General features: G+C 34.1%; 9 protein-coding genes and 4 non-coding genes across 18 annotated transcripts; 5 read left to right on the top strand and 8 right to left on the bottom strand.

Annotated features, from left to right (window-relative positions):
- Nucleotides 1-1,538: 1,538 nt before the first annotated feature.
- LOC101255534 (cullin-1) lies at nucleotides 1,539-9,207 on the bottom strand. The gene is made up of 20 exons (XM_004247400.4): nucleotides 8,929-9,207; nucleotides 7,863-8,025; nucleotides 7,542-7,641; nucleotides 7,259-7,444; nucleotides 7,096-7,143; nucleotides 6,777-6,980; nucleotides 6,601-6,678; nucleotides 5,596-5,685; nucleotides 5,401-5,481; nucleotides 5,253-5,312; nucleotides 4,905-4,934; nucleotides 4,739-4,825; nucleotides 4,498-4,647; nucleotides 4,352-4,407; nucleotides 4,123-4,243; nucleotides 3,876-4,037; nucleotides 3,622-3,765; nucleotides 3,320-3,538; nucleotides 3,060-3,227; nucleotides 1,539-1,894 (listed from the first exon to the last, which is right to left on the bottom strand). Exons 2-20 carry the CDS (start codon nucleotides 7,997-7,999, stop codon nucleotides 1,793-1,795), a joined length of 2,223 nt encoding a protein of 740 aa, XP_004247448.1. The 5' UTR covers nucleotides 8,000-8,025; nucleotides 8,929-9,207; the 3' UTR covers nucleotides 1,539-1,792.
- A 4,682-nt stretch (nucleotides 9,208-13,889) lies between these two features.
- Nucleotides 13,890-27,209, top strand: LOC101255241 (homeobox protein LUMINIDEPENDENS). The gene is made up of 13 exons (XM_004247399.5): nucleotides 13,890-14,490; nucleotides 16,206-16,233; nucleotides 16,773-16,903; nucleotides 17,600-17,943; nucleotides 18,033-18,126; nucleotides 18,218-18,311; nucleotides 19,167-19,296; nucleotides 19,371-19,419; nucleotides 19,537-19,580; nucleotides 19,651-19,736; nucleotides 20,014-20,433; nucleotides 25,045-25,574; nucleotides 25,976-27,209. The coding sequence occupies exons 1-13, from the start codon at nucleotides 14,329-14,331 to the stop codon at nucleotides 26,849-26,851; spliced, it is 2,988 nt and encodes a 995-aa protein (XP_004247447.2). The 5' UTR covers nucleotides 13,890-14,328; the 3' UTR covers nucleotides 26,852-27,209.
- A 189-nt stretch (nucleotides 27,210-27,398) lies between these two features.
- On the top strand, nucleotides 27,399-48,968 carry LOC101260081 (homeobox protein LUMINIDEPENDENS-like). 5 transcript variants are annotated; one of them, XM_010328298.4, is made up of 16 exons: nucleotides 27,399-28,013; nucleotides 28,736-28,819; nucleotides 29,706-29,803; nucleotides 29,885-30,027; nucleotides 38,144-38,171; nucleotides 38,712-38,842; nucleotides 39,545-39,888; nucleotides 39,978-40,071; nucleotides 40,164-40,257; nucleotides 41,031-41,160; nucleotides 41,235-41,286; nucleotides 41,404-41,447; nucleotides 41,518-41,603; nucleotides 41,890-42,309; nucleotides 46,031-46,617; nucleotides 47,050-48,968. In XM_010328298.4, exons 4-16 carry the CDS (start codon nucleotides 29,944-29,946, stop codon nucleotides 48,547-48,549), a joined length of 3,594 nt encoding a protein of 1,197 aa, XP_010326600.2. In that variant the 5' UTR covers nucleotides 27,399-28,013; nucleotides 28,736-28,819; nucleotides 29,706-29,803; nucleotides 29,885-29,943; the 3' UTR covers nucleotides 48,550-48,968. The 5 variants fall into 5 exon arrangements, with proteins under 5 accessions (XP_010326600.2, XP_069144907.1, XP_069144908.1 ...); XM_069288806.1 differs by having other exon boundaries at nucleotides 27,623-28,013; nucleotides 28,736-28,805; XM_026033008.2 differs by lacking the exons at nucleotides 27,399-28,013; nucleotides 28,736-28,819; nucleotides 29,706-29,803; nucleotides 29,885-30,027 and adding exons at nucleotides 36,974-37,113; nucleotides 37,195-37,411.
- Nucleotides 48,969-50,105: 1,137 nt separating this feature from the next.
- On the top strand, nucleotides 50,106-59,837 carry LOC101254940 (metal tolerance protein 2). 2 transcript variants are annotated; one of them, XM_004247398.5, is made up of 12 exons: nucleotides 50,106-50,674; nucleotides 51,418-51,487; nucleotides 52,324-52,421; nucleotides 52,494-52,636; nucleotides 52,959-53,074; nucleotides 56,342-56,438; nucleotides 57,134-57,218; nucleotides 58,023-58,085; nucleotides 58,191-58,296; nucleotides 58,626-58,741; nucleotides 58,943-59,034; nucleotides 59,258-59,837. In XM_004247398.5, exons 1-12 carry the CDS (start codon nucleotides 50,306-50,308, stop codon nucleotides 59,412-59,414), a joined length of 1,512 nt encoding a protein of 503 aa, XP_004247446.1. In that variant the 5' UTR covers nucleotides 50,106-50,305; the 3' UTR covers nucleotides 59,415-59,837. The 2 variants fall into 2 exon arrangements, with proteins under 2 accessions (XP_004247446.1, XP_010326597.1); XM_010328295.4 differs by having other exon boundaries at nucleotides 50,109-50,674; nucleotides 58,946-59,034.
- A 2,778-nt stretch (nucleotides 59,838-62,615) lies between these two features.
- LOC112942248 (small nucleolar RNA Z155) lies at nucleotides 62,616-62,696 on the bottom strand. The gene has a single exon (XR_003248334.1). It is a non-coding gene; the product is annotated as a small nucleolar RNA Z155 (small nucleolar RNA).
- A 145-nt stretch (nucleotides 62,697-62,841) lies between these two features.
- On the bottom strand, nucleotides 62,842-62,922 carry LOC112942246 (small nucleolar RNA Z155). Its single transcript, XR_003248332.2, has one exon. It is a non-coding gene; the product is annotated as a small nucleolar RNA Z155 (small nucleolar RNA).
- A 138-nt stretch (nucleotides 62,923-63,060) lies between these two features.
- Nucleotides 63,061-63,141, bottom strand: LOC112942247 (small nucleolar RNA Z155). The gene has a single exon (XR_003248333.1). It is a non-coding gene; the product is annotated as a small nucleolar RNA Z155 (small nucleolar RNA).
- A 77-nt stretch (nucleotides 63,142-63,218) lies between these two features.
- On the bottom strand, nucleotides 63,219-63,315 carry LOC112942244 (small nucleolar RNA R41). Its single transcript, XR_003248330.1, has one exon. It is a non-coding gene; the product is annotated as a small nucleolar RNA R41 (small nucleolar RNA).
- Nucleotides 63,316-67,143: 3,828 nt separating this feature from the next.
- LOC101254635 (nuclear transcription factor Y subunit B-5) lies at nucleotides 67,144-67,581 on the bottom strand. The gene has a single exon (XM_004247397.5). The coding sequence runs from the start codon at nucleotides 67,579-67,581 to the stop codon at nucleotides 67,144-67,146; it is 438 nt and encodes a 145-aa protein (XP_004247445.2).
- A 6,866-nt stretch (nucleotides 67,582-74,447) lies between these two features.
- On the top strand, nucleotides 74,448-78,515 carry LOC138338641 (uncharacterized). Its single transcript, XM_069289619.1, has 7 exons — nucleotides 74,448-75,690; nucleotides 75,750-76,038; nucleotides 76,159-76,282; nucleotides 76,615-76,670; nucleotides 76,969-77,178; nucleotides 77,540-77,750; nucleotides 77,859-78,515. The coding sequence occupies exons 1-7, from the start codon at nucleotides 74,448-74,450 to the stop codon at nucleotides 78,513-78,515; spliced, it is 2,790 nt and encodes a 929-aa protein (XP_069145720.1).
- Nucleotides 78,516-83,670: 5,155 nt separating this feature from the next.
- On the top strand, nucleotides 83,671-87,671 carry LOC101259784 (zinc finger protein GAI-ASSOCIATED FACTOR 1-like). The gene is made up of 4 exons (XM_004247493.5): nucleotides 83,671-84,067; nucleotides 85,195-85,591; nucleotides 86,362-86,639; nucleotides 86,725-87,671. Exons 1-4 carry the CDS (start codon nucleotides 83,899-83,901, stop codon nucleotides 87,441-87,443), a joined length of 1,563 nt encoding a protein of 520 aa, XP_004247541.2. The 5' UTR covers nucleotides 83,671-83,898; the 3' UTR covers nucleotides 87,444-87,671.
- Nucleotides 87,672-99,491: 11,820 nt separating this feature from the next.
- Nucleotides 99,492-104,582, bottom strand: LOC101259484 (potassium transporter 5-like). The gene is made up of 8 exons (XM_019215625.3): nucleotides 104,341-104,582; nucleotides 102,546-102,771; nucleotides 102,203-102,451; nucleotides 102,057-102,110; nucleotides 101,654-101,914; nucleotides 101,402-101,569; nucleotides 100,969-101,223; nucleotides 99,492-100,864 (listed from the first exon to the last, which is right to left on the bottom strand). Exons 1-8 carry the CDS (start codon nucleotides 104,461-104,463, stop codon nucleotides 100,341-100,343), a joined length of 1,860 nt encoding a protein of 619 aa, XP_019071170.2. The 5' UTR covers nucleotides 104,464-104,582; the 3' UTR covers nucleotides 99,492-100,340.
- Nucleotides 104,583-108,258: 3,676 nt separating this feature from the next.
- On the bottom strand, nucleotides 108,259-113,541 carry LOC101254334 (potassium transporter 5-like). The gene is made up of 8 exons (XM_004247396.5): nucleotides 113,291-113,541; nucleotides 112,042-112,267; nucleotides 111,378-111,626; nucleotides 111,051-111,104; nucleotides 110,511-110,771; nucleotides 109,933-110,100; nucleotides 109,461-109,715; nucleotides 108,259-109,368 (listed from the first exon to the last, which is right to left on the bottom strand). The coding sequence occupies exons 1-8, from the start codon at nucleotides 113,417-113,419 to the stop codon at nucleotides 108,431-108,433; spliced, it is 2,280 nt and encodes a 759-aa protein (XP_004247444.2). The 5' UTR covers nucleotides 113,420-113,541; the 3' UTR covers nucleotides 108,259-108,430.
- Nucleotides 113,542-122,234: the final 8,693 nt, after the last annotated feature.

Below are 122,234 nucleotides of genomic sequence, written 5' to 3' on the forward strand. Positions count from 1 at the left end.
CAAAGAGATGAACTTCCACAACAGCACAGAAGAGTAGTGTGATTTGTATTTTATGGTTTGAGTTGTTGACATTGACGAGACTCTGCATGTACCAACTCTCCCTGTAAGTTGAAAAGATCATATTTATTTATTACGTTGCAAAATGAAACATTAAATAAATTATCGTCATCTTTAAAAATCAAATTTTTTGTTGCAGGTCAGGTGAAGGGGGAGTTATAAGATGAGAGATGCAGTTTTTGCAAGTAGTTCTGCATTTGTTAACTTCTTCTTGATAGAAATAAGCCCAGGTAGCCAATTGCTATTCTTTACTAAGTTACCTAATGTATAAAAGTATTGCTTATCATAAGATGTCCTCGTAAATTGTACAGTACCTTATAAGCAACTTGACCGTGGAGAAGGTGGTGTATATGCCAATCTTGTGATTTCGCATGTATGGTTTGGAGAAGGTGGTGTATATGCCAATCTTATATTTACCTCGTGGAGAGTAGCATTTTTTAAAAAAGAAAAAAGCAAAATAACGTAGACAGCTTCGTTATACATGGCAAAATGTAACGTAGTAGGTGAAAATCTCAAAGAAACATTGTAACTTTATACCATTAAAGAAATTCACCCCGCGCGAAGAGCGGCCAATTTACTAGTTTTATACCATTTTTTATTTGCAAATAGAATAAAAGTTATTCATGTAGAGTATTAATTTTATACAATGTTGTGTTTCTAAATGGAGTATAAAAATTTTTATGCATTGATATTTTACGATGTTTGGTTGTATTTTTATAATTTTATATAAGTAATTCTCACATAACTTATAAGGTAATTTATGTATAGTTTTATGTGGGATTAAAGATGGAATAAATTATGAGGGTATTAGTTATAAATAGATTAAAAATAATAAATTATCCCTTTACCCCTGTCAATTTACTTTTAAATCTTTCTAACTTTAATATAATGGTGAAAAATCTGTTACCAAGACCTCTGAAAAATAGATGTATACTAATATCATTGAAGATGCATAAATCATATTAGCAAGATGAATTAAACACCATTCCGAGTCTCTAGAAGCAGCATCATCAAACCCATTGTGTCTCCATATTTTCCCTTTGCACACAAGAATCGAACAACTACATATACATTAGTTATTGTATCTGATGATGCTATATAACACACAATCTGCAACCAACTTAGCTTTAAATGAGATTTTATATAGAATTGATAGTAGTTTTTCTACTAAATATTCATTAGCCATACATGATTGGATTGTGATTGAATTGTGTGAAATTAGATCTTACGCCTAACTCACACCCTAAAAGCTAGCTCAAAGGGAGGAGAATTGCCAAGCTTTATAACGAGTTCACCCATTCCATCAAACCACCGATGTGGAACTTTTGTCATTCTTTAACACTGTAACGATTTAATATACAAAAAAACTCCTTCAGCTAGCCAAATTATGTGAGAGCTGATTTTTGTGTTGATGATAGTACATTTTGCAGGAGGTGGCATATGCTAATGTTAATCAAAATATAAGGGTTGCAACTGAAAAATGAATAATATCTCACCAATTCAATTAATTTGAAATGGAGGAAGTACTATAAAGACAGCAAAGTTTCCGCCAACTTCTTGACGAAAAATGAAGGTGGTGTGATACCCAATAACTGGCACAGTTCCTACTACTAGGCAAAAGTAAGAAAAATTATCTGTGCTACAATCCCTATTAAGTGACATGGAGAAGCCAGTTGTATTCAATGTGATGTGCAGAGAACAAAAAAAAAATCAGCCGAGCACACAGATTATTGCTTCAGGCTAAATACTTGAACAAATTCGGGTTCTCTTTGTCTCTTTCCAAGTAATCTCTAGTGATGAGATCTTCAATTCGCTTTTTGATTGCTTTGAAGTCAGGCTGGACAAATAAACAAAATTAATGATATTAATATAAAATCAATAACTAGACCTAATAACTATCTTCAGGTTAGATTTGCAGTAGACACTTCAAAAGGAAATGGAGCGATTAAATGGCACAGCAAGATCATTATAAATTTGAGCAAAAAGCCCAATCACATTTGTCTGTGTTCATCTCATCTCATATAGTTTTTTCAAATTTGTAGGGTAAATTCTAGCTTTTCGAGAACATGAATCCTCAAGGTCATGAACTAGACTAAATCACACAACTCCAAACCTGATTCCCGCAGTTATACAATTTCTTCTAGGACCAACATAGCTTTATCCATTGAGGAAGTTGAAAACATGGATGAAGAAACTACAGACAAAAAGTGGTTTGCCTCCTCCCATTCATCTCTTGTGTTACATCGGTTAGAAAGAAAACAAAAATGATAAATGATAGGGAAGCAAATGGAAAGGAAGAGAATGAACTATCTATACAAACTGCCGAACAATTCACATATTGAAATTGCAAGTGGAAGATTGTCACCAAATAGTATATTTAGAGGTTGGAAATTACTGAAAGATATCTCAACTTAAAGATTCTTCGCCTCAACAATGAATGTTGAAAAAGTCGAGGTTAAGAAATTCCTAATGAGTTCGGTCTCAATAAGCAAAACTATGGAACAAATTGAGATGGAGGCAATTAGAAGATAGAAGGAAAAGGTAAAATTGGTGTTTCTGTCATTCTGTCAAGTTATATTCGTTGGGAAAGAAAACCACTAATTTCACTCAAGTCAAATAAGACTGTTTTAAAATATAATAGGTTGATAAAGTAAAACTAAATGCAACCCCTCCATCTATTTTACCAAACACTATTCCGGGTAATTGAATCTTTAAGATTACTTTCAACACCAAAAACCCCAAAGACCGTGATCCTGAAAGAAAGATGTCGAGTAATGAGGCGATACCACGATAGCGTAATCCAAGTTATTAACAATTTGTCAAAACAAGGAAAAGAATTGCTACATTATCTGTCATTACGAGCCCAGAAGGTGATAAATAGCCCCAACACAGTGTCATATATAGCCCTCCAGTATCAAATTGAATGTCATGTTTATAAAGCGTGGAAATTATATCAACCTTCCAAAAGTGATCTATTTCATTAAAGATAGAAGGTTGCATACCTTAAACATTCGGCTCAACTGCTCAACACACTCCAACACTAGTTGTTGATGAGGAAGAACTTTCCGACTCTTCATAATGCGCACGATACAGGCATCAATTGCATAACGTCTATCTTTGTCTACATCCTCGACTACCTTTTTCCTTTCATCCACAGGAGGTAATGGGACCTGGATAGTGCAATAAAACATTCCATTAGGAATAGGTATCTATAGTGTGTTCATGAAGCATCACTAAAAAAAATAGGATTCTTTATCTATACCCTAATCCGCCTCATCCTGTCAGTGAACTTGGAGTTGAACTCAAAATGATCAGAAGAAGAAACAGTTCTATTGCTAGGTTCCTTGATCAGAATTTTATACTTGGCACATGAAAGGGACTGAAGCAATCTGATCAAGTCATCATCAGCCAAATTTAACTGACTCTTGATTTCTGAGTAACTCAATCTATCTGAAGAATTAAACAATAACAAAACAGCAGCCTGAAAAAAGCAGACATCATAAATCCATCAGTGTATTGTAACCAGCAGGGATAGTTAATGGAATCATTAGAGAGAGTAGTCACCTGATAAGTTCCCAGAATCAGTTCAATGGTTTTTGAATCAAACTTCCCGTTGATGTTACACGTACCCAATGAATAAATCCATGTCAATTTCCTGTGTTTCGTTTTTGTCTGATAGAATTCCTTGAAGACTTCTACACACTTCACCTGATGCAAATAACACAACAGAGGTTATGTCATTCATTAATTCAGAAGAAAAACCTCATATCAGCAAACAGAAAGTGGATTTTCAAATTATAAAGAAAAGCTCCTCTTACCATTTCCACAGGGAGACACAAATCAGAAGATTTATAACTAGGCCAGAACCCAGTTGTAAGAACTGTGACAGTTAAATCAATTCCAGGACTTGCGGCAGGGTTGTTGCTGAGATATTCTTGAAAATGGTTTTGATTTTCCCTAGCCAAAGTCAAGTCTGTCACCTGTTTTTGAGTTGCCATCCACAAATTTTAATAGAACATTTTAATGGGAATGGATAAACTATGAAAAAATATTCTGTTTCCTCACCATCCCCTCCATCTTTGATGTGAACTGCCCACCACACTGTTGCTTTAGCTTTGTTAAGATAAGCCTTTCGTGGTCATCATTGGCACTTTTATCGAAGAGCAGTCGACGAGAAAGCTTCTTCCTATCACACCAAGACAATGGACATTCCGAACGGTAAAATGAAAATTCAACCTAAGGTAACTACCTAAGGTAACTATATCAAAAAAAACTGTTGGACTATCTAACCCACCTGTAGAACTCTGCAAAAAGGTCTTTATCACTAATATAAGCGAGAAGCTTGACCACCTACAAAAATTCAAACCATTATAATGACAACATCACTTGGCCGAAAGATGGACTTCCAGGAGATGGAGTGATTTAAAGTGCATGCTATACCTTATCCAAGGTCTCCTCAATATCATCATCACTGAGTTTTTCGCTCCCACCTTTCTTAAGAATATTATCACAAAAAGAAGCAAGGAGCTCCGCACTTGAACAACCAGATACAATTTTGTTGCAGAAGACCTCAAATGCCTCCTTGAGAGCCTGTATATGTCAAACTTTAGATATCAGAAACACTGACAAATAACTTTGAAGTAAAAGAGATCAGCATACAATTGTTAACAACAGAATATACCTTATGAAAGAGAGAGTTATTAGCAAAACAGTTCGTAACATAAGCCATATACTTATCGTGAAGCTCAATCAACTTTCTAACGAAGACCTGCGGAAGGGATGGAATCCATGGTAAATATATTTACATTACATATAAGTGAAATCAGAATAAAGGAATATGGTTTTACCTGCTGCTCTCCTGAGCCTGAACTTTCGGCCTGTACAAAAAACACACACACTTCAAATAGGAACACAGTAGAATTACCAGGAACAAAAATTTCTTGAACCCACGAGGACAGGCTGCAAAGGAACTTCATGCATACATATAATATATAAATGTATTTATTTTCTACATAAATCCTTTCAATTCCACTAAAAAGTTTTGTCATCTAAATGGTGTATCATGCAGTCCCCCCTCCCCCTGCTGATTTCTCCTATTCACAATTTAAAAGGACTTTATACTTGCATGTAATAAGTAGATATAATGTTCTAAGTGAAACCATTAAAAATATGAAACAAGAATGTGGACAATTCACCTTGCTATTTGTCGTATCTTCAGCTTGTTGCACCAAGACCATGCCTTCAGCAACGACATGCTGCAGCAGATGTTGGTGAGCTTAGGAAACTAACTGAATAATTCGTTTGCTGCTCAGACTGGCATTAAGTGATAAGAGAATAAAATACCTGCTTAAACATATTTGAAACAGGTTCCAATCCCTTGGGGACTCTATGGAATAGCCTATACATTCGAGATAAATCCTCTACCTAAGTGTACAAAAGAGAGTAGGCAGTAAGGGCAAAAGAAAAAAACATTGAATAACATGTAAAATACATTGAAACTTCCCAAAAATGATGAAAAGCAACACAAGAATTCAATACCTTATCATCTCTTAGCAATACTCGGCATCCAGAATGCTCCTTCTCAAGTAACTGATTGGTATATACAACTAACAATTCATTTTGCACTTTCTGCAGGCACAAATTTGGTCTCAACATTGAAAACAAATCCAACTAAAGGAATATTGTCAACATGTAAAAAGTCTGAATTTCCAGCATTCAAACTCAAGTACATATCGGGAAAATACTTTAAAGCAATGACATGAATGATAAGTGCATCATAGAAAAATGAAATTGCCAACTTAACTTCTCATGATTTATTTCCCTGAACAAATTGAAAAGACCACTGTTTATTTGGTACGTTTTCGCTCGAACAGAGAAACACTTAAGAATCGTCCACTCGTGGATTTTATTTTATAACTCAAACACATTATATATATGATCCTTAGAATTGTGCACTCATGCTTATGGGGTACACGTGTAAACCACATACTCATAGACTACTATCACATAAACAAAAAGGAAACATCTGCCCTGGCAAGGAGTGGGACTATATTTGCAACTTCGACTCTAAACCAAAAAGGAAAACAGGTAGTCAATCGAAGTGTTGGGCATTAATAACTCTTCCCCCTTTGAAGAGAAATAAACTGTAAAAAACCTTTTTGACAAGTTGAATAATTTATTAGAAGAGAGCAAACAATCAAATTGCAACTGGCATAAAATGAAGGATACAGCCAACCAAAAATAGGAAGGCATAAAACCTTGGGAGTAATCTTTTTAAGCTTGCCTTCTAAAGGTTTTAAAAATATTAGAACTCAAAAGGCATCCATTACACAGACATGTAACAACTAAATCACATTTTTTAATATATAATTGTGGTGTCCGAGCAGGCTTGTGCTGGCCCCGACTAATTCCACCGGGCATCTGCTACCTCCCCCAGCATAACACAAAATCACATAGTATTTATCTATGCTCAAATTTTTTTTTAAAAAAAAGTTCTTCAAAAGTTGAAGATTTCAAGTTGCTAAAGCAAATTCAGATGCTGACCTCTAGAAGTTTTGTCTCACTAAGAACATGGAGATAATGAGACACTCTATCTTTCTCTTTCTTCAAGCACTCCTCTGCCTGAGTTAAAAAGCACGGGCATCACAATTTCCTGTGGTAATTTAAGGCAATAACCAAATAATTTACGAACTCACAGCAATTGTAAAAATGAGTTGTACCTTCAACATATAATCTGGACAAGAATCTTCCACAATCCAACTTGAAGCTTTCCGAGAATAATAAGCTGCAGTATCTTTAAGCATCGCTTCTTCAAAATCATTCTCATAATACTCCATTTCCCCCATGCCAATTCCAACAAATATGTCGAGCACATTCTTCAGTAGACCCCTGTCGATCTGCTCACCCTCACGTTCTTGTTCAATCTAATACAAAAGGACTCTTAATCAGACCCTCATAACTAAAATATATTGCAAGAGTTGAGATCAACTTTTAGTAGGAAGAAACAAAAAAACAAAAAGAAGAGGATATGATACTTGCCAACACAATAACTGCATCTCTAGCTTTACCGTTCAACTCCTGATAAATCTATTGTCAACAAAAACAGAAATAAATTACCAACAAAACAAAGATATGAAGAAAACAACAAAGAAAAGAGATAATTATGTTGTCAATAATTATATAGGAGATGCAAGAAACAAACCAGATCACGGAAGCACATCAGACCAACTTCATGAAGTCCAGGTAGCGACCTTCGGGCAATAAAATAACGGTCGAGATAATGGAAGAACCGTGAGAGCCACCTAGCCATAAGTTTGTGATTCGCCCATCTTTTCACAAACTCCCTCAACATAAACTCATCGTGCCTCTCTCGTAAAGCAGGCAGAACCTAATAAAGAAAAATACAAATTGCAAAATTGAACAGCAACAACAAAGCAAGTAGAGTAAATTTAAATTATCATGAGAAGAAAGTCAATGCTTCTTACTGTAGAACTGATATATTCTACAAATGCTTCCCTGTACTTCTCATACAACTGTTGTGAGTAATCATTTGGCGGCTTCTGTGTGCACATGTTATATATAGTTCTACATTTCAATTAAGGAAAAACTCCCTTCCATGTTAAGTGTAGTTCACTAATAACCAAGAAGTTAGTTGTTCAAGACACCATGAGAGTAAAGCGGTTGTAGGCAGAGTTAACCATATCTTAAAGATTGAAAATAATAAAACAATGTGCGTACATATATATTAAAGAACAAATATTTTATATATAAAGACAAACTTCAAGCACACGAAACCCTAAGGATACGTGTAGAGCATCATGTACTCTTCAGAGCTGAAAGAATGTTGTTGTCCTTCTAAAATTTTCTTCAATTTAGTGATTCCCCTCTGCATAAATTCCCATCCTTCCTCCAACTCAATAACCTTCATCTGGCTCAGTGCCATCTTAGAAGCACGTATTTTACGTCCACCTATATGACCAATTGAAAATCACATATAATCACAACGCTACACCATATAAAAAGCATCATACGGGAAAAGCTAATCACAACCCAACTAATAGTCATTAACAAAAACAATGCCGATTAAGAAGAAAAAAAATATCCTTAATGTACACCAGGACAGCAACAAGAAGCAACTTCTCAATTAAAAATACAATGCCAATTCAGCTTTCAAGTTCCAATGATAAAAATGTTGTTTATAATCAATGTATTCAGGTGACAACAAAAAGCAGCGACTTTTACAGTCAGCTTAATACAGGTTCGCAGAAATTTATCAGCACTCTAGCATTTTAAGATAGAAATTTTCTAACACAGTAGAAATTTTTCTATCACAGTTTGCATTAATAGAACTCCAACATCATAAGCTCTCATGTTATTTCTGTTTCCAACTATGTCCTTATCTCATAATTTCATTATTTAGTTTACACTATTTTACTAATTAACTCCATCACATACCCAAGTAGACATCTCCAATTCAGATTTCTGATTTGCTTTCCGCTACCTTTTTGTTCCCATCCCTCTTATCGTTCTCCATCTAAGTATTAATTAATGCCAAAGTTCTATTTTCTGATTTTGATTGAGCTTTTTGGTTAATTTCATTAGGATTTGCATGAATTCAAATCAAACGCATAATTATTATGAGAATATAAACTAATTAAACCATAATTCTTTACTAAAAAACAGTCAATCATCGAGAAAAACGCTAAAAACCCACAACGAGTGATCCTATCTATTCAAACACACGATTACACGCTGAGAAGATGAGTAACGACTATACAAAACAAGCTTTTAGCACGATCTTAAACCCTAGAAAAGTTAACAACCGCAAAAATCAGCAAAACAAAGCTAAATCATAATCTCCTAATTGCTTACCGGAGAAATGGATCGATCACCGGGGAACTGAATCACAATCGCCCTCTCGCCTTCCCGTTGATGGATGGATTCTGTTTTTCCGAAACTCTGAAACAATGCGGTGAATGAAAAGAGACAAACTCCAAAACCTTTAGAATCAGTGTATTTATAGAGAAAAGGGTAGAGACTGAGGCGGTTGAATTTCAACCAAATTACACTTTCAGAGTCCAGATTTCACTTGGTTTTGTATTTGGAGATTTCCTTTCTATTATTAAATTTGAGTTTTTTTTAAGAATACACAACCATTAATATTTATAATTAGTAATTAGTATTGCAGACAAAAAAATAGTACAATTGATTATGACTCAACTATTTAGTCATAGCTGGAAACTTATATATTAAAAATAATCATAAATGAGAATTTTAATCGATTATGACTCAACTATTTAAACTTATCCATCATCTTACAAAAACATATATATAAATAACGATTTTATGATTGACACTAAAATTTTGTATTAAGTTATCTAATATAATTAAAAAAGACGTTAATTTTCTGAGTGATTATGCTTTGATGTTCAATAATCAATGGTGTCCTTTTTTTATCTTTTTTTTTTTTCACCTAAACTTGAAGCTCTTATGTGAACTATAAGTTTTTATATTTATAATAGGGAAAAGGGTCTGATATACCCCTCAACTTTGTCATTTGAAGCTGGTATACCCCTCGTTATAAAAGTGGCTCATATATGCCCTTACCGTTATACAAACGGCTCACATATACCCCTGCCGTTATAAAATGGCTCACATTTACCCTTCATTTAACGGAAGCTAAAAAAATGGTTTTAAATTTATATTTGTTACTTCTAAATTTTTTTTTAAAAAATTATTTAGGGATATATATGATTCTTCTATCAAAGTTCAAGGTATATTTTAATTTTTTTTCATACATAAATTATTTATTGATTTTTTATTATAATTATTTGAATTTCTTATTCTTGTTTGTTTTTTTCTTTCATTCCTTAGTTTAAAGAATAAAAAATTAAACTAATTTTTTTTATGTGTATTGTAATTTAATTTCGTATTCGAAGAAAAAAATTGGTCATTTACAATAAGTTTTACAAGAATATTTGTGAAACATAAATAAATTTGATTATCAAAATAATAATTATAAATTAGTCATTAATACAAAAAAAATAAAAAAAATATGTTCGACGAGAATTAAATTTACTCATATGGGATTATATTTTTTAGAAAAAAATAATAAAAATTTAAATTAAAATTATTAGTTTTTTCATTTCCGTTAGAGGAAAAGGGTATATGTGAGCCATTTGTTTACAAGTAGGGGTATATATGAGCCACTTTCATAACAAGAGATATATCAGCTCTAAATAACAAAGTTGAGGGGTATATCAGACCCTTTTCCCTTTATAATATTGGTCAAGGGGTAGTTTATCACGCTCAAATCAAGTCCTTTGCATAACTTAGCGTGTTTGCAGTCAAGTCTGTCCACCATTCATCGATGCCTAAAATTTGTTTTAGAATATTTTCGTTGCCAATACATACGGGAAAACTCAACATTTATATTAATATCAAATCAATACAAAGATCCCTCACTTGTTATGACAACAATTATGCCATAACTTTGACTTCAACTTCGAGTAAGGCACTATTATAAGTTGATTGTTGCCTTGACACTCGTGAGACCCTTATGTAAAAATATTAACATGACATTATAATTATCCTCATGTTCATTTGTGCTTGCTAAAATAGTTCATTTGGAGGCATATTTTATGATCACAATAAAATTTTTGTAGGCTTAAAAATGTCTCATTTATTATGGATTCTTCCAAAATTTTATCACTTTTTTTTTTGGATCATTTGTTGATTTAAGACTAAATATCGCTTGTACTTCTTTCAACTTCTTATTCATCCTCATTTTTCCTTTCGAACTTTTAGGCTTCTCTTCTGCAATTTACTTTTCTTAGTGATTGATTATTTTTTGTGTTACTTTGCAAGTTTTTTCATATCTTTTTCTTTATTTATTATTAACTTTATGAAAAGATTGAATTGTTCTTTTTGTCGATATTCTTTTTTTAGATTTTATAATTTTTTTTTGTAATTGTTAAGTGCTTCGTATTCATTTAAATTGTGAACTGAATCCATTAGTTTGTAATTTAATTGAAGAAAATATAATAAGAACTTTTAGATATAAAACGAAATCACATTTTTTTGGATAATCTTTTTTGCCCCTTGCATTAAAAAAAGGTGAACATGTATAACAGAATTATTATCCTCTTTTGGATGAAGATAAAAAAATTTACTAGTCAAAAATAACAATTAAGATAAACTAGAATATCCTACCTTTTATGTATTTTCACCTCACATAAGTTGATTAATTTTAAATCAAAGGGTAAAGAAGTTCAATACAATTATTCTCAACCAACTTGGAGATGAAAAAATATATGATTCAAAAAAATCATGATTTTTGAATATAATTTTCTAATAAGATTTAAATTAAGATAAACACTTGAATTATGTTATTGAAAAAACTTCTTAGAAAATAATAATTTTTCTTATAGTGGTTATGAGTTATTTGTATTGCGAATATATATATATATATATATATATATATATATATATATATATATATATATATATATATATCGGGGGGAGGGTTTACAAAAATTGAACCTATTAGGGCAAAATAGTTTTACTCAAATTGAACTGAACCCAATATATTTATCCTTTGAATTACTCAACCCAATATATTTATCCTTTGGATCCATAATCCAAACTATTACTGTCCCCTTGAGTATACATGTACTCTGTCTTTTCATTTTTTTGGACAATTATTTTTTTCATCCCTTGCGTTAAAAAAAAGTGGACATGCATAAGAGAATTATTATCCTTATTTGAATCAAGACAAAAAAATTTACTAGTAAAAATCAACAATTAAGATAAAATAGTATATCTGGTTTTGAATTATATATATTTTCGCCTTACATTAGTAAATAGATTTTGATTAATTTTAACTCAAAGGGTAAAAAGCTCAATACTATTATTCTTGACCAACTTGAAGACGAAAAAAGATATATGAATAAAAAAATTCTTGATTTTAAATACAGTTTTCTAATAATATTTAATTTAAGATAAATGCTTGAATTATGTTATGAAAAAAACTTCCTAAATATAGTGATTTTTCTTGCGGTAGATATGAGTTATTGATATTACATATATTATTTTTTTGGGTATTAGGCAAAATATTTACTCAAATTGAACACCATCCGATATATTTATCTTGATTGTACCCAAAATCCAAACTATTTACCTGACTAGCCCCTTGTTTTAATCACTAAACCACTACTGAAATCATTAGAGTATAATATACTCTGTCTATTTTTTGAAATACTGACTGTTCTTTCTTAATGTCATCTGAGTATATATATATTTTGATAGTATCAATAATTAACACAAATTCATAATTGAAAACCATAAAAAGTAAAAAAATAGCCGCTTATAAATAGTCTTTTTTTGACTATATCAATATGAAAGAGTTCATAATATATTTCTTGAGCTCTATGCATAACACCCCCTAATAAAAGGATATCCTGTTTCACATATTCCAACAATTCATATCTTTTTGGGATACAAGTGTTCTTCTCCCATTTTTCTAAAATCAATGCAATTTTCGTTTGCAAATTTATTTAGAAAAATAATGATTTTCATATATATTTAATTTCAGGTGGCCTCTTAGTTTTATTGGCACTTAATTGTTATCTTATTTTAGGGTTAAGTATTTAATACACTATTAAAATCATTTATTTTTTTTTATAATTGATGAGACCTTAATATGAACATATATATATTTTTTTATTATCGATATATCTGACATCTTTATTGTGATGATATATTACTCTATTAATGATTTTAATGTCTAAAAAATTCCATGTGATTCACAATTGATTGGGTATTCATCATTAACTCATACTTTACCATCAAAGGTCGAAATGATCTATTTACACACACTTCTATTTATATCTCTATTTAGCAAATAACTATGGTATTGCATTCTTTTGCCTCTAACTATTCCTTAGGTAGAGTATTATATACTTTATGTTCTTAATATTTTTCTTTAAAAATTCGTTAGCTTTAACAACTAAAATAATACATTTTAATTAATTGAAGGTCAAATATGCTAAATTGTTATAAATCCATTGAATAGTGGATGACCATTTGGTTTATTGATGAACTACTAAATTCATGTATGTGTATTCCCTAGATGATATGAATCCCCTTTTTGGATAACAATGTAGATAACTATGTATCTACTAGTTAAATGACTTTTGGGAGTGATATCTTAACACTATAAATAGAGATATCACTCACTATTTGATTGACACTGGAATAAGAAGAAAGTCTTATCTTCCATCTTACTTCTCTTGTCTTCATCTCTTTATATTTATATTGTCATGAACTTAATTTTATAACATAAATCATATAATATAAAGACAAAGATCACAATAAAAGAATAATTCGAGAATCAAAATTATTTTCTTAATTTATTTTATCCTATATCTTTTAAAATAAATTATAAGCATCATAAAATTTATTAAATTCAATAATATCTCTTTCGTCGTAAAAATCACCTAATCTTTTTGGTATTATATGAGGAAAACAAAATTTCAACCATCTTTATCTTTTGATTGTTTTAACTTTACACAAAATAGTACATCCACGTTTAAATTCTCAATACTACGTTATTAAAATATATTCAACTTACTCTAATATATTTCACCAAAATGATATTAACTTTTACTTCATAAAAATTGTCACGTCATCGTCTATTAACCTAAAAAGAAATATTTGTATATAATTAATATTAATGACAATTAAATTAAATTAAACCAAAATAAAATTATCACATAATTATTTATTAACATAAAATAAAATATTTATATTAATTAATGCTATTAATAACAATTGAAATAGATCAAATAAATCGAATCAAAATCGATAACAATCGAGTTCCAATCCCATCTAAAATTAGGACATCTGCGCCCAACTTGCCCCAAAGCGCTGGCGGAGCCCCTGGTTTTTTTGTACTTCATCAGTTTACATATACACACACTTCCTTTTTTCTTCTCTCAATTTCTCAATTTGCCCGTCCCCTTATCGGACCTATTTCATCTCCGGCGACGTTCCTCTTTGCCTATTCATCAAACAGTCGGGGGACAAGGCAATCCTCCGCTGCTTCTTCTTCTTCTTCTTCCCCATTTACATAATTGCTGTGGAAACCCTAGGATTAATCATATGGAATTGAGCTTTGTTCCTCTTCTTAAATTGGTTGTTGCATCTGATGCGTGAATTGGTTTGATCTATTGCTTCGACGTCGGTCGGAATTTTCGATTAGCGGAGGGTACAATGGAAAATCAATTGCAATTGGCCTTGACCAGTCCTACGACGCCGTTCTCGAGCTTGTTCGAGTCGCAGAAGGAAATCCTTAATAGCCAGATTTATCAGCTCCAGAACATAGTTGTGCAACAATGTAACCTCACTGGCGTCAATCCTCTCTCTCAAGAGATGGTTCGTTTTCTTAATCTTTTTTTTTTCTTCTGAATTTGCCTCTTGTACTTTGTTGGTAGTGACTGTTTTAGGAAATGTAGGAACTAGCATTGGTTAAGTTGACACTTCATTATGTTTTATGGTTAACTAGATTAACCTTTTTACAGTACAGAAATGGTAATGGATTTATGTATTTGTAAGTCATAAGTGTAATATAATTGTAAAATTGAAGGATTAATAAATAACTTGAGATGAGCAGTGTGTATGTTGAGGACTAGCATGTCTTATAGTTTCTGTTTATCCAGAAGGATAGTAAAAACAATAGCTACCTTTTGGCATATTTTACATTCAGAAAATTTAAAATCTCCGGTGTGGTTTGTGTGGCAGAATTTATTTCACAGAGAAGAATTCCTTAAGTTTCCAGTTCAATTTTTTAATGGAAGAACTCCTTGACTGCATTCCTTTCCCAATCTTTAATGACCCTCCTAAAACTTATACTAATACCCCTAAAGGTCTTTAAGTAATCAGTATCAGAGTATCTTTCTCTTTACTAATCTATTTACATGTGTATATGCATTCTCTACGGCTATCCCTTCAGACTATACATCCTTCCCAAACCTAACACTAGAGGCATCATTCATCGTAGAGCCAATACATCTATCTACTCGGTCCCTCACCAGAAATCATCCAACGAGTGCTATTCCATTTTTAGTTGATATGAAATTACCCGGTACCTATATAGACTTAGTTACCTGTGTTTGTGGGAGCTAGCAAGTACTAAGCTCCCCAAACACCAGTGTCATTAAAAATTTAGAGCTTGAATGGGTTAACGGATTGAAAAGTAGCCGATAAGCATTGACTGCTGAATTGATTTTATAAATAAGTAGTAATGTATCATATCTTTCTTCTCCCTAAAAAAAGTAATTATGTGTTCGTGTAGAAGTACCAAAATTAATAAGCAGTTGAAATGTTTGGAAAAGAAGTGTTGATAAACAATTTTTCCATTAAAATGATTAATGTATCCTTAAAGTTATTTTCAAGAATTATATATTAAAAAGTATGTACCAAGGAGAAGAACAAACAACAAAATGTAATGGAAGTGAGAAAAGAGTCCTGTTTTGGGAGGAGTGTTTTGAAAATTTTAGATAGTTTTAGGCAAATTAGAAGTGCTTATTTGCCGAAAAGAGATAAGTTGGGGGTGACCAACTTGTGTCTTATGTTGATTTTGGCTTATAAGCAATTTATGTGTTTACCAAACATGAAGTTAGTGGATATAATATCTTTCGATGACACATTTTCCTCTTGAGATTAATTTCATAATGATCTTCTTAAAAGTGCTATATTGAAAATGAATTATCTCTTTTCTCTTTTGATACAGAGAAATCCATCTGGAGCCAACTCTTAGGACCTACCACAACCTTCGAAACTCGGGGATAATGAGCCCACACCCCTATCTCCTGATTCCTAACCTCTCTCTGTTTCCTCTCTACCAAATTTCCCTTCCTTTCTTCCCTAGAAAATTTCTGATCAATTTCTCCAGTTTGTTTGCTCGTAGTACTACCATAATACATGATTTATAAGTTGGTCACAAACATGAGATTCCTCTGCTGAATTAATTTTTCTATTCTTAGATTCGTACATACAGAGCTACAGTTATTACACGTCATCTCTTTACATTGGGTGATTTGGGAAATTATTTTTGCTGGTGGCTCATTCATTTTTCTTCCGTTGTGCAGGCTGCTGGAGCTCTTTCAATAAAAATTGGTATGTCTCCTTGGCCTAAATTAAAATCATTATGCTTGTGTAGTCGAGTAATAAATTAGTTGACTTGGATCCCTTCTGAGAATGAAAAGATAGTAGGTCATATTGACATGTTCATTTGTTACTCTTATATCATTTTTTGCACATTGATTAAACTATGTGAAGCATGTTACTTTTTTTCGGTGGTTCTTTCATTTTATTCTATTTTATTTGCTTTTTACTTGTCATTTTGTTTTTAATTTTCTTTTCTTTTTGCGTATCATTTTTAAAAAAAACTTATTTGCGTTAGTAGTAGTTCTTTTTGTTGCCAAGTATAAAATTGCTATGTACCAGAATTACTTCTCTTGATGTTTAAGGTGAACTTGCTTTATGATCTAAGTTGCTACTGTCATCTTTTTCTTACAAGATGATGCTTCGATCCAAATTATATGTAATGCATCTTTTTAGTTATTAGCGTAAATGATGCTCTTGACTTCTTCAATTTTTGTGCAAGCTACTCTGATTCCATTTGTATTCTGTTAGTTTAACATCATCTGTTGCAGGCAAAAGGCCAAGGGATCTCCTAAACCCCAAGGCAATCAAGTATATGCAATCTATTTTCTCTATCAAAGATGCAATCAACAAGAAGGAAACACGTGAAATTAGTGCTCTTTTTGGTGTGACAGTCACACAGGTGTGTCCCTTTTCATAGTCTTTAGTAATCCTTTCTTTATTCTACGTGGTTGTAATTTTGTTTAAAACTTTTCTACATTAGTGAATGTCGATTATTTTAAATGTGATTGGATTCCTTGTCTAGAAATTGAGTTTGGATCATAGATCAATAAGAGCAATGGTTTGACTTGTAAATCTCAGTATCTCTCATTTGTTTCATGAGCAATGGTTTGGCTTGTAAATTTCAGTATCTCACACTTGTTTCATGCTATGATGTGCAATAATCCTAATGGTCATGATTTGTCATTGTTCAAAAGATTTGTATTTATCCGTGGAACGTCACTCTTAAAAACTATGGAAGGAGCTTATGTTGGTGGCATTTGCATGCTAGTTGCACCATCTTTCTTTAGTTCAGTTTTGCTGTTTTGGGTATTAGGAGCAACCTAGTGCTTTTGAGAACAGGCTATTTCGGAATTATGCACCTCTTTGTGTATGATGATGTAGCTCTTTAGTCCTTAGAAATACATTCTCTTTTCTCCTTCGCTTTTTGGGCGGTTTAGGTATGGACAGATACCTTAATCCCTTCTGCATAGACATTCAGTAGCTCTCCCTGGTGCAATTTAAGCTGGAAGATGATAATAAGATCTGTGCATTCTCCATTTCATCTTCTCTGACAACTTTCACGTTGTTTGTTTGAATACCATCTTTGCATTTGCAGGTTCGAGATTTCTTTGCAGCTCAGCGCACAAGAGTTAGAAAGTTCCTGAGGTTGTCTAGAGAGAAGCCTATCACAACCAATTTATCTATTGAAGGCCCGATCCCTTTGAGTTCTGATCCTAGTTCACAAACAGAACCAGTTCCCCTAGACAGTGCGGTTCCAATCTCTACAGAGGAGGGGCCATCTTGTTCGACACAAGATGAGGTCCTAACTGCCATGGATGAGAGGGATAGACATTTTGTTGATAATATTCTTACTTTAATGTGCAAGGAAGAAACCTTTTCTGGGAGGGTTAAGCTGATGGACTGGATCTTGGAAGTACAAAACCCCTCTGTGCTATATTGGTATGTGAGAGTTATGGTCGTTGAATTTAAATTGTATTATAGTTTACTCCGTTCCTAATATAATTTTTTTTCTTAATACATATTTATAGGTTTTTAACTAAAGGGGGTGTCATGATCTTATCTGCATGGTTGAGTGAAGCAGCTGGAGAAGAGCAAACCAGCGTTCTTCATCTCATCCTGAAGGTCCATATTGATCCTCTAATTTTAGATCATTGCCCATGATGTCATTTTTTCTGCCAGAATATTGTTGTTCTAATGGTTGCTTGGTTCTCAGGTACTATGCCATCTTCCTTTACACAAAGCATTTCCTGGACATATGTCTGCTATACTGCAGAGTGTTAACAGTCTGCGATTTTATCGGACTCCAGGTGTGTTGTCCTCACATTCCGCAGCTCCTTATTTTATCTTTAGGTATCTCTGTGCTAAAATAACACTAAAAAACTTAAACTGCTCATCTCCATGGCTTATACATTTCTGGTAACTTGTCTGAAGCTAGAGTTTGATTGATATTCCACATTACATAATTTCCTGAAACTTAGTTGGATATTAAGGAAACATGTCAATCAAAGTCAGCACAGCTTTTTATACTAGCAGTGGCATCTCTACTGAACTAATTACTTAGTGAAGTACACATTACATAGTGCCGCTCTGTAGAATTATGCGTATATGGTATGTCATATTAGGACATTACTTTCAGAAATCACTGTGCTGGTAATGTAATCATTTTCAATGTTTTGTTATCTCAGACATCTATTGTGTTTTTGCTGTCAAATAAGGACAGTATTCTTGGAAACTATTGCACTGGCAATACATTCAACTATATCTTTCTTTACTTCAGATGAACTTTTGGACTTTCGATGTGAAATTTTTTTAATGATCCTGATTTGATACTTTAACTGATCATATTCTGAGAGACAATGGAAAGCTTTACCGAATAAATATTTTTTTGTTTCTAGATTGCATCAGTAATATAAAGTTTATTAGATAAGAAGACACTACTAAAATAGATTTGGTTGCATTTTCTTTTATTTGTATCATCCGGTCAGAGTAATTTGCTATTTCGGTGGGGTTTATACTGTATTTTCATGATAGCTGACTTCTGTACTGTACTATACTTAACACTTTTTGGGAAGGGGAGGGGGGTGGATGGGTAGTTGAAAGAGAGAAATCCTTCTTTAGCTCCATCAGTATTTTGGATCTCATTCATCTGATTTGAAGATCAGATATCTCAAACAGGGCAAGAATTTTGCTTGCAAGATGGAGCAAGATATTTGCAAAGAGCCAGGCTTTGAAGAAACGTAATGGGATTAAATCTGCTAGTGATATGCATGATGAGTTGTTATTGCAGCAGAGGTAAGCTTAGGTCGTGCCTCAAAAACACCTGATCGACTTTTCTCATTTATCAACACATTTGTTGCTATTTGCAGCATTAGCGAAGTTGTGGGCGACGAAATATGGAACTCAAAAATTGAGGACGTAAGTTTATTGCGTACTTGAGTGTATTTGGTTTAGAAGATGCTATTTATTTGAATAAAAAAGAAGAGCAGATTTTCTATTCTTACTTTATCAATTTCCTTCTGTTTGGTATTTTAGGAAGAAGGTCATGCAAACCTCTGCGGGACTTCAGAGAATTCAAGGTCTGTTGTGTTCTTACTACCTTGCGTTTTGTAATTGTTGATGAATTTCTAAGCACACACCTCTTTTCAGGAAGTTGGATTCTCCACAGCCAGTTAAATTGCTTATGGCATCTTCAGATGATTCTAACAAGAGGCTTAAAGGAGCTTTGGTGACTAGTATCCTTATATTCCCCTATGGTTAAGTGAATTTGTCAATAACTTTCAGTGTAAGGTCTTCGATTGAATGATGGCTCCTCGTTCTGAGGACAATAAACTGTCGTTGGAAGAGATTTTGATCTCTCATTTATTTCTATGCTTTGAATTTATTGGTATTCAGAAGTTTCCATATGACATACTCATCAAATAGATTTGTGCATGGTAGGGAAAAGAGCTATGGTTTTTCCTCTCCTTTTCTGATTTCTTATACTAGCATAGAATCCCTTAACTACTTCAGAAACTCGAGAGCGCAGAAAAGTTCAGCTAATGGAACAACCAAGCCAAAGAACAACGGGAAGGAGCCTAGGAAGACCAGCACCTGCAACTCAAGGCCGCCCACTCTCAGCAGATGATATCCAAAAAGCAAAAATGCGTGCACAGTTTATGCAGAGTAAATATGGGAAAACTAATAATGATGACAGTTCTCGGGTGAAGCCTCAAGCTCCAAATGGAATTACCTCTTCACCAAATGGTATCTTGCTTGGAGCTCCAAAATTTCAAGACCGGCCTAAAGTTGAGGAATGTGAAAAAAAGCTCAATAATGTTGCCTCTAAAGAGCCCAATCAACTGGAAAATCATCTCAAGTTGAGTTTTGACGTAGAGGAACCTTCACCTAAAAGGTGCAAGAAAATGCAGATCCCTTGGCGGAAACCACCAGGTAAATTTTCTGTTTTTGCTGAAAGAACGTTCTTGTTAATCTGTAGATTTAAGAAAATGAGGAAAATTAGTTTTTTTAATCGGTTGGAAAGGCAATCTCACCTATCTTGTCTAATATTATTGTTCAAATTTTTTCTCCACAATTCCCTTCATTATTATTTTGCTTTCTCTGGCCCAACTTTCCCTCTTAGTCTGTTTAAAAAAGAATGTCACCTTTCTATAATTAGAAACAATTTAACTTTAAAAATTTCCTTTTACCCTTTTGATATGATTTATAGCCACACAAATGGTCACGGTCTAGACCACACATTTCAGAAGTTTCGTTTCTTTCTTTAAATTTGTGCCAAGTGAAATGGTGGCACACTAATTGGGACGGAGTGAGTATTACACAAAATTCAACTGTGAGAATCGTCTCTAGTAAAGTAGTTCGCAACTCAACCTTCGTCTCTAACTTGCCATACAATATGGTTAGCACGGTCTTTTACTCGTCAGATAAAAGAAATGAAAAGAAAAATTGTTTTTTTGAGCTTTGCTGTCTAATTATATTTCCATGGTAGTCGAGCTAAAGACGACCAGGTTTCTGTTGTCTTCCATAAATTCATTATTCTAGGAACTATTTACTGGGGAAATATCGATGTGGCTTAGTAAAACTACATGCTCAACTCTAGAATTATCTCCAAAGCGAACTGTTAGTTTTCATTCTTAAACTATCAATTGGGCATCTTCGGAGTGAGGTCAAGATCTTTACATCACAATAAGCAACTGTTCCCATTTGTTTTTTATTGTTGTATTTTGTAAATCTCTTGGAAGTTATGGGTTTTCTGCGGAGCAGTTGATTGCCAAATGTGCCTTCTCATTCTGAAGGAAATCCTACTTGCAAGTAAAGGGAAACTTTTTGCCCCGACACTGATGAAAATGTTCCTCGTTATGCTTAAAATCAATCAGACAGAACTAATCAGAAAAAGAAGCACTGAAGTAAAGGTTATGGGAGACCTGTCTTGGGAAGATATGAATCTATCTTTTGGGAAGATATCAATCTATTTTTTGAGTCTAACTGCTTATAGTGTGCTTTCATAGATGATCAGTATGAGAGGCCAGAACATGATAAATTGTTTTCTCTGTTTGTGGTCTTTGGTTGTTTTAAAATTTGTGGACAATGGTTTACACTAAATGGGTCTTTTGGTACAAAAATTAATATTGTAGGCATTAGTAGTGCAGGTATCAGTTGTGTAGGGTTTATTTTTATCGAAGTGTTAGGTTCATTGTTTCCAACCTCATCTTGTGTTTGAACTAAAACTCTTTAAAAATCTTCTTTCCAATTATACCCTTAAACTACTATGTAATTGGATGAAGGTTAGGTAATTTCCGAACAATATTATTTTAAATGGCCTTCTAATTAAGCTTGAGAAAAACAATTTTGTTATCACGTTTCCTATTTTTTCACTTGAATTATTTGAGGATAAATAATTGTCATCTTAATAAATTGATTACTCACACATGTCTATTTTCAATTTAAAAAAGATTAACCATCTACTTTTAAAATTGAAAAAACAGTCAACAATGGTAAAATTGAATAAATCATCTTCATTTACACATAAAAATTGCAAGTTATAGTTTAAATATGTATTTAATTTTTTAAATTGTTCATAATACATTAAATTAAGATCTCAAACGTCATGTAGTGATATATTTGCCTTTTTAATTAGTAAATGTTGAATAACTCACATTTCAAATTTGTATTGGAGCTATTTAGTAATAGACAACTCTCTCTAAATAATTTATAAGCTAATTTATTTAAATAAATTTACTAGTACAAATATAAAATATATAATCAAGAAAATAAGCAAAATAATTAAAATGATTTTGAGGGATATTTTTGTCTTTACATAGACTTATACCATGGCATTATATCTTATGTATTACTAATACCTCCAAATGGATGATATTAGTAATACATCCTATCATATAGTGTAGGATGTATAGCTAATCCATGGATTAGTTATCCATAGGCTCTAATTCCTACCAAACATAGTACTAAATAATACCATACATAATACATGGTCTATTTCTTTTAACGCGGCTTACCAAACGACCCCCAAAATTTTTGTGGAAAATGGTTTACAGTAAGGGATAAAAACAATTCATTTTCTGCTGTGATACCCTTTCTATCTTTAGAATTTACTCTGTTCTAGTTTTACATCTACACACTATTATCAAATTACCATAACTACCCCCATTATCCTGCAAAATTTTTAGGGATCGTTTGTGTAAGTTGTGTTGGGATTAGTTATGCCTCTTTTAGTTATCCTGGTATAATTTCTTATTGACTGTTAAATTTTTTTGTATTATAAATAACATGCATTGCATAAATTTTTAGTTGATTGTCTACAAAAACACCCTTCAACTTATTTAGTGGAAAAAGGGTTTGAAGGACCTCATGGGTATTTTAGTCATTTTCATTGTTTATCTCGGAATAACTGATTCCGGTACTATTCCACCCTCCAGTAGGGATGATCTATTCCGGTACTAATTACTAATCTCGTCATAACTTATCCCAAGATTAGTATCCAAACAAGGAATATGGCACTACTAAATTTTATCTCTGGGCTATCTATGCTTGTTCAGTAGACTAGGCGATCCGCAGAGAATGTAATATTATTACAGGGTGTTATTATCAATCATAATTTTTGTTTGGTCAAACACTGGAGCTAGTTTGGCACGACATGTTAATGAAGCCAAACGTATGTTCTTATTTTTCTATTGTTTGGGGTTTGGATTTTTTCTTTTTGATTAAAATGGCTAAGATATAGGTGTGTTTGGCACTGATGGGAAAGATTTTCGCAAAAAATGCTTTAGTCAAGGTAAATATTATGTAGTGCTTAATTGCATTCAATCGTGGAAAATATCTTATGCCTGTTTATTTGTCTTTACAAATATTCTACCATTCAATCAACACTAAGGGTAGTTTGTAGTTGGTTTGGAGATGAGTTATGCACGTATATTCTGCATAAGTAATACTATGTCCCAGCATTACTAATACACCATATTGATACTTTTCTTACACTTAATCAAACGATTTGTCAGCTGTTAATTCAGTATCTAATTCTAAAAGATATCGTCAAAACACTAAGAGAATACCTTGCAGTCTTGCACATTGCATGATTATTACGACTATCTATTCTTATATTGGAGATGATCTAAAAAATGGTGATCTGACTTAAAGATGTTTTTCAAAAAAGTATTTTCATCTAAGACGTTTTTCTCTGTACAAAGAGCACCTTAGAAAAGAAAATGTCTTCTTTAAAGGCGCGGACAAGTAATTGCCTGCTCTTCCTATAGCTGCCTTAGTGTCATCAATGACTGTTCACTTTCATCAGCTCCTGCCGTTGAACTCTTCCTCACCTTCACCCAATCACTGTTGGCATGAAGGAAAATTTCGGAATGATGAAAGTTTTATGTAATTTATTGATAAGTTTCTTACCTTGTCTATCAAAAACAACTTTACCCTCCTTAGCTTTCATTTATGGGATTACGTTGGGTTTGTTGTTGTACTTTTTATTTACTGGGTAGATATCAAAAGATCATATTAGAGATTGGTGTGGGGGTGGGTGGGTTCTTTGTCCAAAAAGAAAATTTGAACTGCAGAGAATGACTGACCCAACCACATTCCCTTGTGGGGTGGCATTCATCAGACTTGCAACATTGGTTGCGGCAGATTATGAGATCTTTCTTATGGGTCTAAATTGTAAAAATAAGATATTTGCAGTGTCAGTTCCTAATCTTCCCCCCTTCCCTCTCCCCGCGCACACCCCACAAACAACGTCAACACATTATCGCAAAGAAAAGATGTAAATAAACTCATGAAAGCAACATGTAGATGTTGCCTGTAGATGTACGTTTCTTAATGCCAAATGCAATCCATCTTCTGCATATGTAGGCAGCAATGCTAACATTCGATAAACTTTTTCCATGCACATGATTCCAAGAAGCCAACTCCTAATTTGAAGCTTAAAAAATGTAGCTTGATGTTGGATTGGTTGTTTCTTGTTAAGCTCCAAAACTGTGGACAGGGAAAACAAGCAAGTGTTTCAAATGTTAATGGTGGTACGGACATGGTTATCCTTTGATGTCGTGTGATTATTTTGTTTTATTATCTTGGCGGAGACAAAAATAAGGTTGACAAACAGCGGCTCTTTTATGTAGCTCAGGGTCTTGACCAGTTTATCGTGTGTTATTGCGTCCGATTATTCAACGTTGATACTCATATAATTCTGGCCTTTCTACCCTCCCCTCCTCCTTTCAGTTCCTGGCTCGATGTGTAGAAAATCCAGGATGGAAAATTGTAGACTCATCATTTTCATGTTGAGGATAAAAAATAGCTGTGTAATAACCAGTTTTGTTACTTTTCAGTATGTCTTACTACTGTGTCTGAAGTTGCAAATAACTTTTTAAAACAACACTTCTAAGTGGTAATTTTTGCCTTGTGGTTTAACAATTTGAATCGTCCACAGCTGCTAGCTAGTATGTTGTTGGTTGATAATGCACGCATGCGAAAGTTTGAACTCGTGTCTGTTAATGGTCATCATTATTCATCCTTTCTTGTTTGATGCAGAAATGCAGCCCAGCGATGCATGGAAGGTTTGTGCTGGGGGTGAGAGTAAAGAAGTCGATGTTCAGAATAAGAGAATCCGTCGAGAGAGGGAAATCATTTACAGGACAGTTCAGGAAATTCCATTGAATCCTAAGGAGCCTTGGGACCGTGAAATGGACCCTGATGACACATTAACCACAGAACTTCCGCTTGAGCAATTACCAGATGCAGAAGGTGAAACAGATGTTTTGCCGCAGGAGGACAGAGAAACTGAAGCTGCTGCATTAGCCAGTACATCAAATGGCATTGCAACTACAGCAGAACCTGATGTAGAGTTGCTTGCTATACTGCTAAAACATCCAGAGCTGGTTTATGCTTTGACGTCTGGCCAAGGTGGAAACTTGTCCAGTGAGCAAATTGTAAAGCTGCTTGATTCGATCAAAGCCGATGGGAGGAATTCACTGAGCATTCAAACAAATTTAGCCAGAGACGCTGAGAAGAAAGTTGAAGTTTCTCTTCCATCCCCCACTCCTTCCAGTGATCCTGGAACGGTGCGTTATTTAGTCACATTTTGTACAGATTTTAACTATTATGGAATTTGGGCGGGGCTTTCGTTTCCTCACTTCTCTTCTCTCCTCTCCTCTCCTCTCTTTCCCTTTTTTTTCTCCACTTCTTCTTGTTTAGTTTTTCCAGATAAATGGACGAGAGACAAATAAACGAATAAATAAAATAATCATAAAGCAAATGAAGCATGCACCCTGAGAATCTCCGCTTACTTCAAGGTCCCCCTAACACAAACAAAGATGTTTCACATATTCATGAAAAGTAAAATAGATTACTTAAAACTAATATCATGGGTTAATTGTTGTGCTATACTGTCTTGAGATCTTAGTACTTTTCTGAAACGGGTTCTAATTTTTTTGAACTTTTTTTTTTTTGGTCTTTCATGCAGAGTGGATTGTCGATGCAGAACTTTGCTAAAAACCCTTTCTCGCAGAGAAGTTCAATGGTGGTTCCAGAAGCAAATGGTGTACATCAACACGCCGCGTTGGTCCAGTCGCAGGAAATGCTTCAAGCTAGCAGTTTGGTGCATCAGCAGGTCACCCTTGCGCCACAATTGGCCCAACAGTTGGCACTGCTTCAAGCAGCTGCAGGGTCTTACGGAAATGATCATCGACCATCTCCACTTAATCCTAGTATAAACCAGACAGTCCTTACAAATCCTATGCATTCACAATTATCCGCCGCCTCAGAACCAGCAGTAAATAGAAATAATTACTCTCCCTTTGGATTGACGGAATACAATCAACAGAGTGCCACTGCAGCAGCAGCAGTAAGAATCCAAGGTGAAACATATGGTAATATTCGATCTTCGCAAATGCCTATAGCTAATGTACAACAAAGAACTATTAGCCTACATGCATCTCAAAGGCCACAACTACAAACACAGGCACAGCCTGGATATGCACCTGAACATATGTGGGGGACTATACCAGGATCAGCTTTAAATCGGGGTTATCAAGAAAATGCCATTCCTAACCATTACAATCCACATGTTACCGGGCATGTAGAACCAGGATTACAACAGGCTACGTGGAGAGGAAACACCAACTATGCCGAGGGAGCTGGGTTTGAATCTTGGAGTCCTGATGATAGCCCTGTTAGGCGTCAGGAACAGGTTGCAAGATGGAATTACACACAACCTCAGATGAATATGAGAGACAGCTACATACCTGATTGGTCTGCATCGCGTAATCCTGGGCATTATTCTGGCTATCGTGGTCCTGACGATGGTGGTAATAGGAGGTGGGGTGACAGGAGAAGATAACCTTCAAACGGCTGGCCATTTGATTCTTTTGACGTGAGATATTCTTTAGTGTTTACATTAGAGTAGAAAGTTCTCAATAGGGGGTTGCATTTTTGCAACGTGAAATGGTTGTAAACTTATAATGTCAGCATGTCACATCACTTCATTTTGTTTTCCAATTGATACCTGTCAGCAGAAAAATAGAAAATAGAAATTCAGTTCACTTGGGATCATGCCAAGAATCTTAAGAGAAAAAAAAGAAGAAATTTATCCTAGTCAAGGGATTGCTGTGTCTTGATTGTGTCCCTCTTGAAAGTTGAAACATTGGGGATAAATTATTTCGAGATCATTTATTTTAGAACAAGTTATTTTATCATAATTCATATATGTGATAACCTAAAATATAAGTAGTGCGATAATGCAGGATATTTATAGAATTATTATATGTTATTTCATAAAATCAAAAGAGTTACTAAAAAAAAATAACATTATTTTTTTGGAACACGCTATGTCAAACAAATTTTAAAGTGGAGGCTATAAAAGTACTATTACACTAGTATTAATAATCATTCAAATCCAGTTTAGGTGGCAAATTTATATTTTATTATTGGCGGAAGAAAAAGTTCATGAACTTTTTTTTAGTTCTAACTTCTATTTGAATAAATTTTAGTTAACTTATTAGTTACAGCTCCTAGTATCTTCTATAGGCTGTAACTGGTTTCAACGGCGGCGAAAGTCGGTACAACTCCTAGCCGGCGTTTCACATGATTTCTTCATCGGAAAACTTCAATAGTAGTCGGAGCAACTCTGATCCAGCTGAAGAATCTCTAAATATGGTAATTACCATTCTAAATCGAATACGAAAAACCTACTCAATATCAACAACTATCAGTAGGCACAATTGCGATTTCACTCTCGTGTCTCCGAATTTCCAATTCGGTGATGAAGATTCGGCTAAACGTGTTGTGAATCCGAGTTTCATGCTTTACAATAGATGGCATACGGGCGATTAACATTCTCATCATCATGTCTATCACGACGTCCGCTCCGGTATGACGGAGAGAGGATTTTCTGGCTTGGACTTGCTGCTGATATTGGCCTTGCCGCCAGAAAAGCTTTTACAGGTTTAGTATGTGGAAGCACCGCCGTTAATGCTGATGCGGCTTATTCTATCTCCGATGTGGTATGTGTGACGTATCTATTGATGTTTATTCTTTATCTAACTTTAATCTATAAAAATGAACTCTAACTTTAATCTCTTGACCATTTGAAAATGGAGGTTGTGAGTTTCCAGAAAATAAACAACATGAAATCTGGTTTTACTTTCTATTAAACAAGTCGAACATAAGTTTGATAGAACTTGATAAACCAGCAAAAACGTTATTGATGAAAGCAAACTGGATACTTCAGTATTAATTCCAGATTAATTAATAGAGTTCACAATCTAAACTGAAATTAAAAAAAAACTCCTAAGAATTAGGGATAAAACTACTACACAGATTACAACGAATTTAGACTGTTGCAGTTGTTATGCATTTTTGTAACACCCTTTGCTTTAAGACCTGCAAACTCCAAGGTTATGCAGGAGAAGTTAAATTTGTTGCTTGGTAAAGGCTTAGTGAAGATACAAGCCTGCTGCTCCTCATTTTTGCAATAGAGAAAACTCGCATCACCATTTTTTTGCATTTCTCTTATGAAGAAAAGCTTGATATTCAAGTGTTTAGGTTTACCATGAAATACAGGACTCTGAGCCACAATGAGCTACTAAATTGATTATCATGAAAAAAAATTCTCAACCACGACACTTGAATCACTGCTGCTATTGCAGACACAAATTCTACCTCTGTAGTGTTGAGCCACTCTGAACCTACTACTAATGCTAATGCTTTCTTATGGCCTTTGAAGGTTCTGTGTGGTGTGTCATTGCTGTCCTTTCAAGCTGCAAGGATTCCCAAAGACAAAGAACATCCATACGGTCACTCTTAATTTGTATCTACACTTCAACTCTTTTGATCTTACATCACTTTCTGTACATAGCTTTATCTTTTGATTTTGTGCTTGTGTTTACTTGTGCAATAGGTGGATGTAATAGCTGCCTACCTAATTAGATTTAGTTAACTGAGGACTGTTCATTCCCGTGGTTGATTCAATAAAATCAACCAATATATGATATTGTAGTACAGCTGATATAATATGAATGTTATATCATATCTTCTATATTTATCAATGAAGACGAATCTTATCAACATTATGTCTTAGTAGAAGGCAGACAGCCCTAGAAACATGTACTCTTTCCGTTTATATTTTGTTTGACACATTTGATTGGGGGCTAGGAGTTTAAAATATTGACTTATGTAATATGTTAGTTGTAGTAGAAGAAAACATCAAAGTGATGGTTCATAAGTTAGTTTCATAGATAAATCATTACTGCAAAGTTTATATCTATAGTAAATAAATTTCAATATTTTAAAGTTGTATAACATAATACACTTGTTAGTGAAATAGAGTCAAACAGTTTGAATTAGAAAGAATATCATATATGTTGGAAGGATGGAGTATTAATATGCACAAACTTCTTACATGACATAGTGGATCTTGCTTGAGTTAAAGACAGTCAAATGTAATTGCTTGAGTTAAAGACAGTCAAATGTAACATTCATATCATACCAGCTCTATGATATATAAATCATTACATCAAAGTTTATATCTCTGTTTTCCTTACTCCTTTACCTGTGTGTTTCTTCCAAATCTAGTTGCCTAGTATTGTCCTATTGTAGCTTTGGTACCAACATTTAGATTACTTATTAAACCAATATGTTTTCTGATCAAATCATAAATCTGGTTTTGTATCTGACTTTACTTTTCATATGAACAGGACATGGTAAATTTGAGACTCTTGGAGATCTTAGAATTTCTGGTGTGCTGTTGGCTACTGCTGGAGGCATAGGGTGGCATGCTTTTGATGTTTTGCTGGTATGTATCTATAGCTAGTATACATTATGTCTAGGAGTCTATATTCCCATTGTTTGAAATTTTTTGAGACATCTCTTGCAGGGATTGTGGCGGCAGCTTCTGAAAGTTGTTAATCAGTCAATGAACTCCTCTGCACGTGCATGAGCAAGATCACCATGGAATTGATATGGATCACCTATCCTTGCTTTGAGTGTGACAATACTCTCTATAGCTGTCAAAGAAGGGTAAGATTCATTACCACCTTCAGTTTGAAAATTAAAAGAATTTGTTCCCTTTTCTTATGTATCCATATACATATTACCTTCAAGCAATTTTATGTTTATGAAATAGAGTTTCTTTGTATTGATTTATTTTTTATGAAATATTAGTTTATTTGTACACCATCAATGAATTTCCATGACCATATTCCAGACACCATCAACTGTATTTTATGTTATGAAATGCAGTTGCTTTATATTGATTACAAAAGCAAATAATGAAAGCTGTTATACTTTCTCTCAGATGCGTGGTAGTATAGCAGCTTCATTAATGAAGCAAATAATGAATCTGTGAGTTTGTTCCTAGATATATGTTCAATTTTTTTCTTGTAGATTATACTGGATAACAAAAGAGAGGGAGAAAGGGTTGGCAGTAGGTTAATTGAAGCCAATGCCTGGCATCATCGTGCCGATGCAGTATCCTCCTTTGTTGGTCTCATAGGGGATGGTTGTTGAATATTGTTTGAGACGACGGGCACAATCGATTTCTGACAACTTGAATTTTATTATACCAAAGTAAGGACTCGCTTCGGTCTTACAATCTTGATCACACTTGTTTCTTGCTTTAGCAACACTCTTTACTTGAGCATACACTTGTTTACTTTCTTGCTTTCTTATTTGTTTTTTTTGTGAAACTTACTTAGTTGTAACTAAAATGGACCACCTCTATTCATTGGAGGTGATAGAAGAATCTAGAGATATACATACTACTCTATTCTAGAATATTTCTAGCTATTTTTTTCTAGAACTATCTTTTCTAGAACATTTTTTGACTACTCCCTTAGAGTACTCATTCTAGAGATCTTTCTTCAATTCTCTACAACTCCGGAATATTCTAGATTTTTCTTGATTTATCTTAAGTAAATAATTAAGTTGGTGATGAATTCTTAATACTCCCCCTAACTATCAACTGAATTGTTTCTTTGCATTTGTTGTGAGTGTTACTCCCGCAAGTGTATGTGGTCGCTCAAGTAATATAGATTCTTTGAAGAAACGAGTTATCGTGTGTATTTGACACTTGACTCTACAAATAAAATTAAAGTGATTGTTTTCAAGATTGTGATGATTGTTTACTACTACTAATTATGCAACAAATAAAAGTAACTAATTGTGAACGACTTTAAGATGATGTTTTAAGCAAGTAAAAGTGAATTCTAGGGATGCAACATGCAAAGAATCTCATGTATCATATTATCGGCTTAGAACTAATTTTAGTTGCCAAGTTATTGGTTTGTAGGGTTAATTGTATGAGTTGGCCTACTCCAATTAGTTATCTAACTACATCGTTGAACAAAGATAAATAAACTAATTGATGAGCATATATATTTCATTCTATTTTGTAATCAAACAAGTTCGTCCGACCGTCAAACCTGAACACCTCAATCAAATGGGTTGACCGAGCTCTCTAGTCTATCTAACTCCTCCTCTCTTGATTTTAGGATTAGACAATGACACAATGTATTTATCTCTAAATGGCCAGTCAAGAAATACTAAAACAAGAATATAAAAATAACCTATAATGACAACCAAGAATTAATTCTAAAAGCTTTAGATAATTCTTTTTGATGACAAGGAAAACCCGCAGCTGCTACTCTTTGGGTGCAATAGCTCGCAAACCACATAGGAGAGGTAACCCGCACTAGGCAAGCTGATGCGACGAAAATAACGTCGAACCCTAACTATGGAGCCCTAAGGGTCTATTTATAAGAGTTGGAAAACTTGGAGGCAAAACCTACTCCAATGAGGAATCTTATTTAACACTTTTAGCACTGGGGTGTCGCGCATCCCATCACGTTTGGAAATCAACTTTGAACGATCCACCTTGGCAATGTGCCTAGCAGAGCGTCAGATAAGTGCTTCAGAATCTCATTATGTCTGAATGTTAGCCTTGGTGCCTCGTGCCTAGCAGTGCGCCTGGCCCTGGGGCCTTCATCCTTAGCTGTTTTTCATGCTTTCATGCATCTCTTTTCTTCAATTTGACTCCAATTTCCTTGAGAATTCTTGAAACCTTTAATCACATGTATTAGTGCATAATTATCACAAGTATAACAAAATCAAGTTAATAACTAAGGATCATTCTATAATTCAATAAATTCATGGGCAAATATTGACAACTTAGGCATATAAATATGCCTAAGATCAATGAGTGATTCCTGAAACCTTACAAGCATCATGACGTCCATGACGTCCATGCCCTTCACTTCCGTCAGATTATTCTGATCCCTACTCTTTCAAGAAGCTTCAAAGTTAGTAGCCTCTTTGATGTTAACCATCTTGGTTAATGTTGCATCTATGTACTTGGTGTTTGGACGCTTCAGTCTTGTAGACCTCCTCACTTGCGATTGTGACCCTTTTTGGACTTCTTCTTTCAACTCGTCCGGTGTTTCACAAGCTCCAGATTTTACAAGCTTTTTTGTTTTTGTGGAGATACCTCCTGGTTGTCTGGTTAATTTCTATCTTGTTCCCTCGTTTTATTTCGTTGAGCTTATCTTGCAGCTTTTGCTCAAGAGCTATCGAGTTCGGCAGAGAGACTTCTTTCGACCACCAAGATAACGCTTCGTCAGATACCACATTTCTTGACACATATGTCTGATTTGTGGCAGGGTCACAACACTTCCATCCTTCTATTTGTTCATCCTATCCAACAAAGATGCACAAAACAACTTCCTTTATCAAACTTGTTGCGGAGATGATTTGGCAAGAACACATAACACAACCAAAAATTTGAAAGTGATTTACAGTATGGATCATTTTTTTATGTTTTTCAATGGTGAGATGAATCTCAATTTTTCCTGCGGCAGCTTGTTGGTGACATGGACAATAGTTTTCATGCATTTTGTAGGTTTTGCTACATCCATACTATGCAACATACTTTTGCATATCTCTGCCAAATGTCTGTTTTTTTTCATTTAGCCACTCCATTTTGTTGTGGCGTATTCAGGCAATTATCATCTTCACTTTAAGATAATCATTGAACTCTAGTGACGTGTATTCTCCCCTATTGTCTGTACGGAGACATTTGATTTTTCTTCCAATATCAATCTCCACACTATATTGGAACTCTTTAAACTTCTCAAATACTTTTGATTTCTCTTTTAATTAGTAAATCGATACGTACCTTGAGAAGTCATCAATGAATGTTACCTTTTAACGGTAACCACTAATAGAGGACTGCTTGACTGGTCCAAACACGTCTGGGTGTACTAGCCCCAATGGCTCCTTCACTTGATACTTCGATTCTTCACAGGGAAGTTGACGTCAGGGTGGAGCTACAACCTAGTAAGGTTGGTCAGGTGAACACCCTTCGTCGGAAAATTATACGTCGTGTAAGTAAGATACTGTCGAATATATGTATATTTAATAAATTGAACACTCTTATGCACAACATAGGTTGGTAGTCTGGCGGCAAGCGCGCAAGTGTATGGCTCTGAGTTCTGTGGTTTGATCCCCATAAGCTGTGTTTTTTAACACTATTTTCCCGAGCTAATTTAGGTCTTTGAGGTGGTGATTTAATCCTCATTAGCTGCGTTTTTAGCTCATATTTTCTAGAACAGAAATAACACCTAATTATCAACCTTAAATTTTGAATAATCTAATAATAAGATTTTATTGTTTTCTTTATACTTTCGATCTATATTAAGTGAATTATTACGTATAACACACTCTAAAGAAATTATTTGAAGATAAATTAAAGATCACTATCCACTATTATTTTTTATTATTATTTATAAACTATTCTTTTAGAAAATGTAAAACAGTTAATAATGTTATTATGGGAAAAAAGTTTCAACAGTTCTCTTGAACTTTGAGACATTTAGTTATTTTGGATCATGAAAAAAGTCTCAATAATTCACTTAATATGAACTAGAGGGGGCTATATTTAACTAGTAGCAAAATTGTTTTTGTTGATCTTTCTCCATTAGTTTTGATTTATACAATTGATAGTTTTATAATTTTAAGTTTCCATATAAAAAAGAAGTTTCGTATAATTTAGTAATTTTATGATATGTATTTTATTTTTTTAATTTCGGTGCACCTACTCATCCGTAAAAACAAATATTTGTGCATCCACACTGCTAATTTTTTTTATCAACTCTTATATAGTTTAAACACCCTTAGCGAAATTTTTGGCTCCGCCATTGGTTGACGTGCTTTTCCATATTGACATCCAACACATATAGTGTCTCCTATAATCTCAACTCTGGGAAGGCCTTTTAATTTTGACTGATGCATCATGATTTTTAGTTTGTTGTAGCTCATGTGCCCAAGACGTCCATGCCATAGATTAGCTATACTTCATATTTTCTCAACATAAGCTGTCTCAGCTTGCATGATGTAGATTGACTCTAATCCTCTTCCTTCCATGATTGCTGTGCTTGTAACTTTTAAGTTTTAGTACACTTTTATGTCATTTGGCCCAAAGAAATAATTACCAGAATTTGTTAGTTGCGATACACATAATAAATTCTTCTTCAAACATGTAATATGGTAGATATTTTGAAGTTTCACTTGTCTCGAGCTATGATGAGACACAAACACTGTCTTGCCAATATGATTTATTGACATTTTTGAATTATTTGCAGATACCACTACTCGACTGTCTTTATATTCACTCATGTTAATGAGCTTTTTCTCATCACCAGTCATGTGATTGGATTATTCTAAATCAACGATCCAATCATGTTCATAATCGACCAATTTCTCATTTACAGTTGCAAGTGCAATCTCCTTTTCTTTGTTAGGGTGACATATGACAAGATCCTCTTGTTGATTAGTTTCTTCACTCATAAGAGGTCTTGAAATCCTAAACTTCTTTATCTTTCTTGTTTTGAGTAGAAGTATCTACGTTACCTTTAGGTTTTTTGTACCAACAATCTCTAGCATACTGTCCTTTCTTTCCACAATTGTAGCATTTCTCCATTTTTCGGTTGTTGAAGCCTTTCTCCTACTTGTTTTGTCGTTGAGTTCTTTGATGTTGATTTTTTCTCTCCCTGCCTGTGAACTTCTCTTTGCTTCTCTTTTTTGATAGTCTTGCCTTTTGTTGAATAGCGCCTTATCTTCGTCTTTTATAGTGAAACTTGATAATGACTTCTCCGAACCTTCTTCATTTGCCAACACATTTTCCAACTCAGATAAAGTTTGGTTCTGTGGCCTATTTGTGTGGGACTTTAATTATACCATTCTATTTCGGCCTTAAACCATGAACAATGATTTCCTCATTCTTGTCTCTGATTTTACCTTTGAGAAGTATAGCCTGATCGTCGTATTCCATTGAGAGATCGACAAAAGCTCATTTTCAAGTCTTTTTAATCTCGCATCATTCTTCTTTGTGAAAATCATTGTCAACGTTTCCCAATCTTCTTGTGGTGTCTTGTCATTCTTAATATGTTGTAGGAACTCATCCTCGGTGGTTACAGTGAGAGCATACATGACCTTTCCTGCTTTGACTTTCTACCTTTTTGTTGCTTCAACATTTGTTGATGCTGTGGTGTTTGAGCCACTGAAAGTAATATTGCATTCTCGTGCTTCATGATTCATTGCGTTGAACTTCTCAATGCTATTGAGAGTGCTTGCGAACTCTGCCATTGATAAGTGTCTCGCGACTTGTAGCTTCTGGCAATAGCTTGTACGATTTCTTTACTACCTTGCTCTTATCCATCAGACTCTGATATCACTTGTTGAATATTGTTTGAGACGACGGGCACTATTGACTTCTCACAACTTGAATTTTATTATATCTAAGTAAGGATCCGCTTCAGTCTTACAATGTTGATCACACTTATTGCTTGCTTCAACAACACTCTTTACTTAGCATACATTTGTTTGCTCTCTTGCTTTCTTACTTACTTGGTTACTTGGTTTGTTACTTACTTGGTTACAACTCAAATGGAACACCTCTATGTATTGGAGGTGATGGAAGAGTCTATAGAGATACATACTCTAGAATATTTCTAGCTATCTTTTTCTAGAATTACCTTTTGTAGAACATTTTTAGACTATTCTCTCTAGAATACTCATTCTAGATCTTTCTTCAATTCTCAACAACTCCAGAATATTCTAGATTTTCTTGATTTATCTTAAGTAATTAAGTTGGTGATGACTTCTTGACAATGGTAATGATCTTTATACTCAAATTTGACCTAATTATGCATCTTTTCTTTTAGCGAATGTTTCACCATTGATTTGTGTAATTGTATCATTGAGAACTAATCAAAATGTGTGTACTGGTTTTACTTTAAGCATGAAATACTAATATTTACTGTCAAGTGTTGCTATTAATTTTGTCTAGAATAGTTTATGATTTTTATATTCGCAATATCATTTTTTTATTAATAAAGTACATTTATCTATGTAATGTCTAACAACATATCCAGTGTAGTCGCACAAGTGGGGTCAGGGTAGGGTAGGATGTACGCCACCTTACTTGTATCTTTGCGGGGTAGAGAGTTTTTTCTCAATACATCCTCGGCTCAAACGAGAAGGTAATCAAAGCAAGATTGCAAGGAAATATGACAACAAAAATATCAGGATAGAAAGAAAGCAAATGAAGCAATAGATTGTACAACACCTTGGAGCATAGAATACTACGTGATTACTAGATACTACTGCTATTAAGGCTATTTGGGGTGGGGGGGGCTAGCGCTTGTCTCTCCCATCTAAATATAAGGGACAACACTTGGCTACATACGAACATTGTAACCTAATCCTCGACTTCCACACCTTTCTATTTATACCTTAAGTAATTTATGTCTAATCACCTCCCGCATCCAAGTTTTTCTTCATCCTACCTCTACCTCTTTTCTTCGTTCTATTTCTCAATTTGCCCGCCCCCTTGTCAGAATCTTTTTCATCTTCGGACGTCACATCCCTCTTTTGCCTTTTCATCAAATAGTTGCGGGACAAGTCAATCCTTCGCTGCTGCTGCTTCTTCCCCATTTATACAGCTGCCGTGCAAAACTCTAGAATTAATCCGGTCTGTTGAATCTGATGCGTGTTCGATCTGTTGCGGGGAAGAGTTTGCAACAAAATCTACTGAATAGACAGAGAAGCCCGGTAAGCCTATCAGTTCAAGCAAATCCAACTAGTTTAGGTGCCGCTTTCCAGACTTCTAAAAGCGGGTGGTTTTAAGTCCAGAGCCCTATTCTGGTGCTTCGAAGTCTGTTGGAATTTTCGATTGGTGGAGTCTAATATGGAAAATCAGTTACAGCTAGCCTTGACCAGTCCTACGCCGCCGTTGTCGAGCTTGTTGGACTCGCAGAAGGAACTCCTCAATAGCCAGATACATCAACTCCAAAACATTGTTGTACAACAATGTAACCTAACTGGCATCAATCCCCTCTCTCAAGAGATGGTTCGTTTTCTTAATCTTTGTTTTTTTTTATTTGAGTACTTGTTTCTCTGAAAATTCTGAATATACGTCTTGTACTTAGTTGGAAGTGATAGTTTTAGGAAATGTAGGAACTAGCATTGGTTAAGTTGATAGCTCATTAAGTTTTATGATTAACTAGATTTACCTTTTACAGAAAATGGTAGTGAATTTATGGTTATGTAAGTCATAAGTGTAACATACTATATGTGGTTGTATAATTGAAGGATTAATAAATAACTTGAGATTAACAGTGTGTATATCTTTTGATGACACATTATCCTCTTGAGATCCCATAATCATCTTCTTAGAAGTACTGTATTGAAGGTGAATTATCTCTTTTCTCTTTTGATACAGAGAAATCCGTGTGGATCCAACTCTTAGTACCAACCACAACCTTCGAAACTAAGTGATAATGAGCCGATTCCCCTATCTACTGATTCCTAATCTCTCTCTATATCCTCTCTACCAAATTTCCCTTCCTTTCTTCCCTAGAAAATTTCTGATCAATTTCTCCAGTTTGTTTGCTCGTAAATGCTACCTTAATACATGATTTATAAGTTGGTCACAAAAATGAGATTCCTCTGCTGAATTAATTTTTCTATTCTTGGATTTCTACATACATGGGCTACAGTTCTCAAACCTCTTCTCATTACATTGGGTGATTTGGGAACTTATTTCTGCCGATGGCTCATTCATTTTTGTTCCCCTGTGCAGGCTGCTGGAGCTCTTTCAATAAAAATTGGTATGACTCCTTGGCCTAAATTAATATCATGATGCTTGTGTAGTCGAGTAAAAAATTTAGTTGACTTGGATCCCTTCTGAGAACAAACACACAGGAGGTCATATTGACATATTCATTTGTTACTCTTGTATTATTTTTTGCAGATTGATTATACTACATGAAGCATGTTGCTTTTGTTGGGTGGTTCTTTCATTGTTTTCTGTTTTATTTGCTTTTTACTTGTATATTTGTTTTTTATTTTATTTGCTTTTTGCGTATCATCTTTCTTAAAAATTATTTGCTTTTGTAGTAGTTTTTTTTGTTGCAAGTACAACATTGCTTTTATGTACCAGAATTACTTGTCTTGATGTTTGGTGAACTTGCTTAACGATCTAAGTTGCTACTGTCATCTTATTTTTACAAGCTGATGCTTTAATCTAAATTATATTTAATGCTTCTCTGTTGTTATTAGCGTAAATTATGCTGTTGACGACTTCAATTTTTGTGCGAGCTATTCTGGTTCCATTTGTATTCTGTTAAGTTTAACATCATCTGTTGCAGGTAAAAGGCCAAGGGATCTCCTAAACCCCAAGGCAATCAAGTATATGCAATCTGTTTTCTCTGTCAAAGATGCAATCAGCAAGAAGGAAGCACATGAAATTAGTGCTCTTTTTGGTGTCACAGTCACACAGGTGTGTTGCTTTTTCACAGTTTTTAATGGAATAATCATTTCTCCATTCTGCCTGGCTGGAATTTTGTTTAGAACTTTTCTACATTAGTGAATGTCGATTATTTTAAATGAGATTGGATTCCTTGTCTAGAAATTGAATTCAGATCATAGATCAACAAGAGCAATTGTTTAACTTGTAAATCTCAGTATCTCTCATTTGTTTCAGGAGCAATGGTTTGACTTGTAAATTTCGGTATCTCACATTTGTTAGATGCTATGATGTGCAATAATCCTATGCTCATGAGTCATCATTGTTCAAAAGATTTATATTTTTCCGTGGAATGTCACTCTTAAAAACTATGAAAGCAGCATATGTTGGTGGCATCTGCATGCTAGTTGCACCATCTTCTTTTAGTTCAGGTTTGCTATTTTGGATATTAGGAGCACACTAGTGCTCTCCAGAACAGGCTATTTCGGAATTATGCACCTTTTTGTGTTTGATGATGTAGCTCCTTAGTCCTTAGAAATACATTCCCCTTTTCTCCTTCGCTTTTTGGGCGGTTTTGGTATGGAAAGATTCCTTAATCCTTTCTGCATAGACATTCAGTAGCTTTCTCTGGTGCAATTTAAGCTGGAAGATGATATAAGATCTGTGCATTCTCCAATTTCGTCTTCTCTGACAATTTCCACGTTGTTTGTTTGATTGTCATCTTTGCATTTGCAGGTTCGGGACTTCTTTACAGCTCAGCGCACAAGAGTAAGAAAGTTCCTGAGGTTGTCTAGAGAGAAGCCTATCACAACCAATTTATCTATTGAAGGCCCGATCCCATTGAGTTCTGATCCTAGTTCACAAACAGAACCAGTTCCCCTAGACAGTGTGGTTCCAATCTCTACAGAGGATGGAAAATCTTGTTCGACACAAGATGAGGTCCTAACTGCCATGGATGAGAGGGATAGACATTTTGTTGATAATATTCTTACTTTAATGTGCAAGGAAGAAACCTTTTCTGGGAGGGTTAAGCTGATGGACTGGATCTTGGAAGTACAAAACCCCTCTGTGCTATATTGGTATGTGAGAGTTATGGTCGTTGAATTTAAATTGTATTATAGTTTACTCCGTTCCTAATATAATTTTTTTTCTTAATACATATTTTTAGGTTTTTAACTAAAGGGGGTGTCATGATCTTATCTGCATGGTTGAGTGAAGCAGCTGGAGAAGAGCAAACCAGCGTTCTTCATCTCATCCTGAAGGTCCATATTGATCCTTTAAGTTTAGATCATTGGCCCATAATGTCATTTTTTCTGCTAGAATATTGTTGTTCTAATTGTTACTTGGTTATCAGGTACTCTGCCATCTTCCTTTACACAAAGCATTTCCTGGACATATGTCTGCTATACTGCAGAATGTTAACAGCCTGCGATTCTATCGGACTCCAGGTGTGTTGTCCTCGCATTCAACAACTCCTTATTGTATCTTTAGGTAACTTTGTGTTAAAAAGACATTAAAAAACTTAATCTGCTCATCTCCATGGCTTATACATCTCTGGTAGCTTGTCTGAAGCTTGAGTATTATTGATATTATGCCGCATTACAGAGTTTCCTGAAACTTGGTTGGATATTTAGGAAACATGTCAATCAAAGTCAGCACATCTTTTAAGAATTATGCGTATATGGCATGTCATATTAGGACATTACTTTCAGAAATCACTGTGCTGGCAATGTAATCATTTTCAGTATTTCGTTATCTCAGACGATCTGTTGTGTTTTTGCTGTCAAATAGGACAGTGTTCTTGGAAACTATTTCACTGGCCATACATTCAACTATATCTTTCTTAACTTCAGATGATTTTTTTGGACTTTCAATCTGTAAAATTTGATATTTCAACTGATCATATTCTGAGAGACAAAGGAAAGCATCATCGAATAAATATGTTTATTTCTAGACTGCATCAGTAATATAAAATTTGTTAGATAAGAAGACACTACTAAATTAGATTTGGTTGCATTTTCTTTTATTTGTATCATCCGGTCAGAGTAATTTGCTATTTCGGTGGGGTTTATACTGTATTTTCATGATAGCTGGCTTCTGTACTGCACTATATTTGTATTTTTTGGGATGGGGAGGGGGGTGATGAGTGGTTGAGAGAGAGAAACCCTTCTTCAGCTCCATCAGTATTTTGGATCTCTCATTCATCTCATTTGAAGATCAGATATCTCAGACAGGGCAAGAGTTTTGCTTGAAAGATGGAGCAACATATTTGCAAAGAGCCAGGCTATGACGAAACATAATGGGGTTAAATCTGCTAGTGATATGCATGATGAAATGTTATTGCAGCAGAGGTAAGCTTTGGTCGTGCCTCAAAAATATTTTTATGGCTTTTTTCAGTTATCAACACATCTGTTGCTGTTTGCAGCATTAGCGAAGTTGTGGGCGACGAAATATGGAACTCAAAAATTGAGGACGTTGTAAGTTTATTGCGAACTTAAATGTATTTGGTTGAGAAGATACTGGTTTTTTTCAATAAAAAAGAAGAGCGGATTTCTAATCTTACTTGATCATTTTCCTTCTATTTGGTATTTTAGGAAGAAGCTCATGCAAACCTCTGTGGGACTTCAGAGAATTCAAGGTCTGTTGTGTTCTTACTACCTTGCGTTTTGTAATTGTTGATGAATTTCTAAGCACACACCTCTTTTCAGGAAGTTGGATTCTCCACAGCCAGTTAAATTGCTTATGGCATCTTCAGATGATTCTAACAAGAGGCTTAAAGGAGCTTCGGTGACTAGTATCCTTGTATTCCCCTATGGTTAATTCAATTTTTCAATAACTTGCAGTCTAATGTCTTCATTTATCTCGATTGAATGATGGCTCCTCGTTCCTTGGACAATAAGCTGTCGTTGGAAGAAATTTTGATTTCTCATTTGTTTCCATGCTTTGAAATCATTGGTATTCAGAAGTTCCCATATGACATACTCATCAAATAGATTTGAGCATGGTAGGGAAAATAGCTATGGTTTTTCCTTCCCTTTTCTGATTTCTTACACTTGCATAGAATGCCTTAACTACTTCAGAATCTCGAGAGCGCAGAAAAGTTCAGCTAATGGAACAACCAAGCGAAAGAACAATAGCAAGGAGCCTAGGAAGACCAGCAGCACCTGCAACTCAAGGCCGCCCACTCTCAGCTGATGATATCCAAAAAGCAAAAATGCGTGAACAGTTTTTGAAGAGTAAATATGGGAAAACTAATAATGATGACAGTTCTTGGGTGAAGCCTCAAGCTCCAAATGAAATTACCTCTTCACCAAATGGTATCTTGCTTGGAGCTCCAAAATTGCAAGATCGGCCTAAAGTTGAGGAATGTGAGAAGCTCAATAGTGTTGCCTCTCAAGGGTCCAGTCAGCTTGAAAATCATCTCAAGTTGAGTCTTGACGTAGAGGAACCTCCATGGAAAAGGTGCAAGAAAATGCAGATCCCATGGAAGAAACCACCAGGTAAATTTGCTGTTGTTTGTTGCTGAAAGACCGTTCTTGTTAATCTGTAGATTTAAGAAAAGGAGGAACATTGGTTTTTTTATCGGTTGAAAAGGCAATGTCACCTCTCGTCTAATATTATTGCTCCATTTTTTCTCCACAATTCCTTTCATTATTCTTTTGGTTTCTCTGTTCCAATTTATGTGACACACTTTCCCTTTTATCCGTTTAAAAAAGAATGTCACCTTTCTATAATTAGAAAAAATTCAACTTTAAAATTTCACAACACAAATGGTCAAAGTTTAGACCACACATTTCAGAAGTTTTCGATTCCTTATTTAAATTTTGTGCCAAGTGAAATGGTGCCACCTAAATTGGGACTGGAGTGAGTAATACACACGATTCAACTGTGAGAGTCGTCTCTAGTAAAGTAGTTAGCAACTCAGCCTTGGTCTCTAACTTGCCATACATTATGGTTAGCGTGGTCTTCAACTTGTCAGAAAAAAGAAAAGAAAAGGAAAATGATTTTCTTGAGCTTTTCCCTCTAATTTATTTTCATGGTAGTCGAGTTAAAGACGATCAGGTTTCTGTTGTCCTCCATAAATTCATTATTCTAGGAACTATTTACTGGGGAAATAGAGATGTTGCTTAGTAAAACTACTAGCTCAACTCTCGAAATATCTCTGAAGCAAACAGTTAGTTTTCATTGTTAAACTATCAATTGGGCATCTTAGGTCTTGATCTTTAATCAAAATAAGCAACTGTTTCCACTTGGTTTTAAATGTTGTATTTCTAAAATCTTTTGGAAATTATGGGTTTTCTGTGGAGCAGTTGATTGCCAAGTGTGCCTTCTCATTGTGAAGGAAATCCTACTTGCAAGTAAGGGAAATTTTTTGCCTCACTTGGATGAAAACGTCTGCATTTTGCCTAAAATCAATCAGACAGGAATAATCAGAAAAAGAAGCAGTGAAGTAAAGGTCAAAATGCCTGTCTTGGGACGATATCAATCTATTTTTTTGGGAAGATATCAATCTATTTTTTAAGTTAACTGCTTATAGTGTGGTTTCATAGATGATCAGTATGAGACGCCAGAACATGATGATTAGGTGGGAATATACTGTACCTCTTAGTTTTTTTTATACTTTTTGACTCTTCGTAGCCATATGCTTTTTACGAAAGGAGTTCAGTAATTTCAGTAATTATTCAACAGTATGGAGTTCAGTAATTTTTTGTTTTCGCTGTTTGTGGTCTTTGGTTGTTTTTAAATTTGTGGACAATGGTTTACACTTTAAAGGATAAAAACAAGTCAGTTTCTACTGTGATGATACTCTTTCTATCATAAGAATTTTTCTCTCTTCTAGTCTCACATCTACACACTATTTATTATCATCCCTTACTGTACTACCAGTTGTCCTGCAAAATTTTTAGGGGTCGTTTGTGTTAGTTACGTTGGGGTTAGTTATGCCTCTATTAGTTATCCTGGTATAATTTCTTATTGACTGTTCAAGTTTCTTGTATTAAATATTATAACATGCATTGCATGATTGCATAATTTTTAAGTTAATTGTTTACAAAAATACCCATCGACTTATTTAGTTGAAAAAGGATTCGAGGGACCTCATGGGTATTTTTGTCGTTCATTGTTTATCCCGGTATAACTAATTCCAGTACTATTCCACCCTTCAGTAGGGATAATCTATTTTGGTACTAATTACTAATTTTTGCATAACTTCTCGTTGATTAGTACCCAAACAAGGAATAAGGCACTACTAAATTTTATCTCTGGACTATCTATGCTTGTTCAGTAGACTAGGGATCCTTAGAGAATGTAATATTATTACAGGGTGTTATTATTTAGCAGATTTTTAGTTTGGTCAAACGCTGAAGCTTAGTTTGAGACAACATGTTGATGAAGCCAAATGTATGTTCCTATTTTTGCATTGTGTGGTGTTTGGATTTTATTTTTGTTTTTGACAAAATTGGCTAAGATATAGGTGTGTTTGGTACTGATGGGAAATATATTAGCAAAAAATGTTTTAGTCAAGGAAAATATTTTGTAGTGATCGGTTTATTTTTCTTTACAAATACTCTACCCATTCAATCAACACTAAGGGTAGTTTGGTAGCTGATTTGGAGGTGATCTATGCATGTATTAAAATTCTACATAAGTAATACCACGTTCCAGCATTACTAATACACCATATTCAGTACTTTTCTAATACTTAACCAAACGATCCCTCAGATAATATTTCAGTATCTAATTTTAAAAGATATCGTCAAAACACTAATAGCATACCTTGCAATCTTGCACGTAGCACGTATATATTTTTAACCCACAAAATTTGGAGATGATCTAAAAAATGGTGACCTGACCTGACTTAAAGACGTTTTTCACAAAAAGTATTTTCATCTAAAACATTTTTCTCTGTACAAAGAGCACCTTAGAAAAGAAAATGTCTAGTTTAAATGCGTGAACATGTAATTGCCTGCTCTTCCTATAGCTGCCTTACTGTCATCAAGGACTGTTCACTTTCATCAGCTCTTGCTATTGAACTCTTCCTCAACCCCACTCCCACCGCCACCCAATCACTAAAATGTCATGTAATTCAAGATAGGCTTCTTACTTTGTCTATCAAAAACAGCTTTACCCTCCTTAGCTTTCATTTGGCCATCACACTCGGTTTGTTGTTGTATTTTTTATTTACTTGTTAGATATAAAAAGACCCTAGTGTTCTTTGTCCAAAAAGAAATCTGAAAAGCAGGATATAGAAATTTGTTGGACTACAGAGAATGACTAACCCCAACCCACTTTGCCCCGTGGGGTGGCATTCATCAGATAAAACAAGAGGAAACAACGGTTGCGGCAGATCATTAGATCTTTCTTATGGGCATAAATTGAAACGATAGGATATTTGCAGTGTCAGTTCCTTATACCCCCCCCCCCCCCCCCCTTCTTCCCTGCGTGCACCCCACAAAGCAACATGTAGTGCTGCCTGTAGATGCACGTTTCTGAAGGCCAAATGCAAGCTGTCTTCTGCATATATAGGCAGTTTAGCAAGTGTTTTCCCTGCACATTATTCCAAGAGGCCAACTCCAAATTTTAAGCTTAAAAATCTAAAGAAGTTGGTCAATTTTTAGTTTGATATTGGATTGGTCGATTCTTGTTGACCTCCACTCTGTGGACAGGGAAAACAAGCAAGTGTTTCAAATGTTAATGGTGGTACAGACATGGTTATCCTTTTGATGTTGGACTTTCATGTGATTATTTTGTTTTATTCTCTTGGTGGAGACGAAAGTAGGTGTGACAAACAGCACTTTTTTATGTAGCTCAAGGTCTTGATCTGTTTACGTGTGTGATTGGATCCAATTATTCAATTTTGAAACTCCTATAATTCTGTCCCTTCTACCCTCCCCCTCCTTCACGGCTCGATGTGTAGAAAATCCAGGATGGGAAGTTGTAGACTCATCCTCTTCATATCAAGAATAAAAAAATATCTCCAATTCTGATCACCAGGTTGTTACTTTTTAGTATGTCTTACTTTGTCCGAAGTTGTAAATAACTTTTTAAAACAACATTTCTAAGTGGTATATGTTGACTTCTGGTTTAACAAATTTGAATCATCCGCAGCTGGTATTATCTTATTGGGAGATAATGTACGTATGCAAAAGTTGGAATTCTTGTCTGTTAATGGTCATCCTTATTATGCAGTTATCCTTTTTTAACCTCTCCTGTTTGATGCAGGGTTGCAGCTCCGATATGCATCGAGGGTTTGTGCAGGGGGTGAGAGTAAAGAAGTCGACGTTCAGAATAAGAGAGTCCGTCGAGAGACGGAAGCCATTTACAGGACAGTCCAGGAAATCCCATTGAACCCCAAGGAACCTTGGGATCCTGAAATGGAGCCTGATGACACATTAACCACTGAAGTCCCGCTTGAGCAATTACCAGATGAGGAACGTGCTGAAACAGGTGTTTTGCCGCAGGAGGACAGAGAAACTGAAACTGCTGTATTGGCTAGTACGTCAAATTGCATTGCAACTACAGCAAAACCTGATTTAGAGTTGCTTGCTACACTGTCAAATGGCATTGCAACTACAGCAAAACCTGATTTAGAGTTGCTTAATATACTGCTAAAACATCCAGGGCTGGTTTATGCTTTGACGTCTGGCCAAGGTGGAAACTTGCTCAGTGAGCAAATTGTAAAGCTGCTTGATTCGATCAAAGCCAACGAGAGGAATTCACTGAGCATTCAAACAAATTTAGCCAGAGGCGCTGGGAAGAAAGTTGAAGTTTCTCTTCCATCCCTCACTCCTTCCAGTGATCCTGGAACGGTGCGTTATCTAGTCACATTTTGTACAGATTTTTACTATTATGGAATTTGGACGGGGATTTCTTTTCCTCAGTTGTCTCCTCTCCTCTCTCTTTTCCATTTTTTTCTCCACTTCTTCTCGTTTAGTTTTTCCAGACAAGTAAACTAGAAACAAATAATAAGATAATCATAAAGCAAATGAAGCCTGCACCCTGAATCACATTGGTAAATACAAGTTGTCTTCCTAGTTTGCACTGTACTTTGAGAATCTCCGCTTATTTCGAGGTCCCCCTAATTCAAACGAGGATTTTTCACTTATTCATGAAAAATAAAACACAATACTTGACTAATATCCTGGGTTAATTGTTGTGCTATACTGTCTTCTTGACATCTTATTACTTCTCTGAAATGGGCTCTAATTCATTTTTTAACTTTTTTTTTGTCTTTCGTGCAGAGTGGATTGTCAATGCAGAACTCTGTTAAAAATCCTTTCTCACAGAGAAGTTCAATGGTGGTTCCAGAAGCAAATGATGTGCCCCAACACGCGGGGTTGGTCCATTCACAGGAAACTCATCAAGTTAGCAGTTTGTTGCATCAGCAGGCGCCCCTTGTGCAACAATTGGCCCAACAGTTGGCACTGCTTCAAGCAGCTGCAGCGTCTTATGGTGTGTCCCAACACGCCGTGTTGGTCCATTCACAGGAAATTCATCAGGCTAGCAGTTTGGTGCATCAACAGACGCCCCTTTTGCCACAATTGGCCCGACAATCTGCACTGCTTCAGGAAGCTGCAGGGTCTTATGGTGTGCCCCAACATGCCCCTTTGGTCCATTCACAGGAAATTCATCAAGCTAGCAGTTTTGTGCATCAGCAGATGCCCCTTGCACCACAATTGTCCCAACAGTCTGCACCGCTTCAGGAAGCTGCAGGGTCTTATGGTGTGCCCCAGCGCGCCCCGATGGACCATTCACAGGAAATTCATCAAGCTAGCAGTTTGGTGCATCAGCAGACGCCCCTTGTGCCACAATTGGCACTGCCTCAAGCAGCTGCAGGGTCTTATGGTGTGCGCCAACACGGCCCGTTGGTCCATTCACAGGACATTCATCAAGCTAGCAGTTTTGTGCATCAGCAGATGCCCCTTGCACCACAATTAGCCCAACAGTCTGCACTGCTTCAGGAAGCTGCAGGGTCTTATGGAAATGATCATCGACCATCTCTGCTAAATCCTCGTATAAACCAGACGGTCCTTGCAAATCCTATGCATTCACAATCATCTGCCGCCTCAGAACCAGCAGTAAATAGAAATAATTACTTTTTCTCTGGATCGACGGAATACAATCAACAGAGTGCCACTGCAGCAAGAATCCAAGGTGTAACATATGGTAATATTCGATCTTCGCAAATGCCTATAGCTAATGTACAACAAAGAACTATTAGCCTACATGCACCTCAGATGTCACTAGAAAGGCCACAACTACAAACACAGAGGCAACCTGGATATGCACCTGAACATATATGGGGGACTATACCGGGATCTGCTTTAAGTCGGGTTCATCAAGAAAATGCCATTCCTAATCGTTACAATCCACATGTTGCCGGGCATGTAGAACCAGGATTACAACAGGCTGCGTGGAGAGGAAACAACAACTATGCCGAGGGAGCTGGGTTTGAATCTTGGAGGCCTGATAATAGACCTGTCAGGCGTCAGGAACAGGTAGCAAGATGGAACTATGCAGAACCTCAGATGAATATGAGAGACTGCTACAGATCTGATTGGTCTGCATCGAGTAATCCTTGGCATTATTCTGGTTATCGTGGTCATGCTGATGGTGTGAATGAGAGGCAGGGTGACGGACCTGATTGGTCTACATCGCGTAATCCTGAGCATTATTCTGGTTATCGTGGTCGTGCTGATGGTGTGAATGAGAGGCGGGGTGACAGGAGAAGGAGAAGCTAACCATCAAACGCCAGGCCATTTGATTCTTTTGACTAGAGAGTCGTTAGTGTTTTCATCAGAGTAGAACGTTCTAGGAGGGGGTTGCATTTTGCACATGAAATGGTTGTAAACTTGTATTGTCAGCTTGTCACATTACTTTATTTTGTTCCTGAATTGATACCTGTCAACATCAAATTAGATGATTGGGAACTTGGGATCATGCCAAGAATCTTTTAGAAAAAAAAAAAAAGATTTTTATCCTAGTCAAGGGCATACTATGTCTTGATTGAGTCCCTACTTTGAAATGCTGTGTATCTTTCATTAGAATTGAGGTGTTGTTTGGTTGGGAATAAGTTATTTTGAGATCAATTATCTCAGGATAAGTTATTTTGGGATAAATTATTCCACTATGTATATATGATAACTTATTTCATTACTAAGGTATAAATTCCTAGGAGTGTCTAATACCTCCAATCAAATGCAGGATATAATAATTTTTTATTTTTGGGATTAGTAAACGTTATATCTCCTATCAAATGACTTCTTAAAGATAATTAATTACGTGCTTGTTTTAATTTATCTGATTTGTTTTAATTTGACATGAAATTTTAAAAAATAAAGAAAATTACTGTAGCATTACATTAAATATATATCAAATGTATTAAAATAACATTAATATTGTGATCATAGTAAACACATTACTCTGAAAAATTGAAATTAAGATAAAAATATAAGTGTCATTTTTTTTTTATAAATGCACGTACCAAAACAAAAATATGTCAAATAAATTGATATGGAAGGTGGAGGGAGTATATACTATTAATACTTATTATTTGACATATCAATTTTTTTTATAAAAGTTGGGATACACAAAGTAGTTATTGACAGAAGCAGATGAAGTTCATGATCTTAAGGCTCTTTGTATTTGACTTTTGAATTATGACTCGTAAGCCAAAATCATAAGTTATGATTTCTAATTTATTATTTTGCTTATTTTTGGTATTTTGACTAAGTTCATGATTATAGGGTTTGTTTGGATTGATTTTTGGCTTGTGACATATAAGTCAAAAGTCATAAGTTAGGATTTTAATTTATGACTTTTGACTTATTTTTGTTATTTTGACTTTAAAGTAAGTGCTTATAAGTCATTTTTAGCTTCACTTCAAAATTGACTAAAAATTATTTTGGCTTAAAAACACTTAAAATAAGTCAATCCAAACGGATACGACTTAAATCCATTTGAATTAGCTGAATTTAACTCTCTCCGTCTCAAATTACTTAGTCACATAAATTGAAATAGAGGGACTAATTTTTAAGCTTAAAGTGTTCCCTCTATTTAAAAAAGAAACCTTCTTTTCTCTTTAGTTTATTTTCCACGTGACACGTTTAAGATCACAAGATTAAAGAATAATTTTATTCATTTGATATAATTTTAATTTAAAGCCACATGATCAAAAATTTCTTTATTTTCTTCGACTCGTGCCAAGTGAAATTAGCTCATTTTTTGACAAAGGGAGTAATAATTTTTCAAGCGCCAAAGCTTAATATATATATATTGAATAAAGTTTCTAAAACTTATTAGTTACAGATTCTAGTACCTTTTATTTATAGGCGAGCTGGCGAAGTACCTGATTCTCTCTTGCACATGCTAACGACTAATTTTCAGCGGCGAAAATCGGTACTGAACCAATTACAACTCCTCGCCGGCGTTTCACATCATTTCTTCATCGGAAAACTTCAACAGTAGTCGGAGGGACTCTCCAATTTGATCTCTAACATGGTAGCTAGATTCATCACAAGCAATCTCAATCGAATACGAAAAACCTACTCAGTATCAACAACTTTTAGTAGGCACAACTACGATTTCACTTCTCTATATTCTTCTCCGTATTTGCAATTGGATGATGACGATTCAGCTAGACATGTAGTGAATCCGAGTTTTATGCTGCAGAAGAGATGGCATACGGGCGATTCACATTCTCATCATCATGATCATCACGATCTCCGCTCCGGTAAAGGCGGCGAGAGGATTTTTCGGCTTGGACTTGCTGCTGACATTGGCCTCGCCGCTAGTAAAGCTTTTGCAGGTTATGTATGTGGAAGCACCGCCATTATTGCTGATGCGGCTCATTCTATATCTGATGTGGTATGTGTCATGTGTGATGTATCTAGTCATGTACATTGTTTAGCTAAATTTATTCCATAAAATGACTCTCAGTTTGTTCTTCTTGTATCTGTTGACCATTTGACAATAGAGATTGTGAGTTTCCAGAAATGGAAGAACATAAAATCTGGTGTTACTTGCTATTAAACAAGCTGAACATAAGTTTGATAGAACAAGCTAAACGAGCAAAAACGCTATTGATGAAAGCAAACTGCATAATTCATTATAAATTGCAGACTTATTTAAAGAGTTCACAATCTCAACAGAAATAAAAAGAGAACTCCTAAGAATTAGAGATAAAACTGCTACACAGATTACAGCGAACTTAGACTGTTGCAGTTTTTATGCATTTTTGGAACACTCCTTGCTTTAAGAGCTGCGAACTCCAAGTTTTTGCCCAAGAAATTGAAATTTATTGCTTGGTAAAGGCTTGGTGAAGATATCAGCTTAGATGCTCCTCAATCACATCACCTTTTATTTTGCATTTCTCTCAGGAAAAAATGCTTGATATTTAAGTGTTAAGTTTTGCCATGAAATACAGGATTGTGAGAAATTGCTAACACAAATTGGTTGTCCACAAATACTTCAGTTCGTTTTGTTTGATTCATATGCATATCAACAATATTCTCCTCAACCACAACACTTGATTCATTGTTGTTATTGCAGTCACAAATTCTGCCTAGCCACAGTGAACTACTTCTAATACTTTGTTATGGCCTTTGCAGGTTTTGAGTGGTGTATCATTGCTGTCCTTTCAAGCTGCAAGGGTTCCCAAGGACAAAGAACATCCTTATGGTCACTCTTGATTTGTATTTACACTTTTAACTCTTTTGATCTTACATCACTTTGTCTACATGTCTTTACCTTTTGATTTTGTGCTTGTGCTTACTTGTGTAATAGGTGGACGTAATAGCTACTAACCTAATTAGATTTAGTTAACTGAGGATTGTTGATTTGATAAAATTAACCAATATATAATATTGTAAAAGAGCTGACATAATATGGAACTTATATCATATCTTCTATATTTATTAATGAATATGAATCTTATCACTGTCGGCTCCTTGAACTTTACAACCTAGTGGAAGTTAGTCAGCCCTAGAGACATATACTCCTCCCATTTATATTTTGTTTGACACAGTTGATTGGGGGAATGGAGTTTGAAATGTTGACTTGTATATTATATTAGTTGTAGTAGAAAAAAACATCAAAGTTATGGTTCATAAGTTAGTTGGATAGATAAATCATTATACGAAAGTTTATATCAATAGGTAATAAATTTGAATATTTTAAAGTTGTATAATATAATATACTTGTTAGTAAAATAGAGTCCAACACTTTGAACACTCCCACACCCCCAAAATAGAAAGAAGACATAGTGGATCTTGCTTGAGATAAAGACAGTCCAATGTAACATTTCTGCAGATATACTGTCAGATGCCTCTTCTCCTCTACCCTGTTGATTCTCTGTTTTCCTTACTCCTTCACCTGTGTGTCTTCCAAATATATTGCCAGTGCTGTCCTATCGTAGCTTTGGTACCAATATCTAGATTACTTTTTAAATTTCACTATGTTGTCTGATCAAATCATGCTTCTGGTTTTGCATCTGATTTTACTTTTTACATGAACAGGACATGGTAAATTTGAGACTCTTGGAGCTCTTGGAATTTCTGGTGTGCTATTGGCTACTGCTGGTGGCATAGGATGGCATGCTTTAGATGTTTTGCTGGTATGTATATATCGCTGGTATTCATTATATCTAGGAGTCTATGTTCCCTATTGTTTGAAACATTTCTTGTAGGGATTGTGGTCTGCAGCGCCTGAAGTTTTTAATCAGTCAATGACTCATCAGCATGTGCATGAGCAACATCACCATGGAATTGATATGGATCACCCTATCCTTGCTTTGAGTGTGACGATACTCTCTATAGGTGTTAAAGAAGGGTAAGTCATTTTCACCTTCAATCAGAAAAATAGAAGAATTTGTAACCTTTTCTATATGTATCCATATACATATTACCTTCAAGCCTGTTTTATTTTTAAGAAAGACAGTTTCTTTGTATTGATTTTACTTTTATGAAAGATAGTTTCATTGTATTGATTTTATTGTTATGAAATACAGTTGCTTTATATTGATTACAAAAGCAAACAATGAAGCTGTTATACTTTCTGTCAGATGCGCATGTAGTATAGTAGCTTCATAATGAAGCCAATAATGAAAGCTGTGAGTTTGTTCCTATATTTATGTCCAACTTTTTTCTTGTAGATTATACTGGATAACAAAACAAGAGGGAGAAAAGGTTGGCAGTGGGCTAATGAAAGCCAATGCCTGGCATCATCGTGCCGATGCAGTATCTTCTTTTGTTGCTCTCATAGGGGTTGGTAATGATCTTTATACTCAAATTTGACCTGAATATGTCTCTTTTATTTTATCAAACGAGTTTTCACCATTGATTTGTCTAATTGTATCATTGATGACTAAACAAAATGTGTGCACTGGTTTTACTTTAAGCATGAAATACTAATATGTACTGTGGAGTATTACTATTAGTTTGGTCTAGAATAGTTTATGATGTTTTATATTCACGATATCATTTTCTTAATAAAGTACATTTATGTGTGTAATGTCTACAATAGTAACAACATACCTAGTATAGTCCCACAAGTGGGAAATAGGGAGGTTAGGATGTACGTATACTCTTACTCCTATTTTTGCGGGGTAGAGAGGTTGTTTCTGATACATTCTCGGCTCGAACGAGAAGGTAATCGAGGCAGGGTTGCAAGGAAATATGACAATGAAAATATCAAGATAGAAAGAAAGCAAATGAAGCAATAAATTGTAGAACACTTTGGAGCATAGGAAATTACGTGATTACTAGATACTACTACTAATAAGGCTAAGGGGGGGAGGGATGTGGCTAGCCCCTGTCTCTCCCATCAAATGAGTGACAACACTTGGCTATGTACTAACATTCTACCCTAATCCGTGATCTCCACACCTTTCTATGTATGGTCATGTCCTCACTAATTCAGAGTTATGTCATATCCTATCTAATCACTTCTCCCATCCCAGATCTTCTCCGGCCTCCCTCTACTTCCCCTAACTCCTGTTATAGCTAATCTCTCACACTTCCTTACTGGCGCATCTGCGTACCTTTTCTTCATATGGTCGAACCATCTCAATTTCGCTTCTCTCATCTTATTAGCTTCAGGATCCACTCCCATCTTGCCCGTATAACTTCTTTCCTAATCACTTCTCTCTTTCTAGTATGCTCACGCATCCATCTAAGCATTTGCATCTCTGCTACACTCATCTTTTAAATGTGGGCATTCTTGATGCGCCAACACTCCACCCCATACTACAAAGGTTGGTCTAGCCATCACTCTTTAGAACTTTTCCTTAAGCATTGGCAACACATTCTTACGCATAGTACTTCATATGTGAGCCTCCATCTCATCCACTTTGCTCCAATAAGATGAGTGACATCATCATCAATCTCCCAGTCTCCTTTGAATTATAGACTCAAGATAGTTGAAGCTTCTTCTTTTATTTTGGGTATGACTTGTGCATCGATATCTTTAGACTCAAAGTAGGAGTGTCAAAAATGAACCCTAACATAGGTAACCGCCCCAGAATTTTAAGGGTTGGGTCAACATAAATTTGAATTGGGTTCAATCTCAACCCATTCAAGCCTAACCCATTTTAAGAGAATCCTCCCAATTCAATCTCCAATTTCAACCCGTTTTAAAGCTCTTTACTAAGATATGTTCCTATATTAAAGATATGAATTATTATCTATTTAACATCTTTTAGGGTTTATCAATCAATTTGTTACTTTTTTAAAAAAAATCTTGAGTTGAAATTCGAATTGTGATTATAAAGTTAAATATCACTATGTTAAATTATTAAGATTAATCGGGGTCAAATTGGGTGGGTCAAGACCCAACCCGTTTTTTAGTCCATTTGAACGCAACCCATTTGAGCCCAAAGTAAACTTGGGTGGGTCAAGACCCAACCCGATTTATATTTCAATCCATTTTAATATCGCCAGTTTCAACCCAACCCGCCATTTGACACCCCTAGACTCAAGGGTCAGCCTCCAAACTTCCAACCTACCGTTAACTCCACCACGCATCTCGTCATCAACACTATGTCATGTGAAAATAACAAACAGCAGTACCTCCCCTTGAATATGTCGTGTGAATTCATCCATCATTAAGACAATCACGAATGGGCTGAAGGTTGAGCCATGGTGCAACCCCATCATGATAGGGAAGTGTTTCGATTCACCTCTCACTGTTTTTAGGGTCTTGGCTCCATTGTACATGTCCTTAATTGCCTTAATGTAAACATCGACACACCTCTAGCCTCCTAACACCTCCAGATGACCTCCCTAGACACTTCATCATGAGCCTTCGATGTTTGAGATGTCTATCTTTAGTTGTAAGGCCATAAATATTATTTTCCTTTCGTACCTTTGAAATGCAACAATATAATATCTTTCAGACTAAAAAGTATGTATAGTGATTACTATTTTTTTTGTTAATCTAGAACAGATTATACTTTCATTGCTAGTATGATTGACAGATTGAACTTTAAGCTGGTGGTAAATTTTTTCCCTTTTATTCGGTGCCATCATGTTCATTTGTAGGAGGAATCTAGATCATGAACTTGGTCTACTGATTCATCTCATTAACCTTGTTGGCATTTTTTGCCCTTGTTAGTTCTTAATCTAAAAGCTTTGGTCTTGGGGAGGGGTGCAATGCTATTTTAAACTCTAAAGTGGTACTTGTACCCAAATGTCAAGATATTGTATGTACGGTGTTGCTAGGCCTAGTTATCTTGATAAGATGTACTTGTGGGCTGTGGACAGGCGTCCAGTTGATTAGTCAAAGTACGGGCAAGCTTACCGTGCACCATTCATATTTAAAAATAATAAGAGATTATTATATCCTCTGGATTTTACAAGGATCTAGTATGAATAAAATTAGAGGATCATGATAGATGTCCTTTACTTTTTACATTTAGTAATCCAGAGCTTCATATAATACCAACATATCTCTCTAGATTCTGCTTGCTTAAGGTGCTGACTGAGAAGATCACAAAAGGGGTTAAGAGCAAACTAACAATTGTACATGACCTGTGTCATTCGTCCTCAATTTCAGAGATATATGTTGAGACCTCTGTAGTTTACATACTAATCTAGAGAGAGTTCTGAGATCTTTCCAGAGCTCTCTTATAAGCGAACCAAGTACCTGTGTCTTACCCTTTCAAGGAAGGGGGAAAATGACACTATATATATATTATATATAACATATTTAAATAGAACATAAAACGATAAAGGATCTCTCAGGACATAAGGGATAAAAGAAGCTTTAATGTTCAGTCTATGCCTGAAAAGGGAAGAGAAGATCTCCATAACCTAAAGCTCAAGTGTAGTCAATAATATTTTATGAGCGGTTGAGTATGATATTTCTTAATATTGAATCCAAGTCGGTTGTTCAAAGTCGATTTATCTAAAAGTTCGTAGAAGTCAAACAAGCCTTTTAATTGAAATAAGTCGGTATTAGCTTATCAACTCAATGAACTTTGGATGTTGATGATTAGAAGATGTATCACTTCTTAAGTTGAATTCTTCATGAAATTAGGTGGTTCTATCCTTGGAGTGAGGATCCTGGATCCACTTGCTGGGCTTGCTGTTGCAGGCATGATCATGAAGGCTGGACTTGAAACTGGATATCAGAGGCATGTCATCCAATTGCTTAGTATTTTGAATTTACCTTCCTGGTCCTCATCTTCTTTTGATAAACTTGTGTAGAACTTAGCCTGTGTTTGGGGATGGAAATGGATGATAAACTGAATCCTTCATCTCCTCATTGTTGGTTGGGCACTTGAACAAAGAAGAATAAATCATTCATTCTTTATCCCTTTTGTTGGAGTAGTGTCTAAGGCTAAGGGTTGTTGTTGGGTGAGTGTGTGTAATGTGTCTAGTCTCTGCTCTCAGTGAAAAGCATGTGTTTTCTTAAAAGAAAGTAGGATCAATCTCCCCTTGCACTTCAGTGGGCACTAAATTTTGGAAGTGGTTGTCCTTGAGTCGAGGATAAATTTGCACGTAATATTGATTTTAGATGTCCCAGACCCCACTTGTGAGGCTACACTGGGTACGTTATTGTTGTTATTGATATTCTAGATTTACTAGTTGTTTATATTTTGATCAGCTGGTCTTAATTTATTATGTACTAGACACTCTAGAAAGATTTTCAACTCGCCATTTGCAAGTTTATGGATATCCTTAGTAAGTGGTCCGATTGGTTGCCAATTGGTAAAATAGTGTTATAAAGATTAATGCTATCCCATCTGCTTTATTTGGAGGTTACTGGTCTTTAACTTGACCATTGTCTCATTCCTTTTTTCATATTTTACTCATTTCTAAATTATAGTGTCTTGGAATTGGTTGATGCTGCTATTCCTTCGCATATCCTGGAGCCTTTCAAGCGCACAATTCTACAAGTTGACGGAGTTGAGGCAAGTTATTCTTCCTGCTACGAAATCGATGTTATATCTGTTCCTCGACTTCCATTCATGTAATACTTTATCAACTTAGTTTTATGTCTTTTGATGTTGATACTGCTGTTAGCAATTCCTTTCTTGCATCTATTTGTCATCCTGTGCTACTTATTTACCCCTTAGTTGTTTCTACCTCAATTATGGCATTCCGGTGCACAAAGCATCCCCTTAGTTGTTGCTACCTCAATTATGGAATTCCGGTTCACAAAGCATCCCATGTTCGTGAGGATGATAGAAATATGATAAACAATAGAGTTTTCAGGGTCAAATCAACCAATATGAGATTAATGAAGCCCTTATCAAAAAGTGCACCAAATTGTGTATTCCTAGTAGGGAAAAAAAATACTGTTCGTAGCTTCTTTTGTGATCAAGCAACATTTTACCTGATTGATACTTGTGTCAATTTATATTGTTATTAGAAAGAAGCAATACTTGAGTACAAGAACCTAATCATGTGTGCTTATGAGATATTTAAGAAATATATGTTGAAGGTTTGGTTAGAGTACTCCACTTCAATCCTTCACACACTGTTCCACATTATGCAATTGACTAAATTTGTCATCTCCTCTATCACAATATTTCAAGTGATTTACTCTTCTTTCTTGTACTCTATTAAATTTTGGAGAACTTAATATTTAACACATCATCTTGTTGTTTCTGTGCACTATGCACATGTTCCTACGGCATATTTCTTTGTTGGTCGATGTTTCTGTATATCTAGGAATGGTATCAATTAATAAACATATTGTTTGACCTCTGCAGGGTTGTAGTCACCTGAGAGGAAGGAGGGCTGGTTCATATCTCTATCTTGATGTCATAGTTGAGGTAGTCTGTATGTCATGTTAAGTAGTTCATTATAGGGATATTTCCCTGTCAAGTTATTTATTCGTGAGGATGTCAGGCAGATTTAAATGCACCTCTTATACGCAGGTTGACCCCTTTTCTAGTGTAAGTGCTGCGCATGAGATCGGGGAAAACGTCAGCCGCGAAATCCAGCGATTACATCCCGAAATAGCTGAAGTCTTCATTCACATAGGTACTGTTGAGTCTACTCACATCTGCACGTGTTAATATAGGCTTAGAATTGCTTATAGTAGTGTCACGAAATGCTAAACAAATGACAGCCTTAAAATAGAAAACAGAAAACGTTATGAAAACCTGGAATGCTGAACATGGTTGGTTATTCCACTTCTCCTGGATGTTCAGTGGGGTAGTTGAGGGACCTGAAGATCAAGTTGTCAGCGTAGTTTACCATCATATCGTGATCCACGGGCATATGCAATTTGACAGCAATTTCCAGGGTTAACTTTTTCTTTATTGTTGATGCTTTCCTTGCCAGCTAACATTGTTTATTCCTACTTGTAGAACCGTCAACTATACACATTCCACCCACTGTTGTGTCTCAACAGAGAAGTGCTAACACAATGGATGCAGACATTGAAAATATAGTGTACAACATTTTATCGACACACTTTTCTCAGGTATTTATCTCTTTATAGATTTTCGTTTTGTTCATTTTCCCAAATAGAAGGTTTAGCATTTTCAATTATGACAATATAGTGTGCACGTAGTTTCTCTTGGATCCCTTGATGCACTTCAGTTGTCGTAAGTCACCTTCAATTGTTAGTGAGTTCCCGTTCCGTCCTGCTTGTTGACATGAGATACTTTTTATTGGCTTTCAGAAGATGATTGTCGAGCGTGTGACTCCACATCTACTGCAAGGACAGGTTTTACTTCAAGTGGAAGTTTCTATGCCTCCCGATCTCTTGATTAGGTAGGAGCACTCAAAACCTAAGTTGCTCGGACTCTTCAAAAATGTTTTTGTACCCGTGTCGGATCCTTAAAAAATACACTATTTTCGGAGGATCTGACAAACCCGTCGACATTTTTAAGAGTCCGAGCAACATAGCTAAAAACAGTTACAGTTAACATGAAGTATCAGATGTCTCTTGTATTTGTCTCATTGAATTTACTTGGGCTACTTGTTAATTTTCTAGGGATGCGATAAAAGTCGCAGAAGAAGCAGAAAAATTAATCATAGAGGCAGCACCAAATATTGTTCATGTGTGTATCCAGCTGCGTCTAGGGCGATCCATGCCAGAGTCTTACCACAAATTGGTGAAGAGCACAAGTCAGGGACTTGTATACACTTAAAATGTGCATGCATACATCCACATCATGTATAATCAATAAAGAAATTCCGACTAAAAAATAAATCAAAGCTACACAGTGTCGATTCTCTATTTTATCCTCCAAATATAGAAAATGAAGAGTAAACTAGAGGTGAAAGTTAACGATTTTAAGTATTTTTGAAATAATATACTTATAAAATATGGTGTGGATGTCTGCCATACTAAAAATTTATTCTCACTAATTATCTTCATTACTAGTAGATAACATCCATCTTTATGATCTACGCCTCCATAATCTCCTTCTATATTCATGGTTAGTGTTATGTTTATGTTAAACCTTTTGTATGCCTTTATGTAACACCTATAAATAGAGGCATAAGACTTCATGTTTGATATACTTGAATATTTGGAAGAATAACAAAAAATTTCATTTCTTATTTCTTTATTTCCATTGTTTTCATCTTTTATATTTCTTATTTTTATTTTGTTTTAGTTTTATACTACATTATCAACAAGATTCTCATAGTTTTTCAAATTTAGTTTCAAATTGATTTTTTTTACTCGTGATAAGGTATGTAATTACATTGAAATTTTCTATGATGAGTTTGGTAAGAGTACTCTGCATTTTTTTTTTCCGGGTATATACTACTATAAAAAGTTGAATTCGGTTTCATTTCTTCTCCAAAAAGGTAAAGGTAAGATATGTAATTTCTTTAAGTTAGTTGCTTATTTGAAAATGAGAAGTTATTGAGTTATGTGGCACATATTGATTGGATCATCATTATTGGTTATTTTTGTATCTCTTTATTTTTTATTTATCTATATATATACTTGTTGAGATATTAATATATTATTTGTACAGCAAAGCTTGTGTTGTAGTTATTTTAAATTTTGTAGTAAATTATGTTAATCTTCGTAACGGTATTGAGAAGGATTGTTAAAAAAAATCAATTTATTTTAATTTGTGACTTTTATATGATGTCGACATGTTCTAATTAATCAATTTTGTTCATTTTTCTTGTATTTTAAGTTAAGTTCAGATTATATATATGATTTTTGATATTTATTTTTTTGATAATACATTTGATTTGTTAAGACATTGATTGAGGGTGAGACGGTGAAATCAAATTTCACCGCACCAAGTGAATAAGACATTGAGTTAAAGTTTTAGAGCATTATGATAATAATATATATATCTTGGGTTAAGTCTCATTGAGTCATGAGTTTAAGGCTTCTTTATATGGATAAGACGTTGGTTCTAATGCGTCATAGTGATGATATTACGATGATTAAAGCAAAAATATGTATTTTTGACCTAATGAAATCTGCCATTTGATTTAATCCATTCTCTCGTGTGAATATGGTAGTAAGGCATAATATGTCTGAAAAATGACAAGTGGTTGAATGTATGAATATTAATGTGGTAAAATGTTAATGATCATTATCGTGGTAATTAAAAAGAATAATATTACGAATTCTTGAGATGGTCTTTTAAATGTGAAGGTAATTTTTTATTATTAAAGTGGTATGAAAAGTTATTGGACACATTATTTTAGATGCAATTCGATTTGAAAAGTTTTATAAATCTTTCATTAAAATAAAGGAATACAATGTGGTAGTACATTTATTTTGACCTTTTAAAATGATGTTGAGGTGGGTCACATAAATTAGATACTGCCAAAGCATGACAATTAGTTTCTAATAAAATTTATGAATCATGTACAAATGGTTATATTCAATTTTTTGAAGAAAATATTTGTGTTTGTATGGATAAAAATGTGTTTATGTATGATTGAATAAATTTTATATATCACCTTTACGGAAGGTTTGAAAGGCTGAAAAGAAATATTTTGACGTAAATGATAGTTTGGTCATATATTTTGATGACCACACAAATATTATGATATGTTTGATTATAAACTATTGAAGAACAAGAAAGTGGCTTCCAACAATTTTTATTTTTATTAAAAAATTAACTTAAAAAAATGACGTCGCAGCAATTTTCTAAATTTTTCTTTTAAAATTTAATAAAATCATTACTCTAGTAGCATTTTCCAATTATTATTTTTTTTAAAAAAAAGTTAATTAAATGGTGGCAATAATTTTATTTAAATAATTTAGTGTAGTGATTTTAGTTTTTTTTTAGTATTTTTAAAAATTGCTTTTCATCAACAAAAAAAAAAAAATATATATATATATATATATATATATTTCACATTAATTGTATTTCACATGCAAATAGTGTAATTTTTATTTTGTACTTAATTGATTGAATTCACATTCAAATAGTATTGCTTTGTTTTATTATAAATTAATTGAATACAATTCACGTTCAAATAGTGTTTATATTTTTACTTTATTATAAGTAGTGCAATATGAATGAGCAATTCATCAATTTATAACAAAGTAAAAATGTTGACACTATTTGACACATGTGAATTCAAGCAATCAATAACAAAATATAAATTACACTATTTACATGTGAATATTCAATCAATTTATAACAAATTAAAATGTAATATGTGACTTTGACACTATTTATATGTGAATTGACACAATTTTTTATAAATGCATGTAAATTTTTTTAAAAAGTCTGAATATTTTTGTAAAAATTTGACATGTCACCCTTTCTTTTAAAGTTGACATGTGATTATCTTCAAAAATTTAAAATTTTACTTATTCTTATATTTTTTACTTATTCAAAAATTTACTTAATTCTCAATTTTTTTAAAATAATGTATCTTTTTTCTTATAAGCTATATATTGAATTTCAAAAAATATTATAATTTTTTTTTATAAAATTGCTACTTCAAAAAAATAAATTCAATGCCTAGGCATTTGACTTTATAATGTTCTCAAACGTGAATTCAAAAATATAATTAATTAGCTAATTTGTCTGCACTTTGCTGTCATAAATAATAATTATATTGAATTTGTAAATAATTTTTTACTAATATTCATACATTAAAAATAATGAAAAAATAAATTCTTAAAAAATATTAACAATATTCTAAGTGAATTTGATTATTGGTCATTGTCACACAAGTCAAGAACCTCTAATGAATTTATTCATATATTTTTTTTAAAAAAAATTTGCAGTAAATTTTTCATATTTTCATTCTCTAAATTTGTTGAGTTATCAAAGAACAAAAATGCAGTAAAAATCAATATCTTTATTTTCATAAAATCACAATAAAACAAAAAAGTTATTAAAAAGTGAATCATTTGATCAGATAATTGTAGTCTGAATGATTTTTTTGGGTCGACATATAAACTTTCCTGAATCGGATATCATCCCTTCAATGATTCATAACATAAACAACAAACTTTAACAAAAATATTCAACATTATTTGACGTATATAAAATCCAGAAAAAATGATAAAATTTCATCAAATCTTAGATCTAAAACATATAAATTAACCAAAAAAATAGAAAAAATGAAGTAAACCATTGATCAGATAATTGTAATCTGAATGATTTTTTAGGTCGACGTATAAACTTTCCTGAATCGGATATCATCGCTTCAATGACTCATAACATAAACAACAAACTTTAACAAAAATATTCGAACATTATTTTAACTAAATAAAATCCAGAAAAAATAATAAAATTTCATCAAATCTTAGATCTAAAACATATAAATTAACCGAAAAAAAATGAAGTAAACCATTGATCAGATAATTGTAGTCTGAATGATTTTTTAGGTCGACATATAAACTTTCCTGAATCGGATTTCGTCACTTCAATGGTTCAGAACAATCCAACCTTTTTTTAAAAAAAAAAACTAGAAATCGATAAAAGAACACAAAAATTTCGAAAAATATGAGTAGGCTCAGAAGGATCCATTGGTTAAATGTATAATCACAGAAGGAGAAAATCTCCTTTCAGCAAATAGGTAGATTTTGAGCATCATAGCCTACTCGTTCACATATTTCATTTCAAAATGAGAATTCATTTCAAAATCAGAAAAAGAAAATCAAAAGAAATCACAAATACCTCAGCAAAAACGCCCACAATTGGAGATGAAAACGAAGATGATGAACTGATTGTGCTATTGAACGGTATATATAGGTGTTTGGCTCAACAATTAGGGTTAGGGTTTAAGGCTCTGTTCCTAATTCGTTAAAAGCCTTTATTGGTCTATCTGGGCTTATGGTAGAAAAGGCTCGTTTTGGGTTAGATGATGGGCTTGGCCTATCTAGGGTTTGGGCCACTTTTCTCTTTAAATAAGAAGCCCAAATGATAAGCAATTTTGAGTTTTAAGCTAAAATTATGAGGAATTTTCGCAAATAGTCACTACAATAAAGGAAAACTTATATAAATATACAATATTAAGAAAATATTTATCATCTAGAGAAATAATATTTTTTTCACTTGGTCATTTTTAGTACGTTTATAATACAGTTTTAATGATGAATAATACATTTATAACACATTTTAATACACTTATAATACAATGTGACAATTTTTACCAAACAAATATGATATATTTAAAAAACAATTATAATTTATATATATATTGCATACATAATTACTTTAATACATATTACAGATTTAATAAAGCATTGGTATAAATGGTAACAAACAAAAAGTATCGCTAAAATCAGTAATTATTTTTTAAAATGTATTGATTTATGTAATTTTTCCAAATATTTACTATTTATAGTAATAATATTTTTTTTTCACTTGATCAGTTTTAATACATTTATAATGCAGTTTTAATATATATTATAAAGAACAATTTATTATTCAAATATAATACAAGTCTTTTTTATGATTATGCATTTATCACACATTTTAATACACTTATAATAAAATGTGTCAATTTCTTACAAAACAAGCATAATATATTTTTAAAAACGATTATAATGCGTATTATTGCATATATAATTCACTTTTAATACATATTGCAGATTTAACATAGTGTTGCTATAAATGATAATAAATAAAAAATATCGTTAAAATCAGTAATTATTTGTTTAAAGATATCAATGCAAGTAGTTGTTCATACAATAAACTTAGTCATGATCTATAGTTATAAATTACATATTTACCAGTTGAGTTAAAAGGTGTCTCCTTTGTATAATTTTTGGGTTTGTATAATATGTTGGTGAGTTTGTACAATTCTTGGGTATGTTTGTATAATTGAGATGTTTTTGTATAAACTCGAAATGACGAATATATATTAACACAAACATCTGAACTTTAAACAATTATACAAATTATATTATACAAAATAATAAAAATTATCCAAATTATATCATACGGATTTGGAATTATATAAACTGAAAACCTCAGCCCACGTAATTATCACTAAATGTTCGTTACAAATGATAACTAATCAACTAGTATATATATTATATTTAATCAGGTAATTTCCTCCTTTTTAATCCCTTTAACTTTGCTTGGACTCTCAGAAGTCATATCCCTAATATTTAACAGTTATATTTCAAGGTTTATTTGCTAAGATTCTCAGTTTCACCTTAGAATTGCTATCATGAGAAATCACTATATTTAAGGCAAGAGAAGGAGTAGGGTCGGATATAAAATATCAAAAATTAAATTATGGAACAAACTGAATTTTTTAATAATTTGATATTTAATATGATATTCGGGAGTAAAATTTTAGAATTATTATATTTAGGTTTGGATTTTGAGTTTGGATTAGAATTATTATATTTAGGTTTGAATTTTGAGTTTGAATGAGACATTAAAATCATTTAGTGTTTAATATTTTCTGACTATCAAACTATTTAATTAATGAAGGTCATATATCGACATGTTCATAACTAATTAGTATAAGTTCAAAGAGAAAGTTAAATGCTAAACATAAACAACCTAAATACATATGCTTTTTTTTAGTTATGTCAGTTTAATTTTCTTAATGTCTTCTTTGTTTTTGATCTTCTATTTATATCATGCATCTACATAAAAAAATAAAAGTGATTGGAGCAATAATATTAATTTTATAATAAAATCGGCTACAAATTCAATATGGTACTACCAAATATCATACTAAGTTTACTTATTATCCAATTACCGAATCAAAATTTAAAAACTAGATATTTAATATCTACTTTTAACTATCAATTACCGAATTACAGAATTCAAAATTTTGAAATCTCGAACCAAATATCAGACGCCCACCCCTAAGCATGAGGGTTTAGGTCAATTGTTTTGGTCCATAATGGTAATTTTTTTAAGGTTGTATTGTCACACCTTAATACCATTTTGTTACTGTTTTTAAGGAAATATATTTACTATTTTTGGGCATATTGGTGTGTTTTAAAGTAATATATTGTATGATATAAATTGCTACTAAGGCAAGGAGAAATAAATTCATGTGCATCAATCAAAAAAATCTATAGGACTGTCAGTTTAAATTTGATGAAAAATTAAAAAATCGGATTAAATTGAACTAATTTAGTTTTTCAATTTGTTTGTTTAGTTTTGATACTATTTTTTTACAAAAAGTTGATTTTTTTTGTTTGATGTTTAGTGTAAGGGTGTCAAAATTTTGGTGTATCGGAGAATCAAATTTTTATTGTTTCATGATGAGACACATCATCACTTAACATGATTTTATGTTTTTAAGTGTCTTATACTTAGATTTTGTCCTCAATTTATTTTTCTTTCGCATATAAACTGTTTTAAAGACACCAAATCAAATCGAATCAATATTGAATAAATCAAATCAAATCATTTCTATTCGACAGTCGGTGCACACTTTTTCAAAAAAATTAAAAAAAATTGAACGCCAACCTTTACTCGAGTGTGTAGTCTACTAGTCACAATTTATTTCTAACAAATAGACTTAATTTAAAAGATAATTAAGTAACTTTTAGAGTTCATCACGAAAAAATTATTTTTTTTGTTTGACAAAAAGAATTAGATTATTCAATACACAATATAACTATATATGGTGGGGAACAATGTCAAACCCCGCCACTTAGGAAGCTCATATCTTGGGTGATGGGAGTTGGAAAAAATAATTTCAGTATTATAAACTACAAGGCACTTAAGTACCATTTCCAAGTATTAAGACGAATGTTATTAAAAATATAACATTAATTAGTTATGATGACATCAATCAAAAAAATTGTTTAGTTACCAGTAAATGTCATATTTGACTATTCTTCGTTATCCTTTTCTTCAATTTTGTCAAATACACGTCTAGATAAGAGATGCATTTTAAAATTTTAAAAGTCAAAATTTCATAATAGTAACGAATATCATAATCACATTTAAATCAATCAATTTTAGAAAGCTAATCTTTCCTACAAATTTTGATATTCATCAATATCATTATTTTCATGTGCAAATGAAGAAAGAAATGGCAATTAGGGAAGGAATTTGTGCTAATTAACCTTCATGAGAGTCTCTAATTAGTATTGAAGTAACTTAATTATTATTGTTCAACCCTCAACCAAGGACCATGCCAATCTAGCCAAACGTGAACATAAATAGATGAATCACAGGTTTAATTATTCAAAACCATATTCCACAAATTAAACTTATAAATTATTAGATGACTCGATACAATTATCACTAGTAAGAAAACACAACTTTCTTTTTTTTTTTTTGTAAAATAACAACAAGAGTAAAGAAGAATTTGAAAATCAAGTATTATGTATTCCAACCTGAATCCAAATCGAAATTCAAACTGTTTGAATATATCTGATTTGAATTTTTGAATTATGAATTGAACTGTCACCCTACTTGATAGTTATCCTTTATGCTGCGAACTCTCTTAAGGACCATAAAATCTTCCAAAAGGACCATAAAATCTTCCAAGGAGACTTTCTTCATTCTTGTTCCCAATATCAACCTTATTTTGGTTAGCTTTTTCACCTTCTAACTCTCTATACCTATGCAAATACCTCTTCAATGGCTCAACATAATCATCAAACCCTAAATTTCCCATAGCCCAACATATATCATCTCCGTTCAACGTCTTCCTCTTCTCCTTGTGACATTTCTCCGATGCTTCACTAGTAACAAAGCTTATGAACTCGGAGACACATTCTTGCATTGTTTCTTTCCCCTCTTTTGAAATCTTCGCGTTTTGAGGAAGAATATGCTTCATAATTCGTCCCACGTTAGCTATTGGCAAAAACTTATCGTGCTCCTTAAACCCTCCTTCTTCACTCGAGTCAAATGACCCTAATATATTGTTGGTATCAACCATTTTGGGAAACCTAAAAACTCGATCTTGATGATCTCTCAACCATTGTTTACACCCTCTTTATTATAAGCAGAAATTCGTCTGTATTACGCTAACTCATAATTAATCAAGTGTCAATATTCTATCTTAATATCGTCAGAGATTCTACGATATATAAAAGTATTCAGTATTAGTGTGGGGACATAATGTCAAACAAAATTTGTATATAGATAGTACAAAGTTAGGTCATATTTTATTAAAAGCACTTTGCTTTAATGAATTATGGATCAAATGGTCCCCTTCCTTCTCCCTTGCTACTAGTTAATGTTTAATCCTTTTCACAAGCTTTAGTTACCACTTACCACATGTCTTAAACAATGTTTCATTTGCTCTTTATAATTATGAACTATATATTACTAGTACAACCAAGTGTAATCAATTGTTGAGGGAATAAAAAGATCATCCAACTAGTGTGATATTATATTAAACAAATATGTTTTAAACAATGCTTGAAAGTTGAAATATTGAAATTTGTGGACTAACTATATAAATATATCTATATATAATGTACCTGTTTTTTTTTGTTTTTTTTTTTACCATAAAGTTTACTACAAGACAACACCTAAAAAGAGCCGTTTGAACATAAATATGAGTCCTACTTGTTGGAGATAATGTTAATCCAATCTTTAGTTAGACGTTTAATATAATGAAATTATCATTCTATTTATTGCTCGTAAAATAATACTGGACAAGTAAAAATAGACGAAGAGACATATTATAGGTAACGTCAAAGTTGCTTAATTGTTGAAATCATATTATACATTTATGTCTTCTTTGTCCCTTTCAGAAGTAATAGGGTATCTCATATATATCTGCATAATATGAACCAATTTTCTATTTCTTTGATGAATCTAGCTAAAAAATGTGCAATGACCGACCATCAAGTCCGACACTAAAATTGACACTTTTTAAATTCAAAACACTAAAATAGACCCTCTTTAAAAACACATATCAAAACGGACAGTTCGTACATTTATGTGCGAACTATAATTAACAACACTTAACCTCTATCCCCGTTAACTCTCAATTCATCCAAAATAATACTATACCAACTTTAAATGTAATTCACCCATAAGCAATTCCTTTTATTTCTTTCCCTGTGTGAATTTATATCTCTTTCTTCTTCATGTGAACTATATCTCTTTCTTCCTCACGTGAACTATATCTCTTTCTTCCTGACTTAAATCATATATCTTTCTTTTTCATGTGAACTATATCTCTTTTTTTAACGATAAATATGAGTTATTTACACCCTAAACCTCATATGATTTCACATAAAAAATGATATTTAGTGACAATTAACTAAATTTAATAACTTAATTGCTACTAAATATGTATTATTAGTGGCATTAGCACTCTTTGTATATGTGCTAAAGTTTTTAGCGACACTAAATCTAATGACACTTAACTAATGCCAATAAACATTTTATTACTGTTTATTTAATGTGCTTATCTATTGCCGTTAAAAATTGTTTTGTTATTGTGTTTCAAAAGTGAATAGTGATAATGCTACATATGTTTTGGTGGGATAACTGGTCTAGCCTTGTCCCTCTAGTCCTATTATATTAGATTTTTGCCTATGATAATATTCAATTCAAATCAAATCGAAACAGATAACAACAAAATCGATAAATCAATACAAGTATATATAATCCAATGTGGGTTGATGTTTTTTTCTTGGAAAAAGTAGTCAATCAAGAACCATGACCAATTAACCAAAAGGTAAAACCAATGTACAATTCACAATAAGGGTAGTCCACGAGACACACTAATTTAATTTGATTCCTTACCTGTAATTAACTTAAATCTGAACCAATAATTTGTGTCTTATTTTCATTAATTTATACAATCTTTGCCTGCCACATACATCAACTTTGTCGTACATTTATCTTCCACTAAATTTATTTATTCATATTTTTGTTAGCTGCCTAAAATAAAGCAAGATTCATATCCTCGTATGTAGTGTCCCAGAGTTTGTGGAATATTGGACGACGACAATTCTGCACTATAAAATAGTCTCAGGTTTAATTAAGGGAAAAATGTTCGAAATATATTTGGATTTTGACTAAAATTATGGTTTAATTTTAAATTTTGAGCAAAATCTATTTTAATAGTGTAGTTTAAAGAGATATAACTGTCCAACTTGACAATTTATTATTTATAATGAGACAATATTTATGATGTTTACGTGGATACCTATATTTAAAATATACTATTAAATAGTGCAGGTGACAGGGGCGGACCTACAGAGGGTCAAGTGGGTTCATGTGAACCCACATGGTTGAAAAATAATACCATATATATATATATATATATATATATATATATATATATATATATATATATTTGATCAGTTTCTAAAATTTTATAAGTATATATTAACTTTGACTCCACTAACACAAGTGTGACCGTTGGCTGAGTGGTGAAGAGGGTTCTATTTTCCTGAGTTTGAATTCCTGTTGTCACATTTTAGTTTTATTTTTTATATCTTGAACCTACTTCGTGAAAATCCTGGGTTTGCCACTAGCAAGTGTAATAGTTCTTGCCGAGAATTGTCATAGCAAATTTCGTTCAAAGTTCAAATATATTTCGAACTCTTATCTCTTTACCAAATAGTACTTTTATTTATATAACAAAAATATGACCTCGCTAGTTTTGTACCACTACCACCTATACAAATTTGCCTAATTGTCATTGTGTTTTCACAATTATTCTGAATAACATGTATATATACATCACTATAGTATGATGAACTTGTAACTACCATAAGTTAGTTTAATACATACAAATTTGAGCTTATTAAGGAGCAAGATAGGAATTAGTAGGTCCTTATCCAACAATTTAGGGTTTCAACTTTCAACTCATGATGGATTGTCATTTTCCAATTCAACTTTGAACTAATTGTGGATATGATTGAACATTAACTAGTAGGAATTAGGGAGAGGGGGAGGGGACCATTTGATCCATAATTCACTAAAGCAGAGTGCTTTAAATAAAGGCTAATATATACTTTTATAAAACAAAAAAAAATGACCTAACTTTGTACTATCAATAAAATTTTGCCTAATGACATCGTCTCTCCACACTAATACAAAATACTTTTATATATATCGTAGAATCTCGGACGATATATCAAAATATAATATGAATACTTGTTTAATTATAAGAAATACAGACGAACTTGTGCTTATAATAAAAAAGCAAATAATGGTTAAAAAATCAGGTTCGAGTTTTTAGGATTTCTCAAAATGATTGATCATAATAACATCAACATATTAGATAGAGAAGGCCCTAACTCAAGTGAAGAAATGGAGAAAGATGAACTCCCAAAATTAGTTCAACAATAAATTTTCCAGCTTGGTACGTAATTGATTAATTAATAAGCTTGGATTTTCATCGACTTCTTTTAATTTTTAAGAAAAAGTTCTACTTTAGTTTCTTAATAATTAAAAATTATTCTAGTGTATGAGAATGCTCACTGTGCGCTGGTGATTATTGTACCTTTGATTAGAGAATTATTTTTTTAAAAAATTGCAACTAAGCCCTAAAAAAAAGCAAATAACACAAATTTCACAAGTTTAGAGCCTTTCGAAGTAACAGAAAGAAAAGCAACAGCTAGAGTGGGAGAGTCAGAGTCGAAAAGAGGATTCCTCACTTCTTTCTCTCATTCAATATCGTGCATGAGACTTTCATCTCACCGCTCCTAAGTGATAAAAGAAAGAAGAACCCATTTAACAAGAAGCCGTGGATACACTTCTTGATTATGGAATCCGGGGACAACCAATGAGGGACGGTCATAATAAAATTTACAAGTCATTTTCTGGTGTAATGAAGGCAAAGATGGAAGATTTCGTGAGACTCTGCTTGGTAAACGAGTCGATTATTTAGAACGTATTTTTACTTTACTTTTCAAAATTATTTTTCTTACAATATTTACTTCGTCAAATACATGTATCGGGCACATTGAGATATATGTATCTTAGATACATGCGAGCCACATTATGTATAATTTATTCAAGATACACTGTATCTAAACGTGATTTGCATGTATCTAAGATCGTTGACTCTTTCTCTCGCCTCTCTATTATTTCTCTCCCCTGTCTCACTCTCTCATGTGCCTATCTACTTGTGTATCGATATTTCAAAATGTATATATTTGGTAAAAAAAACATATATCTGATTTGAAGTGTGTTATAAAATTTATTAATCAGTAATGCAGTACATATGTAATTATTTGAAACTACAAAATAAATTAGTATATATATTTAGTATCAATTCCTGAGTAGCTTCTCTTATGAGTGTTGAATACTGCAATTGCCTGTTCAATTAGTAATATCTTGATGTCTTATAAGTTACAATTTTATCTAAAATAACATATGTACCTCATACAAATATAGAAATAAGATATGCATACATTATATTCTTTCCAGATCGCATTTATGAAGTAATATTACGTATGTTATTGTTTTTTACTAAGCATTTCCGCTATTGAATTTCTGATCAAACGGTCACTCTTAAGTTAATGAAATTATGAAATAAAATTACTTTGCTTTGTTTTATATTAACAAAGTCACTCAATTTAATATCTTATAAAAAATACCAGTGGTCTAGTATCAACTATTTTTGGATTGAGAATTAAAATCGGCACAATTTTTTCATTGATATTTTAAATTTTAATTTATATTCCATAGTTTACATGAAAATTGTCAATTGTAGCAGATATTTTGTTGAGAAATACAACCTCATCATCACCAAGCTTGTTGTCCATTTTTATCAAAATATTGATTAAATACTATATTAATATAAAACAAAGCAAGATAACTTTATTTCGTAATTTTCTTAACTTGAGTGATTATTTAATAAAAAAAAATTATTCAATAGTTCAAGTAAATCGATCCACGTATATATTAGAACTTTCTTTTAGGGAAGAGATACATCATTTTTTTAGGATTAAATGGTCCATTAAGTATCTAATTAGAAAAATAACAGTTTTATTATCTCAAAAGGGAAAAATTGAAATAATTCAAAAGGGGCAATGTAAATTACAACATATAAGGATCCATATAGGATTGGGCCTGCACGAAATTATGATTTTGGATCCATGGCCCAATGGCTTGTGCTAGGTTCTAGTGGGCCGAAGTGTATATATATATACAATTTTGAAATCACAATTCAAATCGTATTTATAGTAGTTAAAAATTTACAAATTTGAAATAACTTCAGATATGAATGTCTAAAGCTAAGTAAGTGACAAAGAATTAGACACCACATGTCTGAAGTTGCTCCAAAGTAGATAGACAAGAAATTTTTTAGAAAGACGAAAAGACTCAAATATGCCATCGAACTTTCAGAAAAGGTTTATTCATGTCATCAGTTAAAAGTTTGGCTCATTTATGTCATTATCGTTAAAGAAAAGACTCATCCATGTCATTATTTTTTAACGGTGGTTTTGCAAAACCATTTTTGACAAGTGGTCAATTATAATTCGGCCACTTCATCAATTTTTAATAAAAAAATAATAATTCTAAAAAAAATTGAATAAATTTTTTTGTTTTTTTATTAAATAAATTGATGATGTGACCGAATTATAATTGGCCACGTCATCAATTTTTCCAATAAAAATATCAACGTTCTGAATAAAAATTGATTTTTTTTAATTAAAAAATTGATGACGTAACCGAACTATAATTAGGCACATGTCAAAAATGGGTTTGCGAAAACCACCGTTAAATATAATGGCATGAATGAGCCTTTTCTTTAACGGTAATGACATAAATGAGTCAAACTTTTAACTAATGACATGAATAAGTCTTTTCTAAAAGTTCAGTGGCATATTTGAGGTTTTTCCCATTCATAAAATATGATTTTTATCCTCGTGTGTATGATCAATTAGTGACTTACTCATTTAATGACTCAATTTATTCTAGTCTGTTCTAATTCATGAGTTCATCTAAGAGTTTGAACTTATTTGATCTAATATGTAATCCAAATTAATATTCGTGAAAAGACTTTTATTATATGATATATATTTATATAATTATAATAAGTTTTTAAAAAAATTATTTTTGTTTAGTAATCAAACAAATTATAAGAAAATATATATAAAAAAGAAAAGCAGAATCAGAATACCATACCATCTTTGCATCAATAGCTCAATTACTCGGCCTTGTCCTTACATAGTTTTTTCGGGACAACCTTACATAAATCCATTAGTTTAGGAACTAATTATTTATATACACTTTAGTTTGTAATATTACATATCTTATCAGATTTTGATGCCTCCAAATACATTATACATATATCTCGAATACATGAGGTCAAATTTAAGTGTAATTTAATCTAGATATATATATTGTATTCAAGTCGATGAACATGTATCGAAGATACATAACAAATCTCGTTCACCTCCCTCGCCTCTCTCCATCTCGCTGGCCACTCTCCAATGTATATGGTATCACAGATTGTTTATCATAGTGTGAGGTTAAACAAGCTACCATGGTTAGTTAAATTTACTATTCTGTTAGAAGTAGTTAACAAGTTGTTATGTAACCACTTTTGTACTCAGTCTATAAATACAACTCTACTGTACTCATTCTGTTTTTAATAGAGAAATAATGAATACAATTGCTCTCTTTTAGAATTCTCTCAATCTTTCTTCTTCCTTCTTCTTTCTTCAATATCAAGCTCCATTCATAGAGTCATCATGGTATCAGAGCCTCGTCAAGGTTTTAGGCAAAGAGTACAAGCAGCAGATAGTGTAGAGAGTCGAAGGTTTTGTTGATTCGATTAAGAAAGTATAACAAGTTTAAAAAACAAGCAAGCTGAAATCCATGGGAGATACAAACATTAAAGCAACTGCAAATTCAAATTTGCACACAAATATAGCTGGTCAACCAACCAGTTATGTCATTCCAACTCTAGATCACAATCATTCATTGTATCTTCAACCAAATCATACTCCAAGTAGCTCCTTAATCTCTCTTCAGCAGATTGGTTCAGAAAATTATGCAATCTGGAGTAGATCTATGCGAATAGGTCTTGTAGGCAAAAGCAAATTAGGTTTCATTGATGGAAGGTTTCCCAAGTCTAAATTTGCACCTGAACTGTTTGATATATGGGAGAAGTGTAATGCTGTTATACTTTCCTTGATAATGAATGCTGTTAGACCGGGTTTATTGAGCAATGTAGTCTATTATGGTGATTCTCATAGAGTATGGTGTGATATAAAGGAGAGATTTGATAAAATTAATGGTGTGCATGTGTTTCAATTACATAAGGAGATACACTGTCTAACTCATGGAACTATGACAGTAACAGACTACTACACTACTCTAAAAGGTTTATGGAATGAGTATGACTCTATCATGCCCTGTCCAAGGTGTTCATGTGCGTGTTCATGTGCTGAGTCTAAGATGTTTCAGGATCATTATGAATATGAACGACTTCTAGAGTTTCTAATGGGGTTAAATGAAACCTATGTTGCAGCCAGAGGTCAAATTCTAATGCAAACGCCAACTCCAAATCTAAATAAAGCTTTCTCCATCATCATGGATCATGAGAGTCAAAGGAACTTGGCACATATCAGTAGTGATGGTTTATTACCAAGGATTATGGAAAGTTTTGCTTTACCGAGTCAGAAAGGTGGTAATGGACCTATTATGAGTGCTAACTTTGGACATCAATCGGGAGGAGGTGGAGGAGGTGCTAGAGGTGGTCAGTATGATAATCAGTACAATCCACAGAAACCTCAGAGATCAGTTGTATTGTGCAAAGTATGTGGGTTCAGAGGACACATTAAGGAACAATGTTTCAAGGTTAAAGGTTATCCAATTGGATGGAGATCTAAGAGAAAAACTGGAGGCTCAAATTCCTATGCTAACAATGCTGAAGTTATTCAAAGTGCAAGTCATCAAAACACTGGAGGGAGTACTGTAGATAATGTTCCCACATCACTTGCAACTTTTTTCACACAAGATCAATACAAACAAATCCTTAATTTGCTGACTAAAGGAAGTGAAACTGGTGGAGATCAGTCAACAAATGGAGAGCATGCTGCTCAGGAAGCTGCTACAGGTAAAATTCTCGCTCGATTAGTGTCAAATTATTCTAGTGAAAATGGATAATTGATACAGGAGCAACTGAATATATGACATCTAGAGTTGAAACACTTAAAAATATCTTCACAGTTCCCCTTACAGAGAGAATACAGGTTCATCTTCCAACAGGATATGTAGTTTTAGTCTCACAATTCGGAACCTCAACGCTTGGTGTTCAACCTCTAGACAATGTCCTATATGTACCTGCCTACAATTGCAATTTGTTATCTGTATCACAACTAACAAAAGATCTTAATTGCATGGCAATATTCTTCTCTGACTTTTGTGTTTTACATGATCTCTACTGGACAGGTCAAGGGGATTTGTAAATAGGAGCAGGGTCTTTATATTCTCAAACAAGATGTCAGTAGCAGTCTTTCATCTCATACATCAACTAGCAAGTTCATGTAGTTCACAGTCCTGAGTCAATTTCTTTGTGGCATAGGAGGCTAGGACATGCTCGCATAAATGTATTAAGAAGATTTTCTAATCCTGTTAGCTTGAGTGATGTAATGCCATCTACTTGTACTGTGTGTCCACTTGCCAAACAGACTAAATTTCCATTTCCTGTAAGCAGTCATATGTCACAGTCTTTGTTTGAACTAGTACATTGTGATATTTGAGGGCCCTATAGGGTACCCACTGATAATGGAATGAGATACTTCGTGACTATCGTGGATGATTTTTCCAAATTCACCTGGGTGTTTCTTATTGCCTCGAAATCTGATACTTTAGTAGTTCTTAGGAATTTCTTCACTCAAGTGAATAATCTATTTTCCACAAGTGTCAAAACATTTAGAATTGATAATGGGAGTGAGTTTTTTTTAGCAATACATGTTAATCTGTGTTTACTTGCCTAGGGATCTCTCATCAAAGTACTTGTGTTAACACACCTGAATAGAATGGCGTGGCTGATAGAAAACACGGAACTATCTTAGATATGGCTAGGGCTCTCAGGTTTCAAGCTTTCATTTCATAGAATTTCTGGGATATGTAAGTTATTATAGCTGTGTATTTCGTAAATAGACTTTCCCTCTAAACTTTTATCCTATAAAACACCTTTTGAAAAGCTTCATCATCACCCCCCTTCCTTGTCTCACATTAGATCTTTAGGTTGCTTGTGTTATGCTACCTTCCTAACAATTACTGACAAGTTTTCTCCAAGAGCTATACATGCAGTCTTGATGGGGTATTCCTCATCCCAAAAGGGCTATCTTTTATATGATTTACATTTCAAATCTTTTTTTGTCAATAGACATGTTGTCTTTAAAGAGGACTTGTTCCCTTTCAAAGATGTTCAATTGTCCTCTAATCCTATTTTCCCTATCATTACTCTCATAGTACCTAACCCTCCACCCTTACCAGTTTCAAATGTTATTCCTAATACTCCTAGTGTCTTACCCTCTCCACCAATCTTTCCTACCCCTGTTCCTCCCAGTACTTCTATTCCATCTTCTTCAAGAAGGTTCTCTAGAGTCTCTAAACCTCCAAATTGGCTGCAAGATTTTGTCACAAAACCCAGCAGTCATACCTGTAGTTTTCCAATTTCCAATCACTTGTCTTATTAGAGTCTTTCTTCCTTTCATAGTGCATGCATTTCTATTTACTAAGCTGTAGTTGAAGCTACTTCCTACAAAGAGGCTACTCTTGATCCTTAGCGAGTTTAAGCCATGCAATTGGAGATAAATGCTTTGGAGTCTAATAATACTTGAAGTATGGTTGATTTACCCCCCGACAAGAAACCTATTGGGTGTCGGTGGATATACAAGGTTAAATACAAGTCTACTGGTGATGTTGAGAGACTTAAAGTTTGACTGGTTGCTAAGGGTTATTGTCGACAAAAGGGCCTGGACTGGGGAAACTTTCAGTCTTGTGGCAAAAATGGTTATTGTTAGGGCCATAGTTGCTCTTGCAGCTTCAAAAGGGTGGTTTATGCAGCAGATGAATGTTCATAATGCATTTCTAAATGATGATATGGTGGAGGAGGCTTATATGTCTATTCCTTCTGGTTTTGCTAGCCAGTGGGAGAATGGTGAAGTCTGCAAATTACATAAATAATTATATGGTCTCAAACAAGCTCTTAGATAGTGGAATTTCAAGTTTACACAAGCTTTGATTGATTTGGGATTTCATCAAAGTCAATAGGAGTATTCTCTATTCACTAGGCGTGATGGTGAAGATATTATTGTTGTGCTTGTATATTTTGATGACCTTTTGGTGACTGAAAACAAGAAGTGTCTTATAAAGGCTACAAAGGAGGATCTTCACAGACAATTTAAGATGAAAGACTTAGAAAAACTTAAATTCTTCATAGGGATTGAGTGTGCAAGATCTAGCAAAGGTATTCATTTGTCTCAAAGAAAGTATGGCTTAGAGTTGATAGCTGAATGTGGTTTAGGGGGAGCTAAACCTGCAGGAGCACCACTAGAGCAAAATAAAAAACTGACATCTGTTAAGCATGATGAATATATTTCACATGGAAAAGAACATGAAGATACCATTTTGCAAGATCCCAGAAGGTACCGGAGATTAGTTGAAAGATTGTTATACCTCACTATGACTCAACCAGATTTATCTTTTTCAGTACAAGTCTTAAGTCAGTACATGCACAGTCCTAAAGAATCTCACATGGAAACAACATTGAGGGTGGTCAGATATATAAAAGAGGCACCAGGTCTTGGGTTGTTTATGCCTGCTGGAGACACTGACCAACTACTTGCCTATTGTGATTCAAACTTGGGTTCATGCATAGAAACAATGAGATCAGTTACTGGGTATTTACTCAAGCTAGGAGGGTCGTGAATATCCTGGAAATCAAAGAAATTAAATAACAAACTATTTCTAGAAGCTCAGCAGAGGCTGAATTCAGAATTATGGTCAACTGTGCAGCTGAGATTACCTGGTTAGTAGGACTATTTGAAGAACTTGAAGTCAATATTAAACTTCCTATTACTATGATTTGTGATAGCAAGGCAACAACTCAAATTGCTGCAAATCCTATATTCCATGAGATAATTAAATATATAGACATAGACTGAAACTTTGTAAGAGATAAATCAGTCAAGGAATACTGAAAATAAAGTTCACACATACACAAAATCAACTTGCAGATATACTCACAAAGGGTCTTGGGAAAGCTCAACATAAGACATTAGTAAGCAATCTTGGAGTTATGGATATATTCAAACCATGAGCTTGAGGGGGGATGTTAACCATAGTGTAGGTTAAACAAGTGACCATGGTAAGTTAAGTTTACTATTCTATTAGAAGTAGTTAACAAGTTGTTATGTGACCACTTTTGTACTCAGTCTATAAATACAACTCTATTGTACTCATTCTGTTTTTAACAGAGAAACAATGAATACAATTGCTCTCTTCTAGAATTCTCTCAATCTTCCTTCTTCCTTCTTCTTTCTTCAATATCAAGCTCCATTCATGGAGTCATAACAAATAAATGTAAATCACTTCAAATACAAATACATGTATCTAGTGTGTTTCTCAGTATTTGCGATACATACGAATCTCATTTGTCTCTCTCACTATTTTTGGGTGTATGGTAATGAAAATATATGTATCTTAGTGTAACATACATAAAAAAAACTCTAAAGTAATGATAAGATATGTAATATTTTAAAAGTATAAGTAATAATAGTATATATGGTAGTGATGTAATGTCCAATCAGGTAGTTTTCCCAATTTTTTTTTTGGAAAACCCAAGGAAACCTATAATCTTCGCCATAGCCTGGCTTTTGGGTGAGCACTTTGTGATAACTTACTCATTGTGCAATAGCTCGCAGATCAGAGGGGAGATGTAAACTGCATTAGATAAGCTCTATGTGATCAGCTCATGGCTAAGTAACAGATAGAGGTTAGATTCGATCTCAGGTCTCCCATATGGGCGACCCACCTCCTGACCACTAAACCATGTCCTTGCATGCTTGTTCGTACATATTTTCTAAACTCACATACTAATTTTTCTAGTGTTTAAGAAATTGAGATATTTGACGAATATACTTGTCAAGTAATGACAAATTACATAGTCAAACACTATTTTTCAAATTGTTTTCCAAATATATTTAAGAATATTTATAGCCATGCAACCAACCGTTAATTTCAGCCCAAAATATTTACAATTCTAATTCTAATATTTCATATTTGAGCATTAATGATAGGAGTGCGGAAGCTAAATAACAAAAACACAAATTATAGGACACATCACACAAGAGATAAGAGATTTAATTGATGAGAACTAATTATACATTGAAAGAACATCTAATTTGAATCAAGCACAAATATCATATCAATTTTGAACTCAATATTTGATCCAAAACTATAGGATCTAACCCTCAAGGGAATGCAATTTCTCAATAATTCACTTTAACAAATTAAAAATACTTTCATTTATTATGCAATGATATATGACTCGTCCTATTATAGTCTTCTCATAAATTTTCAAAAGAATCTTCCATTACTCCACTTCCGCAAGGACAGAGAACTCATCTCAGGACGGATAAGTCAAATTTTACAAGCCTCAATTAGAAGCTTTGCAAAAATTGTCAATATTTGCAATCATATAACTCCAATTGACCTCTTGTTGTTAGGATCAAATTCACACACTTATGAATAAAGAACACAAGAACTTTAGAGAGAATGAGATGAGAGATCTAGAGAGAGAAAGAGAGAAACCAATATTTCGTGGTAACACCTCGTGAGTAAACATTCACGACAGCGGAGGTTAAAACTTGCAAACAGTTATATATATTAATCAGGCTCCACAACCTTGTTACTCTTTAATGCCTAAATATTTATTATAAATGAATCCCACATTGTGTCCAAGATCGTGATATATCAATTAATAAGGTCAACTTATTAAATTTATGACTTAAATAACAAACCGCATTTGTTGACAAAACCTATAATTTAAGTGTAAAAACAGAAAATAGTGTCTTTTTTCTTGGTGAATAGGCTTTAGGTCCCATTTATTTTTATTTATGAAATTAAAAGTACTAAATTTCAATATTAAGATTTTTGTATTAAGACTTTCTTATTTTTTCTAACATCTAAAAATTATAAAGAGTTGAGGATCGAACCTCCAAATAATAATTTAAAGAAATATTTTTTATCTTAAACCGAAAATATAATGAGTGTCTTATAAAACAAAACATATAGAATAACTCTTTGGGATTTATCGTAGTAAAATACGGAGAAAATCAAAATTTCACCTTAAATACTTCTTGTAATGTGAAAAGAAGGTAATTAATGCGTCGAAATGGTCTAAAGAATCTTTTTTTTTGTTAAGTAATTATATACCGGGAAAGTCTTAATCAAACAAGATTGATTTAACGTTATACAATTACACATAATTAAACATAAGTAATTATGCTAATCCAAAATATCATTTTCACAATTGGGGTCCATATTTATTAAATTTATATATAAAATGTGAAAGAATACAAAGTTGGGGTTGGCCGTCATTTTGGATGATTCTATCAAAAGTTTGCTTTATTTATGTCTTCAAGCTATTGGCTTGACTTCATTTTTGAAATATATGAGCTAATTAATCATTTTCTAATCAAATAAAATTATGGAAACTAATTAATTAGAAGAATGTGTCTGTCATTACCTCTATGTTCTTGTACTAATTAGTTTCCTAAATAACATCGATATTATTCATCGATGAAATCCACGTTAATGTTTCGTCCATTGACAAGAGCACTTATAGTAGAGGCAAATAATAGGGTTTTAATTTCGGGATTACTAAGTAATACAAAATACTTCTTTCGTTTTATTTTCTCCATTTCATATTAGATGAACATTATATGTCTCATATTACTTGATCACCGACTAAATCAAGATAGAATTAATTAACTTTTTTTTTCTCCATTATCTCTTGAATTAATATAGTCTTTGAAAGCTTAAATAAATTTTGAAAATCCAAGAATCTTTTTTAGGTCTAATTAATATGAGCAAAGGGTAAAGTAGTAAAGCTGATCAATCTATTAATGATTTTTAATCATCAACTCACCGTGTAAAATACAACATGCCCTAATGCATAAAATGAGTATTAATTTTTTTACTATAATACGCATGACTATTAACATTTTAAAAAATCTTTGAAAAATGATTTTGGGAATAAATAGTAAATGTTAAATGCAAAACATGTAAAAAAGAAAAAAGAAGACCATTTTCATCTTATATGTTAAAGTGAGCAAGTAATCGTAAATTTAGTTTTAATATAATAGACAAATAAAAATAAAAAGAGTGAGTATTTCATTGCAAATTTGCAATCTTGACCAAGAAAATTATAAGAAATTAGGACAACTGCTTTTCATCTTAATTTGTGTCCTCTAGTTGCTTCAATTTTTCAGCTGAACTACTTGTTTCATATTTAGTAAAAATTAACAGAAGTATTTAATATGTACCCTCGAAAATGGCACTAGTATTTAACTTGATTCTTGGATTATATATTCATTATATTATATAATATAATATAAAAAAATAATAAGTAGTTTTTTTCAGAAGTTAAAAAGTAGTTTTCTCCTTAAAATATTAATTTAAAAGGTACTTTTAGAAAAAATAAATTTAGAAGTAATTTTAAGAGTTTAATAAAATATAATTCAAAAATATTTTTTATTTGATTAGCTGAATACAAATTGAATTTCCACCAATAATAGTTTAATTTACATTAGGATTTTCATAATTTTTCGAAAATCGGTCATATAAGATTGATCTTTTAACTAAAAATCTTAAGAATTAAATTCATAAATTTTAAATCTGAGAAATATCCAACATCATGTTTTAATGGTTTCAAAGTGAAGAATTAGGAAAAAGAAATAGTAGCCATGCCACAACTATTATTGCTTGAAGTGGATTAATCAGAATTCAATTACTTAATTGTGATATTTTGTCACATTAATGGGAGGGTCACATCAAGAGGAACTGGCCCCTAGTAGGATAATAATTTATTTTGATTATTTGTTCTAGTGTGTGTTTTACATTATGAACTGATCCAAAATTTTGTTTTTACTTTTATGTACTAATTTTGGTGTTTTCTTCTAAACCTTTTTTTCCCTCTTGGCATATTTATTAAATTTTTTAATATTATGATATTTGGTATGATATATATTTTAATTATTTTTTATATATGGTATTTAAATATAACATATCGAAATATCGAATTTCATACATATACATTATTAAAATACTAACAAATATCCAACCTAGTATTGTTATAAACTAATGTTAGAAGTTACAACTTTAACTACTCTATTTTGATTGATATGTAATAATTGTCGAAGTCATAATACTATATTATACGAGTATATATTAGTTGAAGTAAAACAAATTATGATTAACGATTTACTATATCAAAATTATGATATCAAAACTTTCAAATATCGTATTATACCGTGCCATACCATGTCTACCTTAGCGTAAATAATCAAGTTTTACCTTTACTCATGCACCAACTTTTAGAATACTTGTACAAATAACTAATCCAACCAAAAAAGCCTTTAATATATACAAAAGCTTAAGACTTTTTTTTCGTTGAACCCCATACGAAACAAGCTAAATACATGAGTCGTTACATAATACGAATCTGAATCAAACGAGAAAAAAACTAAGATATCAAATAGTTATATATATATAAAAAAAAAAAAAAGAACAAAGCAGGCTAATGAATAATAGGTGTAGTAAAACGAAATTGTACAAAGTTAGGGGCCTTTCCACATCAATTATTGCCTATATATCCCTACTTTATAGGGTTGTTTTGTCGGTAAGATAAGATAGATAAGGATATTTTATAAGATTATTTTATTTCATTTTTTATACCAGATAACTTATATTAAAATTGTGTGATAAAATAATCCTGAAGTAAAATATCTCAAAATTATTATCCTTATTCCACCAGCCAAAACCACCACTATATATATATTAGTATAAGCCAAATAAGGAAGGCCATAATTCCAAAGTTATTAATGTGCTAACAAGAGAGGGAATAGAGGAGAGAGTTCCCTGCTTGTTTTGTCTTCCTCTACTCATAGCATATTCCTAGTTTTAAGTAAATCTCCAATTCAACCCTTTTTGCACAAACACAAAAAAGTGGTAAACAACAAATTGCAAAGTTTCTAAAATCTTATACTATAACTATTTCACCCCTTTATATTATCAAAAAAAATAAAATATGTCAAATATTTCTGGTGAAGAAGGGAGTTTTTCTTCAGGAGAAGAAGCTCATTTGCACACTTCAAATAATAATATTTCTTCTATTACTACTAGCAATGGTTCCACCTCACAATCCCAACAACAACAACCACTTGCTAAGAAGAAAAGAAATCTTCCTGGAAATCCTGGTATTAAAAACTCTATTTTATATATATATCTCTTTTCGAATTTCGTGATAAGCGTTTATAAGTTTCATATAACATCAGTATAATCAAGTAGTTTCTTACACGTATCCCATAGGTCATCCAAAGGGTATTTACCGTCTTGAATTTGAAATCTTGAAGAAAAAAAAATCATATATTACTATGGATAAAAATGATCTGATAGTGTAAAGATCATTTATACAGATGATGTATATTACTTAAGTAGTTCATGACGATATCATATGTTAAAATCAGAAATTGTACTAGTCATGATCGTATATTATTGGTTTAGCTTAATTATATAGTTCAATTTGAATAGTTGTGTGTTTAATTTAACATGAAGTATGTTGTGATTCTTGATGATATTATTTCTTTAGCTTATTACACAATTGTATTATTGTTTTTATTTGATCTAATGTGAACGTATACATGTATATATAATAATTAAGTAGTACGATGGAAAATTTAGCAAGTTTTGTGCTATGATGGTGGAATCTTTGACTATAAGCTTGTTTGTTTTAAATAGAGAAAATCCTCAGCTTTTCAAAAGGGTCAATAATTGCTTGCAATTATGATGAAATACACTTTTTTCATTTTCCCTTTTTGTGACCCACACACCACTTATATGCCTATGAAATAGTACATGACTTATAATCACTCGAGAAATTTACTCCACATGGAATGTTCGTGAATATTTAAATTGGTTGTTTTTCGTTAAAGAATTTTAGAATTCAGTATTTTATTATTATGAATATCTATAATTGTTTGATGTTCGAAGTTACTAGAATCAAATATCTTTTGATCGTGTAATATTTGAACTGGTCATTTGATGTTAAAAAATTATTGAATTTAGAACTTTTTAATCGTTAATATCTAAGTTACTGGTTTGATGTTTGAAGTTTGTAGAATCTTAAACTTTGTGATTGTGAATATCTACACTAATAATTTGTTGTTCAAGAATTTTTGAATTTAGAACTTTTTGATCGCGAATATATAAGCTAGTTGCTTCAAGTTTCTAGATTTCCTAAAACAATAGTTTATTATTCAATAATTTTTTTCATCGTCGTGTTTGATTGATTGATTTAGTGATTCTCTTCTCGAAATCGGTGTAGATCCCAATGCAGAAGTCGTTGCCCTATCACCAACCACCCTCATGGCCACGAATCGATTCGTGTGTGAGATTTGCAACAAGGGATTCCAAAGGGACCAAAATTTGCAATTACATAGGAGGGGACACAATCTTCCTTGGAAGCTAAGGCAAAGAACAACCGCGGAAGTGAAAAAGCGCGTTTATATATGTCCAGAGCCAACTTGCGTGCACCACAATCCATCTCGTGCATTAGGTGATCTTACAGGTATTAAAAAACATTATAGTCGTAAACATGGAGAAAAAAAATGGAAATGTGATAAATGTTCAAAAAAATATGCTGTGCAATCTGATTGGAAGGCTCATCAAAAGACATGTGGAACAAGAGAATACAAATGTGACTGTGGTACCATTTTTTCTAGGTTAGTTTAATTTTTTTGGTTATATTTTTCATAATTATTCAATCATTTATTCATTCAAGAGAAGAAGAATAATAAATAATTAAAAGGGGTACTTAATATGAACTAAAATGGATATCATGTTTAATGTTGATGCAATATTCTAATTAGCTGCTAAAATGATTATACTACCTAAGCTACGTTCTATATATGGTCAAGATTTAATAGAAAATAAGTAGCACTCTCTCAAGTCCCAATTCAAATGATATAGTTTGAATTAATTTCGAGAATCAAATAAGAAAGTCTTTTTACCATAATTTATTTGCATTCATATACCCTTAGGAAATTTTAATTGTTAATTTTTGCGATTTGTATTACTTTTTATGTAGTTTCTGAATGTGTAAATTATTTTTCATTCTTTTAAAAATATTATGTCAGAAAGCACAAACAAAACAAAAAGTTTAATTGATCTCAAAATTCAAACTATATTATATAAATTGAAATAGAAAAATAAAATATTTAATCTCGTATGTTATGTATTTTCAAAAGAATTTGCTTAATTATTTTAAGATCTAATTGTATAATAATTCTAAAAGCATTATATTTCAAACTTTCATATTTCACACTATTATGTCACGTTATGATAATGGCATAAGTGGACCTAGTTACCTGAACTATTAGACAAATAATTTAACATAACATATAAAATTAAAATAATAATGCATAATATTATTATTTTCTATTATTAATATTATCAGTTAGTTTCTCTTATATGAAAATTGATGTGCATGCAGGAGGGACAGCTTTATCACACATAGAGCTTTTTGTGATGCATTGGCTGAAGAAAACAACAAAGTGAACCAAGGTTTAATGAACAACAATATGGAACACAATATGCACAGTGGCCAAATGCATGAGATCATGTCATCCAATGCCTCTTTAGGTTTATCTGAATTTAATAATTTTGATCCCAAAAATTCACTAAAAGCACTCCCTCAAGAACTTCTCCCCATTCCATTCAAGTCCATGACCAATAATATGGCTCCAGGTGGCATGTTCTCAACTACTTCAGGTAATTGAACCATCTGACTGTTTCGTTCAAAATCTTAACTAGTCAGAATGTTACTTTTATTTAATTAGTTATATTTTCAACACAGGTAACCTATTTGGTAATAGTCCAAGAAGTGTAGCTTCATCATCTTCCGGACTTCAACTTAGCTCAAATATCCCATCAAATTTCAATTATCTACAAGATAACGGTAAAAATAGGGTGGCTCAAGGACAAGGCCAATTGTCATCAGTTCCAATGTCAGCTACAGCGCTTTTGCAAAAAGCGGCCCAAATGGGGGCCACAGCTAGTAGTAGCATAAATTCCCCAATGATGCAAAAGAGTTTTGTAACAAGTGCTATGGCTGGTCCTGATATTAGCATAACAAGACCATCACCTAATTATGACAATTTCCAAATGCAACAAGACGGTAACAATCATCAGAGTCAGAGTCAGAATCAGAATTTAGCAGCAGTGATAAATGACATGGGAATTTATAGCGGGATACTAATGAGCAATGATCAAAACAACGATGGGGGATACATAAAAAATGTTACAGAAGTACTTGATCGCGATAATCATAATCATAGTACAAATGACAGAGTTAGAAACCAGACTATGATGGTGCAGAACGGATCAAATGACATGTTGACAGTCGATTTTTTAGGTATTGGAGGAGCTTCAAGGGCACCAATTAGTAATTTGCAGGAACAACGAAGATTCGAAGCAGCTATAAATCAACAGAGGTTGCAAGCTTCTTCTTCATTTCATCATCAACAAAATATTAATCATAATTCGGGTTTGGAAAAGCCCATATGGGATGTTTGATGGATACTCATCAACGTCAAGGGAAAAATCTTACTGGCATTCAGTGTTAGCATCAAATCAATGATATCAATTAGATACATTTTATACATCATTTAATCATAAGGTTAAATTATACGTAAAGTCAAGTATAAATATCGAGTTTGCGGATAAGTTTTTAATTTCCATAGGTCAATTCGTCAGGTGTATTTTTTCTTATCATGACTAATTAAAGAACTTGCATGCATGGTACTTTACAGTTTTTTTTTTTTAAAAAAATAATTTATTATTTTTTAATTTAATTTTTATTCACATATATATTATTCTTGGTCAATGCATGGACCTCGTTGGTGCTAGACATCAATGGATTTTGACCAACCTATATATTCTATATAACGGGTCGGTGCCTATCTTCCTTATTGATTTTGATTGCTTGACAAACATGTATAGTGTGAAAATAATTATCGCCTAATTATTCATAATGACGAAATCAGAAATTTTATCAAGAGTGTTCAAAAATAACATCGTGTAACTGTCAAAATAAAATTTTAAAAAATGTGTTATTTAAGGTTTCAATCTGGGACTTCTCGATTCAAATTGACACTCATTACCACCGCACAATAGGCTTAGCTTTTGTTAAGGATGTCCAATTTTAAATATATATCCTTTAAATACATACAAAATTTGATATCCATACCCAACATAATTTTCTAACGAATGGTGTCCAGTTTTATTTATTTTTTTGCCACTATAACCATTGCATCTTGATTAAGATATATATATATATATATATATATATATATATATATATATATATGCTTACATTGCATTCTAAATAAACTCCTTAGCTTCCATCTCACTAAAATGAATCAATGTTGTAACAAACATGTTTGGATATATAATCTATATAATTTACAAAAAGTAATTATTACAAAATAAAAAAAGTAATTTTCTTTTACTGATAACTTCAAAAAACAAGAATCCAGGATCGCAAATTCAGTATTCTAAAATTGCTTTTGTGTATATTTTCATGAGAAAGATTTCACAGCAAGAAAATTTTGTTGAAGACATAATCTATCATATAAAATGTGAGAAATGTTTAATATAGTGTACAAATTAGAACAAATTGTTCTGTTTTTTTAGCTAGTTAAAAAGCTATATATATATATATATATATATATATATATACATACACACACTTTGGGTTGTTGGAATTTTTCAAAATTGTCAATGGACATGTAGATGCAAAGAAATGATTAAAGCGTTTGGGAGTTAATATCTCAGATTGTCATTCAACTATGCATTTTTTTCTCCGAAAGTCACTCAATTTTGATTTTTAACTCAAAAGTCACTCAACTATAAGTTCTTTTCTTAAAATATCATTTAACTTTAATTTAGATTTTATAACAAAAGTCACTTAACTATGAGTGTTTAACTTACTAAGTCACTCAACTATGAATATTTTACTTACAATGTCACCTAATCTATTTAATTAAATATTTCCGTTAAAATTACAAACATGAAATTTGTCTTTCACACAAAAATTTTAAAAAATAAAAAGATATTCATTCAAATCATTTAATAACCCGACAATACATAATAAAGGAACAAAAAGAAATGATTAAAAAAATTGACTGTAATTTGTTACTAATGTTTCTCCTACCGTTAAGTTAATTAAGATTTGGTCTTGACATGTTTTTCTTTAGAAGAATGGTCTTTACATGTTATTGATTTTAGAGTGCTAGACTTAAATTAATTAATTGGTTTAAATGAATATCCTTTAATTTTTTTTTATAAAAAAAATTGGTTAGAAATAAAAATTTCATGTTAGTAATTTCAAAAAATAATTAAATCATTCAAATAATATATCTCAACCGATTGGGTTATTAAATAGTTTAAATGAATATCTCTTTATTTATTTATAATTTTAGTTAGAAAGAAAAATTTCATGTTTGTAAGTTTTGATGAAAAAAAATCAATTAAATAGATAAAATGACTTTGTAAGTGAAACACTCGTAGTTAAATGACTTTTGAATTAAAAATCAAAGTTTAGTGACTTCATGAGAAAAGAACTCATAATTGAGTGACTTGGAAGTTAAAAATCAAAGTTGAGTGACTTTATGAGAAAATAGTACATAGTTGAGTGACCACATGAGATATTAACTCAGCGTTTGGGGGTTCAAAATTTTGAGGACAGAAGAGAAAAATATTGCAAAAACATGTTTCCTTTGCATTTTTTAGTTGCCAATCAATTTTGTTAGGGGGTTGACAATTTAATATGCATGTATATTTATTTAATTTTCTAATACAAATACATGGTCAACGAAAAGTTAGTAAATTCGTTCGAACCCACAAACTGTCAAAATACAATCTGCCATAGCTGTAAACTCCATTGGAGTATAATGTGAACATATGTATTGAAAATGAAAGATTAACCTCATTGTTGAAGATGAGAGTTCTTTTATACACAAACTGAAAATTAGAAACTAACTAACCACTAACTAACTATGTGAATTGGTTATGTAACTAACTAACAAACTATAACAAACTATACAAACAATTAACATAACTAACTACAACTTAAATAGCATTTAACATCCCCCCTCAAGTTGGAAGTATACTTCTTACGTCCAACTTGTTGAGAATAGCTGAATGTTTAATCCCTGTTAAAGCTTTGGTTAATACATCTGCAATCTGATCTGTGGTGGTAACATGATGTAGAGTCATGAGCCCATCATGTAGCTTGTTCCTTATGAAGTGACAATCCACCTCAATGTGTTTAGTTCGTTCAAGGAGCACTAGATTCCTGGCAATGTGAAGAGCTGACTGGCTGTCACAAAACACTTCATAAGGTGTAGAAGTTGGCACTGCAAGTTCTTCAAAAAGTCTGTTCAACCACACCAATTCACCAACAACCTTTCTCAAAGCCCTGTATTCTGCCTCAGCTGAAGATAATGACACAACTTCTTGTTTCTTGGATTTCCAGCTTATTGGAGTGTTCCCTAGCAGTACAATGTACCCTGAAACTGATCTTCTAGAGTCTGGACATGCTGCCCAGTCGGAGTCACAAAAAGCTCTTACTTTGCAGTCATGATTGTTGGACATAAAGATTCCAAGTGTTGGATCCTTCTTTTTGTATCTCAGCAAATGAAATGCTGCATGTAAGTGAGGCTCTCTAGGATCTTGTAGGAACTGACTTAAGTGTTGTACTGCATAAGATATATCCAATCTTGTGTTAGTAAGAAAATTTAATTTCCCCACCAATTTTCTGTAGAATGTAGGATCTGATAGCACAGGTCCTTCCTTGGCCTTCAACTTCACTGTAGGATCTAGAGGAGAAGAGGAACTTGGGCAATGTAAACAATCAAATTCTTTCAAGAGATCCAATGCAAACTTCCTCTGTGAAATTATAGCTCCATCATGTCTGTATAAAACTTCAAGGCCTAAAAAATAATTCAACCTTCCCAAATCTTTGATTTTGAATTGATCATGCAGGAATCCCTTGAGTGAATCTATTTCTGCAGAATCTGTGCCTATAAGGATAACATCATCCACGTACACTGCTACAAATACAATTGAATTGGTAGACTTCTTGTAGAATAAGGAGTAATCATTAACTGAATGACTATAGCCCTTAGAATACAAAGCAGCAGCTAATTTTTCTTACCACTGTCTGCTTGCTTGTTTCAGCCCATAAAGAGATTTATTCAGCTTGCAAACTAGGCCTGGTGCATCAATCATCAAACCAGGAGGCACTTCCATGTAGACCTCTTCATGTAAATCTCCATGAAGGAAGGCATTGTTGACATCTAGTTGAGAGATATCCCAACCTCTTTTTACTGCAATGGCAATAAAGGATCTAACTGTTGTCATCTTTACTACTGGTGAGAAAGTTTCCACATAATCAATTCCTGCTTTCTGATTATAACCCTTGACAACTAGCCTTGCCTTGAATCTCTCAATGCTTCCATCTGCCTTATGTTTTACTTTGTATACCCACTTGCAGCCTATAGGTTTCTTACCCACAGGTAGTGGTAACAAATCCCAAGTGTGGTTTGCATGTAATGCTTCAAATTCTTGAGTCATGGCTGTTTGCCAAGCAGGGTTAACAACTGCTTCTTCATATGTCAGTGGCTCATTATCAAGGCATACATTTTGTAACAAAATTTGACTGCCAGGACAAAGAACATCAGAGGTGATATGGTGTTTATTGGTAAACAAGGCATGTAAAGACAGTGAAGGAATGTGTTGTTTAGATGTATTGGTTAGGCAGTGATAATCATTTAGATATGTAGGTGCTTTATGAGTTCTGTTAGATTTTCTAGTAGGTATATTGGATTGAGTTCTGGGGTTGTCATCATCAGTTTGTATGGTAGTAGTATGAGGTGATGATCTAGTTTCTGTAACACTTACACCTTCATTATCATTAGAATAAGGTATATATACACTTGTGTCATCATAGCCAAAATCATGACTAATGGGATTAGAGAGTACATCATGTGTTGATTAAAAAATGGAATCAAAACCCACACCTTTTGGTAAAGATACAAATGGAAAGATAGTTTCATAAAATACCACATCTCTAGAGACACAAATTTTTCTAGTGGCCAGGCTCAGCACCTTGTAACCTTTTGTTCCATATGGATATCCTACAAAAATGTGAGGTGTTGTTCTAGGTTCAAACTTATCCCTATGAACTACTGGTTTTGTGGGGTAGCAGAGGCATCCAAAACTTCTCAATGATGAATATTGAGGTTTTCTTTTGTAAAGGATTTCAAATGGGCATTTCCCATGTAATTGACTAGAAGGTAATCTGTTTATTATATGAGTGGCTGTCAAGATACATTCTCCCCAGTATCTATGAGGTAAATGAGATTGAAACATCAAAGCTCTAGCTGTTTCTAAGAGATATTTGTGTTTCCTTTCGACTATACCATTTTGTTGTGGTGTGTATGGACAAGATCTTTGATGGAGGATGCCTTTGGATTGAAAATATAGAGCAGTCTCTTTATTTATAAACTCTGAACCATTGTCTGATCTAATGGTTTTTAATTTTGTGTTAAATTGATTCTCAATCATAGAAATGAAGGCTTGAATTACTTGAAAAACATTGCTCTTACTGCTCAAAAGATGTGTCCATGTGGACCTGCTACAATCATCAACCATGGTAAGAAAATACTTGTGATTATCATGTGTGGTAGTATGGTAGGGTCCCCAAAGGTCTACATGAAGAATCTCAAACAGTTTGGTGGATTGTGCTGTGGTTTTAGGAAAAGGTAACCTGGTTTGCCTAGCCATAGGACAAACTGGACAAAAAAATGGTTGTTTTGATTTAAAATTTGTAGGTATTGAACTTATGGATCTCATCTTTGAAAAAGGTACATGACCAAGCCTGTTATGCCACAGTAAATCTTTATCTTTGGAAATCAAGACTGAATTTGATACAATTTGTTTGTTATCATTGCTTGAAGAAGAGTCAATTACAGAAGAATGTAAGATACATGAATGAGAAGCAAATGTAGAAGCTTTTGTCACAAAATTGGAAGATGAAAAACATGAGGTGTGTTGTGCGGAATTTGAGATAATACGAGAAAATATAAACGCGAAAAACAAGACAACAGATTTACGTGGTTCACCAATAAATTGGCTACGTCCACGGGAAGAGAGGGAGCAGTTTTATTATGGAGAGGCAAAAACAGAATTACAGAATAGGGTTTCCCATAGCGTCTATATATAGTGCTAAGCTACGCCCTAACATGCTTGGGCCCAAAATACAGAATTGACAGATAATTAAGGGCCCAATACAACAACATTGTATACCCGTCCTTTCTGTTTGTAGCGGGTCCGATTCAAGGCATTCAACAAATCTCCACCTTGACTTGAATTCTCCGAACAGATTCTTCAGACGCACTATGATAGTGCCAGGCCTCCCCCTCTTCCTCAGAGTTGCCCCGCAGGGCAATTAACAGCTTCTGATGTTGAGCAAGTCCAAACAGTGTTGAAACTTGCTCTGTGGAACCGGCTTTGTGAACATATCAGCAGGATTATCAGCAGTTCCTACTTTCTTCACCTTGATTCTCTTCTCACTTCTCAGAAAATGATACCTTACGTCAATATGCTTGGTTCTCTCATGATGGACTTGATCCTTGGCTAGACAAATTGCGCTCAAACTGTCACAATACACCGTAGCCTGATCATGATGCAGACCAAGATCACTAACCAGCCCTTTCAACCAAATCCCTTCTTTTGCAGCCTCTGTCAAGGCCATGTACTCCGCTTCCGTAGTAGACAAAGTCACTGTAGGTTGCAAAGTTGCCTTCCAACTGACGACAGATCCTCCAAGGGTAAACACATAGCCAGTCATCGATCTTCTTGTGTCAACATCTCCAGCATAGTCTGAATCAGAATAGCCAGTAACCAAGCACTGAGTATCACCTCCATAAATGAGACCAACGTCAGATGTACCTCTAAGGTACCGGAAAATTCTCTTCACAGCCTGCCAATGTTCTCTCCCTGGTTGTCCCATGAATCTGCTCACTACACTGACTGCATGTGCTAAATCTGGCCTTGTACAGACCATAGCATACATCAAACTTCCTACGGCACTGGCATAAGGGACTCGTGACATATACTCCTTCTCTTCTTCTGACTGTGGAGCGAACATGGCAGTGAGATGGATATTGGCAGCACTGGGGTTATCAATGGGCTTAGATGAAGACATGCCAAACCTCGCCAAGACCTTCTGAATGTAGCTTCTCTGTGACAAGAAAAGTTTCCTTCTCTCTCTGTCTCTAATGATCTCCATCCCTAAAATCTTCCGAGCGGCTCCCACATCCTTCATCTCAAACTCAGCACTAAGTAAACCCTTCAGCTTCTGAATGTCATACTTCTTCTTTGCAGCTATCAACATATCATCTACATAAAGCACCAGATAGATGAATGAATCATCATTGAGCCTATTGTAGTAGACACAACAATCATATGAGCTCCGAGTATAGCCCAACTTCACCATATAGCTGTCAAACCTTTTATACCACTGCCTTGGAGACTGCTTAAGTCCATACAAGGACTTCTTCAACTTGCAGACGTGATTTTCCTTCCCTGGAACTTGGAAACCATCCGGCTGAGTCATGTATATCTCTTCCTCCAACTCTCCATGTAGAAACGCTGTCTTCACATCAAGTTGTTCAAGCTCCAGATTCTGATGTGCAACTATCGCTAGTAACACTCGAATGGAAATATGTCTGACCACTGGTGAGAAGATCTCATTGTAGTCCACTCCCTCTCTTTGATTGAAACCTCTGGCAACAACCCTGGCTTTATACTTGACTCCTTCTGCTGGTGATATTCCTTCCTTCTTCTTGAAAACCCATTTGCAAGTAATAATCTTTCTCCCCGAAGGCTGTATGACCAGATCCCATGTCTGATTCTTGTGTAGGGACTCCATCTCATCTCCCATAGCGGCAAACCATTTTTCAGAATCAGAACTTAAAATGGCTTCTTTGTAAGTAGACGGCTCAGATGTATCTACCTCTTCAGCAACCTGCAGTGCATAACCCACCATGTCCTCAAAACCATACCTCGTAGGTGGCCGAACTCCAACCCTCCTTGGCCGATCTTGAGCTATACTCTGATGGATATCTGATGGCATAGATTCTGGAATATCAGTTTCTGTCTGTGGCTCTTGATCCTCCTCTTCAGGTTCCTTTAAATCGCTCTCGTTCTGAATGACTTGAAACTCCACCTGTTTGTCAAGACTCCCAGTTTCTGACGTAGTTGTAGGCTTCACAATGGTTCTAAGCAGAGAACTTTCATCAAAGACAACGTTCCTGCTCATAATAACCCTCTTTTCTGCTGGAGACCAGATTCTGAAACCTTTCACTCCATCTCCGTAGCCCACAAATACTCCCTTTTTAGCTCTTGGTTCTAACTTACCTTCACTGACGTGATAGTAAGCCGTACAACCAAAAGCTTTCAGATTTGAATAATCAACAGCTTTTCCTGACCACATCTCCATAGGTGTCTTGCACTGTATGCCTGTATGTGGTCCGCGGTTAATCAAGTAGCAAGCTGTACTAACCGCTTCTGCCCAGAATCTTCTATCTAGCCCAGCATTAGAGAGCATGCACCTTGCTCTCTCCAGAAGTGTTTGATTCATCCGCTCAGCTACACCGTTCTACTGTGGTGTATTTCTGACTGTACAATGTCGAGCAATCCCTTCATCCTTACAGAATTGATCAAATTCAGACCAACAGAATTCCAGCCCATTATCAGTTCGCAACCTCTTGATCTTCTTCCCTGTTTGATTTTCCATCAAAATTTTCCACTCCTTGAACTTCTGGAAGGCTTCACTTTTATGCTTCATCATGTACACCCAAGTCATCCTTGAGTAGTCATCAATAATGGACACAAAAAATCTGCAGCCTCCCAAAGACTCAACACGGCATGGACCCCAGCAATCAGAATGGATATAATCAAGTGTGCCTTTTGTTCTATGAATGGCCTTTGGAAACTTGTTGCGATGTAGTTTTCCAAAAACACAATGTTCACAAAACTCTAGGCTCTTAACCTTATGACCAGCAAGTAAATCCTCCTTTGACAGAATTTGCATCCCTCTTTCACCCATATGACCAAGTCTCATGTGCCATAACTTAGTCATATCCTTCTGGTGAAATTCTGACGATGCAACATGGGCTGAACCTGTAACCGTGGAACCTTGTAGAAAATACAAAGTACCACGCATGACACCTTTCAGAATCAAATTTGAACCCTTCCAGACCCGCAAGACTCCATCTTTTCCCGACCAGCTGAATCCCTTGCTGTCCAAAAGACTGAGAGATATCAGATTTTTCGTCATCAATGGAACGTGCCTGACCTCGTTCAATGTGCAGAAGCTACCGTCATGTGTCCTTATCTTGATCGAGCCTGTCCCAACCACCTTGCAGACAGAACTGTTGGCCATCGAGATGCTGCCTCCGTCTACCTGCTCATAAGTCGTGAACCACTCTCTCCTAGGACAGATGTGATAGGATGCCCCAGAATCAAGAACCCACACATCTGAATGATGAGTGTGCTCATCCGCAACTAGGGCAATATCTTCTTCAGAATTGGTGTCTTCTTCAGCAACAGCAGCAGACACTGATTGTTTTTCCGATTGCTTTTTCTTCTTCGGACAATCAAATTTCCAATGTCCCTTCTCCTTGCAGTAATTACAAACATCATCCGGCTTTGCACCCTTCGACATCGGCTTATTTTTCTTTCCGCCGTTTTTCCTTCCCTTTCCGCTACTGGTGAACAGACCGGAAGGCTGTATGTCCGTACTTGTGCCGTTAGCCTTATGCCGTAATTCCCTGCTATGAAGGGCCGATCTGACTTCTTCCAGTGACACAGTATCTTTCCCAACAATGAACGATTGAACAAAATTCTCAAACGACATTGGGAGAGATACTAACAGAATCAAGGCAGCATCTTCATCCTCGATCTTCACATCGATATTACGCAATTCTAATAACAAAGTATTCAATTGCTCTAAGTGTTCCCTGAGTTGTGTACCTTCAGCCATTCGTAAACCGAATAGACGTTGTTTCAGAAGCAGCTTGTTGGTTAGAGATTTTGTCATGTACAAACTCTCCAGCTTCAACCATAGACCAGCAGCAGTCTCTTCATCCGAGACCTCCGTGATGACGTCATCCGCGAGACACAGCATGATCGTCGAGTGCGCCTTTTCCTCCAGAATCGCCATCTCAGGAGTAACGACGGCGTTCTTGTCTTTCGATAACGGCGCCCAGAAACCTTGCTGTTTCAACAAAGCCCGCATCTTGATCTGCCATAAACTGAAACTGTTCCTCCCTGTGAATTTGTCGATTTTCACGTTCAAAGCAGACATCTCGAATTCTCCAAGAACACCGATTAACCGAGAGGCTCTGATACCAATTTGTTGTGCGGAATTTGAGATAATACGAGAAAATATAAACGCGAAAAACAAGACAACAGATTTACGTGGTTCACCAATAAATTGGCTACGTCCACGGGAAGAGAGGGAGCAGTTTTATTATGGAGAGGCAAAAACAGAATTACAGAATAGGGTTTCCCATAGCGTCTATATATAGTGCTAAGCTACGCCCTAACAGGCTTGGGCCCAAAATACAGAATTGACAGATAATTAAGGGCCCAATACAACAACATTGTATACCCGTCCTTTCTGTTTGTAGCGGGTCCGATTCAAGGCATTCAACAAGGTGTTAGCATTTTCAGCCCTGCTATGCATCAAACACTTCGAGCACAAGAAATACAAGCCATCCTTGCACCTACCAATTTCCTGAGGCCTCTTCATTGAAGGGGCCTGCAATAGACAAGCAGTATCATTGAATATTATAGTGCCTTTCAAAGGAACAGTAAGTGAGTGTATAGAAATTAAATTGAATTTGAAGGAAGGCACATACAACACTTTGTATAGAATGATTCTAGGTGTAAGTGTTACATCTCCTAGCTCAGTCACTTTTACTTTGTACCCATTTGGTAGGCTTATCAAGATGGGATATGGCAAAGATCTAATGTTTGTAAGGTAAGATTTATGGAAAGTCATATGGTTAGATACCCCTGAATCTAATATCCATAAGTCAGACTTTGATTCAAAATGTTTGCATGAAGATTTACCATAATCAATAGAAGAAGTACAAATTGTATTACCTGCAAAGTTACAGAACCATTCCCCATATCAGGATTATCCTCAATTGCTCCAGCATTGTTTGTCTGGAAGTGATGTAGCATTCTCACAACATTGTGATATTGTTCTTTTGACAAAGTCACATTATCATCTGCATCCTTCTTCATTTGATCACTCCTTTCATTACTCATTGACTCAGCAGAGATGCCATTTGCTGCAACATTTGCTGCAACTCGCTTATAGTTGAAATTAGGATTAAAATTGTATCCCTGTGTGTTCCTATTAAAATTGGGATTCTTGGTAGGCTGAGATGTTGGATTCTTGTTGTGCTCATTTTGATTATTTTGGGGGTATCCATGGAGTTTATAACAAGTTTTCATTGTGTGCCTTGTTCTTTTGCAGAAATCACAGAACAACTGGGATTTATCCACATAATTCCCTACCTGTTGACGTCCTGCGCTACTGGTGGATCCACCTCCACGATTGAAATTCTTAGCTCCAGCATTAAGAGATACAGAGTCCATATTCATCACATTATGTGGTTTGAATTCTCGTTGTTTCTCTTCTTGAATCAAAATTGAAAAAGCTTGGGCCATTGAAGGCAATGGATTCAACATAAGAATGCTTCTTCTTACAGCCGTATACACTTCATTTAAGCCCATAAGAAACTGTATTAAGCGACAATCCTGCTCAACCTTATACACATTTTCTTTTTCCCCACACGAACAAACACAGACACATTGATTTTTGTTGCAAAGATTGTTAAGTTCTTCCCATAACCTTTTCATTTTTGTATAATATGCAGTAATATCAAGATTACCTTGAGTTAGATCATTGATATCCTTCTGAATTTGATACAGTTTTGCCCCGTTCGTCTGATCATATCGATCTTCAAGTTCCTTCCAAAGTTCCATCGAGTTACTGAAATATTCTACACTATCAGAGATCTCCTTGGACAGAGAATTGAGAATCCACGATGTAACCATGTCATCGCAACGTTCCCAATGCCGGATATGATGTGAATTGGTTCCAGGTTTCTTGCAATCTCCATTAATGAAGCTTAGCTTGTTCTTCGCTGATAAGGCACGGAGTATACTTTGTCTCCACGATCCATATCCTTCTCCATTAAAAGGAATTGGAACTAGTGCCGCGCCAGGATTATCTGAGGGATGCAGGTACAATGGATTGCTTGAATCAATCAAGCTGGGTGCACTTGTAGTAGTTGAACCTGATTCATCGATCGCCATGATTAACGAAATCAACTCAAATCCAGAAAACCTCAATCACTCAAATCAGAATAAGAGGAAAAAGAGGAAAACAGAGACGAATCCAGAAAGTCTCAATCACTCAAATCAGAGTAAGAAGAAGAAAGAAACAGAGTTAGAAGGAGAAGAAAAACAGAGACGAAGAAGAAGATGAAGCTCTACTATCGATTCTTAACCAAGCTCTGATACCATGTCAAAATACAATCTGCCATAGCTGTAAACTCCATTGGAGTATAATGTGAACATATGTATTGAAAATGAAAGATTAACCTCATTGTTGAAGATGAGAGTTCTTTTATACACAAACTGAAAATTAGAAACTAACTAACCACTAACTAACTATGTGAATTGGTTATGTAACTAACTAACAAACTATAACAAACTATACAAACAATTAACATAACTAACTACAACTTAAATAGCATTTAACACAAACCCCCGCCAAGCTTCTTCTCTGTGGACCCGTGAGTCGTGACGAATACTTCAAAACTAATGAATTTTTGGAGAATACGACACGAATGCAGTAACATTTTTGGAGAGTTCGAACAACTATAGCTAGTAGCTAGTCAGAGTATGCTAAAGCTCATATATCATTCCTACTTTTAACATACGTTTGTGTGGTATGTCAAATACTTTGCTACTTTGCCTCACATTTCTCTTCAAGAAATTATAAACATAATTTATCACAACTCTCTTTGCAATACCAGATCCTTTACTTGCAATCACATCTTGTTCACCTACAAAATGAACAACCCCAACACTATAAGCTCTCTCCACCACTTCTATATCTCTCTCCCTCGAAAACGTAACGTCTTCTTGTATATCACTATCAATCTCCAATTCAATGTTGCTATTTTGTTCTGTCAATACTCTGTTACTCTTTGCTGCATTCATCGAAAGCATGGAACCGCGTCGTATATATTCCTTCAGCCTCTCTGCCAATAGTCTCTCGAACGACTCTTCCTCGTTGTGTACATCATTGTATCCATATCACACCACACATCGAAACACGTAGAGATCACATGGCTTCACTCTCCGGAAGAGGAACCGTTCTTCTACAGGAACTTTGTTTATAGGAAGTGATTTAACAGAAACAAACACGAGGACTGAGTGTAACGCGGGCACATTGTCCACATAATGCTTGAAGATTGGTGGAATTCCATGGACAAGTTCAGAATAGAAAATTGCAAGGCCAGGTAGGCGATGGTAATTTGTTTCATCTACTGTTTCTTTAACTTTCAAGGGAGATATCTTGTGTTCTAGCTCGAAATGATACTTCTTTCGATACACATAGTTCCATACGTACATGATACACATTAGGAACAGAGCGAAAGCCAGTGGAAGGTAACCACCTTGATCGAACTTGTAAAGAACGGAGCTTATGTAGATGAGCTCAACCGTGCCAATGATTAGAACATAGATGATTACAAAAAGAATGTTAGTTTTCCAAATCATGATCATAACCAGCACGAGAAAGCACGATGTTAGTACCATCACAAACACCACAGCTATTCCTGTAAGCAAATGATTTTGGCGCGTGTTAGACATCTGCTTCACCTAAGAATATCAACATTTATATATATATACGAGAAGAGAGGGAACTCTTTAAAATTCTTACCATACGCGTTGCTAATCTTTTCAGTAGTCCTGAATGTAAGAGTGACAATGACACAAGACAACATGAGAAGGTTATTGATTTCAGGAATGTAGACTTGTCCGTGATGTTTGGCTGATGTATGCACAACTTTAACACGAGGAAAACATCCTAACGCCAGGGATTGCTGGATTATAGAGAAAGTTCCCGAAATCAAGGCTTGACTTGCTATGATGGCAGCTAACACTGCCACGATAAATACTGGCCAATATAAACTATCTGCACTTGTCAAGGAGAAAACATAACATGAGTTTTTTGGTTAAACCCCGAAAAATTACCACAAACAAAAGATCATTTACACCTAAAGAGCATTCTAAGAGATCTTAACAACATCATTTATACTTGCCATACTCCGATTTGCATAAAACTTTAGCTTAGGAACAAATGTTTTACTTACGAGGTATGGACTTGTAGAAAGTATCAGCAACATCGTCAATGTTCTTCATTAAAAATGCAGCCTGACCGAGATACGCTAATATGAGGGCTGGATATGTCACACAACACATACTAATCTGTATAGATAGAACACTAAAATGACCAACATCTGCAAATAGTGCTTCGCCTCCTGCAATTAATTATTCAATTATTTTATCTCTAGTAATTATAAGTTTTTCGGTACATATTAAAGTGGTTGTAAGGAAATGAATACCTGTTATGGACATAACTACGCCACCAAGAGAAATCCAAGCATTCTTTTTGTTTCTCTTGAAGTAATCTATGATGTATTTAGGATTAAGAGCTCTTATAACAGTTGGATCGTACTTCACCATGTTGTAAATGCCAATACCAGCTATGAAAATGAACCACAAACTAAGTATAGACGCAAAAGTGTTGCCAACATTTTCCGTTCCGAATCTTTGAAACATAAACAACAATATCAAGATGGCTACTGCAATCCAAATAAGTCGTCCTGCATCCAATGATAACAAACACTATTTCAACTTGTTTCACTATTAAGTATCGTACAACGCTAACTGAAATTTACGAATGTCATTTTAGGCATGTTACTTCCTTTGGAAAAGCAAAATGAAAATTAAAATGCAAGAAGTTACCTTCGGTGAAGACGGAGGGAGCTGCTGCTTTGAGTCCTCCAACAGCAGACAAAACTGACCAAATTAAAGGGAAAAATCAAGTTAGTATAATAGTCCCTCCGTTTCAAAATAAGTTGATATTTTTCGAATTGAGACAGGCGACGTGCCTGCAATGCAAGGAGTGAGGATGCCATCCCCAATAACCATGGAAGTACCAAGCATTGTGGCAATTAGCATAAAAAACTTAGCAAAATTGCTGTTTTCTAGCTTTGACTTGAGCTTTGAAGCTCTACGTGTTCGTCTATCTGGCAAATCAAGTTTAAAAGTCGACACATCTTTGTCTTCAGGTTGTTGACTCGGAATCAATCCCACCTTAGAATATCGACATATCAATGAATATAAAGCAAATGTACCTCCTGCAATAAAAAGTAATATGTTTTAAAAGGACTAGTTTAAATATTCCATTAAAGATAAAAGACATTTTTATCATTAATCCCTAAATAAACTTACCATCTCCGTTGTCATTAGCTTGAAGAACAATGAAGACGTATTTGATGAGAGGGATCAAGGTGATAGTGTAAAAGATAAGAGATAATGCTCCAAGTATATCGTCTTCCAATTTCACACCATTTGGGAAAACTGTCGCAAACACGAACAATGGTGACGTTCCAATATCTCCATACACCACCCCTATGCTCTGAAACGCCAATTTCAGTATCACTGACCACTCTAATGCCTGATCAAAAGAAAAAAGTAAGTTTATTATAGATCGTCAATTTTTCAAAAACAGAAATTCATCCACCCAAGCATTCACCTTCCATGATGGTGGGAGGTTTGACATCGACCCCTACCTTGTATATTATTTGGCAAAAGAATAATTAAGATTAGGGGGACAACAAGAGGAGATTAAAGGGGAATTATGGGCAATGATCATTATCAAATCTTCCATTTCTATTCCTTCCTATCCATGGCCATTATACGAGGACGAATGATCCTTAGGGGGAGATATTGTAACACCTCGTATTCCAGGCTATCTTCAAAGTCAGATTATAAGCCATGCAAGTTGACTTGGATCAAGTTTGAGGGTACATGATCATTGCTGAGAAGATTATATTGCACTCCACATTGTCTCTCCAAAAACATCAAATCTTGTTGTGTGAGTTAGAAACTACATGTTCATATCCATGAATTCTTTCGAAAGTTATCAATATAAGAGTTGTCCAAAAATGGTTCCTCGAGAGCCACAAACTCAACGTATGAAGTTCGAGTAGTTGAATTAGTCTTTCTAAAGGTCCTTTCGATCCCATCCCCCTAATATGTATTCCATATAATGAATTCAATCGATAAAATCTCAAATCACTTGAATCTTCTAGATGTTCACCCTCATTAATTGTTATCCCAAAATCTTGTTACTGATTCGTCGATATTTTGTTAGCCTAAATCAGGATTCAGGACCATATTTCACCTGCATAAGTAGTAGATTTCCAAAATCCAGAACCAATTCAATTCCACTTGAAATCCCTACGAGCTGTGTTAGCCATGGCCAGTTTATTGGCTGCTATTCTTCGAGCTTTCCTCACTTCTTCGTTGTTCAGTGTTGACTATATTCTCTACCTCTTGAATATTGCTCGAAAGTTCTTTCTCCTCCTCAATGTGAATTGTGCCAAGGGCCTTATCTTTGATCCCAGGTCGCGGAGCTTATACCAGCGGACCAAGCACACTTCTATGCCCTTTATGGGTGCACTTCTACTTGTATTTCAATTTCTGTCAGTTTTTAAAGACATATATACATGATTTTCTCCATAGTTAACGATTGTGCACCCCTCCTATACATGTGTTCCGTCTCTAATTGTCAATGACATGTTAATCAGATCATATAGTGGCATGCTCTTGTAGCCAGGATCGGAGGCACATGCAAGTCAGGGTGTTCAATTCTTTGCCAGAAAAAAAATATCTACAAGTAAAATGTTACACAAAGTGATTAAATAACATATTTTGAACACTCTTGACATAACAGATTGTTGTAGCCCACTGGTTTCAGATGTCTTTAATGGTTTCAGACACCTTTGAATGAGCCCGTGCTTGCGTGTCAGCTTGCAAAAAGCCGGGACCCCTCATACTCGAGTTTTCATTCATACCCTTTAAAAACCAGGTCCCAAATATTGATAGAGAGTGTAAGTACCCGAAAATAAAGTCATAAATATTGATAGAGAGTGTTTAATCCCTCGATATGAAACTTTCTGGTATGAATCCGAATTAGTTTAGTTCGAAGACAGTAAAAATAAGAATCTATAATTGTTATTACCTTTTTGACCCCAGGGACCTTGCTAGATTCCAACTCTAAGGAGTCATGTCGTTTTAACGTTTTGCCAGAAAAATTTTTTCCTTCTTGTTGAAGAATGTCTTGATTTTGCTCATTGCTTGACATATCTTTAATCTATAAAAATAAAATTATATTAATTTTTCCTTCATTTGGAGAAAGTTGATTATTTTTTTTTACAATTTGAGTAATCACAAGTGGGAATTTCCTCTAAAATTCTGTATGGGATAAAATGATGTTCCCTCAATAGTCTCACAGGTAAATGGTTACATAGATATATTAACAACAAACATGTCAATGGACTGCCGCAACTCACGCTTCTATGTGTATCTTGATGATCCATTTAGTTAAATTTGGAAATATATAGATTATTTCTATTTAATGGAATAAAAATAGATTGAATTATTTTTACATTTAGTAGTTGAAATTAGGTAGAGTCGGGATTAAGAGTTCGATTATTCTAAAGTTTTGAATAAATCAAGAAACTTTTGTTGATCCATAACACTAGTGCGGAAAGCATTTTCAATTAATTTTTTTTAGGAGGTTCACAAGCTAATGTAGATATACATATTTATTTAATTATCTAATACTAATATATGGTCCGCAAAAGAATTATAGATTTTTTTGAATCCATGAACCCCACTTAGATCCGCGAATTATTTATTAAGATGGAGCATAAATTTGTGTTTGTGTCCGTAAATCATTTGTACAAGCATTTGTGTTTAAAGAGTGCAACCAACACATATAAGTTCACATGAATGATGATTCATGAGCTTCTTCTCTCCACCTATTTGTCGACTTTAATCTCTAACATTCCATCAGTTTAAGATAATGTTTGTTGGTAGTAGCAGTAGAGGTTTTAATCTATTCAGATTTGTAAGGTCAGGTGTTATTTACAGTTTTAATGATTTGACAAACAAAGGATCTTGTAAAGGGACCTGATCATGTGCATCACTATTCGTACAATTGACAGCTAGAAAAAGTACACAAGTTTGATGAGGTTGGTGTACGGTCTCCAAGTGTGACAAAATCCTCGATCAATGACAGTCTTTGAAGGTTGTGTCTATTCTCAATAAGGAAATCCTTCAATTGACACAACCTTAGTTTTTGCATTCAAAAGATTCTCAAGAACAAAAAGCAAAAATCACTCCTCTAAAAGAAGTATTTACAAAAAGAGCAACAGGAATTAGATAGAGCTGCTTGTGTCTTAGGTCTTTACTTTCGTGCTTATATTGTAAATCTAATCATTAGCCATAAAGTAATTAGATCTTTTGTTTGTTAAGTTAAAAGTCTAAACCAGTTGAGGTTATCTGATTTAGTGGGCAACTTTGTTTGCTGCTTAGTCAAATCCTAAGTCATTTAGTGTTAGGTGGATAGTTGGCAACCATGTATTACTTAGTGAATTCTAAGTTAGTTAGAGCCGGGTAGCTTAGTGGGCAATAGTGATATTGCTTAGTTGCTCTATTTGTAGTAGGGTTGCTACATTAAGGGGAAACAAATTTAGAGGTAAATTCATAGGTTGCAAGCAATTGTAATCTAAACCGTTGTTCTGTTTGAAAGAAACAGAGTTTAGTTGGAAAAACCCGTGAGAACAGGTTGTTGTTTTCACCGCTCTTGAATAAGGGGGTTTCCACGTAAAGTGTTTGCATTGCTTTACTTATTGTTTGTGCTTGCATTACTGTTTACCGTGTCAAGAAACCTGGTCCATTGACTCTTAGTGGACACATATATTTCAATATCAGGTCTAATATCCTTTATTTATATTTATATTTTTATGTTTTTTTAATTATTAATAAGAATATCATTTAGGATAAATACTTGAATGATTCAATATCCACCTAAGAAAACAACAGGGTAAAAAATAAATTTCGACCAATTGATTTAACCAATTAACGTTCCATAGCCGTAGTTTATCTAATTATGTTGCATGACTATAGTTTAATTTGTTATGTAGCCTTAGATTGGTATATCTCAATTTTCCAATTTTAAATTTATACGAAAAATTGTTCAATAAAATTCAATTCATGTTTGCAAAAACAACGTTCCCTTCTTTTTCTGATATTTTTCTATTTTTAACCCACTGCACGAGTGGAATACTACTTAGTCAAGTAGAAAGGCCAACCTGAGAGCGAGGCAAGCCGGGAAGGGGCTGAGACTTAGGATTCGAAGACCAAGTCAGAGACTACTAGACGTCTCGCAGAGCGACTCTCAACGAGGACGTTGAGACTGTTCGAAAAAAAAAAAGATTTTTTGTAACTATTTTTTAATAAATGGATACATGGATGCTAAATACGGTAACAGAAAATTTAAAATCTCATGATTCACACTAATCATCTTCTAATAAAATATTTTGTCCAAAATGAGTTCTACTACAATACTAACATCGATATATATATATATATATATATATATATATATATATATATATATATATATATATATAAAATAAGAAATAAAAACAACACATGTTGATAGGAAACAATAAAGTCTCCAATTAAAAAAATAAAATAAATTAAATAAAATAAGAATTGTCTCAATATAAAAAAGAAATAAAAACAACAAACTTATATATAGAAAATAATAAAGTTTCCAATTAAAAATAATAAAATAAATTAATAGGGTAAATATATAATTTATCACTTTAATACATGTATAACTAATACCCACATAACTTATTCCACCTTCTACCTTGCATAACTTTATACATAGATTCCCAGGGTATTAATTATGTAGGACTACAAAAATGCAACCAAACGTAGTATAAGTCTTGTTGACTTTTCAATCGAATAAAAAACTTTTACTAGACATTGTAAAACTAATACAATGTTTTATACGTGAATAACATGCCCTCTTATACCGTAACCAAAACGACCCCTTAGGCTATAACAACATATTATGTTAAGGGTGTCCAAATATGTTATTTAATCACTCCATATATCATTTTACTTATTTTTTCCGACGAAGATTGTCCAGTTGAACATCCTGACATACATGTGTCTACGCCGCTGCTTATATATATCTATATATAATATGAATACATGTGATTCTTCATATCGGTTCAAATCTAATGAACCACCTCTTGTTTCCTCCTCCAACTATTTTGATGTCGCGTGCCTTAGCAACTTTGAGATTGTAATACTAATCCTTCACGCACTCTGTTTTCGTGAGAACACAATTATAATAAAAATGGCTGAAGAAGGTGTATTTATCGTGAATGTAAACAATTTTATGGGTAATAGAACTTCCGCAAACTTTAGGTATCTACTTCAAAAAAGAGTATAAGTTTGATGGGATAATTATATATTTTCTCAATAATAAATAAATCCTTGTATGTAGTCCCAGGTTTGTGAAGTGGACAATTTTGCACTTTATACTAACCGATTTATGGATGAGTGCTTTTAAAATAGTCGTTTTAGCCCTGAATCTACATGCCTATGATTTTGTTTCTCAGGAAATTTGTGCAATGAAAGATCCCGAATTTGAGGTTTTCTGTCCCAGAGGTATTCTCCTAAATAAAGGTATTCGCGCTTTGAAGGAGGCTCAAGATCATCCTCATCAAAATCTTATATTACTTAAGGATGCTTTACCATGTGGGAAGGCTTTTTACTACTTTAGCCCTAGTTCATACATAGACAATGTTGCATTTTTAATTGTTTGTAAAGACAATTTTGCATTTCATACTCAAACATGAGTCATATTTTGGTAATAAGCAAGCTTTATGAAGCATATTCTTCCTCATAAACACCATGATTTCAAAAGAGTAGAAAGAAACAATACTAATCAAAATAAGGTTGTTACTAGAAACAATACCCAAGAAAAGAAAATCCGTAGCAGCTACCCTTCAGGTGCACATTGACTAATCAAGCCAAACAAATCGAAATAGAAAAGTACAAAACAAAATGATATACTAATTCATTCTTTACATTATCACATTCTCTCAAATTATACTAAATTCAAACATACAAAAATAAATATTTTAAAAACAAGAAATTAAGGGAGGCACATACATTAGATGCTTCACCATTTATCTCCTTAATTCAACTAAAATTTTGAAATAAACCCTACGACTAGCATGCTAAATCTCATATATCATTCCTACTTTCAACATACGTTTATGAGGTATGTCGAAAACTTTGCTACTTTGCCTCAAATTTCTCTTCAAGAAATTAAAAGCATAATCAATCACAACTCTCTTCACAATATTTGATCCTTTGCTTGCAATAACATCTTGTTCTCCAACTAAATGAACAACCCCAACACTATAAGCTCTCTCCACCACTTGTATATCTCTCTCCATTGAAGACGTCTCGACCTCTTGTATTTCACAATCACTCTCCAATTCCACATTGACACTCTGCTCTGTTGATACTTTGTTACTCTTTGTTGCATTCAACGAAAGAATGGACTCGTCTCGTATAAATTCCTTCAGCCTCTCCACTAATAATCTCTCGAAAGGCTCTTCCTCATTTCTTACATCATTGTATCCGTATCTCACTGCACATCGAAACACATAGACATCACTAGGTTTCACCCTACGGAAGAGGAATCTTTCTTCTATGGGTACTTTGCTTATAGGAAGAGATTTAACTGAAACAAACACGAGGACTGACTGTAACGCGGGGACATTCTCCACGTAATGTTTGAAGATTGGTGGAATTCCGTGGACAAGTTCAGAATAGAAAATTGCAAGGCCGGGTAGACGATGGGAATTTGTTTCATCTACTGTTTCTTTAACTTTTAAGGGAGAGATCTTGTGTTCTAGCTCGAAATGATACTTCTTTCGATACACATAGTTCCATACGTACATGATGAACATTAGGAACATAGCAAAAGCTAGTGGAAGGTAACCGCCTTGAGTGAACTTGTAAAGAACCGAGCTTAGGTAGATGAGCTCAATCGAGCCAATGATTAGAACATACATGATTACGAAAAGAATGTGAGTTTTCCAAATCATGATCATAACTAGCACGAGGAAGCCCGATGTTAGTGTCATCACAAACACCACCGCTATTCCTGTGATCAAATGGTTTTGTGTCACGTGTTAGACACCATCGATAAGATGGAAGGATTTAAGTCTTATACACTGAGATATAAGAAATGCTTACCATATGCATTGCTTAGCTTTTCAGTAGTCCTGAATGCAAGCGTGACAACGACACAAGATATCATGAGAAGGTTATTGACTTCAGGAATGTAGATTTGTCCGTGATACTTGGTAGACGTGTGCACGATTTTAACATGAGGAAAGCATCCTAACGCCAGGGATTGCTGGATTATAGCGAAAGTTCCAGAAATCAAGGCTTGACTTGCAATGATGGCTGCTAACACTGCCACTGCAAATACTGGCCAATATAAACCATCTGCACATGTAAAATGCAGCATGAGACGTTCATTTTCCCCCTCGTGACTTAGGCATAAACGATTTAAGTTATATAAATCGACAATGTAAAGAACTGTCATCGTAGTTTTCCTCCTCAATGCTAATTATAGAGATGTGGCACTTCTTCGTGATCTGATTTGGACAGTTTTTAAACCGTCATTGATAGAACTTAAACTCAGGAACGAATGTATACTTACTAGGTATGGACTTGTAGAAAGTATCAGCAACATCGTCAATGTTCTTCCTTAAAAAGGCAGCCTGACCAAGATAAGCCAATATGAGCGCGGGATATGTCACACAACACATACTTATCTGTACAGATCGAACACTAAAATGACCAACATCTGCAAATAGTGCTTCGCCTCCTGCAATTAATTGTTCAATATTTTACTCCGAGTAATTAAGAAGTTTCTCATTACAGTTAAGAGTGAAATATCAAAAAACACATCTGAAGTATCTCATTTTTCGAGTTTCATACCTGAACTATCAGATGTACGAGTTTTCTACCTGAACTATCATCAACTATTTATAAAAGCACACCTCAACTATCAATTATTCCTTTTTCTTAACCGAATGAATAATGATGGTGATAGTTCAGGTAGAAAAAGGGAATAACTGATAGTTGAGCTGTGTTTTGATAAATAGTTGGTGATAGTTCTGGTAGCAAATTTGCACAACTGATAGTTCATGTATGAAATTGAAACAATCGAACTACTTAAGATGTGTTTTTAACCATTAACTCTATATTTAAACGCTATTGGAAGGAAATGAATACCTGTTATGCACATAACAACCCCGCCAAGTGAAATCCAAGCATTCTTTTTGTTTCTCTTGAAGTAATCTATTATGTATTTAGGATTAAGAGCTCTTATAACAGTTGGATCGTACTTGACGAAGTTGTATAAGCCAATACCAGCAATGAAAATGAACCACAAACAAAGTATAGGCGCGAAAGTGTTGCCAACTTTTTCAGTTCCAAATCTTTGAAACATAAACAACAATAATAATATGGCTACTGCAATCCAAACAAGTCTTCCTGCACATCACAATATAAACTAGCGTTAGTCGAGGTGTGTTTCACTAACTATTGGGTAATAGTTCATGTAGGAAACTCCGACCCTAAAGTCATAATGTAAGTGGCCCCCTAAATCTGAATGCATCTTTTTCTTTGACGCCTTATGTAAGATGTTCTTTCTATCGAACATTTATACTACTAAAAAAATATACTTTTTGCTGACATGACATGACGTGTGTGATACACCAAAATTCAACGCGTGAAGGGGATTTATTTAGCCAAATAATATGCAATAGTTACCTTCAGTCAGCTGTGATGGAGCTGCTGCTTTGAGTCCTCCAACAGCAGACAAAACTAACCAAATCAAATGGAAAATTTAAATTAGTATCATAAACACATTTCTACTTGAAGAAAACAGAAATATTATTATTTTACTAAAATATTCATTTTCTTCTATTCATTTTGTTTTGTAAGTGGTCAAGAGATCTTAATTTTGTTCGTGTTGAAACATATTCCATGTATTAAGGCAATTTTGACAAATTCATAAAGACTAAAGAGATTACTATACGATGAAAACACGTATATTAGATTAGTGTAAACATCAAATACGAATAAACTTTTACGTGCCTGAAATGCAGGGAGTGAGGATGCCATCCCCAATAACCATGGAAGTACCAAGCATTGTAGCAATTAACAGAACAAACTTTGCGAAATTGCTGCTTTCTAGATTTGATTTAAGCTTTGAAGCTCGACGAGTACGTCTATCTGGTAAATCAATTTTAAAATTCGATACATCTTTATCTTCAGGTTGTTGACTCGGAATTAATCCCACTTTTGAATATCTACATATCAATGAATATAACGCAAATGTACCTCCTGCAATTAAAAAAAACCAGAGTACTCTGTTTTAAAGTACTAGTTTACTTATATAAAAAAGGGAAAATCCACAAGAATCCCCTTAATCTATGCCCGAAATCGCACAGACACACTTATACTATACTAAGCTCCTATTACCCTATAAACATATATTATAAGTAATTTTTAATAATCCCTTTTCGACTTACGTGGCACTATCTTGTGGGCCAACGCTGGTTGATTTTTTTGCAAGATAGTGTCACGTAGGCTGAAAAGGAGTAGAAAATTAATAATAAAATAAGTTCAAGGGTAATAGAACCAAAGTATAGTATAAGTATGTTTCTGAAATTTCGTACATAGATTGAGGGGATAGTTATGTATTATCCTTATGAATAATTAAGAGATGTATTTATCGTTTTTTCCTCAATAAAGTTACCATCTCCGTTGTCATTAGCTCGAAGAACAATGAAGACGTATTTGATGAGAGGAATCAAGGTGATAGTGTAAAATATAAGAGACAATGCACCAAGTATATCTTCGTGATATGTTACACCATTTGGAAAAATAGATGCAAACACATACAATGGTGATGTTCCAATATCTCCATACACCACTCCTATACTTTGAAACGCCAATTTCAATATCACTGTCCATTCTAATGCCTGGTAAAAAAAAGAGAGTATATATATACATCGTCAATATAAAAAACATAACATGACCATATAATTTTACATTGTTGTGAGGTGTCAAGGTTCAAGTCCCAAAAAGAAATACATATTTGATAGCATTTCGTTAATGTTTGGTTATAGATTTTCAAATATATAAAACATGATCGTACAATGTTATATTGTTGTGAGGTGTCAAGGTTCAAGTCCCAAAAAGAAATACATGTTTGATAGCATTTCGCTGATGTTTGGTTATAGATTTTCAAATATATAAAACATGATCATACAATGTTATTTGTTGTGAGGTGTCAAGGTTCAAGTCCCAAAAAAGGAAGACATATTTGATAGCATTTCGCTAACGTTTGGTCATAAATTTTTAAATATTGTTGGCAAATATTATTTGGGTAAAATTTCACTATGTTTTGATCATAGTATTTGAGAAATATATTTCACTTTTTTAGGAAAATAAATTTATACCATAAGTTTAAAAACTATCGAAATTAATTAAGTTTGTATTATAAGTCAATTCAATCTTCGTTGCAATAATAAGAAATAGTGTGCATAACACTAGAACAATGTGGTATTTTGGAGTGAGTGCAACAAATATCATTCCATACATGGTGAAGTAGACAAAACACGTGATTTTGTTTTCCTGAGCCAATTGTTCATCACTTTCATCAACAACTATATCATCATATAATATTTCATTAAATATTTCATCGCTACTTTAGTGTTCACGTAAATAATTATGTAATACAACGCAAACAATTATTATAGAGTGTGCTTTTGTAAAAGATAAAAGTTTTGGAGTAAAATTTCAATATTCAAAAAATTCCAAATAATGAGATTTGGCCTAAATATTTGAAAAAACTAGTATTTGGAAATTTCGAATATATGCGAAAAATATTTGTCAGTAAATTATATGAACAAACACTATTTGTCAAAAAAATTTATAAATATTATTTGAGAAATCTACGTCCAAACGTGAAAAAAATTCAAATAATTTGGGTAAGTTAGGACCTTTTTGGTTCCGGGGACCTTGCTAGATTCCAAGTCTAAGGAATCATATCGTTTCAACGAATTGCCAGAAAGTTCTTTTCCATTGAGTTGATATCGAGGAACTTCTTGATTTCGTTCAGTGCTTGACATATCTTTAATTTATAAAATATTTATTTATCAAAAAGTGTAATAAAAAATGGGGAAATTCCCCAACATTTTGTTCACAAATAACTAAGAAGAAGAAAATTATTTTGAATAATAGCAGAATATGAAGAGATTAACTCAATTTGTTTTTAAAAAACTTTAGAAGAAAATTTTAGTGTTTAGATAGAAATGAGGTTTTTATTTGTATGGAAGAAAAACATATTACTTCCTTCATCTCACACGTAAATGGTATAATTAGCAACTTGCCGCATCTCACGCTTTTATAAATAGAATTTAAAATTTTATTTATTCATGATGTGGATGATTACATGACATAAAGAAAAATATTTGTAATATTAAATTTATTTTAATAATATATATAATTAAATGGTTAAGTCACTTGTTAAGATAAATTAATGGGTAAAGGATTGTCTAGATATATTAGCAACACAACATGTCAATAAAGTATATATGTTGACTTCGATTGATTTGTTTATATATTGAAACAATTTATTATTTATGTTAATCGAATAAAATTGAATTATTTTTTATATTGAATAAAAAGAATAATTACATTACAAATAAACCAAATACTCTTTATCTACATATTTTGCTAGAAAATATTTTGCACATCTTTTGTCCCACTTATGCTTATTTGACTAATGGTCCAGACTGAATAAAAAATATATATTTAGATTTAGGTAGCGTTTTATGATTGGTTCAATTTTAACTCAGACCCTCAATTATATAAATTCAGTACCACCCAATTTTCTTACTTACTCGATCCAAGATTTAACCAAACATTTTTATTAATTTGTACTCTTCGAAATTTTATTTTTCATAAAAGAAATAACCTTTGAATATTTTTATTTTTTATGGGGATAATGCACAAGTACCCCTTCAACCTATGCTTAAAATTTCAGAGACACACTTATACTATACAAAGGTCCTATTATTCCCCCTGATTTTATTTTATTAATAATATTCTATCCGTTTTCGACTTACGTAACACTATCTTGTGGGTCCAACACTAGTTGACTTTTTCTTTTAAACTAGTGTCACGTAGGTCTAAAAAGGGGTAGAAAATTACTTATAAAATAAGTTGAGAGGGTAATAGGACCTTAGTATAGTATAAGTGTGTTTCTAGGATTTCGGGCATAGGCTGAGGGGTACTTGTGCATTTTTCTTTTTTTATATAAAAAAAACAATTAGTATCAATGGCATTTTCACCTTCGTAAAATACTTCGTAAAAATAAAAGTTCAAATGAAGCCAATAACTTATGAGTCATTCTTAAAACCATAGGAGTGACCATTAGCTCCAAACTATTATTCAACTGTAACTATAGAGTCTCTACAAACTCTAAATAATAGTAAATAGGATTTATGAGTTTAACCTACGTAAAAAAACAATATCGTTAAAAAAATTAATAAGAGAATGTGTTATGAAATAGGTCACACTTTTGTAAATTCTAATTTGGGCCTCAGAAAAATCAGTTTACTATTTGTATCAGAATTGTTCTAAATGTTTATACTAACAATATAAAAGTTATCTCAATTATAAAAAAAGTTTATATGATATGTTATAATTTTAGAAGAAAGTAATCTCGTAATAACAATTGAACAAAATCGGAGCGGTTAATTTATTCTTATTCATGAGACATTATCATCGAAATCGTTGTCACAACGTTTTTTAGTTTGAAAAAGCAAAGATGAGCATAAGTGCAAAAATTGAAAGATCTCGACAAAAACATTGTATTAGTTCAGCTATTAACATCGTATTAGTTCAACTATTTATGTAACGGTAAGGTATATATGAGTCGATATAGAACTAGGGACATATCAGCTCGAAAGAACAAAATTGAAAGTATATCAGGCTCTTTTTTTGAAAATAATAATTTAAAAAAATATATTAAAAACTATAACACAACATCGCACATATAAAAAAAAACAGAAAGATAAATTTGTCGGGTATTGATACATACGGTATGTACAAATATCATGTGGGTATGTCCATGAGGTAGATTGTAAGTTGATGTAGTTTCAGGTTTAGATATTTTAACACTTCTCTACGAAACAGTACTATTGTGCGAAAGTGATTAAGAGTCACTATGCTTTTATATTACTTTGAGTTGTCACAGTAATATTCACAATTTATTATAAAAAAAATACTTATAAAAAAAATACTAGAATTTTAGTTTTAAGATAAATACTTAAGACAAAAACTAGAGTTTTAATTTTAAAATAAATATGTATGACGTTTCTATAATAGCGTGAGAAGGTGATTAAAAATTTAAATGTTTTAATTTGTATTACTTTGACTTGACATGGTAATATTCACAATTTATTGTAAAAAAAATATATTAGAGTGATGCTTCCATAATTGTGTTTTTGTTTTTGAAGAAGAACTCAATTTGTAAGAAATTATTTATCTGTGACTATCTGACATAAAAATATAGATAAATATATTAAATTGAATGATTTTATTAGTAGGTATAAAATAAAATTTAGCAACTGTACTATATAATTTTTATCATTATTTAGTAATTTTTAAGATATTTGTTCGCAGCAAATTTTCGCAAGCGTGAAAAATTAACTGCAAGCAAAATAAATAAAAGAAAAATGTGATTTTATTAATGAATCGTTGTGAGTACAATTCCTTTGTTCTCTTGATTCTCTCTCCTAAGTTTATTCGCGGTTCGAGGGCCTTCATTAGCGTATTTCTCGAATGTAGGATGATATAGACCTCCTTGAGATGTTGTCAATCTCTGAAACGTCAGAAAGTGATTCGTCGTTGTAAGTCAATCTCCGGAAAGAACTCTGTTGATCACTCCTTTGAAGAACTATCATGTTGATGTTGTAGTTTTCTCCAATTTGTTGAATGCTTGTTGAAGAGTTTTTTTCGATCCCCTTGAATGTCATGTTCATCCCCTATTTATAGTTGTAGGGGGTGGACAAGGTTGCATATGATTGGCCAAAGGATGTCATTTTAACACTTTGCGTGCAGTAATTTGTTCTTACACTTGACTGGGACTAACACCTCATTTGGATATATGGCGTCACCTTGTTGGTTTCGGATGCCTAGTCACCGTGACACGTGGCATGAGTTTGGGCTTCAAGGTGAAATGGACCTTGGTTTTCAACTTTAATAAAATGAACTCATTTATTTGTAAAGCCCAAGTTAATGATTCAGTCCAAATGAACATGGATTTAATTCAAATTTTGTATGAATTTGATCTAATTACAATTTATGTATCTACAATATTAACGCTAATCCCCAATCTCTCTATATAGATGATCCATTTGGTTCATATATATATGTAGAAATAACTATGAAGAGAGTATTTTCAATATTGGTGGACTCAAGTATAGTACACATCATTTCATGATGACGGAACTATTTACTACTATTAAGAAGGGAGTGACGATCCATGGGACTATGGTAAACTATTGAGAAAGGATGAATTAATCATAATATTATGGTGGAATTATGTTGACTAGGTTTAGGTTTTAGAAATATGTTTACTGGGCTTAAGCCCATTGTAATTATGTAATTATATATATCTCGTTGTGCTAATGAAAACCCTCAAGCAGTTGTATTCTTCTGCTACATTAAATTCTACATGGTATCAGAGCCTCGATCGGGAATAAAATCCTACCGAAAGTCGACCACCATCGCTGCTAACACACGATCGTCTGATCGTCACTGCTTCTCTGATCGTCGCTGCTCTTCCCAGTCGTCACTGCCCCAACACACTGCCGCAGCCCCACATTAAATAATGACTATAGATTCAACCCAATCCAGCACTGTTTCCACAACAATTGCTGCGAAAATTCGGCCGATTCATGATCCAAGCTCTGCCTATTATTTACACCCGTTAGAAGGACCAAGTAATTCTCTAACCAAATACTTACTGAAGGGAGACAATTTTGATGTTTGGGAGCGAGCTATTTGTAATGCACTCGAAGGCACAAGTAAGATTGGTTTTCTATATGAAAAGGGTTTTCCAAAACCCACGAACGAGTTGGAACTGGATGCTTGGAAAGCAAACAATTCGATTATATGTTCGTGGATCTTTAACAGTGTTGACGAGACAATCCAGCCGAGTATCGTCTCCCACAAAATTGCCCATGAATTGTGGACTGACATAACGGCAAGGTACGGAGGCACGAATGCTCCAAAATTGTGGCAGTTAAAATCTGATCTATAAATGTTGAGACAAAAAGGTCAATCTGTAGTTTCATACTACAATCAGTTTATAAATATTTGGAACCAATTGTATGGTTCGATTGATCTAACCTGCGGATGTATATGTCCTGCAGCAGCAAAAATGCGTCTTCGATTTGAGGAGGAGAAGACGATGCGTTTCTTCTCGGACTCGACGATGCACAATTCGGCTCTACTCGTTCTCAGATTTTCGGCACCCGTCCACTTCCAGTTCTCAATGAAACTTATTATCTTGTATCTCAAGAGGAGAGACACAAGTTAATTGTGCGTAACCGCGATGACCAAACCGATGGACTAGCTTTCACCGTAGAAACTCAACCCACACCACCTCCAAAATACAAATGCACCCATTGTGGGAAAAATGGTCATTCTACTGAGAGATGTTTTCTTTTAATTGGCTTTCCCAAAGGAGGAAGAAGGGGCCGTGGGGGAAGACGCGGGGGTAGAGGAGGTCGTGGCCTGCCACCTGGCCGTGAACAACCATCAGGTCGCAGCGGTGGCATGGCTGCACACGCAGACAGCCCAACCTCGCCAGCAGTGGCGACAGGCAGCAGCCAAGGCGGCAACTTTCCAGCATTGTCGACTGAACAAATGACTCGACTATTGCATATGCTCGACACTCCTACACAATCAGAAAATAACACGGGTACGGTTAATGCTTTGTCACCCGATTGGTTAATTGATAGTGGTGCCTCACATCACATGACGGGTAATTTTTCCTCACTCTATAATATTATGTCTGTTCCTGAGTGTTCCATTGGTCTCTCGGACGGCACTCGTGTTGTGGCAAATTATTGTGGTAGTGTACAAATTTCTGTCAATCTAATACTGAAAAATGTGTTGTTTGTCCCTAATCTGAAATGCAATTTGATTTCTGTTGGATGCTTGATTAAGTCCAACAAGTGCCGTGTGATTTTTGATGATTGTTGTTGCGTGTTACAGGACCGTGTTTCGACAATGGAGATTGGTCGGGGTACAGCTCATAACGGGGTATACGTGTTCCAGTCTCAAGGTTTCGTGTCCGCTTCTAGAGTTGATCAAGTCGAGTTGTTACACAAGCGATTGGGTCATCCATCTCCTACAATTTTATGTTCCCCTCCCTTTAATAAAACCCCCTCAGATATCAAACAATTAGAGTCGTGTGAGATTTGTTTTTATTCCAAACAAACTCGTTCTAGCTTTCCTACAAGTTCTAATAAAGCTGCTTCCATTTTTGATTTAATTCATTGTGATTTATGGAAACCTTATTCTACCTGTTTATCTTCTGGGTCACATTATTTTTTGACTATTGTCGATGATTACTCTAGAGCTATATGGGTGTACCTCATAAGTGATAAAAGTGAAGTCACAACTTGCTTAAAACAATTCTTTACCTTGATCCAAACTCAGTACCATAAAACTATAAAAATTATCAGATCTGACAATAGCACTGAATTTCTGAATAACCCTCTTCATCAGTTCTACCATGACATGGGCGTCCTTGTTCAAACATCATGCGTCGGAACACCTTAACAAAATGGGAGGGTCGAGCGCAAACACCGTCACATACTAAACGTGGCGCGCTCCTTAATGTTTCAAGCGTCACTGCTTCACACCTCGCGGTGCTTACACCTCTCGCCTATCGAAGTTCTGTTCAAAAACCTCGTCCGAGAACTTGTATAGAGAAGGATTTCCCGCGGCGCAGCAGTTCTTCCATACCAACTTAGCTGCCCGACGCTGCTATTGGCAGTTGAATTTTGGGGGGAGTGTGTCCGCACTGCAGTCTATCTCATTAATCGCACACCTAGTCGTGTTCTCGGTGGCAAGTCTCCATTCGAAATGCTAAATAAAACTCCACCAAATATCTCTCACTTGCGTGTCTTCGGGTGTCTCTGTTTTGTCCGCAATGTCCAGCGCCCACCTAACAAATTCGCACCCTGAAGTGTCAAATGTATGTTCCTCGGCTATCCCTCCGGGACAAAAGGTTGGCGAGTATACGATTTGGAAACTCATCGCTTCTTTCATACGCATGACATCGCGTTTGATGAAATGATTTTTCCATTCGCACCTACACCTGCCAACCCGCCGCCCACGCAACACACACCGCCAGTCCCACAAATTGCAGACTTCCCCGTCACTGTTACACCACCAGCACAACAATCTGCACCTTCTCCCGTCGGCGGACCAACCTTGTCTGTCCCAACCATGTCACCCCACCCACATATTGTTTCCGTTAATCAGCATACCAACAGTACCCCCCAGCAGCCCACCTCCGCTACCTCTACAGACCACACAACAGCAGCATCTCCCGTCGACGACGAAGCGGTTTTACAACCTGCCCGAACGTCAAATCGTGTTCGCCATCCACCTGGTTACCTCTCTAAATATGTGTGTCAATCTGCTACTCATATACCTCCCGTTACTCGCCCTCCGATCACTCATCGTTCAGGTACACGGTTCCCTATCACTAACTACATTCGCTATGAAAAATTGCACGACAGGTACCGTGGTTTCTTGGCTGCAATTTCTGCCACAGACGTCCCCCGATCATTTCGGGATGCTGTTAAATTTGCCAATTGGAGGGAGGCTATGCACTCAGAAATTCGAGCTTTGGAAAACAATCAGACTTGGGTGTTGACTGATCTTCCAGCAGGTAGACGTGCTCTGGGATGTCAATGGGTGTACAAGACAAAATTCCATGCTGATGGATCTAAAGAAAGGGACAAAGCACGACTGGTTGTTCTGGGAAATCATCAGGAATTTGGAACAGACTACACGGATACATTTGCTCCAGTTGCCCGAATGGGAACTCTGCGAATCTTATTGTCCGTTGCCGTTGCCAAAAATTGGGAGATTCACCAACTTGATGTAAACAACGCCTTCCTACATGGGGATATAACTGAAGAGGTATACATGCGGCTCCCACCAGGTTATTCTAATGCATACCCAGGCAAAGTATGTCGACTGAAAAAATCCCTATATGGTCTCCGCCAATCACCCAGAAATTGGTTCGAAAAACTGACAATTGCATTGAGGCGCTATGGTTTCAAACAAGCTTATAAGGATCATACTCTCTTCATTTTCCGACATGGCGCTGACTTTCTGGTCATCTTGATTTACGTAGATGACATTTTAGTCACAGGTAACAACCTAAATCTATGTGCTTCATTCAAAAAATATTTGCACAATTGTTTTCAGCTGAAGGATTTGGGGCCTTTAAAATACTTCTTGGGAATCGAATGTGCCCGTTCGTCCACTGGTTTAGTGTTGTGCCAACGCAAATACGCACTAGAAATTCTGCAGGAGGCCGGACTCACCGACTGCAAACCGGCCTCGACTCCGTTGTCTACTGGTCACGGCTTGGCCACGTCGACCACCGCACTTATTCGCGATCCCATCAAATATCGTTGTTTGGTTGGCCGTCTCATCTACTTAACAATTACGCGTCCGGACTTGGCTTATTCAGTACATCTCCTGTCTCAGTTTATGCACGAGCCCAGAGTTGACCATCTCAATGCTGCTATGAGAGTGCTACGCTACCTCAAGGGTCATCCGGGTCAGGGCATCCTTCTTAGAGCAGACAGTAACTTACAAATTATGGCGTATTGTGACTCGGATTGGGCTACATGTCCACTCTCCAGAAAGTCTGTCAGCGGCTATTTTGTCATGTTGGGGCGATCGCCTATCTCTTGGAAGACCAAGAAACAGTCTACAGTCTCTCGTTCTTCCGCAGAAGCCGAGTACAGGGCCATGGCTGACACCTGTTACGAGATTCGGTGGATTCAACATATCCTCGGCTGTCTTGGAGTCACAACTACCTCAATTCCGAGGTTATATTGTGATAATCAATCTGACCTGTATATCGCAGCTAATCCAATATTTCATGAGCGGATGAAGCATGTCGACATTGATTGTCATATCGTACGTGAATGCGTACGACGTCACGAGCTCTCAACTCACTACGTTCCCACGCAACTCCAGCGAGCTGATCTGTTTACTAAACCTTTGTCTTATCCAAATTTTTCTTTTCTTTTATCCAAGCTGGGCATTCACGATGTTCATGCTCCAACTTGAGGAGGAGTGTTGACTAGGTTTAGGTTTTAGAAGTATGTTTACTGGGCTTAAGCCCATTGTAATTATGTAACTATATATATCTCGTTGTGCTAATGAAAACCCTCAAGCAGTTGTATTCTTCTGCTACATTAAATTCTACAAATTAGAATGTAAGTTGACAATTTTATATCCGATTATCAGTTTATTCATACGTATTTTTTGAATCGGAATCGAAGGACTATGTGAGTTTCGTTTCCAACTCATTAAACTGTTCGTTTTTATAACTTCGGAATAGAGAGATATTCAACGTTTGTGTCGCTGCCTCTTCAAGAGCTTTGGACCGGCCATAACATTCGAAGTTGGAGAAAAAAATTAAGGAAACTCTTATTTTATCTGTAGAATAATACTTAATTTTTTAGCCACATTTCTTTCATCATTCTTCTGCACTACTAATGAAGAAAAGGGATTACTTTTTGTGTGAGTTGGAGAAAGTTGAATGAATTTACTATAAAAAAAACAAATATCCAATTCCCATTATTTACTTGTTAAATTACGAGTGAACAA

The sequence above is a fragment of the Solanum lycopersicum genome, chromosome 9 (genome assembly GCF_036512215.1).
Source record: "Solanum lycopersicum chromosome 9, SLM_r2.1".
In the NCBI taxonomy this organism is placed as follows: Eukaryota; Viridiplantae; Streptophyta; class Magnoliopsida; order Solanales; family Solanaceae; genus Solanum; species Solanum lycopersicum.

Bases quoted from the DNA above. Each gene is read 5' to 3' on its own strand.
- LOC101255241 (XM_004247399.5), top strand. From the start codon at position 14,329: ATGGAAAATCAATTGCAATTGGCCTTGACCAGTCCTACGACGCCGTTC. The intron at 16,234-16,772 runs GTATGTCTCCTT...CATCTGTTGCAG, and splicing joins AGCTCTTTCAATAAAAATTG to GCAAAAGGCCAAGGGATCTC. The intron at 19,420-19,536 runs GTAAGTTTATTG...TTGGTATTTTAG, and splicing joins GGAACTCAAAAATTGAGGAC to GAAGAAGGTCATGCAAACCT.
- LOC101254940 (XM_004247398.5), top strand. From the start codon at position 50,306: ATGGTAGCTAGATTCATCACAAGCAATCTCAATCGAATACGAAAAACC. The intron at 53,075-56,341 runs GTAATGATCTTT...TCATGAAATTAG, and splicing joins TGTTGCTCTCATAGGGGTTG to GTGGTTCTATCCTTGGAGTG. The intron at 57,219-58,022 runs GCAAGTTATTCT...TGACCTCTGCAG, and splicing joins TACAAGTTGACGGAGTTGAG to GGTTGTAGTCACCTGAGAGG.
- LOC101254334 (XM_004247396.5), bottom strand. From the start codon at position 113,419: ATGTCAAGCACTGAACGAAATCAAGAAGTTCCTCGATATCAACTCAAT. The intron at 111,627-112,041 runs GTAACTTTATTG...TTTTAATTGCAG, and splicing joins AGCTAATGACAACGGAGATG to GAGGTACATTTGCGTTATAT. The intron at 111,105-111,377 runs GCACGTAAAAGT...TGATTTGGTTAG, and splicing joins CCTCACTCCCTGCATTTCAG to TTTTGTCTGCTGTTGGAGGA.
- LOC101259784 (XM_004247493.5), top strand. From the start codon at position 83,899: ATGTCAAATATTTCTGGTGAAGAAGGGAGTTTTTCTTCAGGAGAAGAA. The intron at 85,592-86,361 runs GTTAGTTTAATT...ATGTGCATGCAG, and splicing joins TGTGGTACCATTTTTTCTAG to GAGGGACAGCTTTATCACAC. The intron at 86,640-86,724 runs GTAATTGAACCA...TTTTCAACACAG, and splicing joins CATGTTCTCAACTACTTCAG to GTAACCTATTTGGTAATAGT.
- LOC138338641 (XM_069289619.1), top strand. From the start codon at position 74,448: ATGGGAGATACAAACATTAAAGCAACTGCAAATTCAAATTTGCACACA. The intron at 75,691-75,749 runs GTAAAATTCTCG...TAATTGATACAG, and splicing joins TGCTCAGGAAGCTGCTACAG to GAGCAACTGAATATATGACA. The intron at 76,671-76,968 runs GTTTCAAGCTTT...TTTTGTCAATAG, and splicing joins GATATGGCTAGGGCTCTCAG to ACATGTTGTCTTTAAAGAGG.
- LOC101260081 (XM_069288805.1), top strand. From the start codon at position 37,250: ATGGAAAATCAGTTACAGCTAGCCTTGACCAGTCCTACGCCGCCGTTG. The intron at 41,161-41,234 runs GTAAGCTTTGGT...TGCTGTTTGCAG, and splicing joins GAAATGTTATTGCAGCAGAG to CATTAGCGAAGTTGTGGGCG. The intron at 41,287-41,403 runs GTAAGTTTATTG...TTGGTATTTTAG, and splicing joins ACTCAAAAATTGAGGACGTT to GAAGAAGCTCATGCAAACCT.
- LOC101254635 (XM_004247397.5), bottom strand. From the start codon at position 67,581: ATGGTTGATACCAACAATATATTAGGGTCATTTGACTCGAGTGAAGAA.
- LOC101255534 (XM_004247400.4), bottom strand. From the start codon at position 7,999: ATGGCACTGAGCCAGATGAAGGTTATTGAGTTGGAGGAAGGATGGGAA. The intron at 4,935-5,252 runs GTGAATTGTCCA...TTTTTTGTACAG, and splicing joins AAGATACGACAAATAGCAAG to GCCGAAAGTTCAGGCTCAGG. The intron at 4,408-4,497 runs GTATAGCATGCA...GAATTTTTGTAG, and splicing joins TTGAGGAGACCTTGGATAAG to GTGGTCAAGCTTCTCGCTTA.
- LOC101259484 (XM_019215625.3), bottom strand. From the start codon at position 104,463: ATGTCAAGCAATGAGCAAAATCAAGACATTCTTCAACAAGAAGGAAAA. The intron at 102,111-102,202 runs GCACGTCGCCTG...TAATTTGGTCAG, and splicing joins CCTCACTCCTTGCATTGCAG to TTTTGTCTGCTGTTGGAGGA. The intron at 101,570-101,653 runs GTATTCATTTCC...AATTAATTGCAG, and splicing joins CGTAGTTATGTCCATAACAG to GAGGCGAAGCACTATTTGCA.